This window comes from Salmo trutta, chromosome 4 (assembly GCF_901001165.1).
Source record: "Salmo trutta chromosome 4, fSalTru1.1, whole genome shotgun sequence".
In the NCBI taxonomy this organism is placed as follows: domain Eukaryota; kingdom Metazoa; phylum Chordata; class Actinopteri; order Salmoniformes; family Salmonidae; genus Salmo; species Salmo trutta.
This window is the reverse complement of record NC_042960.1, coordinates 24,251,767-24,376,022: the sequence shown is the minus strand read 5'-3', so window position 1 is coordinate 24,376,022 and position 124,256 is coordinate 24,251,767. Positions and strand designations below refer to the sequence as shown.

The window sequence follows — 124,256 nt, the reverse complement described above, 5'->3', positions numbered from 1 at the left end:
AACAGACAAATTCACATTTCAGCAGGACAATAACCAAAAACACAAGGCCAAATACACACTGGAGTTGCTTATCAGGAAAACATTGAATGTTGCTGAGTGGCCTAGTTACAGTTCACTGAAATCAGATTGAAAATCTATGGCAAGACTTGAAAAACAGCTGTCTAGCAATGAACAACAACCAACTTGACAGAGCTGCAAGAATTATTTTAAGAATGTGCAAATACTGTCAATCCAGGTGTGCAAAGCCCTTAGAGACTTAGCCAGAAAGACTCACAGCTGTAAACACTGCCAAATCAAACTTTGTCACATGCGGCGAATACAAGTGTAGTAGACCTTACCATGAAATGCTTACTTACAAGCCCTTAACCAACAGTGCAGTTCAAGAAGAGTTAAGAAAATATTTACCAAATAAACAAAAAAGATAAACACAATAATATAACATTGCTATATACAGGGGGTACCGGTATAGAGTCAATGTGCGGGGGTACAGGTTAGTCGAGGTAATTTGTACATGTAGGTAGGGGTGAAGTGACAAAGGTGATGCTAACATGTATTGACTCAGGAACAAAAATACTTAAAATATACATTTGTATTTTATTTTTCATTAAAATGGCACTCCAAATTCGCTCCATCCATTAAAATCACAATTGAACCAAAACCCATATAATTTGTGACTACCTGGTTTTGAAGTATTGAAACTAAACCACACATTTAAATGACAAGTATTCAAAAAAACATAAAGGTGACTAAGAAGCGCTCATCATTTCAAAATAGGCTACATATTGTATTAAAACAGCATTTAACACTAAATAGGTCAGGAGCCAGACAAGTAGCCTAAGAAAATGATTTATTTTGGATGTATTAGTCTTATTTCAAGGCAATAGCCAACAAATAATTAAATTGTGTAGAATTTGGGAGTGCAACACCAGTCTAGCAGGAACATTGAGCACTCAGCTATTAAACATTTTGTTGTATTAAATCATTAGTCTATAAATTGTGCATATACAGTCGTGGCCAAAAGTTGAGAATGACACAAATATTAATTTTCACAAAGTTTGCTGCTTCGGTGTCTTTAGATATTTTTTATCAGATCTTACTATGGAATACTTAAGTATAATTACAAGCATTCCATAAGTGTCAAAGGCTTTTATTGACAATGACATGAAGTTGATGCAAAGAGTCAATATTTGCAGTGTTGACCCTTCTTTTTCAAGACCTCTGCAATCCGCCCTGGCATTCTGTCAATTAACTTCTGGGCCACATCCTGACTGATGGCAGTCCATTCTTGCATAATCAATGCTTGGAGTTTGTCAGAATGTGGGTTTTTGTTTGTCCACCCGCCTCTTGAGGATTGACCACAAGTTCTCAATGGGATTCAGGTCTGGGGAGTTTCCTGGCCATGGACCCAAAATATCGATGTTTTGTTCCCCGAGCCACTTAGTTATCACTTTTGCCTTATGGCAATGTGCTCCATCATGCTGGAAACGGCATTGTTCGTCACCAAACTGTTCCTGGATGGTTGGGAGAAGTTGCCCTCGGAGGATGTGTTGGTACCCTTCTTTATTCATGGCTGTGTTCTTAGGTAAAATTGTGAGTGAGCCCACTCCCTTGGCTGAGAAGCAACCCCACACATGAATGGTCTCAGGATGCTTTACTGTTGGCATGACACAGGACTGAAGGTAGCGCTCACCTCGTCTTCTCCGGACAAGCTTTTCTCCGGATGCCCCAAACAATCAGAAAGGGGATTCATCAGAGAAAATGACTTTACCCCAGTCCTCAGCAGTCCAATCCCTGTACCTTTTGCAGAATATCAGTCTGTCCCTGATGTTTTTCCTGGAGAGAAGTGGCTTCTTTGCTGCCCTTCTTGACACCAGGCCATCCTCCAAAAGTCTTCGCCTCACTGTGCGTGCAGATGCACTCACACCTGCCTGCTGCCACTCCTGAGCAAGCTCTGTACTGGTGTTTTCCCGATCCCGCAGCAGAATCAACTTTTGGAGACGGTCCTGGCGCTTGCTGGACTTTCTTGGGCGCCCTGAAGCCTTCTTCACAACAATTGAACCGCTCTACTTGAAGTTCTTTATGATCCGATAAACGGTTGATTTAGGTGCAATCTTACTGGCAGCAATATCCTTGCCTGTGAAGCCCTTTTTGTGCAAAGCAATGATGACGGCACGTGTTTCCTTGCAGGTAACCATGATTGACAGAGGAAGAACAATGATTACAAGCACCACCCTCCTTTTGAAGCTTCCAGTCTGTTATTCGAACTCAATCAGCATGACAGAGTGATCTCCAGCCTTGTCCTCGTCAACACTCACACCTGTGTTAATGAGAGTAGAGGTTGACCGATTATGATTTTTCAACGCCAATACCGATTATTGGAGGACCAAAAAAGCAGATACCGATTAATCGGCCGATTATTTTCTGTAATGACAATTACAACAATACTGAATGAACACTTATTTTAACTTAATATAATACATCAATAAAATCAATTTAGCATCAAATAAATAATGAAACATGTTCAATTTGGTTTAAATAATGCAAAACAAAGTGTTGGAGAAGAAAGTAAAAGTGCAATGTAAGAAAGCTAATGTTTAAGTGCCTTGCTCAGAACATGGGAACATATGAAAGCTAGTGTTTCCTCTTAACATGAGTCTTCAATATTCCCAGGTAAGAAGTTTTAGGTTGTAGTTATTATAGGACTATTTCTCTCTATACGATTTGTATTTCATATACCTTTGACTATTGGATGTTCTTATAGGCACTTTAGTATTGCCAGTGTAACAGTATAGCTTCCGTCTCTCTCCTCGCTCCTACCTGGGCTTGAACCAGGAACACATCGACAACAGCCACCCTCGAAGCAGCGTTACCCATGCAGAGGAAGGGGAACAACTACTCCAAGTCTATATATAAATAAATAAATAAATAAATACAAATATTAAAAAAATTATAAATTCTGCAAATCGGTGGCCAAAACTACCGATTGTTATGAAAACTTGAAATCGACACTAATTAAAAATCGGCCATTCCGATTAATCGGTCGACCTCTAAATGAGAGTCACTGACATGATGTCAGCTGGTCCTTTTGTGGCAGGGCTGAAATGTTGTGGAAATGTTTTTTGGGGATTCAGTTCATTTGCATGGCAAAGAGGGACTTTGCAATGAATTGCAATTCATCTGATCACTCTTCATAACATTCTGGAGTATATGCAAATTGCCATCATACAAACTGAGGCAGCAGACTTTGTGAAAATTAATATTTGTGTCATTCTCAAACATTTTGGCCACGACTGTAGGCTGTGACATTAAATGTAATGTAAAATGCCTTATGCTCAGTGCCTTTGAATTCACTTTTAGAAACACGAGTTCGGCAAGAGTCTGTAGCCTCTGCACTTGCAGAGCCACTGGGAATGCTAAACACCCTTCGGGCCACTGGGCAGGGATGTGGAGTTATTTTGTTTATTTTTCTATAAGTAGACATAAAAAAGTTTTTTAGGCAAAATAACCCTATCAAAACAAAAAGCTTCTTGAAAAGAGGTATATGTCAAGCCTTGGGGGCCAAAAAAAATGATAGCCCATTGTGCAGATAATAGAAGATGTTTATAAATACTTTTCTTCAATGACACAGTTAGCTACCCACCTCGCTCAAGTCAAATTGGGCACGCTCCGCTCCTCGTGCCACTCACATTGTCGGATGTCAGTAAACAGCTCTCATGTCTCATCCTTGAGCAGCCCAAACGGGGCCCATTTCTACTTATACTCACACAGGCAGAGTAATGAATATGAAGAATTGTGAACACCAAGAAAGCAGCCAAGGCAACAGCACACCGTCCTCAGGATCATGGCCCGTGCTCTAACTCAACTGGCTAGTTTGCCAGTCTGAAAAGATCCTGCTGCTCTGATTTGATAGAGTGAAGTGTTCTGTTCCCTCGCTTTATATTTTGCCCGATCACATCTCATGTTTTCGGTCTGATCATTTAGATTGATTTATTATATTAGCAGGAGGAAGCAGCAATCAATAGGTTGAGGACATTTGCTAGCAAGCTATCAATGTGCATAAAATAAGTGAATCGAAGCAAGAGGTAAAAAAATAAATAAAAAGACACGCATTCTGACTGTGACAGCAAGCTTGTCTGCCCGCTGCAAGTTGAGGAAAGGACACAGACAATAACACACCTCCAGGCACTGCTCCTAATCTGCAACATTTTTTTTTTTTTTTACTATAACCCTGCAAGGATAGAGGCATTTTGCCAACATCTACTTAGGCATAATAAAACCCTTCAGTTTTTCCCGATCACGAGTATTAACAGTCAATTTCCATATAGGATTTATGAGTACAGGCAGGTTGTCACACCCCTAATAACACAGTAGATGAATCTGATACGTACTGTAATTTCCGGACTATTAAGTGCACCTGAATATAAGCCGCACCCACTGAATTAAAAAAAATATATATTTTGAACATAAATAAGCCGCACATGTCTACAAGCCGCAGGTGCCTACCGGTACATTGAAACAAATGAACTTTACACAGGCTTTAACGAAACACGGCTTGTAACAAAAAATTAGCAGTAAGCTTTAGTTGTCTTTTTGCACTGTCAATTCCTCACGCTGCTGTTTCCAACGTCTTATCATCGACTCATTAAGACCAAGCTCCCGTGCAGCAGCTCATTTCCTTTTCCAACAGCCAGATCAATCGCCTTCAACTTGAAAGCTGCATCATATGCATTTCTCTGTGTCTTTGCCATGATGAGGGTGACAAAATGACTACCGTAATCAGAATGATGGGAAGTTTGAGAGCGCTCGATTGAATCTAAACAGTAAACAAAAAAGTTGTTTGACCTTAACCCGTTCGGCAATTTCATTGGTCTAATGAAAGCTTCATGCCGCCAAAAAAAACTGTGCACGTCACAGAACGTGTTTTTTTGAGAAAAAATAAAAATAAAAAATTGAAAGCGGGAAAAAAACCATATTAACCGCGTCATTGTTTAAGCCGCGAGGTTCAAAGCCTGGGAAAAAAGTTGCGGCTTATAGTCCGGAATTTACGGTAGGCTAAAAGGGAAAAACATTTTTGTTGCGTGTGAAAACTTCAGTTCTCACACGAAACAACTTTAGTTTAGACATTTTAATTCGAATGAGAGTTGTGTAGCCTATTCAGTACAGTCAGCATCAGTGATAGGCATTTTCCTGAAACTTTCTAAAACAGCACAGGAATACACGTCTGTGTGCACTTATGTCTACACTTTGTGTAGCTGTTAACAATGATAACCTTCTTCTGGTAGAGATGGAAAGACTTTCCCCAAAATGTTTCACAATGAAGAAATCCCTCTTCCATTTCCTGGTTGCTAAAAATCAACATAGTTCGCCTAATTTCAGTTTGTGACACAAAACAAGCACGCATAGTGTAGATAATCATTTGGCTCCTGAGGGGCGCAGCGGTGTAAGGCACTGCATCTCAGTGCAAGAGGCATCACTACAGTCCCTTGGTACGAATCCAGGCTGTATCACATCCGGCCGTGATTGGGAGTCCCATAGGACAGCACACAATTGGCCTAGCGTCGTCCGGGTTTGGCAAGGGTAGGTTGTCATTGTAAATAAGAATGTTCTTAAATGACTTGCCTAGTTAAATAAAAAGAGTACCATCAAAAACTGCTATGAAATATATTTTCCATTCCCAGAAATATTGCATTTTCAGCTGGTGTACACAACCGAAAGTAAAATCCGCAAAAACTAAACTTAAGAACGGGAAGCATAGAAATAGCACACAGAACAGATATCCTACTTAGACTTGCTTTCAATGAGAATTACAGCTCTATAACTCACATTTCTGTGAATTTTGTGAGGTCGCCCAAAAATGTACATATATTGCACTATTAACTACAAAGTAGCCCATGCCTACCCAGAGGACGTCATGAACATCCCACTGTTGTCCAAATACGTTGTGAAAAAATGTTGTTCTTTATTTAAAACCTCAACAATGCCTGTCTTCTGTACTCTATTATTAGTGTTTGTATTCAACTGGGAGAGTGCATAAAAGTGAATAAGTCCAAGTGTAGTTATTTCTGATGAAACGTGTTCTAACATTTCAAAGCCCCACATTCCAAAGTAAGGTTGATATAAACTAAAAAAAAAAAAAATTGTTTAAGTCCTCACTGTCAACTGCGTTTATTTTCAGCAACTGTAACATGTGTAAATATTTGTATGAACATAAGATTCAACAACAGACATAAACTGACATTTCTGGGGGGGAATGGCCCTAGCCCTCACCCTCTGATCCAACAGGTCCCAGACGTGCTCAATGGGATTGAGATCCGGGCTCTTCGCTGGCCATGGCAGAACACTGACATTCCTGTCTTGCAGGAAATCACACACACTGCTCGTTCTGTGGGTGGTGGCATTGTCATGCTGGAGGGTCATGTCAGGATGAGCCTGCAGGAAGGGTACCACATGAGGGAGGAGGATGTCTTCCCTGTAACGCACAGCGTTGAGATTGCCTGCAATGACAACAAGCTCAGTCCGATGATGCTGTGACACACCGCCCCAGACCATGACGGACCCTCCACCTCCAAATCAATCCCACGCCAGAGTACAGGCCTCGGTGTAACGTGCATTTCTTCGACGATTAACGCGAATCCGACCATCAACCCTGGTGAGACAAAACTGTGACTCGTCAGTGAGGAGCACTTTTTGCCAGTCCTGTCTGGTCCAGCAACGGTGGGTTTCTGCCCATAGGCGACGTTGTTGCTGGTGATGTCTGGTGAGGACCTGCCTTACAACAGGCCTACAAGCCCTCAGTCCAGCCTCTCTCAGCCTATTGCAGACAGTCTGAGCACTAATGGAGGGATTGTGCGTTCCTGGTTTAACTCGGGCAGTTGTTGTTGCCATCCTATACCTGTCCCGCAGGTGTGATGTTCAGATGTACCGAGCCTGTGTTGTTACACGTGGTCTGCCACTGCGAGGACGATCAGCTGTCCGTCCTGCCTCCCTGTAGTGCTGTCTTAGGCATCTCACAGTACAGACATTGCAATTTATTGCCCTGGCCACATCTGCAGTCCTCTTGCCTCCTTGAAGCATGCCTAAGGCACATTCACGTAGATGAGCAGGGACCCAGGGCATCTTTCTTTTGGTGTTTTTCAGAGTCAGTAGAAAGGCCTATTTAGTGTCCTAAGTTCTCATAACTGTGACCTTAACTGCCTACTGCCTGTAAGCTGTTTGTGTGTTGACGACCATTCCACAGGTGCATGTTCATTAACTGTTTATGGTTCATTGAACAAGCATGGGAAACAGTGCTTAAACCCTTTACAATGAAGATATGTGAAGTTATTTGGATTTTTACGAATTATCTGTGAAAGACAGGGTCCTGAAAAAGGGACGTAACTTTTTTGCTGAGTTCACTTGTGGTTCGATAACAAAATACCATGTTGAGTAATGTTACCTGGCTATGCACATATTTGGATGGCGCAGAAAAAACAGAAAAGGGAAAGATAGCATCTCTGAGTAGGCTTCAAAGGTAGGATGCATATGCCTAATCAATGTAATTCTGAATCAGTTTAGTAGTATATCAAAGTAATCAGACCAAATATTTTACTAAATGTAACTTAAGACTATGTAGATGCTTTACTTCAAAAAGTAAAGTAAAACTGTTTTAACTTCTTACACAAAAATACTAAAGCAAGCCCCACAACATGACTTAATGTAAAGTTACTATCTAGCTATTATTTTACACTATCTTCGACTGAGTCCATGAAAGGCGCTATATAAAAAAATAAGTGTATTATTTTTATTATGAAGTAGCTCATAATAAAAAAATGCTAATTGGAAAGAAAACATTACATACATTGTCTTCAGATGCACAGGCGCTTCCACTGCACCTATATTTATATTTATATTTCGTACTACTCAACAAGTTGACTTACCTCGTAGAGCCCTTCGAAGAAGCTGTTCTTGTCCTCTGCACTCCAGGACTCCCACTGTCTCCTGGGTCTCTTCTGGCTGCCCACTGGCTCCTCCTTGTCCCCGGGTCCTTGGCCTCTAGGGGCAGCCTTGCCTGAGGGCCCCGTAGAGCCTGATGTGGAGCCAGACTGACCAGCCGACACCTGGTGAGAGGGACCATTCTCTGAACCTGTGTGAGAGAGGAAAAGTACACTGAACAAAAATATAAACCGCAACAAATCAAATTTGATTTGTCACAAGCACAAAATAAACTCAGCAAAAAAGACGCATCCCTTTTTCACAACCCTGTCTCCAAAAGATAATTCGTAAAAATCCAAATAACTTCACAGATCTTCATTGTAAAGGGTTTAAACACGGTTTCCCATGCTTGTTCAATGAACCATAAACAATTAATGAACATGCACCTGTGGAACGGTCGTTAAGACACTAACAGCTTACAAATGGTAGGGAATTAAAACCTCTTACATCTAGACGTTCCGCTAGCGGAACACCTGCTCCAATATCCAATGATTGGCGTGGCGGGAAATACAAACTCCTCTAAAATCCAAAAACTTCAATTTTTCAAACATATGACTATTTTACAGCATTTTAAAGACAAGACTCTCGTTAATCTAACCACACTGACCGATTTCAAAAAGGCTTTACAGCGAAAGCAAAACATTAGATTATGTCAGCAGACTACCCAGCCAGAAATAATCAGACACCCATTTTTCAAGCTAGCATATAATGTCACAAAAAACAAAACCACAGCTAAATGCAGCACTAACCTTTGATGATCATCAGATGACAACCCTAGGACATTATGTTATACAATACATGCATGTTTTGTTCAATCAAGTTCATATTTATATCAAAAAACAGCTTTTTACATTAGCATGTGACGTTCAGAACTAGCATTCCCACCGAACACTTCCGGTGAATTTACTAAATTACTCACGATAAACGTTCACAAAAAACATAAATTATTTTAAGAATTATAGATACAGAACTCCTCTATGCACTCGCCATGTCCGATTTTAAAATAGCTTTTCGGTGAAAGCACATTTTGCAATATTCTGACTAGATAGGCTAGCCCGTGATGGCTGGGCTATTTAGACACCCACCAAGTTTAGCACTCACCAAAGTCAGATTTACTATAAGAAAAATGTTATTACCTTTGCTGTCTTCGTCAGAATGCACTCCCAGGACTTCTACTTCAATAACAAATGTTGGTTTGGTTCAAAATAATCCATAGTTATATCCAAATAGCGGCGTTTTGTTCGTGCGTTCAAAACACTATCCGAATGGTAAAGAAGGGTTACGCGCGCGACGCATTTCGTGACAAAAAAAATTCTAAATATTCCATTACCGTACTTCAAAGCATGTCAACCGCTGTTTAAAATCATTTTTTTATGCTATTTTTCTCGTAAAAAAGCGATAACATTCCGACCGGGAGTCGTTGTATCCGTTCAAAGACGAAAGAATAAAAACATGGGGTCGTCTCATGCACGAGCCTCAGTCCCATTGTCCGCTGATAGACCACTTAGCAAATGCGCTAATGCTTTTCAGCCAGGGCCTGGAATTACGTCATTCAGCTTTTTCCCGGGTTCTGAGAGCCTATGGGAGCCGTAGGAAGTGTCACATCATGCCAGAGATCCCCTGTTTTGGTTAGAGATGATCACGAAGGACAAGATATGGTCAGAGAAGGCACTTCCTGTTTGGAATCTTCTCAGGTTTTGGCCTGCCAAATGAGTTCTGTTATACTCACAGACACCATTCAAACAGTTTTAGATACTTTGGAGTGTTTTCTATCCAAAGCTAATAATTATATGCATATTCTAATTTCTGGGCAGGAGTAATAATCAGATTAAATCGGGTACGTTTTTTATCCGGCCGTGAAAATACTGCCCCCTAGCCATAAGAGGTTAAGGTCACAGTTATGAGAACTTAGGACACTAAATAGGCCTTTCTACTGACTCTGAAAAACACCAAAAGAAAGATGCCTAGGGTCCCTGCTCATCTGCATGAACGTGCCTTAGGCATGCTGCAAGGAGGCATGAGGACGGCAGATGTGGCCAGAGCAATAAATTGCAATGTCCGTACTGTGAGACGCCTAAGACAGCACTACAGGGAGACAGGACGGACAGCTGATCGTCCTCGCAGTGGCAGACCACGTGTAACACCACCTCCGTTCACATCAGCAAACCGCTCGCCCACATGATGCCTTACATGCCGTCTGCCCAGTACAGTTGAAACCGGGATTAATCCGTGAAGGGCACACTTCTCCAGCATGCCAGTGGCCATCGAAGGGAGCATTTGCACACTGAAGTCGGTTACGACACCGAACTGCAGTCAGGTCAAGACCCTGGTGAGGACAACATGCACACAAGATAAGCTTCCCTGAGATGGTTTGTGCAGAAAATATTCAGTTGGGCAAACCCACAGTTTCATCAGCTGTCCTGGTGGCCTTTTATTATCCCCAGCACAAGGTGCACCTGTATAATCAGCTTCTTGATATGCCACACCTGTAAAGTGGATGGATTATCTTGGCAAAGGAGAAATGCTCAGCAACAGGGATGTAAACAACTTTGTGCACAACATTTGAGAAATAAGATTTTTGTGCATATGGAACATTTGTGGGCTTTTATTTCAACTCATGTAACCAACACATGTTGCTTTTATATTTTAGTTCAGTGTATGAGTGTTTTAGAGACAGTGAGTGATTGAATGTACATGCGAGAGTGAGTTGTGTGAGTGAGAGAAAGTAGGAGAATGAACAAGAGAGAAAAGCAAGTGTCACAACCTAAATATCATACCAAAAGCTCACGTTGAGTAGAGGGGCAGAAGAAGCAGATGGGGGGGGGGGGGGGGATTGTTTACTTTTCTTAAGTAACTTGTCCCTACTAGAGTTCGACCGATTATGATTTTTCAACACCAATACCGATTTATTGGAGGACCAAAAAAAAATAAAAAATGATAGCGATTAAATCGACCAATTTTTATGTATATGTAATAATGACAATTACAACAATACTGAATAAACACTTATTTTAACTTAATATAACATAAATAACAATCAACTTAGTCTCAAATAAATAATGAATCATCTTCAATTTGGTTAAAATAACGCAAAAACAAAGTGTTGGAGAAGAAAGTAAAAGTGCAATATTTGCCATGTAAAAAAAGCTAAGGTTTAAGTTCCTCGTTCAGAACATGAGAACATATGAAAGCTGGTGGTTCCTTTAAGCATGAGTCTTCAATATTCCCAGTTAAGAAGTTTTAGGTTGTAGTTATAGGAATTATAGGATTATTATTTCATATACCTTTGACTATTGGATGTTCTTATAGGCACTATAGTATTGCCAGCCTAATCTCGGGAGTTGATAGGCTTGAAGTCATAAACAGCGCTGTGCTTCAAGCATTGCAAAGAGCTGCTGGCAAACGCAGGAAAGTGCTGTTTGAATGAATGCTTACGAGCCTGCTGCTGCCTACCACCACTCAATCAAACTGCTCTATCAAATCATAAACTTAATTATAATATAAACACACAGAAATACAAGCCACAGGGACATTAATATGGTCAAATCCAGAAACTGTCATTTCAAAAACAAAACGTTCATTCTTTCAGTGAAATACAGAACCGTTCCATATTTTATCTAACGGGTAGCATTCCTAAGTCTAAATATTAAATGTTACATAGCACAACCTTCCATGTTGTCCTTATTTTGTACAATTCATTACGGTCTTTGTTAGGAAGAAATGGTCTTCACACAGTTCGCTTTGAGCCAAGCAGCCCAAACTGCTGCATATACCCTGACTCTGCTTGCACAGAACGCAAGAGAAGTGACAATTCCCTCCTAACATGAATTTCTTTTAACTAAATATGCAGGTTTAAAAATATATACTTCTGTGTATTGATTTTAAGACAGACATCGATCTTTATGGTTAGGTATATTTCTGCAACGACAGTGCTTTTTTCACCAATGCGCTTTTGTTAAATCATCACCCATTTTGGCAAAGTTGAAGTAGGCTGTGATTCGATGATAAATTAACAGGTACCCCACTGATTATTTGCGACGCAGGACAAGCTAGTTAAACTAGTAATATCATCAACCATGTGTAGTTAACTAGTGATTATGTTAAGATTGATCGTTTTTTTTTTTTTAATAAGCTAAATGCTAGCTAGCAACTTGCTGCACTCATGTAACAGGTGGTCAGCCTGCCACGCAGTCTCCTCGTGGAGTGCAATGTAATCGGCTTCCAAAAATGCAGATTACCGATTGTTATGAAAACAGCCATGCCAATTAAAATCGGCCAACCTCTAGTCCCTACGCCTATAGTAACTGAGGAGATAGAGACCAATAGCTTTAAAAAAAGAACTGGTTAGAATGACCATCTTAGCACAGTCAGTCAGACTGAGGCCAGCGTGTCACATACAACATCATCGTCCTCCAAAACACAACACAGACTACAGAGACCCTCCCCTCCTGTGACTGAAGTGCTGGCAAAGTGAGGCAGCAGGAAAGGAAGTCTGTTCCATTTGCCAGGCCTGCAATGAGGAGTGGAGCGAAGTTCCAAAAACAACACGTGAGGCTGGCTTGGAGCAACACTGGCCTCCACCTCACAATGTGCAAGTCAGGAGAGACTGACACACAACCCAATCCTCAACAACAGCGTGAGCACTGCTTCTAAAAAATATTATGTTGAGTATTATTCTAATACCGCAAAATGGGCGGTAAAATACGAATTAAAATGCTGACAACTCATAAAGAGTTGTTCCACATCGGTCTCCCTCTCATAAGCAATAATATGGGACATCCTCGCAACTTGAATGCAATTAATAGTGGTTTCCAGTCTCCTGCCTCTAAACAATTAAAGTGTCTGTTTCGTATATATAGGGTCAGCATAAATGCAATATCCTGCATTCAAAACACTGACCATATTCAACCATCATCAATACATTGGTTGTGGACCTAGCTACTTTTGCCAACGAGGAGTAGACGGATGGGTTACTCATATAACACAGATAAAACAGGTGACCCCAGGCACAAACACTTTCACAGCATACCTTTCGATTTTGCCCCGTTGGGACCATTGATATTTGGGGCGATGGAATCCTTCCGGATTCGTTTGCTCGGGGGTCGAACGCTGGATCTCAGAAAATGATGCTGGTCGTGACTCGGTGCTGTCGAGGAACGGGGCTGTTGGCTCGAGCAAGGTCCAGACGGGTTCGATACGGAGGTGGTAATAACCGGTGCTGAACTGGAGCAGCCCGTAGTTGATAGAGTATGAATTTCCACTCCGTCTCTCTTTGTACTACGTTCTTCGCTCCCCTGATCTCCGCTCTCCTCCTCGTCACAACCTTCAAGCTTTCTGGCCCAATTATTCGGGCCATCGACACCAATGCCGTCTCTCAGCCCAACTGTCATCCTGGCAAAACACAATCAATACAAATGTTTGACATTTAAAAGACATCACAACGCAAATCAACTTAAAAAAGACGACGTTATTTCTCTCAACATGGCCGCCGCTGCTTGTTTCAAATCCCCTCTCACAGTCCCATCGAAACACGAAAATTCTGTCTATATATTTTCATTTACATTTTGAAAGCCAAAATATTACTATACCTTGTTCGTGCGTTTTTGTTAGTCATCTTAAACTTCTAACAGTTTACATGGTTTTATTTTTTTCCGAAATTCAAATACGAGCGCCTCTGAGTTTAGCGCCCGCTGAAACGACAACGTAAAATCTTTCGATACATTCGACCTCTATTTAAAGTGCTTCTTTATCAGACAAGGTTACCCATTTTCATGCTCTTCGACAGCAGATGTATTCTTTCTTTTCACCATCGACCCGACGGGTTTGGTAAGCAACAGTATATACAATTGGGCATATTCAAAGCATGAACAGGGTCTAGCCGCGACTATCTTCACCTCGCTCAAGCTTCGACTGAATTGAACTCTCTGCGCAGCTCAACTGTTCACTATCCGAGTACCACACTCTTACTCTCAATTTATTGCCTTAGACAAGGTGAATAATATCGGTAGAGGCTGAAATATTTGACCAAACATTTAACATGCTTCAAACGCTCAAAATAAATAATCTGAACAAACTAGCTGGTTTTAGTTTTTACAAAAGAGCACAGAACGCTAGCAGTCTCAATTTTGCTTATCACCACGTCATCTCCAGAATTGTTGTTTTGAACATTAAGATGTTTGACGACATTATGTTAACAAACTGCATTAAAAAAGTTGCTTGTGATATTAACTCTCAGCTTCAGAAAGCAACAGCGGATACCTTATATTAAAGTACACTTAATGGAGAAACTAACCACAGTCACTCGAACCAATAGAATATTATGAGTGTTCAACTACAACAATATCTAATCCATATATACATAGAGCAGACACTGCATTTAACTTAATTTGCAAGTTACATATTACTTCTAACATGCACTGATACAGGTGTTTCATCCTTTTTATGCTTCACCCATCTCTTTAGACGTCTCCAAATATTTTGAGGGCAGAAACATTACTACTGTAGCTACAACTTTAAAATAACTGTCACGTCTCAAACACACACCCTTAATTCTTTGAAATGCATTCCCATGCAGGGAAAGAAGACGCAAACAATGTATTACTGTGTCAGATATGTGTTATCTAAATCATGATTGTCCAACCTAATGAGAGCAAACTCTTTTCAAACTCAAAATTTACAAAATTATATTTTTTCCTGCAGAAATATAAGAGTAGCTAATTGAATGCTCTATCGTTTGTTTGACTGGTTGCTTTATTCTGTGGTTGCTATCCTCACCTCCTCGGCTGATATAACAGCTGATTCTGTCTACTGATCTCTTTCCTCTCGTAACCCGTGTCATTTCTATAGGTACATTTTAGGAGGAGCGGGATACACACACTCCAAAAAACAACTAGCTTTACACGGGTGCTAACTACTAGCTAACGTTACTAGCTAAGTTAACTTTGGTAATGTTTGCTAGCGATGTGCCGCCAAAACCCAGTCAACTAATGATACTTGATAGCAAACGAATAGTCTCAAGCACAAATTCACACGAAATTATACACAGTATTGCATTCAGTTGCAGTGAGACAAAGATTAAGCAATTCATAAAATTACCTTGTCTTGACTTGTGTTTACGACTTCATGAGAAAACGTGCAAACTAAACTAACTCCGATTGACAACCTCCTCGTGCACAAGCACGCCCACTCAAACTCAAAAACAAATCTCCCGATTAGTCAGTTGAGGGAGAAAGACATATGATTGACATCTAAGAGCTCCAATTGTTGATGATAAAGAGGATGCAAATGAACCAATTGGATATCTCAATCAACATGCGTTATTGAGTGCGCGGGGAGTCATTTTACATTGGCCGGGCCAAAACCTGTCACGTCATCGAGCGAAAGCGGGGCCCTCACAAATCGAACATTTTGACAACAATGCAGCATGGAGCTTCGTCGAAATACTAAAAAATTCTAAAATAAACGTTTGAATTGTCTAGCTAGTTTTCATTGGGAAGGCAGATTAAATGTTTTTATAAAAATCAATCACTTTCGCATAATCCGTGGTTGCCATAGATGTCGCCCAGGCAGAAAGCTCTAAATATGATACATATTTGAATAGTTTTAGGTGTTTTTTGACAGACTCTTTTTAAATCAACTTTTATTTTGTTAGCTAATGAAGTTTTGATTTTATATATATTGATCCACAGCAGTGCAAGACTGTCAAGTCAGTTATTTTACTAACTGAACTGAGAAGCTAGCTGTTTAGCTAGTTAGCTACTGTAGCTGTTTGTGTTTAATTTGAAACAACGAGATGGCAGAGGCCTGTAGACTGTTGAATAGGGCAGGGGGTCACTACATTTTTTCCCCAAAATTGTTTATTTCAAGGACTATTCCAGCTGACTAGTGAACTTCAAGCGCCCTAAACTAGTGGCTGTATGGCTTCACCCAGGTGGGGTTTTCGGAGGATTTACCAAGGAGTCTACGACTGGGGATGGCAAGAGGTGTCCTGGCTTCTGACTTGTTTCCCCCCTGATTAACCCTTTATCTGGGCCTCAGTCAGAAGAGACGTGGGTGAGGATGGTGCACATGGAGAGTGGATTGGACACAGGATGTGACCTGTTGGACTTCCACCTGCCTCTGCTCTGTGGATGACCATGGAAGATCTTCCAGACAGAAATGACAATGGGCTCACTGAAATGTTTTGTTTTGTTGTTTTAAAGAGCTACTTTGTGATGTGTGCCTAATTATGTCATTTTTCTTTTGAGCCGACTCGCCGTTCAGAGTCCGGAACTTGCTGGCTCCAAGCCCTGGAGGCAGCCCGGTTCCAAATCGAATGCAATCAACTTTTAGCCAGTGCCTATGACACGGGCGACAGGATGAGATTAATCGAACCCCTTCATTTGAAAAGTTGGGTATAGCAATGGGACATATAATTCTAATTTAGTTTAGATAGATTTCTATGGTATGTTCCCCGCCTAGAACCAACATCACACGCGCCACCAATGTACTATCAATTCAAAACAAGGGGCGTTATTTGGCATGGGAAACACATGTTTACATTGCCTTAGCAAATGGAAGAGATAAAACAAAAGTAAAATGAACAGTAAACATTACACTCAGAAAAGTTACCACTATTTTAACTTTACTACCATGAAATACTGCTACATTACCTGGAACTGTTTCAAGTTAAAATGTTAGTTCCTTTTCCAGTTATGGAAATGTCGCTCAAAGTCCGGGCGAGTAAACCGCGTGCACCCAATATGACAGACAGGCGGAAAGCCAAATCACAATGGAAAAAGGGCGTTATCTTTAGTAATTTAACCAATGAAATTAGTCACACCTTTCGACTGAAAACGCTTTTGACCATTGAGGCTCTTCCCATTGCTGGCTCGTCCTATCGAGTTGGGTGGGGCTTTGCCCGGTTTCGGAAGGGCAACACGCAACCAACAAAACTTTTTAAAAAATTGAGCTAGCTACGACATTAATTTCCCCCCACACGAAGACAGTCATCACAATGACTTCGACGAACATGTTTTCAGGACTCGATAATGGCGCAAAGCCAAGTTCAAGGTAACACGAAATTGCATCCACAGGTTTTATTTGCAGCAGGCAAAATTCAAGCAACTAGCTGGCTATGTTTCTGAAAGCTACGCCTTATGCTCATTGGCCGCGAGCCTGTAAGAAGTATAACGTTAGCTAGCTAGATGGCACTTTGATGATACTAACGTTAACTAGTTATAAGACAATTTAGTGATACAATGTTTATTCCGTTTTGTCAGTAAACTTTTCGTTTGATAACAGCTAGGTAGCTCCTTATGGGCTTTGGGGTTTTTTTGGGGGGGGGCTGCGGAAATGGAAGCTCGTGGAATTCTTTTTTTTAATTCTTTTTTTTTTTTACATCGTAGCCAGCGATATGACGCTCATTGTTCTCTTGTTGCTTGCATTTTCAAAACAGGCACAGTCACCCACACCCCGTTTACAAACAACCTATTTCGAAAAAGTAATGGTAATTGGGCATATTTCACTGTTTTTTTGGCGCGGTCAACTATGGTTGTCTAACCCCCCTGCGAACATTCCAAGAACAGCCAGCTAACGTTAACTGGCTAAATATGTGTTCTGTGCTGAGTTGTGATCAGCTAACGTTACACAAATAAATGTGACTTTTAAACAGTTTATTTAGGTCAGCAGGCCTATGTAGCCTGCAGTCATACTGTAGTACAATTAGCCGATAACTAGATTATTTGGTCTTTAGCCACAGCTAATGTGGCCACAGCCACCATTTGTGGCCTGTCTTATAAGAAGCTGTGCATGCCGCATATTCTATTCCTAGATTTTGCTATATGCACGTTTTCATTATGGAACATTCTCTAATCATATTATCCCAGGCACTGCCTGCCTTTGTATATGATGAATGCTGACAGTAGAGTTTGGCCTACAGGCTATATACTCTACATCAGTGGTTCCCAACCAGGGGTACAAGGAAGCCACAGTGTGTTTTGCCTATCCACAGGGGGTACTTCAGAAGACTCATGAGACCATAGGCCTGCTGGTAAAGCGCATAAGGGGGTACTCCAGGGATACTCCAGGCAGAACAAAATTCATTTGGTGGTACAGTAACCAAAAAAGGTTAGGAACCAGTAAGTGAACCAACATGATTCTGATGTTTCCTTTTCAGAGTCCTGCGTCCCCCCGGAGGTGTCTCCAGTGACCTGTTCGGTGGCTACGAGGGAGAAGCAGTTGCGTCGAGACGGCCCCACAAGATGGCCTCCAACCTTTTCGCCCCACCAGAGCCCCAGGGTGTCATCAGGCGAACCAACCCACCAGGTGAGAGAGAGAAGGCCCCTTACTGGGCATACAAATTCCCTTTTCACACTACTGGGCTGAATTGATCCAAGCTGTTTTGCTCTGGCCTGGTTATGCATCCAAACATTGGGTGGCAGTCTGTGTTATTTTAGTCCTTAATACAGAATAAAGGTTATGCATCCACCATAGATGCTGGAACCATGAAAGGATGTTGGAACTATGATAGTTTCCTTTCACATAGTCCTTTCTATCAGAGCCAGGAAAGTACAGTTCGGGTCAGTGTGGAAAGGGAAGATGCTTCCTATGTCTTCCTACAAGGTGAGAGGGCCCCTGACTGGCCAATCAGACAGGCAACGACTGCCCTCCCTGGTTCTGGAGCTGTCAGAGCCTTTTCAGGTCTGTGTGGTGTGAAAACTGCCACTAAGGTGCTACATTAGCTTTTTTAAGGTTAAAAAAGGAGCCATTGATGAGTGTGAACTGACTCACCATCTCTTCCCCAAATCATGTTTGGATTGTATTGACATGCTGCAGTGCGTGTGTGTGTGTGTATTGAAATTGTGATTTGACACACATTTGATAAGGGCAACAGGTCACTTATTTTATCTGGTGACTTCAGTGTCACAAGACTCAACCAGCCAAATCAAATTTATTTTGTCACATACCCAGTTTAGCAGATGTTATTGCTGGTGTAGCGAAATGCTTGTGTTTCTAGCTCCAACAGTGCAGTAATATCTAACAATTCACAACAAAACACAATACACACAACCTAAAAGTAAAATAATGGAATTAAGGAATATATAAATATTAGGACGCGCAACGTCAGTGGCAGACTAAAATACATTAGAATAGAATAGAGTATATACATACGAGATGAGTAAAGCAAAAATATGTAAACATTATTAAAGTGACTAGTATTACATTATTATAGTGGCCAGTGATTTCAAGTCTTTGTAGATAGGGCAGTAACCTCTAACGTGCTAGTGATTGCTTTTTAACAGTCTGGTGGCCTTGAGATGGAAGCTGTTTATCAGTCTCTCGGTCCCAGCGTTGCACCTGGACTGACCTCGCCTTCTGGATGATAGGGGGGTGAACAGGCAGTGGCTCGGCTGGATGTTGTCCTTGATGTTATTTTTGGCTTTCCTGTGACAATCGGGTCCTGTAGGTCTCCTGGAGGGCGGGTAGTTTTCCCTCGGTAATGTGTCGGGCAGACCGCACCACCCTCTGGAGAGCCTTGCAGTTGTGGGCGTTGCAGTTGCTGTACCAGGCGGTGATACAGCCCGACAGGATGTTCTCAATTGTGCATCTGTAAAAGTTTGTCAGGGTTTTGGGTGACAAGCCAAATTTCTTCAGCCTCCTGAGGTTGAAGAGGTGCTCTTGTGCCCTTTTCACCACACTCTGTCTAGGTGGACCATTTCAAATCGTCGGTGATGTGTATGCAAAGGAACTTGAAGCTTCTATTCTAGCTAGTAACAATCAGTAGTAGGCCATTGTCGTTCCATGCGGTGAAATAACTGGGTGCTTAAGAGCCACAGCCCAGCCTCTTCATTGTTGAGTCCAGTGTAGGATTACATGCTGGCCAGGGTTTTCGTTAGCTGGTAAATGCCGCCTTTTGGCAAAAAAATAAGTGAAAAGCCGATAAATAAAATGGTGGCCGGCCAAATTGTCCGGAAAACATTTAAATCCATTGGAAACCATATTGATAATCCCTGTTTCCAGTGTTACCACTGAGAGGGGATTCTTTCTCCAAAACAGAGTACAGACGAATTCAAGATCACACTTTCTTGAGGACAAAGTATCGAGGCTGATGCACATTGCAAGCTCCTCCAAGGAGTTGAACAATTTTGATTTCCCACAGCAACGGCTAACTTTGAGCAGGCCAAGGTCTGGTGAAACGCTAGTAAATTAGCTAGGAAATTTGTGTTTTTCAGGCCCGGCCCTATCAGTTCTGCTGCCGCCCTAGGCAAGATATACTGCCCCTGTGTCGTATAGTGTAAAGATTTGAAATGTATTGACTAGAGTAATGATGTGCATCATGTGCAATTCAATTTAGCAGCACTTGGAAATCAAACATCGTTTCCAACTATTCACGTCAGTTGCAATCACTAGGCAATCAATTGCCTATAGTGGAAACAGACCTAGCCACGTACAGTGCTTTCGGAAAGTATTCAGACCCCTTGACTTTTTCCACATTTTGTTACATTACATGCTTATTCTAAAATTAGTCAATTGTGTTTTTCCCCCTCATCAATCTACACACAATACCCCATAATGACAAAGCCAAAAAAAAGAGTTTCAGAAATGTTTGAAAAAATAAAAAGCGGAAATACCACATTTAAGTATTCAGAACCTTTACTCAGTACTTTGTTAAAGCGCCTTTGGCAGCGATTACAGCAACGAGTCTTCTTCGGGTATGACGCACACCTGTATTTGGGGGGTTTCTCCCATTCTCTGCCAATCCTCTCAAGCTCTGTTAGGTTGGATGGGGAGCGTTGCTCCACAGCTATTTTCAGCTTTCTCCAGAGATGTTCGATCAGGTTCAAGTCCAGGCTCAAGGATATTCAGAAACTTGTCCCGAAGCCACTCCTGCATTGTCTTGGCTGTGTGCTTAGGGTTGTTGTCCTGTTGGAACGTGAACCTTGACACCAGTCTGAGGTCCTGAGTGATCTGGAGCAGGTTTTCATCAAGGATCTCTGTACTTTGTTCCGTTCATCTTTGCCTCGATCCTGACTAGTCTCCCAGTCACTGCCGCTGAAAAACATACCCACAGCATGATGCTGCCACAACCATGCTTCACAGTAGGGATCATTCCAGGTTTCCTCCAGACGTGACGCTTGGCATTCAGGCCAAAGAGTTCAATCTTGGTTTCAACAGACCAGAGAATCTTGTTTCTCATGGTCTGAGAGATCTTTAAGTGCCTTTTGTCAAATTCCAAGCGGGTTGTTGTGCTTTTATTTTATTTTATTTTTTTTACTGAGGAGTGCCTTCTGTTTGGCCACTCAACCATAAAGGCCTGATCAGGTCTTGGTCACCTCCATGACCAAGGCCCTTCTTCCCTGATTGCTCAGTTTGGCTGGGCTGCCAGCTCTAGGAAGAGTCTTGGGTGTTCAAAACTTATTCCATTTAACAATGATGGAGGACACTGGGTTCTTGGGGACCTTCAATGCTGCAGACAATTTTTGGTACCCTCCCCAGATCTGTGCCTCGACACAATCCCGTCTCAGAGCTCTATGGACAATTCCTTCGACCTCATGGCATGGTTTTTGCTCTGACATGCACGGTCAACTGTGGGGCCTTATATAGACAGGTGTGTCCCTTTCCAAACCATGTTCAATCAATTGAATTTACAGAAGGTAGAAACATCTCAAGGATGATCAATGGATACAGCATGCACCTGAGCTCAATTTCGAGTCTCATAGCAAAGGGTCTGAATTAGGGCTGGGCGACATGGCCAAAATATGATTCAAATTTTTGACGTGATTTCATGTTTTTGATTAAGAGTTCCAACTTTGCTTTATGCGTAGTGCGTGACCCTAGGGTGGCGTATGTATGTACACCACACACAATTTCAATCGGACTTTCTCCGTTCGGATTGTTTTATACTGTTCAACTTAAACCCAAAATAATTTCCTGCATTTCCTGCACTCATTTAAGATCATTTCCATGCGGCCACGATATGGGCAGAAATACTAGGCCTTAATTTTAACCTAATGTTTTTTAGAAAACATTTATTTAGATTTAAACACTTGGGTGAACTTTAGGAATCGTGGAAATGGAATGTTTATTATAATTCTATAGTTAGAATATAAATAATAGTGAGCACTTTAAATACATTGTTTGATATGACAATGAATGACAATGCCATGGACGAGTTCTTGTGACAGGGTAGGAACGAAAGTGATGTTCAGTGTTTCATAGGGGATCTTATAATCTTTGGCTACATTCAGTCTTTATTCATATAGCCAACATATTCATGCTTCGCATATTCCTCTTTGTGCAACAGTATCTTCTAAATCAATCAACATGCTGAATTAAGCCTCCACCAGTACTAGTATCAGGTTGTTTTAGCTAGCTACGTTTGCTCTGACTCAGTACTTTTACTTAGCTAGCCAGCTAACTAGCGATTAGCATTAGTGGCTAACACGATTTAGCTTAACTTGCTAAGAAAATACAAACTAGTTGTTTGCAGATGTAAGAAACACAAACTAATTTTGTGATTATAGAAATCTTATGGATTTATATTAAGATCAAAGTGGAAACATCGTTGTCATCAACATTTTTGCATGTGCTGCATTGACCATAAGTGTCTCGTGGTCATGCAACAACAAATGTGCTCCTTGTAAATAAGGTATTTCTGTTTTTTATTTTATAAATACATTTGCAAAAACTTCTAAAAAAAAACTGTTTTTGCTTTGTCCTTATGGGGTATTGGGGGGGATTGATTACATTTTCTAATAAGACTAACAACAAAATGTGGGAAAAGGCAGCTGGTCGGAATACCTTCTGAATGCACTGTATATCACACAAGTCACGACCCCCCCCCCCCCCCCCCCCCCCAGTTCAAATTACAATAAACACAACATTTATTAACATCTTCCAGGAGAACTGTAAAGAGTGCGATATCATTTGAGCTTTGGAAACAAGTGCTTCGTTAATACTTGGCGCAGGCCTCATTTCACAGGAGAATTGTAAATATACAGCCATGTTTGTGTACAGCCATGTTTTATTTATTAGGCATGAACATTTTAAATTAGGTGTAAAGGAAATTCAATTAAGAGGCCCAAATTGAATTTGAAAACGGCGATTTTGTTATTTATTAAAGTGTTCATACAAGTAGCCTATAGGACGGAGTTTGCAAAATTACACTGATCAAAAATATAAACGCAACATGTAAAGTGTTGGTCCTGTTTCATGAGCTGAAATAAGATTCCAGAAATGTTCCATATGCACAAAAAGCTTTTTTCTCTAAAATGTGGCGCACAAATTTGTTTACATCCCTTTGCTAAGATAATCCATCCACCTGACAGGTGTGGCATATCAACAAGCTGACTAAACAGTGTGATCATTACATAGCCGTGTCTGAATCCTGGCTTAGGAAGGCCACCAAAAATGTCCATCCCCAACTACAACAAATTGGATGCAGTCTATCACAGTGCTGTCTGTTTTGTCACCAAAGCCCCGTATACTACCCACCACTGCGACCTGTATGCTCTCGTTGGCTGGCCCTCGCTACATATTCGTTGCCAAACCCACTGGCTCCAGGTCATCTACAAGTCTTTGCTAGGTAAAGCCCCGCCTTATCTCAGCTCACTGGTCACCATAGCATCACCTACCCGTAGCACGCGCTCCAGCAGGTATATTTCACTGGTCATCCCCAAAGCCAACACCTCCTTTGTCCACCTTTCCTTCCAGTTCTCTGCTGCCAATGACTGGAATGAATTGCAAAAATCACTGAAGCTGGAGACATATCTCCCTCACTAACTTTAAGCATCAGCTGTCAGAGCAGCTTACTGTACCTGTACACAGAGCATCTGTAAATAGCCCACCCAATTACCTCATCCCATATTGTTACCTCCCTAATCTTACTACATTTGCACACACTGTACATTTTATATTTTTCTATTGTGTTTTTATCCCATGTGCAACTCTGTTGTCGCACTGCTTTGCTTTATCTTGGGCAGGTCGTCGTTGTAAATGTGAACTTGTTCTCAACTGGCCTACCTGGTTAAATAAAACATAGGTGTACTCTGTTCTGGGGACAATGTAAGGCTGCTCTAAAATGTGCAGTTTTGTTACACAACACTGCCACAGATGTCTCAAGTTTTGAGGTAGCGTGCAATTGGCATGCTGACCTCAGGAATGTCCACCAGAGCTGTTGCCAGAGAATTTAATATACATTTTTCTACCATAAGCTGCCTCCAACCTAATTTTAGAGAATTTGGCAGTACGTCCAACCGGCCTCTCAACCGCAGACCACGTGTAACCATGCCAGCCCAAGACCTTCCTCACCTGCGGGATTGTCTGACACCAGCCACTGAACAGCTGATGAAACTGGGTTTGCACAAATGCAGTATTTCTGCACAAACGGAAACCATCTCAGGGAAGCTCATCTGTGTGCTCATGGTCCTCACCAGGGTCTTGACCTGTTATGCAGTTTGGTGTCGTAACTTATTTCAGTGGGCAAATGCTAACCTTCGGCATGCTGGAAAAGTGTGCTCTTCACTGAATAATCCCGGTTTCAACTGTATCGGGCAGACCGCATTTATGGCGTCGTGTGTGCGAGTGGTTTGCTGATGTCAACTTTGGGGGGGGAGTGCCCCATGGTGGCGGTGGGGTTATGGTATGGTTAGGTGTAAGCTACTGACAACGAACACAATTGCATTTTATCGATGGCAATTTGAATGCACAGAGATTCTGTAACGAGATCTTGAGGCCCATTGTTGTGACATTTATCCACTTACATCACCTCATGTTTCAGCATGATAATGCAAGGCCCCATGACGCAAGGATCTGTTCACAATTTCTGGAAGCTGAAAATGTCCCAGTTCTTCCTTGGCCTACATACTCACCCGACATGGGACAACATTCCACAGGCCACAATCAACAGCCTGATCAATTCTATGTGAAGATGTCATGCTGCATGAGGCAAATAGTGGTCACACCAGATACTGACTAGTTTTGTCCTGTGGAATAAATATTGTGGATCTTAATGTTTTTCCTCATAATCCTGGACTATCGGACCCCAATTTTATTACGTTTGCAATCGCAACAAATAATCTGCTCAGACCCCAAGCAAGGATCATCAAAAGCCGTGCTAGAAATTCTCGGACTACCCAAAGATTCCCAGATGCCCTTCCAGACTCCCTCCACCTACCCAAGAACGTCAGAGTACAACAATCAGTTAACCACCAAACTGAGGAACTTAATGTAACCTTGCGTAATACCCTAGATGCAGTCGCACCCCTAAAAACAAGAAATATTTGTCATAAGAAACTAGCTCCCTGGTATACAGAAAATACCCGAGCCCTGAAGCAAGCTTCCAGAAAATTGGAACGGAAATGGCGCTACGCCAAACTGGAAGTCTTCCGACTAGCTTAGAAATACAGTACCGTGCAATATCGAAGAGCCCTCACTGCTACTCGATCATCCTATTTTTCCTACTTAATTGAGGAGAAGAAGAACAATCCTACATTTTCTTTTTGATACTGTCGCAAAGCTAACTAAAAAGCAGCATTCCCCAAGAGAGGATGGCTTTCACTTCAGCAGTGATACATTCATAAACTTCTTCGACGAAAAGATCATGACCATTAGAAAGCAAATTACGGACTCCTCTTTCAAGGGAGACACATTTTTTAATACTATATCTCTTGACACATTGATGAAAATAGTCATGGCCTCAACCTTCAAGCTGCATACTGGACCCTATTCCAACTAAACTACAGAAAGAGCTGCTTCCTGTGCTTGGCCCTCCCATGTTGAACATAATAAACAGCTCCCTATCCACCGGATGTGTACCAAACTCACTAAAAGTGGCAGTAATAAAGCCTCTCTTGAAAAAGCCAAACCTTGACCCAGAAAATATGAAAAACTGTCGGCCTATATCAAATCTCCCAATCCTCTTAAAATATTTAGGGACAGCTGTTGCACAGCAGCTCACTGCCTTCCTGAAGACTAACAATGTATATGAAACGCTTCAGTCTGGTTTTATACCCCATCATAGCACTGAGACTGCACTCGTGAAGGTGGTAAATTACCTTTTAATGGCGTCAAAGGCTCTGCATCTGTCCTCGTGCTCCTAGACCTTAGTGCTGCTTTTGATACCATCAATCGCCACATTATTTTGGAGAGATTGGAAACCCAAATTGGTCTACATGGACAAGTTCTGGCCTGGTTTAGATCTTATCTGTCAGAAAGATAGCAGTTTGTCTCTGTGGATGGTTTGTCCTCTGACAAATCAATTGTAAATGTCGGTGTTCCTCAAGGTTCCGTTTTAGGACCACTATTTTCACTATATATTTTACCTCTTGGTGATGTCATTCAGAAATATGTTAACTTTCACAGCTATGTGGACGATACACAGCTGTACATTTAGATGAAACATGGTGAAGCCACAAAATTGCCTTCCCTGAAGCCTGTGTTTCAGACATAAGGAAGTGGATGGTGGCAAATGTTTTACTTTTAAGCTCAGACAAAACAGAGATGCTAGTTCTTGGTCCCAAAAAACAAATATCTTCTGTTGGATCTGACAATTAATCTTGATGGTTGTACAGTTGTCTCAAATAAAACTAAAGGACCTCGGCGTTACTCTGGACCCTGAACTCTCTTTTGACGAACATATCAAGACTGCATGAAGGACAGCTTTATTTCCATCTTCGTAACATTGCAAAAATCAGAAACTTTCTGTCCAAAAATGATTCATAAAAATTCATCCATGCTTTTGTCACTTCTAGATTAGACTACTGCAATGCTCTACTTTCAGGCTATTTGGATAAAGCACTAAATGAGCTTCAGTTAGTGCTAAACACGGCTGCTAGAATCTTCACTAGAACCAAAAAAGTTGATCATATTTCTCCAATGCTAGCCTCTCTACACACTGGCTTCCTGTTAAGGCTAGGGCTGATTTCAAGGTTTTACTGCTAACCTACAAAGCATTACATGGGCTTGCGCCTATCTTTCCGATTTGGTCCTGCCGCACATACCCACACGTACACTACGGTCACAAGATGCAGCCTTCTTTACTGCCCCTAGAATTTCTAAGCAAACAGCTGGAGGCAGGGCTTTCTCCTAAAGAGCTAAATTTTTATGGAATGGTCTGCCTATCCACGTGAGACACGCAGATTCGGTCTCGACCTTTTAAGTCCTTATTGAAGACTCATCTCTTCAGTAGGTCCCATGATTGAGTGTAGTCTGGCCCAGGGGTGTGAAGGTGAACGGAAAGGCACTGGAGTGACGAACCACCCTTGCTGTCTCTGCCTGGCCGGTTCCCCTCTTTCCACTGGCATTCTCTGCCTCTAACCCTATTATGAGGGTTGAGTCACTGGCTTACTGCTGCTCTTCCATTCCGTCCCTAGGAGGGGTGCGTCACTTGAGTGGGTTGAGTCTCTGACGTGATCTTCCTGTCCGGGTTGGTGCCCCCCACGTGGGGGAGATCTTCGTGGGCTATACTCGGCCTTGTCTCAGGGTAGTACGTTGGTGGTTAAAGATATCCCTCTAGTGGTGTGGGGGCTGTGCTTTGGCGAAGTGGGTGGGGTTATATCCTGCCTGGTTGGCCCTGTCCAGGGGTATAGTCATATGGAGCCACAGTGTCTCCCGACCCCCTCCTGTCTCAGCCTCCAGTAATTGTGCTGCAATAGATTGTGTTGGGGGGCTAGGGTCAGTCTGTTATATCTCAAGTATTTATCCTGTCTTATCCGGTGTCCTGTGGGAATTTTAAGTATGCTCCCTCTAATTCTCTCTCTCGTTCTCTTCTTTTGGAGGACCTGAGCCCTAGGACCATGCCTCAGGACTACCTGGCCTGAACTCCTCCCCAGTCCACCTGGTCGTGCTGCTGCTCCAGTTTCAACTGTTCTGCCTGTGGCTATGAAACCCTGACCTGTTCACCGGACGTGCTAACCTGCTGTTGTCGACTCTCTCTACCGCACCTGCTGTCTCTAACTCTGAATGATCGGCTTTGAAAGCCAACTGACATTTACTCCTGAGGTGCTGACCTGTTGCACCCTCTACAACCACTGTGGTTATTATTTGACCCTGCTGGTCATCTGTGAACGTTTGAACATTTTGGCCATGTACTGTTATAATCTCCACCCGGCACAGCCAGAAGAGGACTGACCACCCCTCAGAGCCTGATTCCTCTAGGTTTCTTCTTAGGTTCCTGCCTTTCTTGGGAGTTTTTCCTAGCCAACGTGCTTTTACATCTGCATTGTTTGGGGTTTTAGGTTGGGTTTCTGTATAGCACTTTGTGACAGCTGATGTAAAAAGGGCTTTTATAAATAAATGTGATTTATTTTGTTATCCATTCCCCTACTCTTTTTTTTATTTTTTTATTTTTTTTTCCCTGAATCTGTGACCAACCGATATCTGTATTCCCAGTCACGTGAAATCCATACATTGGGCCTCCACCTCCAAATCGATCCCTCTCCAGAGTACAGGCCTCAGTGTAACCCTCATTCCTTCGACGATTAAAGCGAATCTGACCATCACCCCTGGTGAGACTTAATCGCGACTCGTCAGTGAAGAACACTTTTTGCCAGCCCTGTCTGGTCCAGCAACGGTGGGTTTCTGCCCATAGGCGACGTTGTTGCCGGTGATGTCTGGTGAGGACCTGCCTTACAACAGGCCTACAAGCCCTCAGTCCAGCCTCTCTCAGCCTATTGTGGACAGTCTGAGCACTGATGGAGGGATTGTGTGTTCCTGGTGTAACTTGGGCAGTTGTTGTTGCCATCCTGTACTTGTCCCGCAGGTGTGATGTTTAGGTGTTACACGTGGTCTGCCACTGCGAGGACGATCAGCTGTCCGTCCTGTCTCCCTGTAGCGCTGTCTTAGGCGTCTCACAGTACGGACATGGCAATTTATTGCCCTGGCCACATCTGCAGTCCTCATGCCTCCTTGCAGCATGCCTAAGGCACGTTCAAGCAGATGAGCAGGGACCCTAGGCATCTTTCTTTTGGTGTTTTTCAGAGTCAGTAGAAAGGCCTATTTAGTGTCCTAAATTCTCATAACTGTGACCTTAATTGCCTACCGCCTGTAAGCTGTTTGTGTTAACGACCGTTCCACAGGTGCATGTTCATTAATTGTTTATGGTTCATTGAACAAGCATGGGAAACCGTGTTTAAACCCTTTACAATGAATATCTGTGAAGTTATTTGGATTTTTACAAGTTATCTTTGAAAGACAGGGTCCTGAAAAAGGGCGTTTCTTTTTTTGCTGAGTTAATGAACTATAACTCAGTCAAAACTTTAAACTTGTTGGGTTTTTATATTTTTGTTCAGTGTATATTATACTAATATTATATTTTGAAGTTTTATTACTATGGAGGTGACTTGTTCTTCTAGACTAAATGTTTTCTTTATTCAACTGTTCCATTTATGATTTATAGCAGGGATGAAGACGCAACGGGCAATGTTTTGCTTTTCAGTAAAACCTGTCATGTTGGTATAAGAATGTCATAATTTTTTTTATTAGAAATGTACAGGCTAATTTCTATTCTGTTAAGATTAATTACAATAATCTAAATGTGATTTTGAGTACTGTGGGTGGACGCCCTAATGCGGTACACACATGATGCATATGGATGTCCGGTAAATTTAAAATTTCTGCCGCCAAATTTTCCTAATGGTGACTGAGATTTTCATTAGTTAAACGAAGTTTGGGCCACATGTAATCTAGTGACATCACATGACTGGATCAATATGTCTATATTGAGGCCAGGGGTCAGAGATGGTTAAATTAAAATATGTTATCATGAGTTTCTATTGTCTCTCTGCACATCGAGCTGGTTTGTCTTCCAGTTTTCAGCCCTTCTGCCTCTGGTAGAATGTTCTAGAAAGAATTATGACGGCACACGCCCAGATATTGAAATGTTATCTTACTGCGAAATGTAATGCCTCATATCAGTCCAGGCTGTGCAACAAGCTCTTCACCATACCTATAGCATAATGAGGGTAGGACTGGGCTTTGTGTGGAGGTTTGAGGCCTGGTTCAATTTGGTTGGAGGGAGTACAGTCGTCATGTTGCCAGTAATTGGTCAGATAAGAAGTTTGAGTAGTGAAAATTCTATAGAAATGTTAATCACAAAAAAGTGGTTGGGGTGTGGAGATTTGACTTGTCTGTCTTTTCCTCAATGCCTTCAATAATGTTCAACTTTAATGCCTTGTAAATTATTTGATTCTTTCTGTATTCTATTCTAAGGCGTTGACAGCGCCATTTCACCAGGTCAAATTCCTGGTGCATGTAAAAAATATTTGACTCGCTGTCCTTCCTCGATGCAGGGGGTAAAAGCAGTGGGATATTTGGTTCTCCAGATGCCCCAGCCGAGCAACGGAGACCCGTACCCCCAGGCGACAACACCAGCAACATCTTCTGGGGGCTAGAGAGTGCCCCTCCCTCTGACAAAGCCCATTCCAACAAGCCAAAGGTAATCCAGACCATCCTTGTCCCCCAGTCTCTCCCATTCCAAATCACTAATGGTTATGGATTTCTAATTTGCATGATGTGTAGGCTACATTGACATGTTCTCCCTATTATTCCTAGGACAACATTTCTGTGGGTGAAAGTCCCATACCCGAGCCCCCAGGTGAGTTTGACATGGATAATGGATTCGGGCTACCACTTTACAGCCCGCTGTCTGCCAGGCAGTTACTAGAAATGACTTGTTGACCAAGCTAATAATAATAATGACTTAATAATTGCATAATTATTAATTACACAATAGTTTCTTTAAGATGTTTTGGTACCAGGTAAATCTAACTCGGTTTCTAATCTTTTCTCTTATCCCTCTCTCCCTTTCGCTCTCAGCTCCTCTGCCGAAGGAGATTCCGGCCAAGGAGGAGAAGGAAGAGAATGTCGCCTCCCCTCCCCCCACTCCCACCAAAGCAGCGGTGGAGACTGCGCCTGCTCCCTCGGCCAAGAAGCCAGAGGCCTCCCTTAGTGAGCTCTCACTGAAGGACCATGAGCCCCACCTCGGCCCCCGCCCCCGCTCCCACAACAAGGTCCTTAACCCCCCAGGAGGGAAGTCTAGTGTGGTCTTCTACTGATCCAGCTCCTTCATCCCATCTCTATTCATGTATGCATCCCAAATGGCACCTTATTCCCTATATAAGTAAGTAACCCTTGTCCAAGACAGAATGGCACATCTCTTGTTTCTGTAGCGTGAGGCTGCTTGATGTACAAGTACACCCCCTGGACAGGACAAGTTTATGGTCCCTGGTCAAAATTAGTGGACTGTATAGGAAACAGGGAGCCATTTGGGACACAACCCATGCACACCACTATTCTCTGTTCTGTTCATTTTCCCTTTTCACTCTGTCCTTCCATGTGTTGCACTTTCTAATCTAACCCATTCTTGACCTAACCTCCCCCTGTTCATTTTAGATTCTTTAGATTATGTTGCTATCAAGCAGGAAGAAAATCATCTCAATCATTTTTACAGGCTAAATTCCTGTCCAATCATTCAAAATGGTTAAATTCCCGATTCATTGCAAGGGTTCTATTTCTTGCTGTAAATGTTATTTTTTGTATTACATGGTTTTAAATGTTATTGTGTTGATTACAAAGGTTCATTTTAGTCAATCACTGGCATCTATTTGGAATTCCGAGTATGACTCAGCTGTGTATCTGTGTCGGCATTGAGATCTATTTGTTGCCCATGCAAATGGTTGTCATAGTAAGCCCTTAAGTGATCAAAATCCCTCTTTACTGTCAGTTTAACAGGTATCGCTATATCATGCTCATTCTGTCCTCCATTTCATCACACTCCTTTTCTCTCTCTCCACTAATAATCAAACATATCCTGTTCAGGGAAAAAAAGCAAAAAATCGACTAACTAATGAATGCAAAGCAAAGAGCTATGGGCAGTACCCATGATGCATTGCACACCCCCAAAGTTCTTGTTCTTCGGAAGAAATTCCACTATGATTTTATATATCGCCCATGCAAATGGCTGAATGTGTTGTGGTTGTTCCCTGCTCTGTTGCCATTGCTTGCTGTTAGAGGATTGTATCCACTCGGGGAGGCCTCTGTTTTAAATTAAAACGTCTGCTGTACACAAGTGAACTCTGGAATAGTAAATGACTGGTCAAAATACAGATGGGGACTTGGGAGACCCTAAGGAACCCTTAGCCACCCATACACCGCACCACGTTCCAGGCTGCCTACGTAGCAGTTGCGCACCATTTCTTACAAAGCCTGGATAAGCGTTTTAACATGTCAGTAACCAGTATGGCTAGTTTCGCGTCAACGTATAAACCTTTTAAGACTTTGGTGGAAGTCTGAGTTCAGCATGTATTAAAGGCTGTGCGTAATGACTTAGTGCAAATAAACATTTATTTTGCCATTAAATCCCCATGTACTGAATGAAAAATACAAGTTAAATGGGACCTACTTTACACTCAAAAAAAGGTTGGATGGAAACCTGGTTAATAACTGCATCAACTGACTGTAGATGGCGTGGTATTAAATCATTCGTTGATTTGTGCAGTGTGGCCGGTTTGTATGTAGTCTGGAACGCGCCCCTGTTCAAGGTCTCCTGGTGCCATAACCCCTGAGTGTTGGAGTGCCTGGCAGGCAAAGTTCACAGCAGAGGAAAAGCAAAAATAACCTGTGTATTGCAATAAAACTTATTTTCAGACTCATCTTTTGTCTATTTTGCTGTTTTCATGGCTTACGTATTGGCGGTGTTAATATATTGATTAAATAATGGAATCATCACAATTTGCAATTTCAGCCTAAGGGTTGTATTTATTAGTGTACACTGTAGCAAAGGTTTTGCAGTGAAAAACTAGTTATTTTTAGTTCAGGTAGTCAGTTCCTCCATTTTGGCCCACTTTAGTGTTTAGTGAATACAAACCAGATTAATACATTGGGAGGGTTCATCCTCTGTTAGCTTTTTGAAATAGGATATTTGGCACACCCCTTATTGTAGGTGTTGTCAATACTCTGAATGCAAGAAATGTCATGATGGAAATTCCATTCCCTGATTCTTTAGTTTATGTTCATTCAACCTTGAACAACTATAAAATTAAAGTACTTTGAGTTTACATGTGATTGTTTTTATTGCTGTGTTTATGGCTGCTGTATGCTAATTTCCCCCTTTGGCGGTTGCTAAAGTCTAATTTACCCTTGTGTGTAATGTCAAGGCATGCTTGAATATTCTAAACACAAACTAGGCCTTTATCACTATAATATAATCACATGTATTTTTGCCCCACACTTAGTGATGCCTTTGTGTGCTCTGCTCATGGCCTTTGACTTCTGTTGGAGTAAGGTGGTTCATCTCACATGACAGATGTCTCATGGAGTTACGCCGGCCACCCTCAGGTGCATAGAGGCAGTCTAATACATCTGCTTGGCCTTGGGAATTTGGGCTGCTTTTGAGATCAATTGAGAGAGTTTACAACTTATTTCCATTCACTGTCAGTACCATTGTACATGTTTGGCATTATGGCATGACAAGGAGTTGCATGATGGCACAAACATACTGATATTCAGACTAGCCACAAGGAGAATATAGTTCCAACTTGGACCACCAGAGGGTGCTGCTTTACAATACCAGGACTTGACGAATGAGGCTGAACCAGTGGAGAAGAACCATCCCCAGTGAATTTAATAAAAAATGGTGTGATATGACTGATTAATGTGATGACGTGTTTATCGAATCAACTATTTTTAATGGTTATCACATTTACCATGTAACAACTCATGGAATAAGTTGTTTAACGAGTTACCATCTCCCGAATTAACTCAAGATTACATATAAATTATATCGATAAGTCACATCAATCATTACCTCATATCAGTCTCATTCTGAACGTCGCAGACTTCTTGCAGGAATGCAAACTTGTACCTTTCGGCGAAATTCGCCGTTTTGAATCCAAAATAGGTGACCTACGTGATTCATGTAGAGCCGTTGAGAAAAGTTGTTTGGGGGGGGCTTTGGTTGACTACGAGCTGTATGCGAACGAGTGATGCACGTTTTGGACCAATACTGGCTGTATCCAAGGCTCTGCCAATCGTTCACATAACAGAATGCAGCACGCCACTGACGAGACAACAAATTTGCTAGTTACAGCATCAGCGTGCACTCTGGAAAGAGCGGAGAGTGGAAAGGCAGTTTGACAGTTAACAGCAGCGTGTCCCTTGAACGATAACGAAGAGGTAGGTGAGAAGCCTGACCACGGAGACTGGGGTGATGAAGCATACTTCATGAGCTGTAACTGGAAAAACAACTGGCATTTGGAAAGTTTGAGGTGAGGGAGAAACTGGTAGAACAAGTCGTGTTAGCATTGTCAAGTATCTTGCTAGCTGGATCGAATTCTCCGTTAGCTAGCCAGAGAAATGTTGAGGAACATTAGCCAACTTAACTGATCAAATAATTGAGTTTGGTGTGTGAAAATTAGCTGGCTAATGAAGTCAGACAGCTAACGTTAGCGAGTTAAAGTTATAACATCAGATGAGCTAACATTAGTAACCTAACCAATTCGCTATACTATTAACTGGTATACGACTCCTTGCCATTCTTCAAGTTATAACGCGTTAGTTGCTTACTGGACCCTGGCAATCTGAAATGTTAACTAGCTAACGAACTGTTTTCCATCTACAGTATGTGGTTAATTTTCAGAATGAGAGAATTGGGTGAAAATGAGGCGTTGCTTGTTAAACAAGTGGATTCGGGGATCAAGTGTAGTTAGAGCTGGGCCTGGCTTTAGCCTAAGCTGGAAGCCACTATAGAGTTGAAAGGAACACTACACACTTTTCCTTTATTACTTTTTCAATACAGTGGCTAAAAATGACAGTCCTTATTCAACTAACACCATAAGTCTCTCGGTCTCAACTACAGAGTTAGTCTTTCAGGAGGCTTGAGACTACACTGTGATCTGCGCAGTACTCGTGGTGTGCCACAAGACACAGATAAGGCATCTCCCAGTGGAGCTGGGTGTGAGGGCACCGGAGCGGGTTGGGTGTTTGTGATAGAAAGTCCATCACCCTCAGCAGGAACCACTGAATGCCCCTGTTCCTCAGATATTGTTTCCAGTGGGGTTTCAACTTGTATTCTACCCCCTGCCGCGGTTCTGTCTGCAAACATGGTATTTTCTTTGTCATAGCGCAGGCGGATGTGGTCCTGGTGTCTGCGCATGACTCGACCATCAGTCAGTTTGACCACTCTGACTCAGAATGATACCTGGCAACCAACGTTGGCTGCTTGTGAAGTTGCGAATGTAGACATTGTCATTGGGTTTTAACTGTCTCTCCCTCGCGTGGGGGTCATGTTTCTCCTGCTTCCGTTCCACTCATGCTTTGATATCCGGACACAGTAGATCCAGGTGAGCTTTTGGCTTTCTGCTCATCAACATCTCAGCTGGAGCCTGTCCTGTTGTGGTGTGATGCGGTACTGGAACAAGAACCGAGAGAGCTTAGTTGTGATGGTTCCCCCAGTCATCTTTTTGAGCCTCTCTTTCAGTGTCTGCACAGCCCGCTCCGCCAAATCATAGCTAAATGTTGTTGCTTTGTCAGACATGAGAGTCAGGCAAACCATGTGTTGCAAACACCTGCCAAAGCATTTTGATGGTTGTGGTTGCTGTGATGTTGCTTATGATGTAAGACTCCAGCCACTTGGCGTGAGCGTCCACCATGACAAGGGACATTTGGCCCTTTGCAGGGCCTGCAAAGTCTATGTGCAGCCTGGACCATGGGTGGTTCCACAGATGTAGTGGCGTGGGCGGTGCCATCTTCTGGTTGATCTGGCACTCAGAACATGATTTCACTTTGTTTTCTACGTCCTGATCCATGTTTGGCCACCAGATGTAAGATCTGGCTAAACTTTTCATTCGGGAGGCACCCAGGTGAGCCTCATGAACCTCATCCATGACTTGTGCACGGCCAGGGGTGGAACAACCACTCTTGGACCACCAGAGTATGCAGCCATCCTGCACACTCAGCTCAGTTTTGCGCTTTGCATAAGGTCTGTCCCTTATCCTCCATGACAGGAGGCCAACCCTGCATAAGGAATCATTTCACTTGGGCCAGGATAGGATCCCGGTCTGTCCACTGTTTGATCTGTTTGGCATTCACAGGTGAGTTTGACAATCTCTCCATTAGTAAAATTGTCTCGGGGGGGGCACCACAGTTTGTGGTGGGCATCTCTGGTAGCGCGAGACGGCTGAGCGCGTTTGCATTGTCCTTCCTCGCTCTGTACACTATAGTGTACTGGTAAGCTGACATTGTGAGGGCCCAGAAAATCATATTTAAATGTATATCAAACCATTTTGAAATGTTGACCCTGATGTCACACACAGGCCCATTTTTATTTATAGAAACACCCATATGTTTACTTTTACTCAAGTATGACAATTGAGTACTTTTTCCACCACTCACCCAGCCTGAATTTAAAATGGATTCAATTTAGATATTCTGTCACTGGCCTAAACACTATCCCATAATGTCAAAGTGTATATTGGTTTTAGTAATTCAACCCCTTCGTTATGGCAAGCCTAAATAAGTTCAGGAGTAAAATGTGCTTAACAAGTCACATAAGTTGCATGGACACTGTGCAATAATAGTGTTTAACATGATTTTCTTTTATGACTACCTCATCTCTGTACCCCACACACAATTATCTGTAAGGTCCCTCAGTTGAACAGTGAATTTCAAACACAGAAATTCACAAAAAGCAGACATATCCGTTTGAGCATGGCAAAGTTATTAATTACACTTTGGATGGTATATCAATACAACCAGTCACTACAAAGTATTTCCTAACTCAGTTGCCAGAGAGGAAGGAAACCGCTCAGGGATTTCACCATGAGGCCAATGGTGACTTTAAATCAGTTGGTTTAATGGCTGTGATAGGAGAAAACTGAGGATGGATCAACAAAATTGTAGTTACTCCATAATACTAACCTAAATGACAGAGTGAAAAGTAAGCCTTTACAGAATAAAAATATGCATCCTGTTTGCAATAGAGTACCACAGTATGAGTCATAATACTCATAAAACCTAGCGGTCAAACAGGGAAATAGTTCCAATCGTTATTCCACCATTCACTTTTCCCATAGGGTATTTTAGAAACACAAATACGGCCTGTTTCGTGTAGGCTTGCCCTGGCGTGACGTTTTGATAACCCTGTAAATCTCTAGGACAAGGTGACTTTTATATTCGCCTGTATTTACCCCCCCCCCCCCATTCGAATCCAAGATGGCGTAGCAGTCAGACGTCTTTGTCCTGTCGTGTCCCTTGTATATATCTTTTTACATATTTTTCTTTGCATATCTTTTAAAAATATTTTCCTAAACCTCAACTTCTAAATACTCTCCTGCAACCCGCCTCACCCAATGTGGCGTGGATCTTTTTTTTCCTAAAGTATTTCTATTTACTTCGGATCTGGAATCCCTCAACTGAAGCTAGCCAGCTAACTGCCTACCAGTTATCAGTCAGCAAACCATTGCTAGTGGTCATCAGCTAACCTTTAGTTCGGAAAGCTCTCGCCAGTTCAAACAATGTGACTCAAACCAGAGCATAACGGACCTATTATTATTATTATTATTATTTTTTTTTTTAATTCCACATATCCCCGGATTCCTACTGCAAACTCTGAACATTTTCATCTGGATCTTCGCAACTAGCTAACCGCAATCCCGGGTGACTACTGGCAAGCGTTTCCATCCCGGAGCAAGCACCAATTAGCCTGAAGCTAGCCCAGCCAGGGCTCCTGTGCTACCACCGAAGCCCACTCCTGGGCTACAAAATCCGGACCCCTTCTACTGCCGGTACGGGGCACAGAACCCCACCGATCCTCTACGACTGGAATACCGACATAATCTCCCCGAGGATTCCAACAGGCCCCTCAGGCGCGACGTCCGCTGAAGGCCCATTCTGCTAACCGCGGCCTACTAGCTACCTAGAGCTACTTGGAACCCTACTAATTCCACGACTGGTCTATCGACGTCACCGCACGAAGAGGCAAAAACAGACTTAACCCCATCGTGACGTCCCCCAAAGGCTAACTTGCTAGCCCCGGTCTGTTAACTGCTAGCTTGCCTGCCCCGGTCTGTTAACTGCTAGCTTGCCTGCCCCGGTCTGCTAACTGCTAGCTTGCCTGCCCCGGTCTGCTAACTGCTAGCTTGCCTGCCCCGGTCTGCTAACTGCTAGCTTGCCTGCCCCGGTCTGCTAACTGTCTGAATCGCTGTGTCCCCAGTCAGCCCAACCACTCACTTCTTTACTATCTATTGCATCTTAGCCGCTCTCACTGCTCATCTGTATATTTTATGCTTATATATTCTTATCCCATTCTTTTACTAGATTGTGTGTATTAGGTTGTTGTGGAATTTGTTAGATATTAGGTTTTTTTGTGGAATTGTTAGATATTACCTGTTAGATACTGCTGCACTGTCGGATCTAGAAGCGCAAGCATTTCGCTACACTCGCAATAACATCTGCTAACCATGTGTATGTGACCACAAAATTTGATTTGATAAATGGGCAATTCTGTGAACTGTCTTGTGCAAGTTTAAAATTGTCACAATACATGTAAGTAAAGGTGTCAGCTAGAGATGACCTGCAAGAGCTTTCAGGGATATGTAGTTTTGCATGATGTCTACTTTGATACTATTTAGCATTTTCAAAACTAAGAGTAAGTAGAGCCGAGTATATTGATAAACGTCTCCTTGTCCGAGAGATTTACATGGTTATCAAAATGTCACGGCAGGGTAAGCCGACACGAAACACAGCCCTTATTTGAAGTGTTTCTAAAATCCCGTATGGGAAAACGATTGGAACCATTTCCGCTAGATTTGACCGCTAGATTTTATGGGTATTATGACACCTCCACTGTGGGGCTCTATAAAAGGCACTAAAGTAAAACTGCAAAAAATGTGGCAAAGAAATTAACTTTCTAGAAGAAAAAGAAACACACACCTATTAAGGCGAGGTGCTGGCTAGCGGAGTAGAAAACTTGAAAATAAGGGAGAGCCGCACACTCTAGGAGCTCAGATGCAAAAAATTTTATATCCAACGTTTCGACAGCCAAGCTGTCTTCATCAGGGTATCATCACAAACACTGCGAGATGACTCGTTTATATAGTGTCAGAAGACACACAGGTGTCTGTAATCATGGCCAAATGTGGCCTAATATCATTGGTTAACTATGAAATATAAAAATGGCATACAAAAGAACAAATGGATAGCATACGATCATAGATACATTTTAGACTACACAAGCTTACAAACAATTACAATGGCAAAGTCACAAAAATCACAAGAATGGCTTCAAATCAAAGTCTACATTGAGACCGAAGGGAGCAAGGGTCTTTAAATTAAAGATCCAGGCAGCCTCTCGTTTTAACAATACATTATCAAGGTCACCCCCTCTCCTAGGGAGGGTGACATGTTCGATGCCAATATAACGCAGAGACGAAATCGAGTGGTTTGCTTCCATAAAGTGGGCCGCAACTGGGTAAGTCAAGTTTTTGCACCTAATGGTGCTACGATGCTCTGAGATACGTACTTTTAATTCACGCTTTGTTTTACCCACATCATTTTTACCACAAGGACAAGTTATAAGATAAATAACTGCCTTAGTGGAGCACGTGATAACACCTTTGATTGGGATAGATTTCCCTGTTTGTGGGTGTTTGAAGGATTTACATTTATAAGTGCCATTGCATTGAGCACAGCCATTACACTTGTAATTTCCATCCAGTAGGGGCGCAAATAGACGTTGTTCAGGAATATCTTGGGGTGGTAAATCAGTGTACCAATTGGTCTCTGAGATTTCTGCCCCGTGAGAATACGACCAAGGGAAGGTCCGAAGTCTCAGTAATGTGTTATCATCGGATTTTAGAATGTGCCAATGTTTGAGAACGATTCCCTTAATTTGTTCAGAGCACTTTGAATAGCGGGTAGTTAGAACGCAAGAATGCGTCTTTTTGCGAGACTGACCTTGGAAAAAGGTCATGTCTCGTTTCGTTTTGAATTTTCTCAATGGCAGTATTAATCTGATCATTTTTGTACTCCCTCTCCTTGAACTTTCTGTGCGTCTCAGCCATATTTCTGTCGAAATCTGATTGTTTTTTACAAATTCTTTTGATTCGACAGAATTGGCTGTAGGGCAAACTATTTTTCAAGGGAAGTGGGTGACAACTATCAGCCCTCAACAAACTGTTACGATCAGTAGGTTTCCTGTAAAGATCAGTATATAGAACATTATTTTCACACAAGATCAGAAGATCAAGAAAACTGATTTGAAGTGTATCAGATTGCATAGTAAATCTCAAATGTTCAGTACAGGAGTTAAGAAAAGCATGGAATGCCTGGAGCTGTTCTGCATCACCCCTCCATAGAACAAAAATATCATCAATATACCGTTTCCAAATAATGATGATAGGCAAGAAAACATTTTTGAGAGGGTTGAAAATTGACTGTTTCTCCATGTAACCCACATACAAATTAGCATAGTTAGGAGCCATGGGGGATCCTATAGCAGTACCCTTCGTCTGAATAAAGAAATAATTTAGAAACATGAAATAGTTGTGTGAGTACTATTTCAGCCAATGTTATAATGCAGGCACTGGAAGGTAGTTCATTAGGGTCACGTTGCAGAAGAAAATGTTCCATGGCTTCAATACCGCCCTCGTATGGAATATTTGTGTATAACGACTCAACATCAAAAGTAACTAACAAGGTATTCTCAGGGAGAGGATCAAGAGATTCAATGATAGAGATCATACTGCTGGTGTAACCAATGTGAAATGGCTAGTTAGTTACCGGTGGTGTGCGCTAATAGCATTTCAATCAGTGACGTCACTCGCTCTGAGACTTGAAGTAGGGTTTCCACTTGCGTTGCAAGGGCCGCGGCTTGTGGCGCGATGGGTAACGATGATTCGTGGGTGTCAGTTGTTGATGTGTGCAAGGGTCCCTGGTTCGAGCCCGGGTTGGGGCGAAGAGAGGGACGGAACCTACACTGTTACACTGGTGTCCTTTACGAAGGAGGGGAGCTGTTCTGCGAATGGTCTAATAAAAAAGTCAACAAAAGTCGATAAAGGGGCCGTTACTGCATCAATGCCCGCTACAATAGGGCGCCCTGGAGGTTTTGTAACATTCTTGTGTAATTTCGGCAAAGTATAGAAAGTGGCAATTTTAGGGTGTTGAATAGCCAGAAAGTCATGTTCATTTTTGGTTATCTGACCAGAATTTAAATACCCATCTAGGACAGTAAAGATAGTATTCTGAAATTGGGAAGTGGGGTCACTTCTAAGTTTCTTGTAAAATGTGTTGTCTAGCAGCTGTCTATGACACTCATTTACATAAACTGTCCTATCCATGAGTACAACCGACCCGCCTTTATCAGCAGAACGGATAAGGACTGACGTATCGGATTGTAAATCAAGCAAAGCTTGTTTTTCATCCTTAGGTAAATTATGGAAAGATTTGGACTCCTGTTTGTTCTGAAGGAGATGTGCAACATCTTTTTCAACAAGTCTGCAATATGTCTCGATAAAGTGATTGCGATTGGCTGGAGGTATAAAATAACTCTTGCTTCTAAAAGGAGTCGCTGTATGTAGAGGTGAGTAACCTACTGGTTCAATAGAAATGTCAGGATTAGGGGAACTAAAGTATTCCCTTAAACGGATATTTCAAAAAAAAACTTGAACATCAAAATCGTTACACTGGGTTGTAGGCACAAAAGATAACCCTTTAAGCAAAGAGACATGGGCAGGGCTCAATATCTTGCTTGATAAATTAAAGACACTCAGTCCCGTGAGTTCTGGGACCGTGTGAACGGTCTCCTCTGCCTCTGATAGTCGTTTCTTCTTACCCCGTCGGGTGCGGCGTCTCGTCGATGCGCGTGCCTGCGGCCACCTGCGCCCTTCCGTTGGCCCAGTCTCTCGTTGAATAAAAAACTGCCACTGGAAGCCGATGAGGCGCTAGTTGTAGAGTGTTGGTCAGACGGGGGTGGATGGAAGTAAGCGTCATCCCTCCTGCGTCTGCCATGGAGAGGAGGAGCAGGACCTCCTCTGTCGGGTTTCTCCAGAAGTAGACTTTGTCCTCGGCCTTGTCTTTATCACGTGCTCCACTAAGGCAGTTATTTATCTTATAACTTGTCCTTGTGGTAAAAATAAAGCGTGAATTGATTGTGTCTGTGGACAGGTGATTTTATACAGGTAAGAAGCTGAAATTAGGAGCACTCCCTTTAAGAGTGTGCTCCTAATCTCAGCTTGTTACCTGTATAAAAGACACCTGGGAGCCAGAAATCCTTCTGATTGAGAGGGGGTCAAATACTTATTTCCCTCATTAAAATGCAAATCATTTTATAACATTTTTTGACATGCGTTTTTCTGGATTTTTTTGTTGTTATTCTGTCTCTCACTGTTCAAATAAACCTACCATTAAAATTATAGACTGATCATTTCTTTTTCAGTGGGCAAACGTACAAAATCAGCAGGGGATCAAATACTTTTTTCCCTCACTGTATAGTATTACTTTCTTAGCCACAGTATACATATCTCCCTGGCATGTTACATATTTTATGCAGCAGCATACAAGCCATTTTTGGACTCACCTTGTGGTGCTGTGCTCACTTGAGCAGGAAGGTGGAGTGGCTTTCCTTCATGGGCAAATGTTGTCATCAAAGTGGTCATCATGCCCCTCCCAAGTGGCGCAGCGGTCTATGGCACTGCATCTCAGTGCTAGAGGTGTCACTACAGACCCCGTTTCAATTCCAGGCTGTATCGCAACCAGTTGTGATTGGGAGTCCCATAGGGCGGCGCACAATTGGCCCAGCGTCGTCCGGGTTAGGGATTAGCCGGTGTAGGCCGTCATTGTAAATAATAATTCGTTCTTAACTGATTTGCCTAGTTAAATAAATAAGTCTGGCATTCTCTGGATTTATGGTGCTTTCAAGACAACTGGGAACAAGGTTGAAACATTATGACGTCAGTGATCTTCAGGTTGGAGCTCTAGAAAGAGGCCAGAGTTCCCGACTTGCAATTCCGAGTTGGATGGCAGTTCAAAATGTATTTTTTTCAGTCAGAGTTCCCAGTTTGCTTGAACTCACTGAAATCAGATTTCCCAGTTCTGAGATTCGATTCCAGTTGTTTTGAGAGCTGCAGAAGTCATGCTGGATTGACACCATGGTCAATGTTGAATGTTTATCCTTTTAAACTTGGAAAATAGCCCCTTAAATCCAGACTTTGGACCACACAGCCAATCCACTGAATAGCAGGCTAGTGATTGCTTTGCAATGCTTGTAGTTAGACACTGTTTCTTACAAACCACTCATTGTTGAATTTGCGATTTCCAACTTGTTGTGTAATGTTTATGTCCAATGGCCGATGAGCACCGATACGTTTTATCAACATTATATTTTTTCATTTTTTGGTCAAAATGTGTATGCTTTTACCATATTTTTTGTTTTTATAAATACTTTTAGCATTTTCTTGTTGGCACAATACAAGTGTCCATTGATTTAAAATTGAATATCATTTGAATGAGTTATCCACATTGAAATGTTTTGACATGCGGGCTTTTATTTAGAAGGTCCTAACGTTACCATACGAAAGTGACGTCATCGTTTGTGCTGCTTTCAGAATACTAGCCCAGAGCCGACAGCGCCACCGACACCGAACAGCATCGTCCAGAGCCGAGAACAACAACAGTAGCAAAAAACTGATCAAATATGATTTAAGGGGAGGCTTGGGTGTTGGCGGCAAAAGGGAACGCCGTTATCCACTTTATTTTTACCGATTTCGAATCCTCCCAGTAATGGCTGGGGTCCATGGCTCCGGCTGCTGAGCGGCAGGTGTATTGTTGAGGACATATTTCTCAATCGTTATGTATTCAACTACGGCCGATACACTGGTAGGTAAGGACGGAACCGACTTCTACCGGAATTGGATGTTGCTGTCGCGAGGAAGGCTGTAGTTGGGTGCGTCGTTCCGTCCTCAAGGCTGCGGTGCAGCAGTGGTTGTCGGCTCGAGGAGGGCGGTGTCTAACTCCCTGTAAATAGCCTATATATTTTTTGGGTGAATTAAAATGTCTCAATATAATTTAGTTGTTCAAGGTTAGAAATCCTAACTGACAAACATGGATACCACCCAAATGATAACAATATTTGAAATCGTTCGGGATATGGAATGACACAGGAGATGTTTTATTGATGATTAATCCGAACGGATTATAATTTCAATGATTAGTATTTTCTCTTTCGTCATGGTAAGCGTGTTTTTATAACTGTAGGCCTATCTAAGCAACATCATCTCACATCTGGTATCGGACCCAGGCCTCATTTTGCCAAGATGATGGAAATTGATGAGGTTGTCTATCAGGACGACTATGGCTCCGTGTCCGTTATGTCGGAGCGGGTGTCAGGCCTGGCCAACAGCATCTACCGGGAGTTTGAGCGCCTCATCAGCAGCTACGACGAGGAAGTGGTCAAGGAGCTCATGCCGCTGGTGGTGAACGTTCTGGAGAATCTGGATTCGGTTTTAACGGAGAACCAGGAGCACGAGGTGGAGCTCGAGCTGCTGAAGGAGGACAACGAGCAGCTTATCACCCAGTACGAGCGTGAGAAGGCGCTGCGCAAGCAGGCAGAGGAGGTGAGGGTGCATTTACTCCATCCATGGCTGTTTTTGGTTATAAATACTCGACCAGTGTCTTTATCACGAACCATATCAATTACTAATAATCACAGCGCATACATTCACCTTCAATAGCAGTTCAGTTTTCATTGCCACTATGCCAATTTTACAAAAAATAACCCCAAAACTAACCATTTATAAGCTATACCCACATCCCTTTCACATTCCTTCTGTAGGCCATTTATTTTTAGGCCTAATTGAACAGGCCTATATAACAAGGGATACGTCTCAAATGGCACCCTATACCCTATATAGTACACTACTTTTGACCAGAGCTAATAGGGCCTAATGTAATATACACTGAGTATACCAAACATCAGGAACACCTTCCTAATATTGAGTTGCGCAGCCCCCCTCCCCTTTTACCCTCAGAACAGCCTCAATTTGTCAGGGCTTCGACTCTACGAGGTGTCGGAAACGTTCCACAGGGATGCTGGCCCATGTTGACTCTAAATGCTTTCCACAGTTGTGTCAAGTTGACTGGATGTCCTTTGGGTGGTGGACCATTCTTGATACACACGGGAAACTGTTGAGTGTGAAAAACCCAGCAGCATTGCAGTCCATGACAAAAACCGGTGTGCCTGGCACCTACTACCATATACACCGTTCAAAGGAACTTAAGTATTATGTCTTGCCCATGCTCTGAATGGCACATATACACATACACAATCCATGTCCACACAATCCATGCTTCTACACCTGCATAGCTTGCTGTTTGGGGTTTTAGGCTGGGTTTCTGTACAGCACTTTGAGATATCAGCTGATGTAAGAAGGGCTTTGATGTCTCAATTGTCTTAGGTTAAATCAGGATGTTTTCGCCTTGTCTCCTCCCCTTCATCTATACTGATTGAAGTGGATTTAACAAGTAACATCAGTTAGGGATTATAGCTTTCACCTGTATTCACCTGGTCAGTCTATGTCACCTTCGATTGCATGCAGTGAGTACTCATATCTGGCCTAATGGCCCATCCATATCAACACAGCAGATCAGAGACAGTGGAAAGGCCTATCTATGTAGCATCATCAGTGGTGGTTCAATGAGGATAGGGGCTTGCGTATAGCCTAGTGCCTGACTGGATTGTGCCTGACTGGATTGTGCCTGGGCCAGGTTGGTGATCAGTTCAGTGTGCTTGTGTGTTTGCAGAAGGATTCTGCCAAAGTTGAGATTCTGATGTGAATGTACTGTATTTCATTACATTTTATTCAATACAATAATTGTATTTGACAGACTTTTACGGACAAAAATATGCCTACAATGAAACCAGCCTTTTCACAATTACAAGTTGTCTTGTTAACAAACTATAGTTTTGGGAAGTCCGTTAGGACATCTACTTTGTGCATGACACAAGTAATTTTTCCAACAATTATTTACAGACAGATTATTTCACTTATAATTCACTGTATCACAATTCCAGTGGGACAGAAGTTTACATGCACGTTGACTGTGCCTTTAAACAGCTTGGAAAATTCCAGAAAATGATGTCATGGCTTTAGAAGCTTCTTATAGGCTAATTGATATCATTTGAGTCAATTGGAGGTGTACCTGTGGATGTATTTCAAGGCCTACCTTCAAACTCAGTGCCTCTTTGCTTGACATCATGGGAAAATCAAAAGAAATCAGCCAAGACCTCAGAACAACAATTGTAGACCTCCACAAGTCTGGTTCATCCTTGGAAGCAATTTCCTGAAGGTACAAAAACGCCTGAAGGTACAACGTTCATCTGTACAAACAATAGTACGCAAGTATAAACACCATGGGACCCCGCAGCCGTCGTACCACTCAGGAAGGAGACGCGTTCTGTCTCCTGGAGATGAACGTACTTTGGTGCGAAGAGTGCAAATCAATCCCAGAACAACAGCAAAGGACCTTGTGAAGATGCTGGAGGAAACGGGTACAAAAGGTATGTATATCCACAGTAAAACGAGTCCTATATCGACAAAACCTGAAAGGCCGCTCAGCAAGGAAGAAGCAACTGCTCCAAAACCGCCATAAAAAAGCCAGACTACGGTTTGCAACTGCACATGGTGACAAAGATCGCACTTTTTGGAGAAATGTCCTCTGGTCTGATGAAACAAAAGTAGAACTGTTTGGTAATAATGACCATCCTTATGTTTGGAGGAAAAAGGGGGAGGCTTGCAAGCCGAAGAACACCATCCCAACCGTGAAGCACGGGGGTGCCAGTATCATGTTGTGGGGGTGCTTTGCTGCAGGATGGACTGGTGCACTTCACAAAATAGATGGCATCATGTGGAAGATAAGTATGTGGATATATTGAAGCAACATCTCAAGACATCAGTCAGGAAGTTAAAGCTTGGTCATAAATGGGTCTTCCAAATGGACAATGACCCCAAGCATACTTCCAAAGTTGTGGCAAAATGGCTTAAGGACAACAAAGTCAAGGTATTGGAATGGCCATCACAAAGCTCTGACCTCAACCCTATAGAACATTTGTGGGCAGAACTGAAAAAGCATGTGCGAGCAAGGAGGCCTACAAACCTGACTCAGTTACACCAGCTCTGTCAGGAGGAATGGGCCAAAATTCACCCAAGTTATTGTGGGAAGCTTGTGTAAGGCTACCCAAAACGTTTGACCCAAGTTAAACAATTTAAAGGCAATGCTACCAAATACTAATTGAGTGGATGTAAACTTCTGACCCACTGGGAATGTGATGAAATAAATAAAATCTGAAATAAATCATTCTCTACTATTATTCTGACATTTCACATTCTTAAAATAAAGTGGTGATCCTAACTGACCTAAGACAGGGATTTTTTTACTTGGATTAAATGTCAGGAATTGTGAAAAACTGAGTTTAAATGTATTTGGCTAAGGTGTATGTAAACTTCCGACTTCAACTGCACATGTACAAATTACCTCGACTAACCTGTACCCCCGCACATTGACTCGTTACTGCTACCCCCTTTTTATTGCCTTGTTATCTTTATTTTATTGTGTTATTCTTTTTTTATTTAGTTTTATTCAGTAAATATTTTCTTAACTCTATTTTCTTAACTGCATTGTTGGCTTGTAAGTAAGCATTTCACTGTAAGGGCTACACCCGTTGTATTCGGGCCATGTGACAATTTGTATTTTATTTCATTTGATTCCTGGGGAAATTAAATTGTTTAGAGGGGTGTCCATCCTCTGAGTAGTGAATGGCGACTGTATCTTGCGCCTTTTAATAATAAGCGGCCTTCGACAAAGACTAAAAACCGGGATGGCTACTGTCCTCGACTGCCTTCGTTGCTATTCTACTCCTCCTCTCCTCCCCCTCCCATCAGTAGTTATAGAAACAGAGAAGCTGAGGAACCCAGCAGCAGCATCAAAAACCAACCGTCTGTAATCCTTTGCCAGCTAGAAGCTGATACCATCTAAAAACAAATGAAAGCAGAAAGCATCCTACTGTGGTGTCAGTTGGCTTAGACCTGCAGTGGCATGCTGCTTTCCCATGTAGCTTCAGCATTCAGTTCACTATGACACTGCAATCTGTTCCAAAGGATAGAACTTCTCCGTGTTAGCTTTATTTTCTCTCTATAGACACCACCTGAAACCTGTTCTCGGTAATTCCCAGGTATTTACTGAAAAGGTACATAGTAAAATGGGGGGCCTAATTACAGTAAATGGGATACCTAATTACACTAATAATCCACGAATGTCCTTTTAATTAAGATAGAAACAAACCACTATGGGGTTCGTTTAAACAAGCACCCCTAGATAGCTTTGACATTCTCCATCCTAGCTTTACTGTCACTAGCCTATAGACACTAGCATAAACCGTGCTCATTTTCCTTTACAGCACATACATTCCCAGGTTCAGTTAGTATTTACAGAAAAATGTATAAAATTGTAATGACACTAGAATAACCGATGAGTTAGGCTACTATGTTTCAATGAGATTCACTAAAACAAGGACCACTAGGCACTATTTGGTACCAGATAGCAGTTACCAATTGTGCTGAAATCTAAAAGATGACATTGTCATCAGCTGTCATGCTTGTTAATCACAACTACCTTCACACAGTTACGACACATGCATTATACTTGGTGTCATGGCAGTGCCCTGTCAGTTGTCATAAACAGATGTCAGCTGTTATGACTTCTTACGACATCTGTTATAATGCATGTGACAGTGTTACTACGAGTGTTATTTGTTATTAGCAACACGCATGCCCCGCTCACCTGAGGATCTGTCTTTTTCAGCCATCTATTTCCTGTGTTTGAGGGATGCAAAATCCACTTGTCACTTAAATCTTGCTGGGTTGATTGCTTTCATATTACTCCTGCGACTCTGTTACAACCGCGGGAATGTAGTGATATTATGTCTGATCTCGCAAACAATGTATATGTATTAATAGATAGGTGTAATCTAGAGCCAAGCATGTTGATTTATATCTAAGGGTATCCTGCTATTAACACACTTGTTGAATTATGCAACAGAATGTGACAACAACAGAAATGAATTAGTCAGTCTAAACAGCGCAGGTGAATGCAGGTAGGCCTAGATAGAGCAAGGTTTTGGTGGTTCCAGCCCTTTTCACCTGCATATGTATTCATATACAGTGCCTTCGGGAAGTATTCAGACCCCTTGACTTTTTCCACATTTTGTTAGGTTACAGCCTTATTCTAAAATTGATTCAATTGTTTTTTTCCCCCTCATCAATCTACACACAATAGCCCATAATGACAAAGGAAAAAACAGGTTTTTAGACCGTTTTCAAATTCTTTATAAATAAAAAAACTGAAATCACATTTACTTAAGTATTCAGACCGTTTACTCAGCACTTTGTTGAAACACCTTTGATAGCGATTACAGCTTAGAGTCTTATTGGGTATAACGCTACAAGCTTGGCACATCTGTATTTGGGGAGTTTCTCCCATTCTTCTCTGCCGATCCTCTCAAGTTCTGTCAGGTAGGATGGGGAGCGTTGCTGCACAGCTTTTTTCAGGTCTCTTCAGAGATGCTCGTTCGGGTTCAAGTCCGGGCTCTGGCTGGGCCACTCCAGGACATTCAGAGTCTTGTCCTGAAGCCGCTCCTGCATTGTCTTGGCTGTATGCTCAAATCAAATATCAAAGAGAATTTTATTGGTCACATACACATAGCAGATGTTATTGCAAGTGTAGCGCAATGCTTATGCTTCTAGATCCGACAGTGCAGTAGTATCTAACAGGTAATATCTAACAATTCCATAACAAAACCTAATACACACAATTTAGTAAAGGAATGTGATAAGAATATATAAGTATAAAATATATGGATGAGCAGTGACAGAGCGGCTAAGATGCAATATGTAGTAAAGAATAGATAGTGAAGGATACAGTATACATTATATACATATGAGATCAAATCAAATTTATTTATATAGCCCTTCGTACATCAGCTGATATCTCAAAGTGCTGTACAGAAACCCAGCCTAAAACCCCAAACAGCAAGCAATGCATGTGAAAGAAGCACGGTGGCTAGGAAAAACTCCCTAGGAAAAACTCCCTAGAAAGGCCAAAAACCTAGGAAGAAACCTAGAGAGGAACCAGGCTATGAGGGGTGGCCAGTCCTCTTCTGGCTGTGCCGGGTGGATATTATAACAGAACATGGTCAAGATGTTAAAATGTTCATAAATGACCAGCATGGTCAAATAATAATAATCATAGTAGTTGCCGAGGGTGCAACAAGCACGTCCGGTGAACAGGTCAGGGTTCCATAGCCGCAGGCAGAACAGTTGAAACTGGAGCAGCAGCACGGCCAGGTGGACTGGGGACAGCAAGGAGTCATCATGCCAGGTAGTCCTGAGGCATGGTCCTAGGGCTCAGGTCCTCCGAGAGAAAGAAAGAAAGAAAGAAAGAGAGAATTAGAGAGAGCATTTTTAAATTCACACAGGACACCGGATAAGACAAGAGAAATACTCCAGATGTAACAGACTGACCCTAGCCCCCGACACATAAACTACTGCAGCATAAATACTGGAGGCTGAGACAGGAGGGATCAGAAGACACTGTGGCCCCATCCGATGATACCCCCGGACAGGGGGTATGAGTAATGCGAGATATGTAAACATTCTTAAAGTGACATTATTAAAGTGACTCGTGTTCCATTTATTAAAGTGGCCAATGATATTTACATTTACATTTAAGACATTTAGCAGACGCTCTTATCCAGAGCGACTTACAAATTGGTGCATTCACCTTATGATATCCAGTGGAACAACCACATTACAATAGTGCATCTAAATCTTTTAAGGGGGGGGGTTAGAAGGATTACTTTATCCTATCCCAGGTATTCCTTAAAGAGGTGGGGTTTCAGGTGTCTCCGGAAGGTGGTGATTGACTCTGATGTCCTGGCGTCGTGAGGGAGCTTGTTCCACCATTGGGGTGCCAGAGCAGCGAACAGTTTGGACTGGGCTGAGCGGGAACCGTGCTTCCTCAGAGGTAGGGGGCCAGCAGGCCAGAGGTGGATGAACGCAGTGCCCTTGTTTGGGTGTAGGGCCTGATCAGAGCCTGAAGGTATGGAGGTGCCGGTCCCCTCACAGCTCCGTAGGCAAGCACCATGGTCTTGTAGCGGATGCGAGCTTCAACTGGAAGCCAGTGGAGAGAGCGGAGGAGCGGGGTGACGTGAGAGAACTTGGGAAGGTTGAACACCAGACGGGCTGCGGCGTTCTGGATGAGTTGTAGGGGTTTAATGGCACAGGCAGGGAGCCCAGCCAACAGCGAGTTGCAGTAATCCAGACGGGAGATGACAAGTGCCTGGATTAGGACCTGCGTCGCTTCCTGTGTGAGGCAGGGTCGTACTCTGCGAATGTTGTAGAGCATGAACCTACAGGATCGGGTCACCGCCTTGATGTTAGTGGAGAACGACAGGGTGTTGTCCAGGATCATGCCAAGGTTCTTATCACTCTGGGAGGAGGACACAAGGGAGTTGTCAACCGTGATGGCGAGATCATGGAACGGGCAGTCCTTCCCCGGGAGGAAGAGCAGCTCCGTCTTGCCGAGGTTCAGCTTGAGGTGGTGATCCGTCATCCACACTGATATGTCTGCCAGACATGCAGAGATGCGATTCGCCGCCTGGTTATCAGAAGGGGGAAAGGAGAAGATTAATTGTGTGTCGTCTGCATAGCAATGATAGAGACCATGTGAGGATATGACAGAGCCAAGTGACTTGGTGTATAGCGAGAATAGGAGAGGGCCTAGAACAGAGCCCTGGGGGACACCAGTGGTGAGAGCGCGTGGTGCGGAGACAGATTCTCGCCACGCCACCTGATAGGAGCGAACTGTCAGGTAGGACGCAATCCAAGCGTGGGCCGCGCCGGAGATGCCCAACTCGGAGAGGGTGGAGAGGAGGATCTGATGGTTCACAGTATATATTGATATCAAGTCTGTAGGTAGGCAGCCGCCTCTCTGTGCTATTGGTAGCCGTTTAACAATAGGACGGCCTTAAGATTGAAAACAGCGTCTATCTCTCTGTCCCAGCTTTGATGCACCTGTACTCGCCTTCTGGATGGAAGCGGGGTGAACAGGCAGTGGCTCGGGTGGTTATTGTCCTTGATGATATTTTTTGCCATCCTGTGACATCGGGTGTTGTTGGTGTCCTGGAGGGCAGGTAGTTTGCCCCCTGTGATGCGTTGTGTAGACCGCACACCCTCTGGAGAGCCTTGCGGTTGTGGGTGGTGCAGTTGATGTACCAGGCGGTGATACAGCCCGACAGGATGCTCTCAATTGTGCACCTGTAAAAGTTAGTGAGGGTTTTTGGTGACGAGCCACATTTTTTCAGCCTCCTGAGGTTAAAGAGGCGTTGTCGCGCCTTCTTCACCACACTGTCTGTGTGCGTGAACCGTTTCAGTTTGTCAGTGATATGTACACTGAGGAACTTAACTTTCCACCTTCTCCACTGCTGTCCCGTTGCTGTTTCCTAAAGTCCACAATAGTTTATTTTGTTTTGCTGATACTACACGCCGAGGGCCCTCACCTCCTCCCTATAGGCATGTTGTTGTTGGTAATCAAGCCTACCACTTGTGTTGTCTGCAAATTGATGATTGGGTTGGAAGCGTGCATCTCCACGCAGTTGTGGGTGAACAAGGAGTACAGGAGGGGGCTTGAGTACATACCCTTGTGGGGCCCCAGTGTTGAGGATCAGCGGAGTGGAGATGTTTCCTACATTCACCACCTGGGTGCGGCCCGTCAGGAAGTCCTGGACCCAGTTGCACAGGGCAGGGTCGAGACCCGGGGTCTCAAGCTTAATGATGAGTTTGGAGGGTACTATGGTGTTGACTACAGCTCAACATTCAATGAACAGCATTCTTACATAGGTATTCCTCTTGTCCAGATGGGATAGGGCAGTGTGATGGCAATTGCATCGTCTGTGGACCTATTAGGACGGTAAGCAAATTGAAGTGGGACTAGGGTGACAGGTAGGGTGGAGGTGATATGATCCTTGACTAGTCTCTCAAAGTGAGTGCTACGGGGCGATAGTCCTTTAGTTCAGTTACCTTAGCTTTCTTGGGAACAGGAACAATGGTGGCCATCTTGAAGCATGTGGGGACAGCAGACTGGGATAGGGATTGATTGAATATGGCTGTAAACCCACCAGCCAGCTGGTCTGCGCATGCTCTGAGGATGCGGCTAGGGATGCCGTCTGGGCCGGCAGCCTTGCGAGGGTTAACACGTTTAAATGTTTTATTCACGTTGGCCACGGAGGAGAGCCCACAGTCTTTGGTAGCCCAAAGAAGTTGTTTAATTTGTCTGCAAGCAAGATATCGATGTCCACAACGGGGCTGGTTTTCTTTTTGTAATCCGTGTTTGTCTGTAGACCCTGCCACATACGTCTGTTTGAGCCGTTGAATTGTGACTCCACTTTGTCTCTATACTGACACTTTGCTTGTTTGATTGCCTTACGGAGGGAATAACTACACTGTTTGTATTCAGACATATTTCCAGTCGCCTTGCCATGATTAAATGCGTTGGTACGTGCTTTCAGTTTTGCGCGAATGCTGCCATCAATCCACATTTTCTGGTTAGGGAAGGTTTTACTAGTCACAGTGGGTACAACATTTCATATACACTTCCTTATAAACTCGCTCACTGAGTCAGCATATAGGTTAATGTTATTATCTGAGGCTACCCAGAACATATCCCAGTCCACGTGATCGAAACAATCTTGAAGCGTGGAATCAGATTGGTCAGACCAGCGTTGGATAGACCTAAGCACGTGCGCTTGTTGTTTTAGTTTCTGCCTATAGGAGGCCAGCAACAAGATGGAGTCATGGTCAGATTTGCCAAAAAGAGGGCAGGGGAGGGCCTTGTATACATCGCGGAAGTTAGAGTAGCAATGGTCGAGCGTGTTACTCACTTGTGTACAGCAATTGATATGCTGATAGAATTTAGGTAGCCTTGTACTCAAATTAGCTTTGTTAAAATCCCCATCTACAATAAATGCAGCCTCAGGATATATGGTTTCCAGTTTGCATATAGTCCCAGTGAAGTTCCTTGATTGCCGTCTTGGTATCCACTTGCGGGGGGATATACACGGCTGTGACGATAACCGAGGGGAGTTCTCTTGGGAGATAATACGGTTGGCATTTGATTGTGAGGTATTCTAGGTCAGGTGAACAAAAGGACTTGAGTTCCTGTATGTTGTTACAATTACACCACGAGTTGTTAATTATGAAACATGTACCCCCGCGCTTCTTCTTAGCGGAGAGAGGTTTATTCCTGTCGGCGCAATGCACTGAAAATCTTGTTGGCTGTATGGACTCCGACAGCATATGCCCAGCTAGCCATGTTTCTGTGAAAGAGAGAACGTTACAATCCCGGATATCTCTTTGGAAAGCAACTATTGCTCTGACTTTGTTGACTTTGTTAACTAGGGACTGGACATTAGCGAGTAATATACTCGGAAGCGGTGGGTGGTGTGCGCGCATCCGAAGCCTCACTAGAAGACCGCTCTGGCACCCTCTCCTCCGGCGTCGTTGTTTTGGGTCAGCCTCTGGAATCAATTCAAACACCATGGGAGGTGCAGACAAAGGATCTGCTTTGGGAATGTCGTATTCCTGGTCGTAGTGCTGGTAAGTTGACGTCTCTCTGATATCCAATAGTTCTTCCCGGTTGTATGTAATAACACTTAAGGTTTTATGGGTAACAATGTAAGAAATAATACATAAAAAAACAAAATACTGCACAGTTTCCTAAGGACTAGAAGCGAAGCTGCCATCTCTATCAGCGACATCTTGCTTAAGGTCATTGTCCTGTTGGAAGGTGAACCTTCGCCCCAGTCTGAGGTCATGAGCGCTCTGGAGCAGGTTTTCATCAAGATCTCTCTGTACTTTTCTCCGTTCATCTTTGCCTCGATCCTGACTAGTCTCCCAGTCCCTGAAAAACCTCCCCACAGCATGATGCTGCCACCACCATGCTTCACCATAGGGATGGTATTGGCCAGGTGATGAGCGGTGCCTGGTTTCCTCCAGATGTGACGCTTGGTATTCTGGACAAAGAGTTCAATCTTGGCTTCATCAAACCAGAGAATCTTGTTTCTCATGGTCTGAGAGTCTTTAGGTGCCTTTTGACAAACTCCAAATGGGCTATTATGTGCCTTTTACTGATGAGTGGCTTATGTCTGGTCATTCTACCATAAAGGCCTGATTGGTGGAGTGCTGCAGAGATGGTTGTCCTTCTGGAAAGTTCTCCCATCTCCACAGAGGAACTCTGGAGCTCTGTCAGTGACCATCGGGTTCTCCAATCAAATTGTAGAAACATCTCAAGGATTATCAATGGAAACAGGATGCACATGATCTCAATTTCGAGTCTCATAGCAAAAGGTGTGAATACTTATGTAAATAAGGTATTTCTGTTTTTTATATTTAATACATTTGCAAACATTTATAAAAACCTATTTACGATTTGTCATTATGGAGTATTGGGTCTAGATTGCTGAGGATTTTGTTTTACAGTTTAGAATAAGGCTGTAACGTAACAATGTGGAAAAAGTCAAGGGCTCTGAATACTTTCCAAAGGCACTGTATGGAAATTTATGGAAATGAGGCACATCATTTTCTTTATTTTAACACAAAATACAATAAATATCTGATACCATTAGAACATTTATATATGAGTGGATTCTAAGAAACAAAGTGACATTTGACAATAAATTGAGTATCTCAATTCCCACCAAAATCCCTGAACTCCATTATGTTTCCATTCCAGTAAAATGTTTTATGTGCTATAAATTCAAAACGTTTGGGGTGTCTTCATCCATTGTCAACTGTTTGAATTTATTAGAATTGTTTTTAAAACCTTTTAACAATTTTAATGACCGTTGCTAGCGTTATCCTAGACACATTCTAGTATAGTATAAGCAGACAGCTGTGCAGGGTTTTACCCAAAATAAAGGTCCAATGCCACATGATGCTTAGTCACGTGTGTGTGTGTGTGTGTGTGTGTGTACAGTTATATACCATGTTACATTGTGTGCGTCCCAAATAGCACCCTATTCCTGGCCTAGTGCACTACAATATAGGGAATATGGTGCCATTTGGGACACAATGGTTTTCTCTGTCTCATTGTTTGCTACATTTGAGGGAAGAGAACATGATTAAATGCATACATTTGAAATAGATTATCATGAAAGTGTAAAGAGGATATGTTTATATGCTTTTTGAAGCAAGTGACACAAAAATAGCATGTGCAAGAATTAGTTGTAACGTCAGCTTCCAACTCACTCTCTCAAACACGAAGATCCCCTGAACGCAGCTCACTTTCCAGCCCACTTTCTAGCTCACACTTTCAAACACAGATCACTCTCCAGATCCCAATAAACTGAATTCTGATCACCTGTTCACACACCTGTATGTCATTTACACACACTATTTAGTTCAGTTCTTGGCACCCCATCATTGTGAGGTATTGTTTGTTTTGATACACTTCTATTCGGCGCTCTGTTTTTCCCCGTATAAGTCCTCCTGTGTACCGTAGTTTTGGCCATCCTCACTAACGACACCTTTTTGCCTATTCCCTGCCTGTACTTTTGCCTATCGAATTTCCTGTCATCAACCTCTTGCCTGATCTCCTGGACTGTGTCATTAGCCTTCTCTCTGCCTGTACTGTTGCCTTTTTGGACCCCTGTGTATGACCTGCCTGCCCCTGGACCCAGCTACCTGCCTCCTCCTGTGGTCCTTCACAAATAAACACCTGCTGGGCCCTGCGCTTGAAACCAGTCTCCCATCGTATTCATTACATTAGTAAGTGTGCTGGTCTGAAAATGTGATAAGTATTTGGATGAAATAGTGCTTGCTCCAACAAACATAAATAATGATAATGACAACCTGTAAAGATATAGTGAAAGTCCTTTGGAGTAACTCGGGTACTGTTTTATAACTGTATTATATGAATTAGACTTCATGATGAACTGCAGAATAGTGCACTATACATTAAAGTAACAGTAATTATCACATTACATTACCTGCACAATGTTATAAAGGTAAGAGTTGGTGTCACAGTTAAAACCCTTACAACAGAGCTCCATTTTCAATGAGACCATAATACATTTACATTACATTTTAGTCATTTAGCAGACGCTCTTATCCAGAGCGACTTACATTTCATACATTTTTTTTTTTCCTGTGCTGGCCCCCAGTGGGAATCGAACCCACAACCCTGGCGTTGCAAACACCATGCTCTACCAACTGAGCTACAAAACATACATGCACACTACCGTTCAAAAGTTGTCACACTTAGAAATGTCCTTATTTTTGAAAGAAAATTACATTTTTTGTCTATTAAAATATCAACTTGATCAGAAATACAGTGTAGACATTGTTAACCTCTCTTGGGTAGGGGGCAGTATTTTGACGTCCAGATGAAGAAGGTGCCCAGAGTAAACTGCCTGCTACTCAGGCCCAGAAGCTAAGATTTACATTTACATTTTAGTCATTTAGCAGACGCTCTTATCCAGAGCGACTTACAGTAGTGAATGCATACATTTCATGCATTTTTTTTCTTGTTCTTTTTTTTGTACTGGCACCCCGTGGGAATCGAACCCACAACCCTGGCGTTGCACACACCATGCTGGCATTGCAAACACCATGCTCTACCAACTGAGCCTATTATATTAGGTATATTATTAGTAGATTTGGATAGAAAACACTGAAGTTTCTAAAACTGTTTGAATGATGTATGTGAGTATAACAGAACTCATATGGCAGGCAAAAACCTGAGAAAAGATCCAACCAGGAAGTGTGGAAATAGAATATTATGCACTATATTTGCTGTGGTGGTTTCGAACTTTGAATGCAGCAGCGAACATACGAGTGCACAGATGCTATTTCAAACATAAATGTTTTAGATGCGACCCAGGGATTGGTTTAAGGCACTGCCTGAGACAGTTGTGGGGGGATGGGGCAGGGTGCATTATGGGAAATCAATTGTACTCCGAGGGAGGCTGGCGCTGTAACCTGATTTTGTACTTATGACAGAAAGAGAGAGGGGGTAATACAGAGGAGGGGAGAGAGAGGGAGAGAGGATGAGAGAGGGGATGAGAGAGAGTTTAGAAAGGATAGAGCGAGAGGGAATGGAGAGAGAGCAATACAGAGGAAAAGAGAGACAGGTGGAATATGAGCAGGAATACATGCCATAAAATGGGGATATAGAGGAACATTTATTTTATTTATTTAACCTTTATTTAACTAGACAAGTCAGTTAATAACAAATTCTCATTTACAATGACGGCCTACCTAAAGGCCTCCTGCAGGGACGGGGGCTGGGATTAAAAATACAAATATAGGACAAAACACACATCACGACAAGAGAGACAACACTACATAAAGAGAGACCTAAGACGACAACATGTCGTGTTGCTGCCCTGCAAACACAGCATGGTAGCAACATGACAACAACATGGCAGCAGCAGAAAATGGTAGCAGCACAAAACAGGGTACGAACATTATTCGGCACAGACAACAGCACAAAGGGTAAAAAGGTAGAGACGACAATGCATCATGCAAAGCAGCCACAACTGTCAGTAAAAGTGTCCATGATTGAGTCTTTGAATGAAGAGATGGAGATAAAACAGTCCAGTTTGAGTGTTTGTTGCAGCTCGTTCCAGTTGTTAGCTGCAGTGAACTGAAAAGGTGAGCGACCCAGGGATGTGTGTGCTTTGGGGACCTTTAACAGAATGTGACTGGCAGAACGGGTGATCTATGTGGAGGATGAGGGCTGTAGTAGATATCTCAGGTAGGGGGGAGTGAGGCCTAAGGGTTTTATAAATAAGCATCAAACAGTGGGTCTTGCGACAGGTATACAGAGATGACCAGTTCACAAAAGCGTATTGAGTGCAGTGATGTGTCCTATAAGGAGTATTGGCAAATCTGATGGCCGAATGGTAAAGAACATCTAGCCGCTCGAGAGCACCCTTACCTGCCGATCTATAAATTATGTCTCCGTAATCTAGCATGGGTAGGATGGTCATCTGAATCAGGGTTAATTTGGCAGCTGGGGTGAAAGAGGAGCGATTGCGATAGAGTAAACCAAGTCTAGATGTAACTTTAGCATGCAGCTTTAATATGTGAGAGGAGGACAGTGTACCATCTAGCTATACTCCCAAGTACTTGCATGAGGTTAAATACCTCAAGCTCTAAACCCTCAGAGGTAATAGTCACACCTGTGGGGAAGTCTTCTTACCAAACCACATGACCTTTGTTTTGGAGGTGTTCAGAACAAGGTTAAGGGCAGAGCAAGCTTGTTGGACACTAAGGCAGCTTTGTTTTAGAGCGTTTAACACAAAATCCAGGGAGGGGCCAGCTGAGTATAGGATTGTATCATCATGCATATACATGCATATACATGGATGAGAGAGCTTCCTTCTGCCTGAGCTATGTTGTTGATGTAAATTGAGAAGAGCGTGGGGCCTAGGATTGAGCCTTGGGATACACCCTTGGTGACAGGCAGTGGCTGAGACAGCAGCTGTTCTGATTTTATACACTACACTCTTTGAGAGAGATAGTTATCAAACCAGGCCAAAGACCCCTCGGAGACACCAATACTCCTTAGCCAGCCCACAAGAATGGAATGGTCTACGGTATCAAAAGCTTTGGCCAAGTCAATAAAAATAGCAGCACAACATTGCTTGGAATCAAGGGCAATGGTGACATCATTGAGGAACTTTAAGGTTGCAGTGACACATCCATAACCTGAGTGGAAACCAGTTTGTATACCTGAGAGAATACTATAGACATCAAGAAAGCCAGTCAGTTGATTGTTGACAAGTTTTTCCAATACTTTTGATAAACATGGCAAATAGAAATAGGCCTATCACAGTTAGGATCAGCTTGATCTCCCCCTTTAAATAAAGGACGAACCGTGGCTGCCTTTCAAGCAATGGGAACCTCCCCAGAGAGGAGAGACAGGTTAAAAAGGTCAGATAGGCTTGGCGATTATAAGGGCAGCAACCTTAAAGAAGAAAGGGTCTAAACCATCTGACCCAGATGGTTTTTGGGGGTCAAGTTTAAGGAGCTCCTTTAGCACCTCGGACTCTGACCGCCTGCAGGGAGAAACTTTGTAGCGGGGCAGGGGAAAAAAGAGGGAGGAGCATTCTGGCTAGTCGCATTAGAAGTGGTGGGAGATGAGGAAATGTTGGACGGGCAAGGAGGCATGGCTGAGTCAAATAGGAATCCTGACTTAATGAAGTTGTGATTAAAAGCTCAGCCATGTGCTTCTTGTCAGTAACAACCACATCATCTTTAAGGGACATGGGCAGCTGTGAGGAGGAGGAGGGTTTATTCTCCAGGTCTTTAACTGTTTTCCAGAATTTCTTGGGTTTCGACCCACAGAGAGAGAGCTGCTCCTTAAAGTAACTAACTTTGGTCTTCCGGATATTCTGAGTGCACTTATTTCTCATTTGCCTGAATGAGAGCCAGTCAGCCTAAGTATGAAACACAGAGGGAGTTAGAGAAAGGTAGACAAAGAATGAAAGAACAAGACCGAGAGAGATACAAAGGGAGGGGGAGAGAGAAACTCATCCCAGTGAGAGAAAGAGGCAGACAGAGTGAAAGAATGAGAGACAGAGACAGAGATGGAGAGAGAGACAGAGGGAACATCTTCCCAAGTCCAGAGAGAAGACAGCCCACACCCTGGCTGGAATCTCCTCCCTGTGCCATGTGCTTCCTTTGGGAGTAATTGTCAAGGCTCAGAATACAAGGCTTTTAGACAGACCCAAATGGCGCCTTATTCCCTTTATAGTGCACTAGTTTTGACCAGGGTAGTGAAAGGTAGTGGACTATATAGAGGATAGGGTACCATTTTGGATTTAGATAGACCCACTGGAAAATAAATGCAACATGTTCTATGATTTCTCCCTGAGTCTCTATTGTATCCACGAAGGAGTGTAATTGGCAACCACAGTCACTAAGGCTGAAATGTAGATACATTTGTTCAAAGGACCATTAATGATTTATTGTTTGATTCCTGATAGTTTGAGACCTCAACATGTTGATCCCTATATGCTATAAAGCACTTTGTGACAAATGTTGTTTTGAAAGAGCAATATGCAATCTGATTTATTGATTGAAACACAGTATGTACTATCAGAATAGAAATGCAACATCCCACTGTGTGGCATTTCAATTCATTTCCTTTGATTAAAAAGAGGGCCTGTTATTGTTTTGGGTGCATCTAGCGCTAGGCTATCTGCTCACCAGACCACCCCCTACTGTGGATGCTTCTGGGAGCTGGCTGGGTTGCTGGGGAGGAGGAGGGCACAGGGGCAAGCAGTGTCCTGGGGAGGGGATTTGAAGGGCAGGGGGGTCAGAAGGACAGTTGCCCGGGGTGTAATAGTATATTGTGGCAAGGCTGTGTGTGTGTGTGTGTGGGGGGGGGGGGGGGGGGGGGTGTAAGAGAGAGAAGTTAGTTTCTGTTCGTTTTCTGCTTCCTGTACAGAGAGAGAGGTAGCAGGGTCTGGTTCAGTTAGCACGACATGGGACAAAACGCTTTGAAATGGAGGAGATATGCTGATACATGAATGTGTCAGAAAAATAATGTTCATTTTCATGTAGAAGCACAGTGGCTAGGAAAAACTCTATAGAAAGGCATGAACCTAGGAAGAAACCTAGAGAGGAACTAGGCTCTGAGGGATGGCCAGTCCTCTTCTGGCTGTGCCGGGTGGAGATTTTAAGAGTACATGGCCATTAAGGCCAGATCGTTCTTCAAGATGTTCAAATGTTCATAGATGACCAGCAGGGTCAAATAATAATCACAGTGGGTGAAACAGGTCAGCACCTCAGGAGTAAATGTCAGTTGGCTTTTAGAGAGAGAGAGAGAGAGAGAGAGGCACATCCGGTGAACAGGTCAGGGTGCCATAGCCACAGGCAAAACAGCAGCACAAATGTTTTTATGTTTTGCGCCCTACTGAACATGACCCAGGTTTTTGTGATTGGAGATGACAGGGTAGATGTTCTTGACGCATCTTTCTCTGTGACTCACCCCGTCCCAAACAATACTAGCAGTTAATTTTACCCATTATCCTCTAGCTATCCATGAATGAAGCAGAAAGCGTCATTGAAAAGGAATATCTCTGAGTCCTTGTTGCTGGCATTGTTATTTTATGAGAGACATTTCATACTGTGCAATATGCTATATTATACACTCTTAAAAAGAAAGGTTTTTATCTAGATTATAATCTAAAAGGGTTATTCTACTGCTGTCCCCATGGGAAAACCCTTTTGGGTTCCATGTAGAACCCTTTTCATAAAGGGTTCTATCTGGAACCCAAAACGGTTCTTCAAATGATTCTCAAATGGGGACAGCAGTAGAAGAACCTTTTAGATTCTAATCTAGATAAAACCCCTTTTTCTAAGAGTGTATCAATATAATATATTTTACAATGTGAGCAGTTTACCACACACCATGCATTCATGTAATTAATAAATTGTTATGCTGCATACAATAGGGTTGAAAATAATTTACTTTTTGCTATGTACAGTGCATTCGGAAAGTATTCAGACCCCTTGACTTTTTCCACATTTTGTTACGTTACAGCCTTATTCTAATTGTTTTTTTTTTATGTCATCACTATACACATAATACCCCATAATGACAAAGCAAAAACAGGTGTTTGGATATTTTTGCAAATGTATTGCAAATTAAAAACTGATATCCCATTTACATGTAGTGGCAAGAAAAAGTATGTGAACCCTTTGGAATTACCTGGATTTCTGCATAAATTGGTCATACAATTTGATCAAATCTTCATCTAAGTAAAAACAATAGACAAACACAGTCTGCTTAAACTAATAACACACAAACAATTAGACTTTTCATGTCTTTATTGAAATCACCGTGTAAACATTCACAGTGCAGGGTGGGAAAAGTATGTAAACCCTTGGATTTATAACTGGTTGACCCTCCTTTGGCAGCAATAACCTCAACCAAATGTTTTGTGTAGTTGCGGATCAGACCTGCACAACAGTCAGGAGGAATTTTGGACAATTCCTCTTTACAAAACGGTTTCTGTTCATCAATATTCTCGGGATGTCTGGTGTGAACCGCTCTCAAGGTCATGCCACAGCATCTCAAATCGGGTTTAGGTCAGGACTCTGACTGGGCCACTATATTTTCTTCTGTTGAAGCCATTCTTTGGTTGATTTGCTTTTTTGTTTTGAGTCATTGTCCTGTTGTATCACCCAACTTCTCTTGAGCTTCAATTGGCGGACAGAGAGCCTTACATTCTCCTGCAAAATGTCTTGATAAACTTGGGAATTCATTTTTCCGTCGATGATAGCAAGCTGTCCAGACCCTGAGGCAGCAAATCAGCCCCAAACCATGATGCTCCCTCCACCATACTTTACAGTTGGGATGAGGTTTTGATGTCGGTGTTCTGTGCCATTTTTTTCTCCACACATAGTGTTGTGTGTACCTTCCAAACAACTCAGAATATTTTGCCAGTACCGCTGTGGAACATCCAGGTGCTCTTTCGCGAACTTCAGACGTGCAGCAATGGTTTTTTTGGACAGCAGTGGCTTCTTCAGTGGTGCCCTCCCATGAACACCATTCTTGTTTAGTGTTTTACGTATCGTAGACTCGTCAACAGAGATGTTAGCGTGTTCCAGAGATTTCTGTAAGTCTTTAGCTGACACGCTTGGATTCTTCTTAACCTCATTGAGCCTTCTGCGCTGTGCTCTTGCAGTCATCTTTGCAGGATGGCCACTCCTTTTATTTATTTATTTATTTATTTCACCTTTATTTAACCAGGTAGGCAAGTTGAGAAGAAGTTCTCATTTACAATTGCGACCTGGCTTTATCTTAGCCTAAATTTTTGGGCTAAATTATAGATGGGCTATGTGCAGTGATCTGTGAGCTGCTCTGACAGCTGGTGCTTAAAGCTAGTGAGGGAGATAAGTAGATAACTCCTAGGGAGAGTAGGAACAGTGCTGAACTTTCTCCATTTATAGGCAATTTGTCTTACCGTGGACTGATCAATGCTTTTAGAGATACTTTTGTAACCCTTTCCAGCTTTATGCAAGGGTTCACATACTTTTTCTTGCCACTGTAGGTATTCAGACCCTTTACTCAGTACTTTGTTGAAGCACCTTTGACAGCGATTACAGCCTCGAGTCTTCTTGGGAATGACGCTACAAGCTTGGCACACCTGTATTTGAAGAGTTTCTCCCATTCTTCTCTGCAGATCCTCTCAAGTTCTGTCAGGTTGGATCGGGAGCTTCGCTGCACAGCTATTTTCAGGTCTCTCCAGAGATGTTCGATCAGGTTCAAGTCCGGGCTCTGGCTGGGCCATTCAATGACATTTAGAGACTTGTCTTGAAGTTGTCTTGGCTGTGTGCTTAGGGTCGTTGTCCTGTTGGAAGGTGAACCTTTGCCCCAATCTAAGGTCCTGAGTGCTCTGGAGCAGGTTTTCATTTGTCCGTTCATCTTTCCCTCGATCCTGACTAGTCTCCCAGTCCCTGGCACTGAAAAACATCTCCACAGCATGATGCTGCCACCACCATGCTTCACCGTAGGGATGATGCCAGGTTTCTTCCAGATGTGACACTTGGCATTCAGGCCAAAGAGTTCAATCTTGGTTTCATCAAACCAGAGAATCTGGTTTCTCATGGTCTGAGGGTCCTTTAGGTGCCTTTTGGCAAAGTCTAAGCGGGCTGTCATATGCCTTTTACTGAGGAGTGGCTTCCGTCTGGCCACTCTACCATCTACCATAAAGGCCTGATTGGTGGAGTGCTGCAGAGATGGTTGTCCTTTTGGAAGGTTCTCAGATCTCCACAGAGGAACTCCGGAGATATGTCAGAGTGACCATCGGGTTCTTGGTCACCTCCCTGACCAAGGCCCTTTCCCCCCAATTGCTCAGTTTGGCCGGGCGGCCAGCTCTAGGAAGAGTCTTGGTGGTTCCAAACTTCTTCCATTTAAGAATGATGGAGGCCACTGTGTTCTTGGGGACCTTCAATGCTGCATAGATGTTTTGGTACCCTTCCCCAGATCTGTGCCTCGACACAATCCTGTCTCAGAGCTCTAAGGACAATTCCTTCAACCTCATGGCTTGGTTTTTGCTCTGACATGCACTGTCAACTGTGGGACCTTATATAGACAGGTGTGTGCCTTTCCAAATCATGTCTAATCAATTGAATTTACCACAGGTGGACTCCAATCAAGTTGTAGAAACGACTCAAGGATTATCAATGGAAACAGGATGCACTTGAGCTCAATTTCGAGTCTCATAGCAAAGGGTCTGAATACTTATGTAAATAAGATATTTCAGTTTTTTTATTTTGAATACATTTGCTAACATTTCTAAAAACCTGTTTTCGCTTTGTCATTATTGTGTGTACATTGATGCTGTAACGTAACAAATTGTGGAAAAAGTCAAGGGGTCTGAATACTTCCGAGTGCACTGTATTTCCTATTTTTATTTTTGATGAAGATTTTTCCATTCTTGATTTGCAATTTCAATTCACTTCCTGAATTAATTATTGGTTGTTTTATCCCACAGAAATTCATAGAGTTTGAGGAGACATTAAACTGTGTGGATGTTCTCTCCCATAAAAATGTTTAGGGCCGGTTTCCCGGACACAGAGTAAATCTAGTCTTGGGCTACAAAACACTTTAAAATGGATTTAGTCCAGGACTAGGCTTAATCTGTGTCCGGGAAACCAGCCCATAGCGTTTTGACTGACTGTATGGTTGTTCTCTCCCACAGAAATTCATAGAGTTTGAGGATGCATTGGAGGGGGAGAAGAAGGACCTGCAGACTCATGTGGAGTGCTTGGAACTGCAGGGAAAACAGCTGGAGCTCAAGACCAAGAACTACTCTGACCAGAGTGAGTATAGACTACTGTTTCGCTCAGACCTAGAACTACTCTGACCAGAGTGAGTATTAGTGTGTTTTCACACTAGGTCCCTTTCTGACAATTTCTGTGAACTCAGTGTGGTTTGCTTAATTTTTTGTCCAGTGTGAACACTCCAAAGGAACTCAGACCCCTCAAAAGGGACCCCGAAACGAACCGAACTCGGGAGGTGGTCAGTTCGGTTCGCTTGAATTCCTCGGTCCGGTTCACTTTTTTAGGGCAATGTAAACACAAAGCTACCCAGGTTCGCTTGTTATTATTCCCGGACCACATACTAGAATACTGCAACACTGTTTCCCCTGCCATAACCCCTCACATTGGTGCCACAAAAGAGAGAAGGGGATTTTCTGCCGGTTCGCAGAAAAATATTATTTGTTTGCAATATGTGATCTATAAAGAGATATTCTAACCTGTTTATTCGCATGTGGGGTTTGAATATTGTGTGATGACAACAATATCCTTGGTGAGAATCACGACATAGGGTACAAAATCTATTTTAGCTCTTAAAGGGGCAGTAGACTACATTGGGTGTAGAATTTTCAATTACGGCATTATTTATCTGCAGTTATTCTTCTGCTATTTATTCTGTTACCAATAATATTTACATGTTCATAGAAATTATAATTTATGTCTCATCTTTTAAGTAAATGCAATCTATTATCTTCCAAAATATAAGTATTTATAAATATCTGTATGCTAACAAGTTCTGATGGAATGGCTTGTCCTGCACTTTGTAAAAACCCAGAGTGCATTGAGTAAATGTTGGAAAAAGACCTTGGTTCCTTTTAAAACATAGCAATGTGAAAGCAAAGAAGACTCGGACCACAAAATAGGTGAAGTGAACTGGCAAACGAGTTGAGTCCTCATTCGAAGTCAAGGGCAGTGTAAGGACTGACACTGGGAGACGAGAAGCAAGTACAGGGAGTGTACATTTAATGGATAATATACAAGAAAGAAACAAGGACAGCGTCTGGACAGGGGAAAACATAACGACATCAATGATGGCACGGGGAGCAAACTGAGGAGCAGACAGATATAGAGGGGCAGTCAACAAAGTAAAGGAGTCCAGGTGAGTCCAATGAGCGCTGATGCGTGTAATGATGGTGACAGGTGTGCGCAATGAAGTACAGCCTGGCACCCTCGAGCGCCAGAGAGGGGAAGCGGGAGCAGGCGTGACAGGCAGTGTGAATACAAAGGGAACTGAGTTCTTTAGCTTTTTTTTCCCCCCAGAGTTCAATAAAGAGGACTGAGATCGGTTATTTTAAAGAGGACTATGTGTGAAAACACCCTTAGACTTAATAACTAGAACTACTCCGAATAGAGTGAGTATAAAATTATAATAACCGGAACTACTTCGATCAGAGTGAGCATAGAACTATAATAACTAGAACTTCTCCGACCAGAGTGAGTATAGACTATTAATAACTAGAATTACTTCATCAAGAGTGAGTATAGACTTAATAACTAGAAGTACTCTGACAATTTGATTTCGACAATGCCATTTGCCCACTACATGGGATTAACAGCTGCAGGTGATTGCACTGTATCTCATGGCATTTACAGTGAGACAGATATGCCCAGCAGTGCGATGGATCAGACTTTGTTTACGTAAGACAACACATCGATTCTGTATGTGTTTTTCTGTTGCTCATCAATGTTTAAAAACTATAACTACTCTGACCGGAGTGAGTATAGAACTATAATAACTTCAACTACTCCAACCAGAGTGAGTAGTACCTCAGTACTAAAACACTGTGTAATATTACTGAGCTAGAAATGCTTCGACCAGAGTGTGTACTAGCACACTGCAAGTGTGCACTAATCAGAACTAGCACAACTCAGAACTAGCACACTGTGAGTCTTCACTACTCAGAACTACCACACACACCGTGAGTCTGCATTACTCATAACTAGCACAATGTGACGGTGCACTATTGACAGCCAAGCACAAAGTGTATAGCCTAGCACATATTGATTGTCTACCTACGATGTGGAGGACTACACATAGCCTACTAGCACACATTGGTTTTGCACCATGAAGAGTTTTGCATGTAGTATTCAAGGACACAATATAGCCTGTTTATGGCTTAATAGGGTTTTAGTGCCTCTGACAGCAAACAGACTCACATATTCAATCAATGAGAAAACGGGCCTGCTACCATTTAGTGTTTCAAAGCAGACCAGCTTTAAATGGGGAGCACCATCACACTATCCACTGTTCAATATGGAGCCATGTCCAGAAAGTCCTGGACTAATAGGCACTTTCAATGGAGAATCTCGCCAGCCCGAAGTGTATAACCCACAGTGCTGTTACAATGGGAGGCTGGTTGACTCTGATTCTGTTTATCTGGGTTTCAGTCACTCGTCTGGAGGAGCGTGAGTCAGACATGAAGAAGGAGTACAACGCTTTGCACCAGCGACACACAGAGGTAGGAACAGCCGTGTGTGTGTGTGTGTGTGTGTGTGTGTGTGTGTGTGCGTGCATGAGAGAGTTTAGTATCTGACTCCATACAAGCTGCTAGGTTTGTATCATGATGTTGTTTGCCTGGTGCAATAGAACCAAGTCAGTGGAATTACGTCCATCTTCCTCACTCATCCTCTCTCTTCCTGTCAGATGATTCAAACATACGTGGAGCATATTGAGAGGTCCAAGATGCAACAGGCAGGGAACAACAGCCAGTCAGAAGGGCCAGGCAGTGGACGAACGTGAGTGGCCAACTTTTTTTACATTTTCATCATAAAATTTTATTATCCCCAAGTGAGGAAATCCGTTGAGCAGCATACAGATAAAATAATATAGTTAGTTGTGACCTTTCTGGAAAGTGTGGGTAGGTGTGTGTGTGCAGGGGGAAGAGTATAGAAATGGATCCTGGCATAGCTTAGTAGTAGCAACTATGCTGAGGTAATGGTCTGTGCTTTGTTGTGCTTGGAATAAGTGTGCTAGGGTTTAGTGTTCTGTGTTTAGTGTGCTGTAGTTGTGTTGTGTGTAATGCCTTCTGTTGTGCTGCTGTGTATTAGCCTGTGTTAGCTTGTCTTGTGCCCAGTGATGTAGTGGTTAAAAAACAGGTGGGTAAAAGCTGATTGCTGTTTGTGGTGAGTAAAGTAATGCTCCCTATACTTTCAATGCTTTTTTTCCACAAAAGGTGGGTAAACGCTTGTGCAAAATAAAATATGTCAGTAAACAACATTTACGTGTGTTTACCCTCCACTACACCACTTGTGACCTGTTGTACCATGGTTTGGCTTCACTCTAATCACTATATGTCTGTCTCATTGTCTCACTCTGTGCTCGTGCTGCTGTGTTGCACAGTCAACGCCACATGTGGAGGAAAAGGTAAATCACTACCCCCAAAGACCTCTTTGCCTCTTCCCCTCCATCCCTGTCCCCTCAATCCACAATCTGATTCAGTGTTTGTCAGTCTTGGTCCTGAGTATAGGACCCGGGTTCAAATACTTGGAAAATAATTTTTGCTTGAGTCTTTTTGGGACTTTTCTATTGGTTTATTAAGCCAGGCAAGCTGAACCAGGCACAGATACAGTATTTATTTCAGTAGTGCTGAGCGATTAGTGATTTTTGAGGTCGTTTCAGTTCGATTATTTATTTTTTACATTAAATGCATTATGAAATAATGACATTAAAATGGTTAGAGCTTTTTCAAAATAATGAACATTGAATTGCCAAAACATTGGAAATATTCCATTGTCTCTGTCAGGTCCACATAGAAAAATAGAGAATTGCTATTAAATATTAAAATATTTCAGTTGTGTATATTACTTAGTTTTATTTGACGACTTCATAAGTTTTAATTCCTTAAAGTCAGCATCTCAACTCTGCTCAGGCAGTAGCAGCCAGCCAGACAACCATCTAACGTTATCTCTTTAGTCATCCTATTTAGCTAGGCTAGCCTGCATAAGTATGCTACAGAGCTGTTTGACAAAATCTTTTTACTAGTTCTTTAAAGTAGCTAAGGCATACTTTCACGAACTCTATCCCTCTCTCTCGTCATTGTGTTGTCTACTATCTTCTCTCTCATGCTGTCGCGTATGTGGTCTGTGTGTATCTAACCTAGCATAGCAGGCGTAAAAATGTATCCAAACCAGAAAAGAACAGGCGCAATGGATTATGGCCATTGTAGTTAATTACACGAGCTGAACTTGAATATTTGCCTAATGAAAACTACAACTTCCTTCAGCTCAGCATCCCATATACCTCTGGACTTAATTTCTCTCGTGCATGATTTGATTTCTCTATAGAGAAACCGTGCGTTGGGCTAACAAAAAACAAAAAAAACTAAGTGGAATTCAAGTAATTGAAGCAGGTCAATTAGTTGTTTATAATAATAACAACAACAAAAAACTAAACTTTGGTCAATCACTCAGCACAATTTTTCAGGTATTTAGAAACCCAGGTCTGCTGGGTATACAGGCTTTTGCTCCAGCCCAGCACTAATACACATGATTTAACTAATGGGGGGCTTGTTGATTAGTTGAATCAGGCCTGCAGACCCTGTGGTTCCTAGGACAAGGACGGACTAGAAGTTCCCCTGCCCCCAGTATGTCCCAATATGGAATGGGCCCAGAGTTTGTGTCTTTGTCCTTTACCTTCTCCTATATCACCCACTGTTTATGGTCTGTCTTTGTTTCTGTCGCACAGCTGAGTCGAGTGGAGACGAATGGATTCGGTTCAGTTAGTTCATGCAGTCGTCCCGATGAGCCCTTCCGAGCTAGCTAGTTTATGCTTGTGGCTAGAAACTCCAGCGAGGATTTGAAACTTGTCTGCCGAAGTCAGGACTTGGTAGAGTATTCAGAATAATTACGTTTTTATCTGAGTATTTTCTGTGAAATTCACTACAATAAATGTGCTTTCACTGTCACCCAGGCTTGATATTGGCTACACTAGCTAGCTACTTCCCACTTCTTACTGCGGGACAGCAGTGCTTGGCAAGCGGAAGCAAAGGACACTGTGCCCCATGTTCAAGTCATTTATATTTAGTAGGTTTTCTTATCTGTTTTAACAAACCTTTTTTATTTTTGTACTTGGTGTGGTTTTCATATAAGCCCTTAGGCTTCCAACCACACCTGCACACCGTTTTTTTGTTTTTATCTCTATTGTTGTCTATCACATTTTTATTTATTTCACCTTTATTTAACCAGGTAGGCTAGTTGAGAACAAGTTTTCATTTACAACTGCGACCTGGCCAAGATAAAGCAAAGCAGTTTGAAACATACTTCAACACAGAGTTAGACATGGAGTAAACAAACATACAGAAGGAAAAAAATTCTATATACAATGTGTGCAAATGAGGTAAGATAAGGGAGGTAAGGCAATAAATAGGCCATAGTGGCGAGGTAATTACAACATAGCAATTAAACACTGGAGTGATAGTTGTGCAGAAGATGAATGTGCAAGTAGAGATACTGGGGTGCGAAAGAGCAAAATAAATAAATAAGTACAGTATGGGGATGAGGTAGTTGGATGGGCTATTTACAGATGGGTTATGTACAGGTGCAATGATCTGTGAGCTGCTCTGACAGCTGCTCTGACAGCTGGTGCTTGAAGTTAGTGAGGGAGATATGAGTCTCCAGCTTCAGTGATTTTTGCAGTTCGTTCCAGTCATTGGCAGCAGAGAACTGGAAGGAAAGGCGGCCAAAGGAGGAATTGGCTTTGGGGGTGACCAGTGAAATATACCTGCTGGAGCGGGTGGGTGCTTCTATGGGGACCAGTAAACTGAGATAAGGCGTGGCTTTACCTAGCAAAGACTTGTAGATGACCTGGAACCAGTGGGTTTGGCGACAAGTATGAAGCGAGGGCCAGCCAACGAGAGCGTACAGGTCGCAGTGGTGGGTAGTATATGAGGCTTTGATGACAAAACGGATGGCACTGTGATAGACTGCATCCAATTTGTTGAGTAGCGTGTTGGAGGTTATTTTGTAAATGACATCGCCAAAGTCGAGGATCGGTAGGATAGTCAGTTTTACGAGGGTATGTTTGGCAGCATGAGTGAAGGATGCTTTGTTGCCAAATAGGAAGCCGATTCTAGATTTAATTTTGGATTGGAGATGCTTAATGTGGGTCTGGAAGGAGAGTTTACAGTCTAACCAGACACCTAGGTATTTGTAGTTGTCCACATATTCTAAGTCAGAATCGTCCAGAGTAGGGATGCTGGACGTGTGGGCAGTGATCGGTTGAAGAGCATGCATTTAGTTTTACTTGCATTTAAGAGCAGTTGGAGGCCACGGAAGGAGAGTTGTATGGCATTGAAGCTCGTCTGAGGTTAGTTAGCACAGTGTCCAAAGAAGGGCCAGAAGTATACAGAATGGTGTCGTCTGCGTAGAGGTGGATCAGAGAATCACCAGCAGCAAGAGTGACATCATTCATGTATACAGAGTTTTCTTTGGTGCAATTTTTAAAAACCTGTTAATGAACGTTGTTGCTGGCAAACTCAACCCATTGAGCAGTAGACTGTATCATGGTGACATCCATATGGTTACTACCAATTTTACACATTCTTTTTTGTGTAGGCTATTATCCTACTCAAAATAAAATAAATTGGGATGGAAGAAATTGACCATGTAATACAGCTGCGCGGTGGGAAGCAACTCCAGTCGGCAAGCCTCGATACAACACAGTTGCCCTAGTCATTCGCACCAGCTTGACTGAACCCAACCAATCCGCTCGTCACCACTTTACTCTCAGCTGCGCGGCATACAGTACGTCATCAATTTGGGCAACAGGCATGTCCTTATAGCCTCTCCTGTTTCTCCATAATATGGATATATCGTGTCATATTATGTCAGTCTGTCCAGTAGCTGGCTTTGTGTGTTTTACTTATTCCAGGTATTTTCAGTTTTATGTTATACAACCCCAAAGTTAGCTTTCACCTCTCCAGATACCTAATGTACAGTACATTATCTCCTGCTCTCCCCCTCTCTCTGCCCCTCCTTCTCTCTCTGTCCCCTTTCTCCCCCTCTCTCTGCCCCTCTCCTCTCTTTTCCCCCTCACCTCTCTCTCTCTGCCCCACCCTCTATCTCCCCGTCTCTCTTTCCTTCTCTCTTTCCTCTCACCTCTCTCTTTCATTCTCATTTCCTTTTTCTTCTCTCAAACCTTTACTCTTCCCTCCTTTGTTTTGTGCTCTCCCCTCCTGTCCTCCTCTTTCCTCCCGCCCCCTCTCTTTTCCCCCAGCAGCAAAGTGGAGCGTCCCCCGTCGTTGAGCCTGTACCCCAGTGGAGAGGGCATGGGGATGGTACGTGCGGGTCTCGGGGGGGGTTGATAATGCCTGGGTCTGGAACCGACTTCAGGCAGGTCAACGAGCTCAGCCAATCCCGCTACACCTCTGGCTACCAGGTGTGATAGCGGTTCCATCCCAAATGGCACCCTATTCTTTTTATAGTGCACTACTTTTGACCAGAGCACTATGGGCCCTGGTTAAAAGTAGTGCACTATAAAGGGGAATAGAATGTCATTTGGGATGCACCCAGACACTCCCCCTGGACCTCACGTCTGCAGAACACGTCATGCCACACCCACCACTACCACCGTCATTCAGAATCATCCAGACACATCCCTCACGCCTGCTTGTGTCCCTTGTCTTCCAAGGGCTTTTCTTTGTGGTGTTTGTCGCTAGTTTTTTATGGCGGTGAGTGTAATGAAGACATGACAGTGTATGAACAGATATGATGAATACATTAATATTAGGACAAAAATATTACATTAAATTGGTGTAATTTCTTTTCACTTAAGTACTTTTTTCTACAATAACATAACTTAGATTCTATCGTCCCGTTTGCACCTGTCTTTACATCCCGTTTCACATGTAAGTGTGATGCTTTGTTACTATGTGTACGCGCAAGATTGTAAGTATAAGCAAGCTTGTGAAGATTACAACGAGCCTTGCAAGAGAAAAACCCTGGCTTCCCTATTCGCCACCCTTCAGCCTAAATGTGCATTGCACACTCTCCGTCATTAATTTAAAAGCATTGGCTTGGTGCAAACATTGTCTGGAGGAAGTTTCCACCATTGTTAAATCCATGAAGGGAAGTGTGCACGTGTACACTTTGGGAGAAGGGTGGAGAATTGGGATGCAGCCCATCTTTAACAATGCAACCCCTTAACCTTTTTAACCACTGACCTCTGATGCCCCAGGAGGATGGTTCTGAGTCGGACTCGGTGGCGGCCACGCCCAGTAGCACAGGAAGTAAGTCCAACACGCCCACTTCCTCCGTCCCTTCCGCCACCGTCACGCCCCTCAACGAGGGCTACCTCCCACCCGGCGAGTTCGACCCAATGCATGCTGTAAGCCGCGGCATGAAGAGTGCTAAACACCTCAGCAAAAACATGGAGGTGCAGGTCTCCCAGGAAACCAGGAATGTCAGCATCGGTGAGTGTAACGTGCTGTTACACACACATCCATGCACACACACACACGTTAACATGAGTGGATCATTGTGTGATCAGGGCATGTATTCATAAAGTCCCACAGAGAAGGAGTACTGATCTAGGAACAGGTCCCCCCCTGTCCAAGTTATCTTATTCATTATGATCTAAAAGGCAAAACTGATTCTAGATCATCACTCCTAATCTGAGATGCTTTGTGAATACGGTGTGGAGTGTGTATGATATTGTATCTGTACTCAGGTATGGGTAGCAGTGACGAGTGGTCAGAATTCCAAGAGATCATCGATTCCACACCAGAGCTGGATATGTGTGTGGACCCCCGTCTCTATGGTGGAGGAAACAGGTAACACACACACACACACACACACACACACACACACACACACACACACACACACACACACACACACACACACACACACACACACAGCAATGATTAAATATCAGTGTGTGTGTGTCAGTCCTTCCCAGGGCATTGTGAATGAGGCGTTCGGTATCAACACTGACTCTCTCTACCATGAGATCAAGGATGCAAAGTCTGACATCATCGGGGATGTTGACGCCGGGGCTGAGCTTTTAGGTAAGCCAATCAGAGGAGCTTTGGGTGGGGTATATGCAAATTAGCTATTGGAAGGCAGCCTAGGCCAGTCTCTGGTTGTGTTCCAGGTTGTCTACATTGCAAACGTTGCATTGCATTAACCAATGGTTGTGTGTCATGTCATCGACTGCACAGTCGGGTGTCAGATTGCTATTTCAAATAATGTGGTTAGCTGATATGTTAAACACCAATTGAGCATTGTGAGTTCTGGCATGCGTCTGAAATGTAGTCACCCTGGAACCCGACCTCTGTCTGCACTAAGCAAAGAGTCATTGGGAATGTAAGCTGCGGTGCTTAGTGCACCAGCTGTGTCATCGTTGCCATAGCACTGGCTAGCTCTGAACTTTGACCCTGCACACAGCGGAATGTTCATAACCACCACCTCACATTCCCGGCAGCTCCCCCATCCTCCACTGCACTGCAAAGCACCCTCGGATATCACTTGTGCCATGGCTGCAGTCCCCATTTATTTGATATATTTGAGTGGTTGATTTTACAGGGCAAGCTAAATTATCCTTGATTTAGTCTTGGTTTACTTTCTTTTACCAGGTTTAGTTGACAGAGCTTTATGAGTGGTTTATTTATTTGCGATCATATTTGTTTATTGACCCATGACCCTTCTCTGTGCTTCCTCTCTCTCTTCCTGTGTATGCTGGATACACCTCTAGGGGAGTTCTCAGGTGTGTATCTGAACCCTCTCTTTCTCTCACACACACACACACACACACACACACACACACACACACACACACACACACACACACACATCTGCCTCCCACCTGCCTCCCACCTTCCAAGACATAAATTACCACTGTGTGCCTGTAGGCTTTACCCAATGACATGATGCTGGCATTACATGCTACAACAGTTGTTTTAAATGTTGATCTAGTCCAGATATCGTCCAGATAATGCTCTTTGTGATCGGTTGGTCATAACGTTACAAAGCTCAACTGAACCATGTGGTCAATGAAGGTGAATCTCTCTGAGTCTAAACTGACAGTGTTCTCTGGTCTTGGACAAATCCAAGCTCTCTTTTTACTCTCTCAAGCTTTTGTATATAACAAGTGCTTATCAGTATTCTCTCTCTTTTTTGTCTCACCCATCCCTCCTCTCTCTCTCTCTCTCTCTCTCTCTTTCTCTCTGGTCTGTGCCCCTCTCCCTCTTTCTCATTCTCTCTCCCCGTTTCTCTTCCTCTCTCCCAGTCCGTGATGATTTTTTCGGTAAGGCTTCCTCTAGCCTTATTCAGCATCTCTGGCTGTTGCTCATCCTCCCATGTTGTTGTGTCTGTCTGTGATGTCTTGTCTTTTCTGCGTTCCATGTTGTGATGCCATTTCCTACCTCTTCCTCTGCTGTGATGTCACTTCCACCCGTTTCCTGTTGGCTGTTATTTGAGTCTGGCAAACCTTTTCTTTTTGTATTTGTTTTTCACCTTTTATTTAGATTTTTAATCCATTGCTTCGTCCTCATGTTTGACACTGAGAAAGCTCTAATGATTTTGACACGAGGTTATTGATTGTAGGGTTGCCAGGTAGGTTGTGCCTACCAGAGAAAATATTGATTTCTCCTTTTTGGTTGAGAGGGAATGAGTCCCGTCCTGTCCGTCAAGTCTACAAAGGACTCATGTAAAAGTCAGTGTGGACATACACTTTTCATAAACCCTTAAAACATTGGAAATAACTTCAAATCAATGGTGTTCTTTTGTGTTGGTTGTATTACCAAAATAAATGATTACACACATAATAAATATAACAAACAATGAGCTCTGGTTCCTCAAGAAAAGTCCTGTACCTCAGGCCTAAAAGAGTCCAGCCCGGTAAAGGAGTTCAGTGAACCCAAGTGGTCTCAGTCACGCAATTGTCCTTTCATAAAGTGATGCGTAAACCCGGTCTCATTAACACAATCAGATTACAAGAAACAGTTTTACCACACAACTATAAAGTGTCACATCTCTGTAGTCTTCACTACAACTGAACCAGGGCCGGTCCTGGACGTTCTGCTGCCCAAGGCAAGACAAAAATCAGAGGAACAGAACATAATAGCAGCCCAATTAATAGGCCTATGCTGCAAATTAAACACAATGTTTAACACATCTGGTTAGTAGGCTATATAATGAGTTCAATGTCAATAGCATAGCCTAATATTTTCAATCTGATTACATTGATAAAATCACCAATGCCCTGGACATTCTGCATTGTTATAGAACTCTTGATATAATCTGGATACGTTTTATGTATTTATTTCAAAATATAAAGCAAACAATAGATGTCATTTTTGCCCTCTTCTTTAACAAATGGTATGTGATACAATCACTCAATTCGAGCCCTTGTTTTAGTCAAACACACCAAGCCCTTCTCGGACATGGAGGTATTGTATCAGTCAGTGCATGCGACTGTGTTGGAGTATTTGGCTATACCGTCATCAATGGATAGGATAATTGTGTCTGTCAAACAGGTAGGCTTACCGCTTATTTTTTGGAAGATGAAGAAATAAGCTCCAATTATATTTAACCCATGCATTGGAGAGTTACAATGTTGCTATCACTATGCAACCTACCTATAGTAGGAAAACAAGTTACTTATTAATAATATCCCACCTGTTATCACACATGGCAAGACCCCATAATTGTTACAATTACAATAAAAATAACACTGATAACATATTTAACACATATTTAAATATTCCTGTAGAACTGTAAAACAGTAATATCATTTGAGCTTTGGAAACAACTGCTGTCATAAATGCATGGTGGGCCTCGTTTCGCTGGAGCAGTGCAAAATAAGATTTATGTCAATGACCCACCCTTAACGAATTTTGTTTATTTACATACCGAATTTGATTGTCTGACATCAGTTTAAACATTTTATTTTGTCTCCACCTAGAGTGGCCTCTTTCCTCTGCTGTGGTGCTGCATTGCAGTCAGCGATGTCTTCTCTCGAAGCTGTCCATGGTCCTGAAATCAAATCATCTGAGTTTGCTTGGACACCAGTCTGATCTCCAGCTCCTTGCACCTTTGGGAACTATCTAGGTGGTCATGCAACTTCTCATGCGAGCTAAGGAGGTGGCACAGATTCTTCCAGTCCCTGGTTCCATCCCTGACCAGCGCAGATTTGCACTCGTGTGAAAAAAGTTTGCAGCAAAAACCTTGGTCTCTTCACTCTCTCCCCGTGGGCCACCGAAAAGTTTCGTTGCCCCTCATCTCTTGGGAAATTCCCCTCCTTATCCTGATGTGGCCCAGGCTGCACTAACATATCCCGCTTCCTGAAAGTTTTTGTCTCTTAGACATGGTAGCAAATGGTTTCAAATCTCTATAGATTACTTTTAGCTCAAATTATATCCACTAGTAGTAGGTAGCTAACGTTAACAGGTTAGGTTAGGCTACTGCCTTAACCACTAATCGTCTTCGTCACACACAAACATAAAAAAAAAAATACAATCATTTAATTGCCAGATACATTTTTATTAATGTTTCACAATTGGAAAATCGCATATAAACACACACATCACCATAGCTACCAATGATAGTGGGAGTGAACTTCGGGAGAAGCGGGAATGGATTGCAGCAACGCTATGAGCTGGTGGCTGGGGTGCCGCGGGCGGTGTAGTAGCCGATCAGGGGTGCTGGAGGGCGGCAGCCAATTGTCAAAATGCCGCCAGAGGCGGCGGCCTAATCTTGCCTAATGGGAGGGCCGGCCCTGAACTGAACACATAAATCATCACGTTATACATCACACTAAAACAAATTAAATACCGTATGCAAAAAGTTGTAGTCAATCGGTCAGTCAGACAATCCAATCCGCCAACTGATCTCCAGCGGGGAAAGGCCACGAAGAAACAGCGGAGACCAACGTAGATCGGTAGTCCAACAATAGACCTAAGTAGAGCCAATACTGGTTGATCCTGCCACACAGTTACAGTACACACTTTGTACTACAAACAAAACAAACTGGGCCTCAACAAGCTTCCAAGCTGAGGGTAGAACACTTCCTCTCTCGCGCAACTGTCACAACCTACTTTTGCGCAGATAATGCTGGCTATACAATAGGGAATTAAAGGGGAATCACGGATACGGTTCAGACAAATTCAGGGCGTCACAAAGCGGATGAAAAAACCTTCAGTTGAATGACTTAATTTCAGAGATCCATTCCCCTTTTATTTGAGCATGTCACAGCAAACACATCCTTATTGTATCTGTATTGTTTTGGGAAATCTTTTGGTCTTTTCTTGGTTTCATTTCAGCTTGCAGGAGTTGGTTTAAACACCATGATGCTCCCCAAAACCTCCAAACGTTCATACATTACTGAAGTAGAATTAACCCATGAATAGCCCCAGAATTCACATTCAAAGACGATTAATCTGTTTATGAAAAAAGGTTAACTAAATGTATAGTTAATGAACAGTTGGAGAGTTCATGAAGTGTTTATAGAGCTATAGAATGAGTGTAGCCTGGTCCTAGGTCTGTTTGTGCTCTCAGACACATCTGGGACCAGGCTAGAAAGAGTGTTGTTAGTGCTAATCAATGCTAACACTAATGTCACAGGGATGGGCAAGGAGGTGGAGAATCTGCTGACAGAGAACAAACATCTTCTGGAGACCAAGTAAGTGTTGTAAACCTACACTTGTTTGTTGTGCTGCTGCACATTAAAGATGGTTTGGTGCAAGATAGATTTACTAGGGGGCTGTTCTTTTGCAAGGGTTGAGTAAAAACGATTTTTTTTTATGAATAGAGAGCACACACGTGTGTGTGTGTGTGTGTGTGTGTGTGTGTGTGTGTGTGTGTGTGTGTGTGTGTGTGTGTGTGTGTGTGTGTGTGGAGAGATAGTAAGACACGGAGAGAAAGTGTTTTTTTTTATTGTGTTTTTATTTAGTTTTGTCAGTTTTCTTTTGAGGCCAGGTAACAGGTAAAAAAAAACAATCAAAGAAATGAATCCAAGATAACCCCAACCCATTACCCCCCCATCAGTCCCCATCCCCCTGCCCGTGTCCTCCCTCCCTCACCCGGAAACCATGCCCCCCCGACCTCCCCCACAACAGGTTTTCCTTTTCCAGTTGAAATGCCTTTCAGTTGGCACCTGAAGACTTTTGTTTAAGGATTATTGAGTAAAGCAGTACAATTATTGATTCCCATTTCTCCCCATGCAGAAATGCTCTGAACATTGTGAAGAACGACCTGATAGCCAAAGTGGACGAGCTCTCTGGGGAGCATGAGGTGTTGAGAGAGGAACTGGAGGCCCTTAGGGGCGCCAAGAACAAAGTAGACACAAAGGTTAAAGAACTGGAAGAAGAGCTGAAGAGGTGAGGGGTTGTGGGAGGGTGTGCGTGCGGGCGGGCATAGTGTGTGTGACTTGTGACTCTTATGACTCTTTGCCTCCTCAGGTTGAGAGCAGAGGCTCTGACTCTGGGAGCATCTCAGGACTCCAAGGATGAAGGAGGAGAAGATGTGAGTCAAACAAACCAAAATATTTACATTTTACATTTACATTTAGTCATCTAGCAGATACTCTTATCCAGAGCGACTTACAGTTAGTGCGTTAGTAACTAGATACAACAACCACATATCACATTAATAGAGTCATAAGCTAGGTTTCCATCTAATTGACAACAGATTTTCATGCAAATATTCTAAAATGTATTTCCGTCGGAGATTTGTTTTCATCAAATTGACTTGTTGCTGATAAAAGGCTGTGCTTGGTGATTTAGTGCACATAAAAAAAACTTTTGCTGTTAAATTTCTATGTACCGAATAAAAATACAATATAAATGGGTTTCCATCGCATTTTCAACTCTACTGATGGTTTTGTCACAAAACATGTTTTGTTATATAGCGAATGTGCCCACTCTGGTCTTGGCATATGCGCTCTAGCCAATACCTCACAGATACAGTTCGGGAATAGCCTACTACATGATGAGATTATTATGGACAAAAGAGTGAGATTATTTTTACTTGTCAAACAGTAGCCAAGCATCGATCATCATGTCACCAGAATAAGACTCTAGATATTTATTGGAAAGGAGCATTAAGCTCATCACTGTGGACTTTCACCACTCTGAAGTTCTTAACTTATTTCATTTGTATCCTAATAAACTGCATGCTTTCCCAAGTCGTGGTGGGAGGACCACACAACACATCACCGCTTGACTCCAAGTTTACTTTGATATGATGGTTAATATACTGAACAAATATAAACGCAACATGCAACAATTTCAAAGATTTTACTGAGTTACAGTTCATATAAGGATATCAGTCAATTGAAATAAATTCATTAGGCCCTAATCTATGGATTTCACATGACTGGGAATACAGATATGCAAATGTTGGTCACAGATACCTTAAAAAAAAAAGTAGGGTGTGGATCAGATAACCAGTCAGAATCTGGTGTGACCACCATTTGCCTCATGCAGCGTGGCACATCTTCTTCACATAGAGTTGATCAGACTGTTGATTGTGGCTTGTGGAATGTTCTTCCACTCCTCTTCAATGGCTTTGTGAAGTGGCTGGATATTGACGGGAACTGGAACACGTTGTCCCAAACATGCTAAATTAGTGACACGTCTGGTGAGTATGCAGGCCATGGAAGAACTGGGACATTTTCAGCTTCCAGAAATTGTGTACAGATCCTTGCGACATGCATTCTCATGCTGAAACATGAGGTGATGTCGGCGGATGAATGGCATGACAATGGGACTCTGTTCACAACATTGACATCAGCAAACAACTTTGGAGGCAGTTTATGATAGAGAAATGAACATTCAATCCTCTGGCAACAGCTCTAGTGGACATTCCTGCAGTCAGCATGCCAATTGCACGCTCCCTCAAAACTTGAGACATCTGTGGCATTGTGTTGTGTGACATAACTGCACATTTTAGATTGGCCTTTTATTGTCCTCAGTACAAGGTGCACCTGTGAAATGATCATGCTGTTTAATCAGCTTCATGATATGCCACACCTGTCAGTTGGATGGATTCTTTTGGCAAAGGAGAAATGCTCACTAACATATAACCACATTTTTGCATAGAACTTGAGAGAAATAAGCTTTACATGTTGCGTTTCAATTTTTGTTCACTATATATCAATATTTGAGCTTAAAGGCGCCTTTTATTGCATAATTAATTTTACAGACAGAAAAAGTGCAAGAAAGGCAAGTACAAAAGTGTTTTTTATTTTTTTTCAAATATTGAATTACTGTAGTTGGTAGATTTATTGTATATGGGTTAATCCTGGGAGAATGCCACCTGCCAAGTACTATTGAGATTCTTGTGCCAGCTTTCTCCGTAGAGCTGACCTTGCTAGTTTGACAGAAATGCCTTTGCAGGAGCCCTCAATCCTAATTGAGCTCATATGCATTTCACAACCGTATTTCACATACCTACTCAACTAAAATTGGCTAGGGCAGGGGTTCCCAAACTTTTTTGGCCCACGACCCCATTTTGATATAAAAAAAAATGTGCGACCCCACCATGTAAACAAAGTGATGTAATTAACAGTCAGTTAACTTTTTTTAATTGGGGTTATGACAGTCTATTACAAATCAGTCTGATTATACTTTTGACAGTATTTCAATCTGAAGGAAGTATGGTTTGAAGTGACTGAAATGCATCAGAAAGGTATTGAGAAGTTCAGAAGATCATCAGGCTGTAATTTTGTATGATCTTGATTGTTCTTTTTCCCCCCAGTCTGATTTAGTGCCTGGTCTTATCCACTCTGTTCTGATAGGTCCTATGTGGCTTCTGAGCATTGTAGAGGGAAACAGAAGACGCATACAGTGCATTCGGGAAGTATTCAGACCCCTTCACTTTTTCCACATTTTGTTACGTTTAGGGGTGTGGCGGTCATGACATTTTGTCAGCCAGTGATTGTCAGGCAAATAACTGCCGGTCTCACGTTAATTGACTGTTAATTAACATAAACACATTTAGCATCTCCTTTTTCCACGCATAGCCTACAAGTCACTGATGCAGACCTTTGGAACATGTAATATACACCATCACAATAAATCCATTATTTATTTTAGACGGGTCTAAAGAAACATGATGTTAAGAAAATGTTGTCTGTTTCAGAAGAACAGAGTAGCATACTCTGCATTTTCCTAATGATAGGCCCTGATCTGGCTATGCCATATGGCTGTGGGCTACACTAGTTAATTTTTAACAGACAAGATTTGCTTAGAATTCCATAGCATTATTTATATTATTTTATAGTATGAAGAATACAATTGAACATAGCTGAATAAAATAGACAGAATATTTTCTCCAAGCGGTTTGAGGGAGTGCGCACTCCCGATTCTGTGTTGAGCGGTTAACAAAGAAAAAGGTACTCCTATATGCTTAATTTAGAGTTATTTATGCAACTTTAGTTGTGGTAGAAATATTGGGCTATAGGTTTTGATTTTTAATACATCCTAAGGCTGCATCATGCAACTCTGATCATTTGAAAAAAGTCGCAGGAAAGTCCTGAGCTCTGCTTAGTTTTTTGTGCAGGCTGTACACACTTCATCAGTCACTCATTCACAATTTCACAAACACTTGATAATGCCCCGGAACTACCCGGCTGCATCCCCTTTGTCTGGCCATAATCCCCTTTAAAGAATCCATGCCTTTTGTGGCTGTTATGCCCTTGGGCTGAAAATTATAATTCCCTTCTCCACCCTGCATGCCGAAGCACCTCTCACTCACATGGCTCTGTCACGTGATCGTGTCTTTCTCACAGGCTACAAGTGAGAACAGACACATCGGGGACGCAACTGCGCACGTCCTTATCCAATTCCGAGGCGCGTATTGAAGATATTGGGAGAACTGTCCACATTTACTTTTCATCAGCCAACAATTTGAGTAGGCATAATGATTAGCAAAAGCACTAGCTTATGTCAATTGACCTATTCTGTGTGAGAAATAAATATTCCAAACGTAGTCCGGGACAGTTGTGGGAAGCAATAGATCCCAAATGAATACAACCACAGATGAGAACATTTAGCTTAAAATTGTTGATGAACTATTAGGCTATTTCTTCACATTATAAGCGCAGCAATGTGCACACGGAAGTAGGCTATAAGCGCGAATGTTCCATTAGCAGGAAAACGCCATTCTCAAAAGTGACCACAAATGCGATTATGCATGTAATGCATTTATTATAAAGGTGCATTTTTATGGTGAAAATTATCCTCCGCAAACTTGAAACTCACGTGCTGCGTATGTATGCCAGTTAGGCTCCACACCCATTGTAAAGCAGATTAGTATGCTTCATTTTAAGAAGTTATTTGGCCACTTTAGTTGTGATACAAACCTTATCAAAACAGATAGGCCTATGGGCTAGGCTACATGAGGTGTGCCAATATGATTTGAAAAAGTCGCCCCAAAAAAAGCATGTGCTGTTTGCTTTCAGCTGGGCATCATTCAAAAGTGATAATATATCATTCACAAATGATAAGGTAATATTGTCACCCATCACACTATTCTTGATTTAATCTTGTCTTTATATATACTAAATAATATATGTGCGAAATTTGTTTTGATTTAGAATTAACCATTATCATGCACCTGTCTCGAAACGGGGGCAGCGGGGGAAAAAATACATGTCATCTATGCACTTAAATAGCGAATGGAGGATGCTTTTTGCGTGGTTCATTTTCATGCCAGCCAGGTAGACTATATTCCTGTTTTAAAGTGAAGCAATGTGCGTAATATTAGGAAGGTTGAGAAATAAATATAGCAGGCCTAGCCTATAGAAAGCTGTTAGGATCCGCCTCTTTTTAATAGAAGCCATCACTCTGTTTTCTCACGCAATTGCATAGCCTATAGAAATGTTGTGAGCTCATGGGCTCTCATGAAGTGTTTGATTCGATTTTCGAACACATTTTCATTGATGTCAGCGAAATTAGAAAGACAATGAAGTGCAGAGTACCAGGCAGTTAGCAAATTTGGTAGTCTACCAATGACCATCAGCAGCATCAGAGCTTGGAGAAGCCTAATTACCGTGACAATACTGTCACATGGAATTTGACTGCCATCATAACTCGTGACTGCCAGTGTGGCGGTAATACGGTCACCGTAACAGCCCTACTTATGTTTCAGCCTTATTCTAAAATGGATTCAACAGTTTTTTTTTCCCTCATCAATCTATACACAATAAATACCCCATAATGACAAAGTAAAAACAGGTTTTTAGAATATTTTGCAAATACATAAAAATACAATGAAAATTATAGCACATTTACATAAGTATTCAGATCCTTTACTTTGTTGAAGCATCTTTGGCAGCAATTAAAGCCTTCTTGGGTAAAATTGCTATAAGCTTAGCAGACGTGTATTTGGGGAGTTTCTCCCATTCTCTGCAAAACTTCTCAAGCTCTGTCAGGTTGGATGGGGAGAGTCACTGCACAGCTATTTTTAGGTCTCCAGAAATGTTCAATCAAGTTCAAGTCCGGGCTCTGGCTGGGCCACTCAAGGACATTCAGAGACTTGTCCCGAAGCCACTCCTGCGTTGTCTTGGCTGTGTGTTTAGGGTCGTTGTCCTGTTGGAAGGTGAGTCTGAGGTCCTTTTTATTTTTTATATTTTTATTAGTCAGTTAAGAACAAATTCTTATTTACAATGACGGCCTAGGAACAGTGGGTTAGCTGCCTTGTTCAGGGGCAGAATTAAAGATTTTTACCTTGTCAGCTTGAGGATTCAATCTAGCAACCTTTCGGTTACTGGCCCAACGCTCAAACCACTAGGCTACCTGCCTGAGCGCTCTGGAGCAGGTTTTCATCAAGGATCTCTCTGTACTTTTCTCTGTTCATCTTTCCCTCGATCCTGACTAATCTCCCAGTCCCTGCCGTTGAAAAATATCCCCACAGCATGATGCTGCCAACAACCATGCTTCACCGTAGGGAGGGTATTGGCCAGGGAATAAGCGGTGCATGGTTTCCTCCAGATGTGACTCTTGGCATTCAGGACAAAGAGTTAATCTTGGTTTCATCAGACCAGAGAATCTTGTTTGTCATGATCTGAGAGTCCTTTAGGTACATTTTGGCAAACTGTAAGCTGGCTGTCATATGCCTTTTACTGAGGATTGGCTTCTGTCTGGCCACTTTACCATAAAGGCCTGATTGGCGGAGTACTGCAGTGATAGTTGTCCTTCTGGAAGGTTCTCTCATCACCACAGAGGAACTCTGGAGCTCTGTCAGAGTGACCACCGGGTTCTTGGTCACCTCCCTGACCAAGGCCTTTCTTCTGCGATTGCTCAGTTTTGGCCGGGTGGCGAGCTCTAGGAAGAGTCTTGGTGGTTCCAAACTTCTTCCATTTATGAATGATGTAGGCCACTGTTTTCTTGGGGACCTTCAATACTGCAGAAATGTTTTGGTACCCTTCCCCAGATCTGTGCCTCAACACAATCCTGGAGCTCTATGGACAATTCCTTCAACCTCATTGCTTAGTTTTTGCTCTGACATGCACTGTCAACTGTGGGACCTTATATAGACTGGTGTGTGCCTTTCCAAATCATGTCCAATCAATTGAATGTACCACAGGTGGACTCCAATCGAGTTGAAGAAACATGTCAAGGATTATCAATGGAAATAGGATGCACCTAAGCTCAATTTAGAGTTTCATATCAAAGGGTCTGAATACTTATGTTAGTAAGTTATTTCTGTTTTTTATTTGTAATACATTTGCAAAAAAAAAGTAAAATCCTGCTTTCACTTTGTCATTATGGGGTATTGTGTGTTGGTTGATGAAGGAAAAAAATTACTTAATCAAATTTAGAATAAGGCTATACATAACAGCATTTGGGAAAAGGTAAGGGGTCTGAATACTTTCTGAATGCACTGTATGTGTTCCTTAGAGTCTTTTCTTTAAGTGATGGGGTCAAAATATGTTTTTGTTTAAGTCGTTCAAAAGACATCAGGTGACCCTATTTTGGGAAACGCTGATCTAGAGGCATGTTGAGCTAACTATGCCTCTCGTTTTGGCAGTGAATAGTTTGCTTTTAGCCTTCTGAAAATGTTGTGAAAAATAAAATATCTGAATGCCAGCAAACAACAGTTTGGGGTCGGCAGGCACGACAGTGTAAAAGGGTATGAATGCAACTTGTGCCCTCTCTCTTCTTCCCTTCTCATCCTTCCCTTTCTCTTCCTCTCTTCTCTCCTCCTCCCCTCTCTCCCCTGCCCTCTCTCCTCCCTTCTCGCCTCCTCCTTTTCTTTCTCAGTACTCGTCTCCGATGGTGGATGGGGATGTGACCATGACGCAGCGTCGGCGTTTCACACGGGTGGAGATGGCCAGGGTCCTGATGGAGAGGAACCAGTACAAGGAGAGACTAATGGAACTACAGGAGGCCGTCCGGTGGACAGAGATGATCAGGTGGAGAAGAGGGGGGAGGAGTGAAGGTGGAGGGGTGAGGAGTGAGGGGTGAGGAGAGAGAAAGCAGTACAAGGAGAGAGCCGTTCGGTGGACAGAGATGATCAGGTGATGAGAGGAGTGAGGGGAGGGAGGGGTGAAGGGGAGAGGAACCAGTACAAGGAGAGGCTGATGGAGATGCTGTAGGCCGTCTGGTGGACAGAGATGATCAGGAGAGGCAGGCCTTATCTCCTATGTTTAGCATGACAATGACCATAGAAGTTGGCAAGACAAACAGATCTGCGACCAGGCTAGGTATATGCTGCTCCCATGCTTTATTCCTGCAGAAACATGCCTCTCTCTATTTAAGTACTTTTGGAAGATTAGTCCAAATGAGGACTAAAAGAGATCCAAATAAGTTAAAATCAAATTAAAATCAAAATCTCTGTCTCCTCAGGGCATCCAGGGAGAGTCCTCAGATGCAGGAGAAGAAGAAATCCACCATCTGGCAGTTGTGAGTTGTTATCAGTGCCATGTAGCATAAAGGTGTCATCATGCTTCAGTTCTGCTAGCACCTAGTTTGGCTGGAACCGAATGAGTGTGTTCGCTTACTCCCTTAAAAGATGTTCGCTTGAAAAACGAGAAAAAAGCAGCAATAGTACTGTTTGTCAATTTTGAGATGACTCAAAATAGTCAGAATTAATCTAAGATAAATCAAGAAATGCGGCATTTATTTTGACGTTTTTGCAGAGGAGATCTTAGAAAAACCCTTACCCGAAGTCCAAAACAAACAAAAACGTCACAATGTTGTCAAAATATATGCACAAACTCTTCCGAACTGTTTCGGCTGGGAAGCATGCGGACACCTTAAGGCTGTGTACTGTATGCTTTGTAATGTACAGTTAATAAAATTGTTACTAAACTTTCTGACTGTACATCTCTCTCTCTCTCTCTCTCTCTCCCTCTCTCTTCTCTCCTTCCAGTTTCGCCCGTCTGTTCAGTTCCTCGGCCAGTCCTCCGCCAGTCAAGCGTCCGTACTACAGCGTCAACATCCACTACAAGTCCCCGTCCCCTGCAGGCTTCCCCCAGAGACGCAACCACACCATGTGTCAGATCTCCACCTCAAACCGAACCCTGGAGTTTTTCCCAGAAGAGTGAGCGAAAAACACACACCAACCTTTTTATTTACATTCTTCCCTCACTCTGTCTCCGTCCATACCTTCATCCCTCTATCTCTCTGATCGTCCTCCATCTCTGTCCCTCCCTCCCATCCCTCTCCCTTCGTCCATCCTTCTCCCTCCGTCCATCCCTCTTATCTCTCCGTCCCTCTATCCCTTCCTCTCTCCATCCCTCCCTCGTCCACCCTCTAAACATTGTAGAGTTAGTTGTTTATGCATGTGTAGGGGAGAGGTTGGGGTTGCACTGTCGTAAGTGTAATCCTACAGTATGTGTATGTGTGATGTAATTTTTTCCCTCATATTTGTGAGTGAAATGATGATAATAAGCAGGAAAACTAACATATTTTGAATCAGTTAGTAGTGTTCTTGCATGTGCCTTCATGTTAAAGTGCAAAAGGATGTAAGTATGGTTGCTAGTTCATATTACTGCTTTGTGCATTGTTAATGATTAGTGTTAAGTGCAGATCACATATTGTGATTGCTTCTTATTTTGCACTCTACTCCTGTTCTTTTGTTTTCCATTCATTTTCTCATGGCTGTTGAGCTGGTTGTAGCTTAACTGCTTAAAAACACACAATGCCGCTGTAGCTTCTCTCTTTCTTTGCAGCAGCCTGGCTGCGCTTGCTAACGCTTCGCTTCTCTCTCTGCCTCTCTCTCTCTACGCCTTTCTTTCTCTCCACCCTCTGTTCTAGACTGGCCAGTAATGGTGTTGCGTCTCTCCTTAGCGACTCTGCGCTGTCAGCTCGTCGCGAGCAGCGCCGGGAACAGTACCGGCAGGTCCGAGAGCACATGCGCCGCGATGACGGCATTATGCAGGCCTGCGGCTGGAGCGTACCACCACGCTTCAAACAGGTACCGTCTCTCATCCACCTGTCCGTCTGTCCGGGCGCTTGCCCACCAATCTGAGTGTTTAGCAAGCATTCAGCATCCAAGTAAAATGCCATCCATGCCATCCCAGCTCTGCAGATCTGTAGAAACTATGAGAATAGAAAGGTTCAGAACTTTTGTGAAACATCACAGCACAGTTAAAAAATATATGGCAAATACAATAAAATATATTGTGTCCGTAAAAAGTGTAATACTGTAGGTTCAGAAATTTTGTGAAACAGCACAGTTAAAAATATATGGTGAATAGAAATCAAACTGGATGGTCTTCAGAGATAGATGGGAGGGGTTGAGGGTAGCTGAAGGATGGGATTAAAAACAAATAAATAACTATTGGTAAAATAAATTTTGTCCGTAAAATGTATATAGAATGTATACACTGCATTCGAAAAGTATTCAGACCCCTTCACTTTTTCCACATTTTATGTTACAGCCTTATTCTAAAATGGATAAAATTATTTTTTCCCCTCAATCTACAGTTGAAGACGGAAGTTTACATACACCTTAGCCGAATAAATTTAAACTCAGTTTCACAATTCCTGACATTTAATTCTAGTAAAAAAATCCCTGTCTTAGGTCAGTTAGGATCACCACTTTATTTTAAGAATTTGAAATGTCAGAATAATAGTAGAGTGATTTATTTCAGCTTTTATTTCTTTCATCACATTCCCAGTGGGTCAGAAGTTTACATCCACTCAATTAGTATTTGGTAGCATTGCCTTTAAATTGTTTAACTTGGGTCAAATGTTTTGGGTAGCCTTCCACAAGCTTCCCACAATAACTTCGATTAATTTTGGACCATTCCTCCTGACAGAGCTGGAGTCAGGTTTGTAGGCCTCCTTGCTCGCACATGCTTTTTCAGTTCTGCCCACAAATGTTCTATACGGTTGAGGTTAGCGCTTTGTGATGGCCACTCCAATACCTTGACTTTGTTGTCCTTAAGTCATTTTGCCACAACTTTGGAAGTATGCTTGGGGTCATTGTCCATTTGGAAGACCCATTTGCGACCAAGCTTTAACTTCCTGACTGATGTCTTGAGATGTTGCTTCAATATATCCACATAATTTTCCATCCTCATGTAGCCATGTATTTTGTGACGTGCACCAGTCCCTCCTGCAGCCAAGCACCCCCACAACATGATGCTGCCACCCCCGTGCTTCACGGTTGGGATGGTGTTCTTCGGCTTGCAAGCCTCCCCCTTTTTCCTCCAAACATAACGATGGTCATTATGGCCAAACAGTTCTATTTTTGTTTCATCAGACCAGAGGACATTTCTCCAAAAAGTACGATCTTTGTCCCCATGTGCAGTTGCAAACCGTAGTCTGGCTTTTTTATGGCGGTGTTTGAGCAGTGGCTTCTTCCTTGCTGAGCGGCCTTTCAGGTTGTGTCGATATAGGACTCGTTTTACTGTGGATATAGATAATTTTGTACCTGTTTCCTCCAGCATCTTCACAAGGTCCTTTGCTGCTGTTCTGACTCCAACCTAAGTGTATTTGCACTTTTCGCTACCAAGTACATTCATCTCTAGGAGACAGAACGCGTCTCCTTCCTGAGCAGTATGACAGCTCAGTATGACGGCTGCGTGGTCCCACGGTGTTTATACTTGTGTACTATTGTTACAGATGCACGTGGTACCTTCAGGCATTTGGAAGTTGCTCCCAAGGATGAACCAGACTTGTGGAGGTCTACAATTTTTTTTCCGAGGTCTTGGCTGATTTTTTTTTATTTTACCATGATGTCAAACAAAGATGCACGGAGTTTGAAGGTAGGTCTTGAAATACATCCACAGGTACACGTCCAATTTACAACTCCAATTGACTCAAATGATGTCAATTAGCCTATCAGAAGCTTCTAAAGCCATGACATCATTTTCTGGAATTTTCCAAACTGTTTAAAGGCACAGTCAACTTAGTGTATGTAAACTTCTGACCCACTGGAATTGTGATACAGTGAATGATAAGTGAAATAATATGTCTGTAAACAATTGTTGGAAAAATGTGTTGTGTCATGCACAAAGTAGATGTCCTTAACCGACTTGCCAAAACTATAGTTTGTTAACAAGAAATTTGTGGAGTGGTTGAAAAACGAGTTTTAATGACTCCAACCTAAGTGTATGTAAACTTCTGACTTCAACTGTACATAAGTATGCAGGCCCTTTGCTATGAGCCTCTAAATTGAGCTCGGATGCATCCTGTTTCCATTGATCAGGATTGTGTTGAGGCACAGATCTATGGAAGGGTACCAAAACGTTTCTGTAGCATTGCAGGGCTCCAGAGCGCTCATTCATAAATGGAAGAAGTTTGGAACCACCAAGAATCTTCCTAGAGCTGGCCGCCTGGCCAAACTGAGCAATCGGGGGAGGAAGGGCCTTGGTCAGGGAGGTGACCAAGAACCCGATGGTCACTCTGACAGAGCTCCAGAGTTCCTCTGTGGAGATGGGAGAACCTTTCAGAAGGACAACCATCTCTGCAGCTCTCCACCAATCAGGCCTTAATGGTAAAGTGGCCAGACGGAAGCCACTCCTCAGTAAAAGGCACATGACAGCCAGCTTGGAGTTTTCCAAAAGGCACCTAAAGGACTCTGACTATGAGAAACAATATTCTCTGGTCTGATGAACTGATTGAACTGGAGGAAACCATGCACCGCTCATCACCTGGCCAATACCATCCCTACGGTGAAGCATGGTGGTTGCAGCATCATGCTGTGGGTATGTTTTTCAGCAGCAGGGACCGGGAGACTAGTCAGGATCGAGGCAAAGATGAACGGAGCAAAGTACAGAGAGTTGCTTGATGAAAACCTGCTCCAGAGCGCTCAGGACCTCAGACTGGGGGGGAAGGTTCACCTTCCAAAAGGACAACAACCCTAAGCATACAGCCAAGACAAGCAGGAGTGGCTTTGGAAGAAGTCTCTGAATGTCCTTGAGTGGCCCAGCCAGAGCCCGGACTTGAACCCGATCGAACATCTCTGGAGAGACCTGAAAATAGCTGTGCATCCAACCTGATCCGCATAGAAGAATGGGAAAAACTTTCCAAATACAAGTGTGCCTATCTTGTTTCGTCATAACCAAGAAGACTTTAGGCTGTAATCGCTGCCAAAGGTGCTTCAGCAAAGTACTGAGTAAAGTGTCTGAATACTTATGTATATACTTCTGGTTTTTTTTTATACATTTTCCAAAAATTAAAAAAAAAACTGTTTTTGCTTTGTCATTATGGGGTATTGTGTGTAGATGATGAATGAAGAAAAAAAAACAATTGGATCCATTTTAGAATAAGGCTGTAACATAACAATGTGGAAAAAGTCAAGGAGTCTGAATACAAATGCAACTTATTTCAATGTGAAAACTGAAATGGTCTATTCATTCCGTTTCCATATTAGTAAACGCTCTTATCCAGTGCAACTTACAGTAGTGAGTGCATACACGTCTTGTTGTCTATTAGTTTTCTCCAATTAGGGGAGGGGTGGTAGGTTTAGGGAAAATAATAAAGGATAATTTATTTTTGAAATATCATATTTACAAAAATATATGTGGGATTGTAACGTGTACGCTAATAGTCGGGAAGCATGTACAGGGAGTGAATTCAATAAATAAACGTACACGGAACAAAACAAGAAACACGAGTAGCGCACAGACATGAAATGTATAAACAGAAACAATAACGCCTGGGTCGAAGAATCAAATGTAGTGACAGATATAGGGGAGGTAATCAGGAAGGTGATGGAGTCTGGTTGAGTCATGAGGTGCAGGTGCACGTAACGATGGTGGCAGGTGTGCTTATTAATGTATAAACTGGCGTCAACGAGCCCCAGAGAGGAGGAGCGGGAGTAGAGGTGAAACTACCCCCTCCCTGATGTGTGGCTCCAGCAGCAGGACGCCGACCAGAGGGACGGTCCCGAGGACCAGGAGTGGGCCGGTCGTTTCTGCTGAGGCGCATGTACCATGGAAACCTGTCGAGCCGGCTGAGGCATGGAAGCCCGTCGAGCCGGCTGAGGCATGGAAGCCCGTCGAGCCGGCTGAGGCATGGAAGCCCGACGAGCCGGCTGAGGCATCCCCGGTAGCTTCGGCAATGGAAGCCTAACGAGCCAAGCGAGGCTTGAGAACCTTTCGAGTCAGCTGAGGCATGGAAGCCTGATGAGCTAGCTGAGGCATCCCCAGTAGATTCGGCAGCCCCCCTTGGATCCGACGTCACCAGTAAAAAAATATTTTAAAAAATCCCTCTTGCTTCCCTTTGGTAAGGCGTTATTCTGTAAAGTGTACACTAATAATCGGGAAGCAAGTACAGGGAGTGAATTTAATAAATAAACGAACATGGAACAAAACAAGAAACATGAGTAGCGTACAGACATGAAACATATAAACATAAACAATAACGCCTGGGGAAAGAACCTAATAGAGTGACTGATATAGGGGAGGTAATGAGGAAGGTGATGTAGTCCAGGTGAGTCTCATGAGGCGCAGGTGCACGTAACTATGGTGGCACGTGTGCGTAATAATGAATAAACTGTCGACAATGAGCGCCAGAGAGGAGGAGCGGGAGTAGACGTGACAGGAATTGGAAATGATGCAGACAATTACATTGATGGAAGGTACAATTTATCTGCAATATTAAAGCTGATCTACCCCCTAAATAAATAAAAATAGATATAAATAAAAATGCCATCCATGTAGCAGTGAAAATACAGCATATAGGGCGGTGTCTCTAACTGTTTCTTCCATAGACTGGTGCTCAGCTGGACAGTGCACTGGAAGGCCCGCTGAAGAAACAACAGGTAAGTGACACCCACAGAGTCCCTCCCTAACCTAGCATGAGCCGCTCTTAGTTACCCCAAAGACCTGTCACAAGACACATTAACAGACAGACACCACAGTTTGACACAACACCTACAGTGCATTCAGACCCCTTCACTTTTTCTACATTTTGTTACGTTACAGCCTTATTCTAAAATGGATTAAACAAATATTTGTCCTCATCAATCTACACACAATACCCCATATTGACACATTTAAGCAAATTTATAAAAATAAAAAAAACTAAGCAAGAGGTCGAAGGAATTGTCCATAGAGCTCCCAAGATAGGATTGTGTCAAGGCACAAGGGGCTTTCCTCTTTTGTTCTCTTATTTTTATTTCACCTTTATTTTCTAGCAGGAGTCCCATTGAGATTTCGATCTCTCTTACAAGGGAGCCTTGTGTCGTAGAATTACAACATTATGTTAATCACATTACTCTTAAATTGGAATGTAATCCTATATTAGTACTCACATTGTATGTTTTTCTTAGAGACAACAGAATAGGATTGTTAGTACTTTCATGTGTCTGTGTGAAGAGAGAGTCGATGCCTCTCCTTGTTCGGGTGGTGCTCGGCGGTCGACGTCACCGGTCTTCTAGCCATCATTGATCCATTTTTCATTTTCCATTGGTTTTGTCTTGTCTTCCTACACACCTGGTTCTAATCCCATTCATTACATGTTGTGTATTTAACCCTCTGTTTCCCCTCATGTCCTCGTCAGAGATTGTTTTTTTTTTTATGCTTGTGATTTATGTATTGGTGCGCGACGGGTTCTTGTACCCACTTTTATTTATTATGTACTTTGATTTTGGAGTTTTGTTTTACGTTATTAAACTACATTTATACCAAGTTCGATTCTCCTGCGCCTGACTTCCCTGCCGCCTACACACACGACATGACAAAAATAGCTGGAGTGTGTCTTTCAGCCCCTAAACCTTGTCCCCAAGACACACATCAAAAGACACCACATGGTCTGACACAGCTAACTGACTCAATGACCCTGTCCCTCATGCATGTGAACAGACGCCACTCAACCTACTGATACAACATCTACCTAAAACCCAAACGCTCTGTCCCCACAATACACACAACACTTACCTCTAACCCAACACACATCAACAGATGCCACACAATCTGACGAGCTATTGACACAATGCCCCTGTCCCTCAGTCATGTTAACAGACACCCCACAACCTGCTGACACTGTCATTCTGCTATATCAACTTTCCTCCAATCTCAAAGCTCTTACCCTTGACACATTAGATATGTCGAAAGTGTGGTTATACGGCAATATGAAAACAGCAATGACGGTTTGATTGAATGTAGTTGTAGTAGTATCTTCTATTGGAGGTCTTGGAGCCGTTTTGTGATTGGAGGCTTTGTCTGTCCGTCTTCTCCCAGGCCAATGAGAAGGAGGACAACCGCATGAAGAATGTCCCTGTTCCTGTCTACTGTCGCCCCCTAGTGGAGAAGGACCCCAACAGGAAGGTAAACAAACAAATATGTACTTGGTTAAAGCCACAATCTGCAATATTTACCACTGTTCAATCAATCGTCATGTTAATTAATTATATATACCCATTGATTATTGAAGAATATTACTTATAACTGCTTCAAGAACTTAGCCCATCATAACCAAAAAGTTGTTTTACGCCAATGTTTTTTTTTTTTTTTTTAACTTTATTTAACTAGGCAAGTCAGTTAAGAACACATTTGTATTTACATTGACGGCCTACCAAAAGGGAAAAGGCCTCCTGTGGGGACGGGGGCTGGGATTAAAAAATTCAATAAAAATATCGGACATAACACACATCACGACAAGAGAGACACCACAACACTACATAAAGAGAGACCCAAGACAGCAACACAGCATGGTAGCAACACAACATGGCAGCAGCACAACATGGTAACAGCACAAAACATGGTACAAACATTATTGGGCACAGACAACAGCACAAAGGGCAAGAAGGTAGTGTCACGCTCGTTGTTGGAATGAGACCAAGGTGCACTAAAAGGTATTAAAAAGGTATTAAAAATGACACCGGAAAAAACAACAAAATACAAAAACGAACGTAAAGCTATATGGAGTGCAGAAAGCAACTACACACAAACAAGATCCCACAATCACAGGTGGGAAAAAGGGCTGCCTAAGTATGATCCCCAATCAGAGACAACGATAAACAGCTGCCTCTGATTGGGAACCATACTAGGCCAACAAAGAAATAGAAACATAGATATGCCCACCCAAGTCACACCCTGACCTAACAAAATAGAGAATAAAAATGGCTGTCTAAGGTCAGGGCGTGACAGGTAGAGACAACAATACATCACACGAAGCAGCCACAACTGTCAGTAAGAGTGTCCGTGATTGAGTCTTTGAATGAAGAGATAGAGATAAAACAGTCCAGTTTAAGTGTTTGTTGCAGCTCGTTCCAGTCGCTAGCTGCAGCAAACTGAAAAGACGAGCAACCCAGGGATGTGTGTGCTTTGGGGACCTTTAACAGAATGTGACTGGCAGACCGGGTGTTGTATGTGGAGGATGAGGGCTGCAGAAGGTATCTCAGATAGGGGGGAGTGAGGCCTAAGAGGGTTTTATAAATAAGTATCAACCAGTGGGTTTTGCAGCGGGTATACAGAGATGACCAGTTTACAGAGTAGTAGAGTGCAGTGATGTGTCCTATAAGGAACATTGGTTTCAAATCTGATGGCCGAATGGGAAAGAACATCTAGCCGCTCGAGAGCGGCGTTAACGATGTGTGTAAACAAACTCTGTGTAGTTGTGGTGTGCGGCGGGCGTGGACCTGACGGGATGGAAGACGTGCACTCAGGAAGTGATGACAGTTAAGGCTGGCCCCGGCAACAGCGTTACGAATCCTCTAGCCATAGAGGAGGGAGAGGGAGGAGATGACAAGAGCAACCACAGCTCACCAGAGAAGAGAAAGGTACTGTCTCTTGATCTAGTTGGTTTGTTAGTTAATTAAGCTATTTGTTTTAGTTTGAAAACATACTTTTTTTCCCTTCTTCCTTTTCTCACCCCCACCTCTCTCTCCTTTTCCGTCCCTCCCCCTTTCCTTCCCCTAGTCTAAGGAGCTCCATGAAACAGACACTATGAGTAGCAGAGTCTGGATCCTGACCAGTACACACTCGGCCAGCAAGGTGTTAAATAGTACTTTTTTGTATCTAATCATTTCATTGTAAGTTGTACTTGTAATTCAGTTTGTTGCTGCCATTCGTACAATTTGTCAAATAATGAAAAAACATCATCATCAAGGTGGTCATCATTGATGCCAACCAGCCCGGCTCGTTGGTCGACCAGTTCAACGTCTGCAATGCCCACGTGCTCTGCATCTCCAGCGTGCCAGGTGAGCGGTCAAACCATAACACAAACCCATAGTACTCACCTATTAGACCAACTCTACCGCAACTTGACAACTTACCACCCTACTACTAAATTAACACAACCAGATCTACTACCACAATATGACTACATACAGTAGCACTCACCATCTGGACCAAATCTACTACAACTTGACCACTAAGGAATCTACTGCCATAATAACATGACTACCGACCACCTATCCTACACCCTATCTATTAATGCAACATGACCATAGAAGCACTCTCCACCTGAACCAAATCTACTACCATAACATGACCATAGTATTCAGATCAAAAGCAACATTCGGAAAGTATGTTACAGCCTTATTCTAAAATTGATTCAATTGTTTTTTTCCCTCATCAATCTACACACAATACACCATAATGACAAAGCAGAAACAGGTTTTTAGAAAATTTTGCAAATGTATAAAAACCCCCCCGGAAATATTACATTTACATAAGTATTCAGACCCTTTACTTGGTACTTTGTTGAAGCACCTTTGGCAGCAATTACAGCTTCGAGTCTTCTTCGGTATGACGCTACAAGCTTGGCACACCTGTATTTGGGGAGTTTCTCCCATTCTTCTCTGCAGATGCTTTCAAGTTTTGTCAGGTTAGATGGGGAGTGTCGCTGCACAGCTATTTTCAAGTCTCTCCAGAGATGTTCGATCGGGTTCAAGTCCGGGCACTGGCTGGGCCACTCAAGGACATTCAGAGACTTGTTCCTAAGCCACTCCTGCGTTGTCTTGGCTGTGTGCTTAGGGTCGTTGTCCTGTTGGAAGGTGAACCTTCTCTCCACTCTGAAGTCCTGAGCGCTCTGGAGCAGGTTTTCATCAAGAATCTCTTTGTACTTTGCTCCGTTCATCTTTCCTTCGAGCCTGACTAGTCTCCCAGTCCCGACCGCTGAAAAACATCCCCAAAGCATGATGCTGCCACCACCATGTTTTACCTTAGGGATGGTATTGGCCAGGTGATGAGCGGTGCCTGGTTTCCTCCAGACGTGACTCTTGGCAGTCAGGCCAAAGAGCTAAATCTTGGTTTCATCAGACCAGAGAATCTTGTTTCTCATGGTCTGAGAGTTCTTCAAGTGCCTTTTGGCAAACTCCAAGGGGGCTGTCATGTGCCTTTTACTGAGGAGTATTTGTTACTGAGGAGTAAGGTAGAAGCTACTCTTCCTGGGGTTCAGCAAAATGAAGGCAGTTACACAATTTAAATGTTTTTACAATACATTTATTACAGAATTCAAAACACAGTAAGTGTGTGCCCTCAGGCCCATTCTCCACTACCACATATCTACAACACAAAATCCATGTGTGTGTGTGTATAGTGCGTATGTTATCATGTGTGTGTGTGTGTATGCATGTGTCTCGGTACCTTCAGCTTGTCAACACCTCTCTTCCAATTTTGAGCCATGAGAGATTGACATGCATGTCATTAATGTTAGCTCTCCGTGTATTTTTAAGGGCCAGCGGTGCTGATCTGTTCTGAGCCGACTGCATTTTCCCAAGTCCCTCTTTTTGGCACCTGACCACACTACTGAACAGTAGTCCAGGTGCGACAAAACCAGGGCCTGTAGGACCTGCCTTGTTGACAGTGTTGTTAAGAATGCAGAGCAGTGCTTTATTATGGACAGACTTCTCCCCATCTTAGCTACTGTTGTATCAATATGTTTTGATCATGGCAGTTTACAATCCAGGATTACTCCAAGCAATTTAGTGCCTTAACTTGCTCAATTTCCACATTAATAATTACGAGATGTACTTGAGGTTTAGGGTTTAGTGAATGATTTGTCCCAAATACAATGCTTTTAGTTTTGGAAATATTTAGGACAAACATATTCCTTGCTACCCATTCCAAAACTAACTGCAGCTATTTGTTAAGTGTTGCAGTCATTTCAGTCGCTGTAGTAGCTGATGTGTTTAGTGTTGAGTCATCTGCATGCATAGACACACTGGCCTTACTCAAAGCCAGTAGCATGTCATTAGTAAAGATTGAAAAAAGCAAGGGAACAAAACAGCTACCCTGGGGAATTCCTGCTTCTACCTGGATTATGTTTGAGAGGTTTCCATTAAAGGACACCCTCTGTGTTCTGTTAGACAAGTAACTCTTTATCCACATTATAGCAGGGGGTGTAAAGCCGTAACACATCAGTTTTTCCAGCAGCAGACTATGATCGATAATGTCAAAAGCTGCACTGAAGTCTAACAAGACAGCCCCCGCAATCATTTTATCATACATTTCTCTCAGCCAGTCATTTGTGTAAGTGCTGTGCTTATTGAGTGTCCTTCTCTATGTGTGTGCTGAAAGTCTGTTGTCAATTTGTTTACTGTGAAATAGCATTGTATCTGGTCGAACACAACTTTTTCCAGAAGTTTACTAAGGGTTGGTAACAGGCTGATTGGTCGGCTAATTGAGCCAGTAAAGGGGGCTTTACTATTCTTGGGACTTTAACTTCCCTCCAGGCTTGAGGGCACACACTATCTATTAGGCTTAAGTTGAAGATGTGGCAATATCGTCCGCTATTATCCTCAGTAATTTTCCATCCAGATTATCAGACCCCAGTAGCTTGTCATTGTTGATCGACAACAATATTTTTTTCACCTCTTCCACACGGACTTTACAGAATTCAAAAGTACAATTCTTGTCTTTCATAATTTTGTCCGATATACTTGGATGTGTATTGTCAGCGTTTGTTGCTGGCATGTCATCCCTAAATTTGCTAATCTTGCCGATGAAAAAGTAATTAAAGTAGTTGGCAATAGGAGTGTCTTCCGTCTGGCTACTCTACCATAAAGTCCTTCCTTCTGGAAGGTTCTCCCATCTCCACAGAGGAACTCTGGAGCTCTGTCAGAGTGACCATCCGGTTCTTGGGCACCTTCCTGACCAAGGCCCTTCTTCGATTGCTCAGTTTGGCCAGGTGGCCAGCTCTAGGAAGAGTCTTTTTTGGTGCTTCCAAACTTCTTCCAGTTAAGACTGATGGAGTTCACTGTGCTCTTGGGGACCTTCAATGCTGCAGAAATGTTTCCGTACCCTTCCCCAGATCTGTGCCTCTACACAATCCTGTCTCGGAGCTCTACGGACAATTCCTTCGACCTCATGGCTTGGTTTTTGCTCTGACATGCACTGTCAACTGTGGGACCTTATATAGACAGGTGTGTGCCTTTCCAAATCATGTCCAATCAATTTAATTTTCCACAGGTGGACTCCAATCAAGTTGTAAAAACCTCTCAAGGATGATCAATGGAAAGAGGATGCACCTGAGCTCAATTTCGTATCTCATAGCAAAGGGGCTGAATACTTAGCAAAAAAAGGTTTTTAGAAATACCTTATTTATGTATGTCATTATGGCGTATTGTGTATAGATTAGGGGGGGGGATAATTCCATAAATCTTAGAATAAGGCTGTAACGTAACAAAATGTGGGAAAGGGTAAGGGTCTGGATACTTTCTGAATGCACTGTAATTCCACATCTACTGAACTGGAATCACCTCTGTTATTTTCTGTGTGTGCGTGTCTCTGTGTGTATGGGTGTGTATTTCTGTGTGTGCTTGCTTGTTTCTGTGTTTACAACATATGTGCGTGTCTGTGTGTGCGTTTCTGTGTGTCTGTCTACAGCGGCCAGTGAGAGTGACTACCCGGCGGGTGAGATCGTGCTGGACCCTGGGGAGGGTGGTGGTGAGGAGACAGGCGGGGTGGAGGGCATGCTAGCAGGCATCACCCTGGTGGGCTGTGCCACCAACTGTAGCGTGGTCCGCAGCAACTGCTCCTCGCGCACCGACACACCCGTACTGGATCGGGGACAAGGTGAGAACCCCAGAGACTTATCTACAGTGCCTTCAGAAAGTATTCATACCCCGTGACTTTGTTGTTACATCCTAATTTCAAAATGGATTAAATAGATTTGTTTTCTCTCACCCATCTACACACAATAACCCATAATGAGAAAGTGAAAACATGTTTTTAGAAATGTTAGCAATTTTACAGAAATATCTCCTTTACATAAGTATTCACACCCCTGGGTCAATACTTTGTAGAAGATCCTTTGGCAGCTATAACAGCTGTGAGTCTTTCTGGGTAAACCTCTAAGAGCTTTCCACATCTGGATTGTGCAACGTTTGCCCATTATTCTTTTCAAAATTCTTAAAGCTCTGTCAAATTAGTTGTTGATCGTTGCTAGACAACTATTTTCAGGTCTTGCCATATATTTTCATTAGGATTAGTCAGAACTGTAACTCGGCCACTCAGAAACATTCACTGTTTTCTTGGTAAGGAACTCCAGTGTAGATTGTCCTTGTGTTTTAGGTTATTTTCCTGCTGAAAGATGAATTCATCTCCCAGTATCTGGTGGAAAACTAGGATTTTGCCTGTGCTTAGCTCCATTCTGTTTCTTTTTAACCTGAAAAACTTCCCAGTCCTTAACTATTACAAGCATATCCATAACATGATGCAGCCACCAAAACCCGATGCATGCGCATCTTTGGGGCAAAACAGATGGGGTTGGCTTAGATTGTTGATAACATGTAAACTATATTTCTTCTCCAATGTTTATTGAAAACATAAATACATTTGTAGAATGAGCACTTGTTGTCTCTCAAATACGTCGTTACAGTTGTTGGTTAGCTAGCTAGCAATATTTTTGCCATATAAGCATTGACATGAAATCAGTTAAAACACCTCAAAACAAGACATGGTATCAAGAACAAGATGAAACGAGCCACTTATGATTTCCCGCATGGCAGTTTCTTGTCATTCTTGCTAGCAATCTGGCCATCCAGAATCACAACAACACGCTGACTTCTGCTCCATGGAAGCGTTCACATTGTTTTCGTGACGTCAAATCAATCAAATCAGCTAACCCATCTAAGTGATCATATACAGTGGCAAGAAAAAGTATGTGAACCCTTTGGAAATACCTTGATTTCTGCATAAATTGGTCATCAAATTGGGTCTGATCTTCATCTAGGTCACAACAATAGACAAGCACAGTCTGCTTAAACTAATAACACACAAACAATTATACATTTTCATGTCTTTATTGAAATCCCCGTGTAAACATTCACAGTGCAGGGTTGAAAAAGTATGTGAACCCTTGGATTTATAACTGGTTGACCCTCCTTTTGGCAGCAATAACCTCAACCAAATGTTTTCTGTAGTTGCGGATCAGAGCTGCACAATGGTTAGGAGGAATTTTGGACAATTCCTCTTTACAAAACGGTTTCTGTTCATCAATATTCTAGGGCTGTCCGGTGTGAACCGCTCTCAATGTCATGCCACAGCATCTCAAGTTGGGTTTAGGTCAGGACTCAAGTTGGGTTTGGGCCACTCCAGAAGGCGTATTTTCTTCTGTTGAAGCCATTATGCTGTTGATTTACTTCTGTGTTTTGGATCGTTGTCCTCTTGCATCACCCAACTTCTGTTGAGCTTCAATTGGCGGACAGAGAGCCTAACATTCTCCTGCAAAAGGTTTTGATAAACTTGGGAATTCATTTTTCCGTCGATGATAGCAAGCTGTCCAGGCCCTGAGGTAGCAAATCAGCCCCAAACCATGATGCTCCCTCCACCATACTTTACAGTTGGGATGAGGTTTTGATGTCGGTGTGCTGTGCCTTTTTTTCTCTCCACACATAGTGTTGTGTGTTCCTTCCAAACAACTCAACTGTAGTTTCATCTGTCCACAGAATATTTTGCCAGTAGCGCTGTGGAACATCCAGGTGCGCTTTTGCAAACTTCAGACATGCAGCAATGTTTTTTTTGGACAGCAGTGGCTTCTTCCATGGTGTCCTCCCATGAAACTATTCTTGTTTAGTGTTTTACGTACTGTAGACTCGTCAACAGAGATGTTAGCATGTTCCAGAGATTTCTGTAAGTCTTTAGCTGACACTCTAGGATTCTTCTTAACCTCATTGAGCATTCTGCGCTGTGCTCTGCAGTCATCTTTGCAGGACGGCCACTCCTAGGGAGAGTAGCAACAGTGCTGAACTTTCTCCATTTATAGACAACTTGTCTTACCGTGGACTGATGAATATCAAGGCTTTTAGAGATACTTTTGTAACCCTTTCCAGCTTTATGCAAGTCAACCGTTCTTAATCTTTTGTTCAAGGCATGGTTCACATCAGGCAATGCTTCTTGTGAATAGCAAACTCAAATTTTGTCAGTGTTTTTTATAGGGCAAGGCAGCTCTAACCAACATCTCCAATCTTGTCTCATTGATTGGACTCCAGGTTAGCTGACTCCTGACTCCAATTAGTGTTTGAAGAAGTCACTAGCCTGGGGGTTCACGTGCTTTTTCCATGTTTAAATGATGTATTCAGTATAGACAAGAAAAATACAATAATTTGTATGTTGTTAGATGAAGCACGTTATGTTTGTCTATTGTTGTGACTTAGATGAAGATCAGATGAAATTTGATGACCAATTTATGCAGAAATTCAGGTAATTCCAAAAGGTTCACATACATTTGTACAGTGGCAAGAAAAAGTAAGCAAGAATCAAATATTATATCTGTTTGGTCTTTTTGCGGTCAATTTGCGGTATACAAATTATTCATAATTATGTTCTGGCCCCTTAACCGTCCACTCAAGAAAAAAATTGGCCCGCGGCTCAATCTAGTTGATGGTCCCTGCTATACAGGCTTACATCTTTTTCCTCAATTAGGTTAGTATTGTGGAGTAACGACAATGTTGTTATAGTAGTGTATAATGTCTCTCCTTGTGTCCCTGTCGCCTCAGCCCCCATGGCTCCACCACTCAGTGGGAAGCTGCACCTGGCCCAGTCAGCAGAGGAGGCCACAGAGGCTACAGAGGTGGCTGAGCCGGCTGCCAGCGAGACAGACGGCACCTTGGGACCTCCAGGGCCCTTCATGGAGCACGTCTTCACAGACCCCAAATACGACCGGTAAGACACACGATTTGACCAGATTTGAATTGCTAGTAGTTGTAAAGAGAGGAAGTATTGCCAGGACATTTTTGAAAAGTTGTCATTGAAACTTTTTCAAAAATTCAGTTTTCCAAATTTTACTGAAAGTGTATTTACATTCACATTAGTTTGATTTGATTTAATTTTTGTCCAAAAAATTCTGCAGAGACAATACTGCTAACATGCTACAGTATTTGGATTTGCCACCATGTGGACTGTGGTAGTCTATAGTGGACTTCAAGACAACTCTCTGTTTGTGTCCCCTGTCAGGTGTGCAGGTCAGTTAAAAGAGGAGCCTAACTCCCCACCCCAGGAGACGGAGGATGGAAACGACGACCCCAAAGCTGGCACCAGCGTCGTCCCCACCATGTGGCTGGGAGCACAAAATGGCTGGTGGGTAACTAATCACTAAATGCCTAGCTAGTGGCGGGAATGTATCATAGTGATGTTGTTTTCTGGTTGTTTTCTGGTTTTCTAAAAATGTGCAAAAAATGTGATTTTACAGCTCTTGACCACGATGTCACAAAAAACGTCAATTTTTTTGCTAACCAGTTTTGCCTGCATATGTCTCCCAACCCATAACCCTAACCCATAAAACCCTATATATATGTCTATGTCCTAACTAAGCTTTACATCCTTTCTTCAGGCTTTACGTCCATTCGGCAGTGGCCAACTGGAAGAAGTGTCTCCACTCCATCAAACTGAAGGACTCTGTGCTCAGTCTAGTGTAAGTTCCCCCCTACTGACCACTGTCTGCTTTTAGAATGGCCATTTTTACCAGTCCTTGATTTATGTTGTAGTAAATGGGTGCATGTTTCTTTGTGTAACGTTGGCTTGACTGTTTCAGGCATGTGAAGGGTCGTGTGCTGGTGGCTCTGGCAGACGGGACACTGGCTATCTTCCACAGATCTGAGGGTAACGTAAACTTAACCCTAACCTACCTAATTATTCTAAGCGCTTACCTATGAGCCTTAACCATTAACTGTCTGTTGTGCTCAAAAAATGACATTCCATGAGAGCAACATAACTTTTTCTAATCATGATTTAAAGCTTTACATCATTTATTCATGTGTGTGCGCGTGTGTGTGTGTGTCTCTTTATCTCCAGATGGGCAGTGGGACCTGTCAAACTACCACCTGATGGACCTGGGTAGACCGCACCACTCTATCCGCTGCATGGTCATGGTCCATGATAAGGTGTGGTGTGGCTACAAGAACAAGATCCACGTCATCCAGCCCAAGAGCATGCAGATAGAGGTTGGTCACAGGAGGGAAGGGACTGTTTGTATAGTAGAGGAAGTTGCAAAGTAACCTTTTCTGAGACCTGGAGACTCACGTTAGCTCCCAGACATAATGTCAAGACATTAGCTCAGTGGACTAGCAGTCTTGAGTCTATCCCCAGTTATGTCGCAGATTGAGATGGGTTGGGGAGAGGTCATGTAATGTCGCTCCACATTGATTTACTTTGATTTATTTCAGAATATTATCAATCAACCAATCCTCCCTTCTCCACCCTTCTCCACCCTTTACCCCCCCCTACCCCCTCTCCCACATCAGAAGTCCTTTGACGCCCACCCTCGGAGGGAGAGCCAGGTGAGGCAGCTGGCGTGGATCGGGGATGGGGTGTGGGTGTCAATCCGTCTGGACTCCACGCTGCGTCTCTACCATGCCCTCACACACCAGCACCTACAGGATGTCGACATCGAACCATATGTCAGCAAGATGCTGGGTAGGAAAAACCTAAGCTAAACAGCAGGAATGGAGTCTATTTCCATTTCAATTCAGTCAATTTAGAAATTAAACTGTCTTAGCGTTATCCTCTAAGAGAAAGATGTGGAAATGGAATTGCAGTTTACTTCCTGAATTGACTGAATTGAAATGGAATTGACCCCAACCATGCTATTTTTATGTTTCTTGTCATATCAAGACCATGACTGTAGGAGTCGGCAAGACAGATCTGGGACCAGCAAGCTAAGCTTCGGCCGACTCATTGATAGGACACCATATTATTTGACCCCACTTTAGTCTATTGAGATGCATCCAATGTATGGATTGACCTGTGTTCTCTCTCTCTCGCTCTCGCTCTGATTGACAGGTACTGGCAAGCTGGGCTTCTCCTTTGTGCGAATAACAGCCCTTCTTATTGGTGGAAACCGCCTGTGGGTGGGGACTGGGAATGGTGTGGTCATCTCCATACCACTGACAGAGAGTGAGTTTGAGTGGCGCGCACACACGCTTTAACCCTACCTCTTTGATTTCACTATTCTGTGCTTCTGTCTTTTACTTTCCCTTTCTATACTGAACAAAAATATTTCGGAACATGCAACAATTTCAACTATTTACTGAGTTACAGTTCATATTAGGAAATCAGTCAATTTAAAAAAATTCATTAGGCCGTAATCTATGGATTTCACATTTTTTATTTCACCTTTATTTAACCAGGTAGGCTAGTTGAGAACAAGTTCTCATTTGCAACTGCAACCTGGCCGAGATAAAGCGTAGCAATTCGACACATACAACAACACATGGAATAAACAAAACATAGTCAATAATACAGTAGAACAAAAGAAAACAAAAAGTCTATATACAGTGAGTGCAAATGAGGTAAGTTAAGGCAATAAATAGGCCATGGTGGCGAAGTAATTACAATATAGCAATTAGACACTGGAATGGTAGATGTGCAGAAGATGAATGTGCAAGTAGAGATACTAGGGTGCAAATTAGCAAGATAAATAAATAAATACAGAATGGGGATGAGGTAGGTAGATAGATGGGCTGTTTACAGATGGGCTATGTACAGGTGCAGTGATCTGTGAGCTGCTCTGACAGCTGGTGCTTAAAGCTAGTGAGGGAGATATGAGTCTCCAGCTTCAGAGATTTTTGCAGTCCGTTCCAGTCATTGGCAGCAGAGAACTGGAAGGAAAGGCTGCCAAAGGAGGAATTGGCTTTGGGGGTGACCAGTGAGATATACCTGCTGGAGCGCATGGTACGAGTGGGTGCTGCTATGGTGACCAGTGAGCTGAGATAAGGCGGGGCTTTACCTAGCAGAGACTTGTAGATAAACTGTAGCCAGTGGGTTTGGCGACGAGTATGAAGCGAGGGCCAACCAACGAGCGCGTACAGGTCGCAATGGTGGGTAGTGTATGGGGCTTTGGTGTCAAAACGGATGGCACTGTGATAGACTGCATCCAGTTTGTTGAGTAGAGTGTTGGAGGCTATTTTATAGATGACATCACCGAAGTCGAGGATCGGTAGGATGGTCAGTTTTACGAGGGTGTGTTTGGCAGCATGAGTGAAGGATGCTTTGTTGCGATATAGGAAGCCGATTCTAGATTTAATTTTGGATTGGAGATACTTGATGTGAGTCTGGAAGGAGAGTTTACAGTCTAACCAGACACCCAGGTATTTGTAGTTGTCCACGTATTCTAAGTCAGAGCCATCCAGGGTAGTGATGCTGGATGGGCGAGCAGGTGCGGGCAGTGATTGATTGAATAGCATGCATTTAGTTTTACCTGCGTTTAAGAGCAATTGGAGGCCACGGAAGAGGAGTTGTATGGCATTGAAGCTCGTCTGGAGGTTAGTTAACACAGTGTCCAAAGAGGGGCCAGAAGTATACAGAATGGTGTCGTCTGCATAGAGGTGGATCAGAGAATCACCAGCAGCAAGAGCAACATCATTGATGTATACAGAGAAGAGAGTCGGCCCGAGAATTGAACCCTGTGGCACACCCATAGAGACTGCCAGAGGTCCGGACAACAGGCCCTCTGATTTGACACACTGAACTCTATCAGAGAAGTAGTTGGTAAACCAGGCGAGGCAATCATTTGAGGAACCAAGGCTGTCGAGTCTGCCAATAAGAATGTGGTGATTGACAGAGTCGAAAGCCTTGGCCAGGTCGATGAATACGGCTGTACAGTAATGTCTCTTATCGATGGCGGTTATGATGTCGTTTAGGACCTTGAGCGTGGCTGAGGTGCACCCATGACCAGCTCTGAAACCAGATTGCATAGCAGAAAAGGTACGGTGGGATTCGAAATGGTCGGTAATCTGTTTGTTAACTTGGCTTTCGAAGACCTTAGAAGGACAGGGTAGGATAGATATATAGGTCTGTAGCAGTTTGGGTCTAGAGTGTCACCCCCTTTGAAGAGGGGGATGACCGCGGCAGCTTTCCAATCTTTGGGAATCTCAGACGATACGAAAGAGGTTGAACAGGCTAGTAATAGGGGTTGCAACCATTTCGGCAGATAATTTTAGAAAGAGAGGGTCCAGATTGTCTAGCCCGGCTGATTTGTATGGGTCCAAATTTTGCAGCTCGACTGGGAATACAGAAATGCATCTGTTGGTCACAGATACCTTTAAAAGAAAAAGTTGGGGCGTGGGTCAGAAAACCAGTCAGTATCTGGTGTGACCAACATTTGCCTCATGCAGCGCGACACATCTCCTTCTCATAGAGTTGATCAGGCTGTTGATTGTGGCATGCCAGTTGCACGCTCCCTCAAAACTTGTGGCATTATGTTGTGTGACAAAACTGCTCATTTTAGAGTGGGCTTTTATTGTCCCCAGCACAAGATGCACCTGTGTAATGATCATGCTGTTTAATTAGCTTCTTGATATGACACACCTGTCAGGTGGATGGATTATCTTGGCAAAGGAGAAATGCTCACTAACAGGGATATAAACACATTTGTGCCAAAATTTGAGAGAGAGAAACTTTTTGTGCATATGGACATTTCTGGAATCTTTTTTTCAGCTCATGAAACAAGGGACCAAACTTTACATGTTGCGTTTATATTTTTGTTCTGTGTATATCAGTCTGTCTATTTTTCTGTCTTCTCTTATTCCTTAATGGTTTCTCTTTGTTTTTATTTTTCTCTCTTTCCTTCTCTCTATTTTATGGCTGGTATCCCTGTACTTGTCCTCCCTGTCCTGATATCACTCTTGTCCACTCTCTCCTCTCCTCCCTCCCTCTCTCCTCACTCTCTCCACTCCTCCTTCTCCTCTCCTCCCTCCTTCCCTTCCTTAGCGGTAGTCCTTCATCGGGGACAGCTCCTAGGTCTGAGGGGTAAGTTAGGACTCCCTCTGTCCCACAGGGATGATGTCACATACCTCTCTCTGCCTGTCTTACCTCCATCTCCCCTTTATCGGTCTCCAACATAAGCCTGGTTCAGTTTCAGTCCTAAGCACCCTTATTCCCCTAATGTTCACATATCTGATAGCCTGGACAGCTGTGAGCAATATAGTGATTGGACCGGAGTAAGTTACAGTATATAGCACTTGTGGAGATCTGAGAGGATTAGATAGCCCACCAACAGGACAACCAACAGGACAAGTTCATAAAGCTGCCTGCCACCTATCCAGTCATTTCAGATGTGTCAACCACAAAGGGGATGAGGGGCTAGGGATCGAAATGGAACAGAGACAGAAACAGTGGTCCGGTGGTCTGGATCTGATTCAGGGAAATCACTTTTGTTCATGTGTAACTCTGCATGCTATCTTCAGGTGTTGTAAAGTACTGTGTATATAATGCATTGGCACACATATATGTAGAGTATGGTGTTAATGTATGTATATGTATGAGTCATATTTGTATGCTATTTGTGTGATAAATATTGATCATTTCAGTGATATCAATATATTAGGTATGGGGTTTTGGGGATGCCTTGTCTCTTCATTATTGCATGTTGATGGCATGTTTTAGTATCGCTCCTATTTCAGTATTCAGATTTGTTTAATTTTTCACCATCTGCAAATTCATAAGTGAATGACCACAGGCTTATTCAATGGGTTGCCACGTACAGAGAATTGCAGGTAGAAATGTTATGTATAGAGCCAGCCGACACAGTTTCCTATTCTGCATGACTGAGAGGGATGTCTGTTCTATTTTGCACATTTCTATTTTAAATGCTCTGTAACGATGTAGCCTGCCCAATTGATGGGTCTTATTGGCAAGCCTGCTCTGTGTGTGCTATTGTGATTGGATGGTTTCATGCATCAATGTCCTTGTCCTATTCGCTGGTCTGTAAAATGTCAACTGTTCTGATTGGCTATTGACTCCACTCCCATCCCGATAGCCAATAAGGTGTCTCCGACGTCGTCCGGCGGCGTGGCCGGGGGTGTGATTCATGTGTATGCGGACGACAACCCAGAGAAAAGCAGCGGCAGCTTCATTCCATACTGCTCCATGGCCCAGGCTCAGCTCTGTTTCCATGGACACCGAGATGCCGTCAAGTTCTTTGTCTCTGTGCCAGGTCAGTTAGTAATCATAATTTGATTTGATAAAGTTAATTATCCCCTTAAATGCATTAAATCAAATGTGTAGTTCTTGACTAACTAAAAAAGTATTATACCTACTGTCAATACTCTCAACTTGATGTATTTGAGGACTGGGAGGATGGACCAGGTTGTCAACTGGGCAATAAAATGCAAAAGTGGTTCACAGTGTTTAATTTGTGGGTATCTATTGGTAAGGTCCTTTAGTACTATGTGACAACAGCTGATGTAAAAAGAGCATTATAAATACAGTTGATTGACTGATCTGTTTCTCGTTACCTGTTTAACAAAAAAAAATATATATACAGTACCAGTCAAAAGTTTGGACACACCTACTCATTCAAGGGTTTTTATTTATTTTTTACTATTCTACATTGTAGAATAATAGTTCTACATTGTAGAATAATAGTGAAGACAGTAAAACTATGAAATAACACATATGGATTAATGTATTAACCAAAAAAGTGTAAGAGGAATGCTTTTCCAACAGTCTTGAAGGAGTTCCCACATATGTTCAGCTGCTTTTCCTTCACTCTGCAGTCCAACTCATCCCAAACCATCTCAATTGGTTTGAGGTCAGGCGATTGTGGAGGCCAGGTCATCTGATGCAGTACTCCATCACTCTCCTTGATCAAATAGCCCTTACACAGCCTGGAGGTATATTTTGGGTCGTTGTCCTATTGAAAAACAAATGATAGTCCCACTAAGCGCAAACCAGATGGGATGGCTTATCGCTGCAGAATGCTGTGGTAGCCATGCTGGTTAAATGTGCCTTGAATTCTAAATAAATCACTGACAGTGTCACCAGCAAAGCACCATCACACCTCCTGCTCCATGCTTCACGGTGGGAACCACACATGCGGAGATCATCCATTCACCTACTCTGCGTCTCAGAAAGACACGGCGGTTGGAACCAAAAATGTCAAATTTGGACTCATCAAACCAAAGGACAGATTTCCACCGATCTAATATCCATTGCTCGTGTTTCTTGGCCCAAGCAAGTCTCTTATTCCTACTGGTGTCCTTTAGTAGTGGTTTCTTTGCAGCAATTCGACCATGAAGGCTTGATTCCCGCAGTCTCCTTTGAACAGTTGCTGTTGAGATATGTCTGTTACTTTAAATCTGTGAAGCATTTATTTAGGCTGCAATCTGAGGTGCAGTTAACTCTAATGAACTTATCCTCTGGGTCTTCCTTTCCTGTGGTGGTCCTCATGAGAGCCAGTTTCATCATAGCGCTTGATGTTTTTTTGCGACTGCACTTGAAGAAACTTTCAAAGTTCTTGAAATATTCCGGATTGACTGACCTTCATGTCTTAATGTATTGATGGACTGTCATTTCTCTTTGCTTATTTGAGCTGTTCTTGCCATAATATGGACTTAGCCCTATTGAATAAAATACTATCTTTTATATACCCACCCCTACCTTGTCATAACACAACTGATTGTCTCAAACGCATTAAGAAGGAAAGGAAAGAAATTCCACAAATTAACTTTTAATAAGGCACACCTGTTAATTGAAATGCATTCCAAGTGACTAGCTCATGAAGCTGATTGAGAGAATGCCAAGAGTGTGCAAAGCTGTCATCAAGGCAAGGGGTGGCTACTTTGAAGAATCTCAAATATAAAAAATATTTAGATTTTGTTAGCAGTTGATGTTATTCTTCAATAACACAAACCCCAAAGCAAATCTGGGGGAGAAAATTGTATTTTGTTTGAGAAGGACAAATCATTGATTTTATGCTGGGAGGTAGATGTTCAGTCTCCTCTGTCCTCAGCTTTTCTCCACAGAATAAAGAAGCAGGATGTAATTTATAACCCCCCCCACCCTAGCCTGGGGTTGACCAATCAGAAGTCCTTGCAGTACAACTAGGCCAATGGCCAAATAACAAGTATCCTGCTCCAGACTCAATGTACAGAACGTAGCACACATAGCACATGTAGCTCTGAGTTCAGGACTGACATTCCACAGATTCTAAACAGCTGTTGAACTGAAAACCAACTCCTATTTACATTGACAATTCCCTATTGACCATTAGTACTCTATTTAGTTTTTAGTACTCTTGTCCTCTCATCCTCTGCATTGTGTATTTATCTTCAAAATATTCTTATAATTTCTTTAACACTTTTTTGCTTACTGCATGATTACATATGTGCTATTTCATATATTTGATATCTTCACTATTATTGTACATGTAGAAAATAGTTTAAAAAAATCCTTGAATGAGTAGGTGTGTCCAAATGTTTGACTGGTACTGTGTACAGTCGTGGCCAAAAGTTTTGAGAATGACACAAATATTAATTTTCACGAAGTTTGCTGCTTCAATGTCTTTAGATATTTTTGTCAGATGTTACTAGGGAATACTGAAGTATAATTACAAGCATTTCATAAGGGTCAAAGGCTTTTATTGACAATGACATGAAGTTGATGCAAAGAGTCAATATTTGCAGTGTTGACCCTTCTTTTTCAAGACCTCTGCAATCTGCCCTGGCATGCTGTCAATTAACTTCTGGGCCACATCCTGACTGATGGCAGCCCATTCTTGCGTAATCAATGCTTGGAGTTTGTCAGAATTTGTGGGGTTTTGTTTGTCCACCCGCCTCTTGAGGATTGACCACAAGTTCTCAATGGGATTCAGGTCTGGGGAGTTTCCTGGCCATGGACCCAAAATATTGATGTTTTGTTCCCCGAGCCACTTAGTTATCACTTTTGCCTTATGGCAAGGTGCTCCATCATGCTGGAAACGGCATTGTTCGTCACCAACTGTTCCTGTATGGTTGGGAGAAGTTGCTCTCGGAGGATGTGTTGGTACCATTCTTTATTCATGGCTGTGTTCTTAGGCAAAATTGTGAGTGAGCCCACTCCCTTGGCTGAGAAGCAACCCCACACATGAATGGTCTCAGGATGCTTTACTGTTGGTATGACACAGGACTGATGGTAGCGCTCACCTTGTCTTCTTCGGACAAGCTTTTTCCCGGATGCCCCAAACAATCAGAAAGGGGATTCATCAGAGAAAATGACTTTACCCCAGTCCTCAGCAGTCCAATCCCTGTACCTTTTGCAGAATATCAGACTGTCCCTGATGTTTTTCCTGGAGAGAAGCGGCTTCTTTGCTGCCCTTGTTGACACCAGGCCATCCTCCAAAAGTCTTCGCCTCACTGTGCGTGCAGATGCACTCACACCTGCCTGCTGCCATTCCTGAGCAAGCTCTGTACTGGTGGTGCCCCGATCCCGCAGCTGAATCAACTTTAGGAGACGGTCCTGGCGTTTGCTGGACTTCCTTGTGCGCCCTGAAACCTTCTTCACAACAATTGAACCGTTCTCCTTGAAGTTCTTGATGATCCGATAAATGGTTGATTTAGGTGCAATCTTACTGGCAGCAATATCCTTGCCTGTGAAGCACTTTCTGTGCAAAGCAATGATGACGGCACGTGTTTCCTTGCAGATAACCATGATTGGCAGAGGAAGAACAATGATTCTAAGCACCACCCTCCTTTTGAAGCTTCCAGTCTGTTATTCGAACTCAATCAGCATGACAGAGTGATCTCCAGCCTTGTCCTCTTCAACACTCACACCTGTGTTAACAAGAGAATCACTGACATGATGTCAGCTGGTCCTTTTGTTGCAGGGCTGAAATGCAGTGGAAATGTTTTTGGGGGATTCAGTTCATTTACATGGCAAAGAGGGGCTTTGCAATTAATTGCAATTCATCTGATCACTCTTCAAAACATTCTGGAGTATATGCAAATTACCATCATACAAACTGAGGCAGCAGACTTTGTGAAAATTAATATTTGTGTCATTCTCCAAACTTTTGTGTGTGTGTGTGTGTGTGTGTGTGTGTGTGTGTGTGTGTGTGTGTGTGTGTGTGTATATATATATATATATATATATATATTGCTCAAAAAAATAAAGGGAACACTTAAACAACACAATGTAACTCCAAGTCAATCACACTTCTGTGAAATCAAACTGTCCACTTAGGAAGCAACACTGATTGACAATACATTTCACATGCTGTTGTGCAAATGGAATAGACAACAGGTGGAAATTATAGGCAATTAGCAAGACACACCCAATAAAGGAGTTGTTCTGCAGGTGGGGACCACAGACCACTTCTCAGTTCCTATGCTTCCTGGCTGATGTTTTGGTCACTTTTGAATGCTGGCGGTGCTTTCACTCTAGTGGTAGCATGAGACGGAGTCTACAACCCACACAAGTGGCTCAGGTAGTGCAGCTCATCCAGGATGGCAAGCTGTGACAAGAAGGTTTGCTGTGTCTGTCAGCGTAGTGTCCAGAGCATGGAGGCGCTACCAGGAGACAGGCCAGTACATCAGGAGACGTGGAGGAGGCCGTAGGAGGGCAACAACCCAGCAGCAGGACCGCTACCTCCGCCTTTGTGCAAGGAGGAGCAGGAGAAGCACTGCCAGAGCCCTGCAAAATGACCTCCAGCAGGTCACAAATGTGCATGTGTCTGCTCAAACGGTCAGAAACAGACTCCATGAGGGTGGTAAGAGGGCCCGACGTCCACAGGTGGGGGTTGTGCTTACAGCCCAACACCGTGCAGGACGTTTGGCATTTGCCAGAGAACACCAAGATTGGCAAATTCGCCACTGGCGCCCTGTGCTTTTCACAGATGAAAGCAGGTTCACACTGAGCACGTGACAGACGTGACAGAGTCTGGAGACGCCGTGGAGAACGTTCTGCTGCCTGCAACATCCTCCAGCATGACCGGTTTGGCGGTGGGTCAGTCATGGTGTGGGGTGACATTTCTTTGGGGGGCCGCACAGCCCTCCATGTGCTCGCCAGAGGTAGCCTGACTGCCATTAGGTACCGAGATGAGATCCTCAGAGCCCTTGTGAGACCATATGCTGGTGTGGTTGGCCCTGGGTTCCTCCTAATGCAAGACAATGCTAGACCTCATGTGGCTGGAGTGTGTCAGCAGTTCCTGCAAGAGGAAGGCATTGATGCTATGGACTGGCCAGCCCGTTCCCCAGACCTGAATCCAATTGAGCACATCTGGGACATCATGTCTCGCTCCATCCACCAACGCCACGTTGCACCACAGACTGTCCAGGAGTTGGCGGATGCTTTAGTCCAGGTCTGGGAGGAGATCCCTCGGGAGACCATCCGCCACCTCATCAGGAGCATGCCCAGGCGTTGTAGGGAGGTCATACAGGCACGTGGAGGCCACACACACTACTGAGCCTCATTTTGACTTGTTTTAAGGACATTACATCAAAGTTGGATCAGCCTGTAGTGTGGTTTTCCACTTTAATTTTGAGTGTGACTCCAAATCCAGACCTCCATGGGTTGATAAATTGGATTTCCATTGATTATTTTTGTGTGATTTTGTTGTCAGCACATTCAACTATGTAAAAAAAGTATTTAATAAGATTATTTATTTCATTCAGATCTAGGATGTGTTGTTTAAGTGTTCCCTTTATTTTTTTGAGCAGTATACAAAAAATACAAAAAACTGCATGTCAAAAATGTTATAAATTGATTTGCATTTTAATGGGGGAAATAAGTATTTGACCCCCTCTCAATCAGAAAGATTTCTGTCTCCCAGGTGTCTTTTATACAGGTAACGAGCTGAGATTAGGAGCACACTCTTAAAGGGAGTGCTCCTAACCGCAGCTTGTTACCTGTAAAAAAGACACCTGTCCACTGAAGCAATCAATCAATCAGATTCCAAACTCTCCACCATGGCCAAGACCAAAGAGCTCTCCACCATGGCCAAGACCAAAGAGCTCTCCACCATGACCAAGACCAAAGAGCTCTCCACCATGACCAAGACCAAAGAGCTCTCCACCATGGCCAAGACCAAAGAGCTCTCCACCATGGCCAAGACCAAAGAGCTCTCCACCATGGCCAAGACCAAAGAGCTCTCCAAGGATGCCAGGGACAAGATTGTAGACCTACACAAGGCTGGAATGGGCTACAAGACCATCGCCAAGCAGCTTGGTGAGAAGGTGACAACATTTGGTGCGATTATTCGCAAATGGAAGAAACACAAAAGAACTGTCAATATCATTCGGCCTGGGGCTCCATGCAAGATCTCACCTCGTGGAGTTGCAATGATCATGAGAACGGTGAGGAATCAGCCCAGAACTACACGGGAGGATCTTGTCAATGATCTCAAGGCAGCTGGGACCATAGTCACCAAGAAAACAATTGGTAACACACTACGCCGTGAAGGACTGAAATCCTGCAGCGCCCGCAAGGTCCCCCTGCTCAAGAATACATATACATGCCGTCGGAAGTTTGCCAATGAACATCTGAATGACTCAGAGGACAACTGGGTGAAAGTGTTGTGATCAGATGAGACCAAAATGGAGCTCTTTGACATTAACTCAACTCGCCGTGTTTGGAGGAGGAGGAATGCTTCCTATGACCCCAAGAACACCATCTCCACCGTCAAACATGGAGGTGGAAACATTATGCTTTGGGGGTGTTTTTCTGCTAAGGGGACAGGACAACTTCACCGCATCGAAGGGACGATGGACGGGGCCATGTACCGTCAAATCTTGGGTGAGAACCTTCCCTCAGCCAGGGCATTGAAAATGGGACGTGGATGGGTATTCCAGCATGACAATGACCCAAAACACACGGCCAAGCAAAAAAGGAGTGGCTCAAGAAGAAGCACATTAAGGTCCTTGAGTGGCCTAGCCAGTCTCCAGACCTTAATCCCATGGGAAATCTGTGGAGGGAGCTGAAGGTTCGAGTTGCCAAACATCAGCCTCGAAACCTTAATGACTTGGAGAAGATCTGCAAAGAGGAGTGGGACAAAATCCCTCCTGAGATGTGTGCAAACCTGGTGGGCAACTACAAGAAACGTCTGACCTCTGTGATTGCCAACAAGGGTTTTGCCACCAAGTACTAAGTCATGTTTTGCAGAGGGGTCAAATATTTATTTCCCTCATTAAAATGCAAATCTTTTTAGAACATTTTTGACATGCGTTTTTCAGGATTTTTTTGTTATTCTGTATTTCACTGTTCAAATAAACCTACTGTTAGAAATTATAGACTGATCATTTCTTTGTAAGTGGGCATATATATAATATTACTTTTTTATGTTTTTCTGTCAGGCAACGTGTTGGCCACCCTAAATGGTAGTGTGCTGGACAGCCCGTCAGAGGGTCAGGGGTCCTCGGCACAGCCGGAGGCTGAGGCTCAGAGCATACAGAACGTTCTGGTGCTGAGTGGAGGGGAGGGCTACATCGACTTCCGCATCGGTGAGAAAAATCACGCACGCACGCATGCACTCACACACTGCCATACACCCAAGTCCATGTGGTGCTCTTTTGAATTCCTAATCGAAATCGTCTCCAGATTCTCTACCCTTCTGCCCTACAGTTCATTTCACTTTATGGATTCAAAATACCAATCCAATGCTTTTATATGTGTGGATGTGCAGAAACACTTCAGTACAAAGGTGACAGACACTGGGCATGTCTGTTCATGCTGACTGGCTCTCTCACTTCATCTGTGTGTCAGGTGATGGCGAGGACGACGAGACAGAGGAAGGGGAGGTGCCAGGGGGCGCCCCACAGATGAAGCCTGCCGTGTGCAAAGCTGAGCGGAGCCATATCATCGTGTGGCAGGTGTCCTACGTCCCCGTGTGACACTCCCACCCTCAAGGGTTACCTTGCATCCCCCTAATCCCCCCTTCTTGCGCCCAGATTATCACCCCCTTCCCCCATCCTAAAACTAACCCACCCTACCCACCCCACCCCTCCCTGCCCCTGTATCTACCCCTGGTCATGATGTAACTATCCCTAGGCTTGGGAATGACCCCTCAGCCCCTGTATGTACTATTTACACCCCTTTTTAACTATCGATATCCCCCCAGAAACCTTGTAACTACCTATTGCCTTGTATCACTCCCCCAGTCCAGTAACTTTCCAAATACCTTGACTATGACTACCCCCTTCCCCTCACTCGCCCTGTTTCTTGCCGCTTCTACCAATGTAATTATCTCCCCCCACCATGAGCCTTGTAACTACCCCTGCCTCCTAACTACCTCCGCTACCCTGTATTTACTCCCTAAAGCCTGGAGTGTGTCTTAAATTGCACCCTAGTCCCTATATGGTGCATTACTTTTGATCAGGGCCCATATGGTGCTGGACAAAACTAATGCACTGTATAGGGAATAGGGTGCTGTTTCAGACATACCTGTATTTATTTCCCCTGGAAGTACATCTGTATCTCTCCTGTATTGACCTTTGACTTGTAATGGCCTGCATCTGCCCCCAAGCAACTCCCTGATACCTACAATCACCTCTAACTCCTCCCTTTCTCGCCTTTCCCACCTGCATCTTACCAACAACACAAGTACAGGAACATTAGACTACTGCGTAATATAACACCTCTCCAGAAATTACCCAAGATTTGCAGCAACAGCCAACCAGTAATCCCAAAACTATTTATGGTATGACTTACTAAAACCCCCCACCTCCAATCAGCTTTCAGCTCACTGAACCACGCTGGAAACAGAGACAGCTGATTGATCAAGAGGGATTCAGAGACGGGCAGCTATTGGTCGGAGTGAGTGACACAGTCACTAGCCGCTCATTGGAGAGACACTGACAGTTGATTGGTTGGTTCAGGGTGATTTTACCAGCTGTTAGAAGGTGAGGAGACGTTGTTGAATGTACGTGGAAAAAACAAGATCAGTCTTGAATGCATTGGCCTGTAAATACAGTGAAGTTTGATCAGGAGGTGTGCAGACTCAGGATTCCTCCCAAATGGCGCCCTACGCCCTTTATAATGCACTACTTTTGACTAGAGCCCTATGGTTCTTTGTCAAAAGTAGGGTACTATATAGGGAATAGGGTGCCATTTGGGATACAGATGTAGTAAAATTCATGGGGGATGACGGAGCCAGTAAATGAGGTGTAGTGGAGTGAAGAGAAACTCTTGATTTGGCATCAGAGGATGAACAGGGATTTTAATTGTTCTACGTTAGAAGCAAGTTTCCAGACAGCCTTATGGACATAGATTGGCTGTGTTTGAGCGCATCAAATATGTGATGCATTGTGGGTAAGTTGGGACTGACTGATTGATCTACAAATAATAATGAGTAGTTATTTATGATGCAAGGTGATTTGTAGATCAGTCAGTCGGCTGCACTGTCGATCAAACCCAAACTCTCCTGTAGAGAAAATGGACAGGTAAAGAGTCTGTTCTATTTCGGCCTTTGTAAAAACCTATCTCCTCTCAGGTCTGTGAACACCAAATGGGTAAGGGCGTAGGGGAACGTAACCGTGCTGAAATGTAACTGTGCCAAATAGTGGAAGGAGAGAGAGAGCCAGGCATATCCTCGAGCTGTGAGCTGATTGGTTCATAACTGATTCACCAACCACCCACTGCTCTAATTCGCTGTTCCCAGACTGCCAGTTGGACAGTGAGGTTTGTGCTTGGTCGCCTGTTTTGAGTGACAGCTGTCATTGAGGATTCTCTAACTCTCCAGACATGCCCAAGGCCCCTCCCCCTCTTGTTCAGTATGTAACTCATATCTCTTTATCTGTGTGGATTAAATATTAAACCTAGTATGCGCTGAAAACCAGAGGCCATGTCTGTCGTTCTCTTCACTGTTGGTTGACTTATTTTCAACCTTTTTTAGTGTTTTTATTTTTTATACTTTTTTTTTTTCTGACTTTTTGAATTAGGACCAGGATTCAATTTGATTGCAAGGCCAACCTATGCCGCATTTAAAGGTAATTTCCGATTGGCGTTTGCCATGAATCCAGTCTCCGCGAACATTACCTTTAAAAGATGCATAGCCGACAAAACGCGATCGGATTAAGGACTCGATTTAATCTGTATCACAGATTGTGTGATTGAAATTGAAAGGTAATTTCTGATTGAGCCAACATACAGTATGCAGCGTTTACTGTAAATGCAGTCTCCACTAATGCGGGAACATTGCCTTTAAATTTCAATTATGCTGTAGCGTGGAACTTCCGCGATACGGATTGAATTGAAGGTGTACAATGAATGTATGAAATGGCATCCTGTCAGACCGAACCCACTTTAAGTAACAAGGACAGTGGTTCAGATTCGGAAGAGTCAGCTTAAGTCGATTTGGATCATACCCTGTCAACTTTAGGCACCTCTAAAACTTTAGGTACTATAGACGTTCATGTTGCACAGCGGACATTACGTTACATTTTAGATCCTGGTTAAAGGTGCATTGAGTACAGTACGAAGTCTATCACACATACAACCACCCGTAATGCCTATGATATACCTGTAACTATAAAGGAATGAAATTCATTGAGAAAAAAATAAAATAAATGCAAATTCATCCAAATTTATTTGAAGCTATACAGTTGGCTGTCTGACCACATTCAGTGTTTACAAACTGCAGCGCCTTCCTTCTTTACTGTTGGTTCTCCTCGGAAGTTGAAGAGTGTCTTTGGATTATGATGAGGTAAGAAAGCAGTACACAGCTTCAAGCATTTTTAAGACATTCTTCAAAAACCAAGAGGTGTTATGTTACAGACGACATCTTTAAAACTGCTAAAATGAATTAAATAAATACACTGACCGAACTGTGAATGTGTGCCTTCAGATTAAAACAAAATAAATCACAATTAATTCATGAGATTAGAGAAATGTGCCCTATGTTCACCTTTCTCTCTTTGTCAGTGGTTATTGCTAAGTTTTAGAGAGGGCACAATTGCATTCTACATCCATGACCGTCCAGTACATGGAGAGAGCAGCAGCAGATATAATACTAAAGAACCTACAGTACAAGGATTCTCCTTGCCGTATGAGTTCGATCTTAAAGATAACTCGCTGTGAATCTTGCACCTTGCAATTTAATCTCAATGTTATCTTGTGTAAGTAACCGTAGCAGAGAAGATGTGCGTTGTCATTAATAAATATTTTATCAAAGCAGCAACATCACTCCTATCACCTACAGTACCACTGCCTGCTATAGAAAGCCGCAAAGAGATTTTGTATCAGTGTGTGTTTTAAGTGTCTGTGAAGAGGGTGAGTGGGTATGATCAGTGGCCATAAAAGTAGACCAACATTGATAAGTATAGTGCCTTCAGAAAGTATTCACACCCCTTGACTTTTTCTACATTTTGTGTTACAGCCTGAATTTAAAATGGATTCTATTTAGATTTTGTGTCACTGGTCTACGTACAATACCCCATAATTTCAAAGTGGGATTAGGTTTTTAGACATTTTTACAAATATATATATTTTTTTTAAAAGCTATCGTGTCTTGAGTCAATAAGTTGAATAACCCCTTTATTGTTGCAAGCCTAAATAAGTTCAGGAGTAAACATGTGCTTAACAAGTCACATAAGTTGCATGGACTCCCTCTGTGTGATATAATAGTGTTTAACATGATTTTTGAATGACTCTGTACCCCACACACACAATTATGTGTAAGGTCCCTGAGTTGAGCAGTGAATTTCAAACACAGATTCAACCACAATGACCAGGGAGGTTTTCCTCCAAAGCCTCGCAAAGAAGGGCACCTAAACGGACATTGAATATCCCTTTGAGCATGGTGAAGTATTTAATTACATTTTGGATGGTGTATCAATACACCCAGTCACTACAAAGATACAGGCGTTCTTCCTAACCCCGTTGCCGAAGAGGAAGAAAACCGAACAGGGATTTCACCATGAGGCCAATGGTGACTATAAAACAGTTAGAGTTTAATGGCTATGATGGGAGAAAACTGAGGATGGATCAATAATATTGTAGTTATCCCACAATAATAACCTTAATTGACAGTCAAAAGAAGGAAGCCTATACAAAATAAAAATATTCCAAAACATGCATAATTTTTGCAATAAGGCACCAAAGTAAAACATACCTCTTCACTTATTACACATTTTGTTTTGTTACACTCAATACCCAATAATGACAAAGTAAAAAAAAAATATAGAAAAGTTAAATTTATTGAAAATGTATTACAGAGAATTTACATAAGTATTTACATGTTGCAGGAGTGGTAATTCAACCGCTGCAAACCCTCCCACTTGCTGGCCAACAGATTTTCTCATGGAGTTTTCATTCAATAGGGTTTTCAGTACACGTATCTTAAGCCATCCCTTTAAATACGGTGTACCTTTTAGTTAGAATTATGTCGACAGACTCAATAGAATATATCTAATTATATATATTGGTTTCAGAATATTAAGGATCAATGAAAGAAAGCCATCTAAAGATATGCATATTCATCTGTTTCAGCACCAATTGGTAGATTTAAAAATATAAACGCAACATGCAACAGTTTCAGTTCATATAAGGAAATTAGTCAATTGAAATAAATAAATTATGCCCTACTCTATGGATTTCACATGACTGGGAATACAGATATGCATCTGTTCGTCACAGATACCTAGGGGCGTGGATCAAAAAACAGTCAGTATCTGGTGTGACCACCATTTGCCTCATGCAATGCGACACATCTCCTTCGTATAGAGTTGATCAGGCTGTTGAATGTGGCCTGTGGAATGTTGTCCCACTCCTCTTCAATGGCTGTGTGAAGTTGCAGGATATTGGTGGGAACTGGAATACACTGTTGTACACATTGATCCAGAGCTTCCCAAACATGCTCAATGGGTGACATGTCTGGTGAGTATGCAGGACATGGAAAAACTGGGACATTTTCACTTTCCAGGAATTACGTACAGATCGTTGCAATATTGGTTCGTGCATTATCATGGTGAAACTTGAGGTGATGGTGGCCAATGAATGGCACGACAATGGTCTTCAGGATCTCGTCACGGTATTTCTGTGCATTCATATTGCCATCAATAAAATGACATTGTGTTCGTTATCCGTAGCTTATGCCTGCCCATACCATAACCCCATAGCCACCATGGGGCACTCTGTTCACAATGCTGACATCAGCAAACCACTCGCACACGCAACACCATACACGTGTGGCATCTTCCCAGCACAGTTGAAACCGGGATTAATCAGTGAAAAGCACACTTCTCCAGCGCGCCAGTGGCCAACAGTTACAACACAGAACTGGTCAAGTCAAGACCCTGGTGAGGACAACGAGCACGCAGATGAGCTTCCTTGAGACGGTTTTTGACCGTTTGTGCAAACCCACAGTTTTATCAGCTGCCCGGGTGGCTGGTCTCAAATCCTCCCACAGGCATAGCCGCGGGAAGTAGGGGTGCTGAGGGTGCTGCAGCAAAAAAGTAGTCCACTGGGCTTTACTAGTATTAGCGGACTGATATAGACTGTCTCTGCTTTGGCAAAAAAGGTAGTTGTATAATTAAGAACAGTATCTTACAGGATTCAATAGTTGGAATTTTAAGAGTTGTTGCCCTGTTCCATTCTCTTGCGATTGTCATTCTAATGGAATCCAGAAACAACGAAAACCTGTCCTCAAACATTTACATCAAAAGGTGCAAAGTTATGGGCAAAGACACAACATCCACATCAAATTAAACATTTTTCTTGATCAAATAACATGAAACAACCACTTTTTGTGTAGTATTAATTTACCATCCTTACAAACCACTTAATGTAAATGTACATTACTGTATTGTACATTGGCTGGTCATCTAGGTTTGTACCTGTAGACTTTTCATCACCATGAAGAAAAACAATGCACAATACAGTAATTGAGCATATAG

The 124,256-nt window shown here is 42.8% G+C and overlaps 3 protein-coding genes across 16 annotated transcripts in view; 2 read left to right on the top strand and 1 right to left on the bottom strand.

Annotated features, from left to right (window-relative positions):
* LOC115192108 (protein cramped-like) overlaps window positions 1–16,717 on the bottom strand; it is a 58,867-nt gene extending 42,150 nt beyond the window's left edge. The window contains exons 1-3 of one of the 4 annotated variants that reach the window (XM_029750257.1): window positions 16,623–16,717; window positions 13,001–13,362; window positions 7,917–8,122 (exon numbers count right to left, since the gene is read on the bottom strand). In XM_029750257.1, the coding sequence (XP_029606117.1) occupies window positions 7,917–8,122; window positions 13,001–13,361 (567 nt within the window). In that variant the 5' untranslated portion in view covers window position 13,362; window positions 16,623–16,717. Of the gene's footprint in view, window positions 1–7,916; window positions 8,123–13,000; window positions 13,363–13,559; window positions 13,961–15,066; window positions 15,141–16,622 lie in introns of those variants that run through there. The other 3 variants (XM_029750256.1, XM_029750255.1, XM_029750254.1) reach the window with 3 other exon arrangements.
* A 122-nt stretch (window positions 16,718–16,839) lies between these two features.
* Window positions 16,840–32,600, top strand: LOC115192110 (jupiter microtubule associated homolog 2-like). Its single transcript, XM_029750258.1, has 5 exons — window positions 16,840–17,022; window positions 18,128–18,276; window positions 30,240–30,385; window positions 30,502–30,544; window positions 30,766–32,600. Exons 1-5 carry the CDS (start codon window positions 16,967–16,969, stop codon window positions 31,002–31,004), a joined length of 633 nt encoding a protein of 210 aa, XP_029606118.1. The 5' UTR covers window positions 16,840–16,966; the 3' UTR covers window positions 31,005–32,600.
* Window positions 32,601–43,512: 10,912 nt separating this feature from the next.
* Window positions 43,513–120,201, top strand: LOC115192107 (C-Jun-amino-terminal kinase-interacting protein 3). 11 transcript variants are annotated; one of them, XM_029750243.1, is made up of 36 exons: window positions 43,514–43,958; window positions 44,197–44,555; window positions 65,771–65,891; window positions 68,277–68,347; window positions 68,533–68,624; window positions 69,229–69,252; window positions 73,102–73,162; window positions 74,062–74,296; window positions 74,554–74,656; window positions 74,775–74,893; window positions 75,580–75,591; window positions 76,114–76,131; window positions 79,449–79,506; window positions 80,051–80,203; window positions 80,285–80,348; window positions 87,092–87,243; window positions 87,677–87,733; window positions 88,203–88,373; window positions 89,090–89,249; window positions 93,999–94,049; window positions 95,470–95,556; window positions 96,846–97,010; window positions 97,150–97,224; window positions 97,340–97,430; window positions 101,062–101,250; window positions 104,175–104,340; window positions 104,632–104,754; window positions 105,008–105,088; window positions 105,209–105,276; window positions 105,469–105,617; window positions 105,918–106,089; window positions 106,456–106,569; window positions 109,384–109,422; window positions 110,432–110,608; window positions 117,720–117,866; window positions 118,129–120,201. In XM_029750243.1, the coding sequence occupies exons 2-36, from the start codon at window positions 44,256–44,258 to the stop codon at window positions 118,254–118,256; spliced, it is 3,993 nt and encodes a 1,330-aa protein (XP_029606103.1). In that variant the 5' UTR covers window positions 43,514–43,958; window positions 44,197–44,255; the 3' UTR covers window positions 118,257–120,201. The 11 variants fall into 11 exon arrangements, with proteins under 11 accessions (XP_029606111.1, XP_029606103.1, XP_029606109.1 ...); XM_029750249.1 differs by having other exon boundaries at window positions 43,514–44,555; window positions 73,105–73,162; window positions 89,123–89,249; XM_029750245.1 differs by having other exon boundaries at window positions 43,514–44,555; window positions 73,105–73,162.
* The last annotated feature ends 4,055 nt before the right edge of the window (window positions 120,202–124,256 follow it).

Bases quoted from the DNA above. Each gene is read 5' to 3' on its own strand.
- LOC115192110 (XM_029750258.1), top strand. From the start codon at position 16,967: ATGACTTCGACGAACATGTTTTCAGGACTCGATAATGGCGCAAAGCCA. The intron at 17,023-18,127 runs GTAACACGAAAT...TTTCCTTTTCAG, and splicing joins GGCGCAAAGCCAAGTTCAAG to AGTCCTGCGTCCCCCCGGAG. The intron at 30,386-30,501 runs GTAATCCAGACC...TATTATTCCTAG, and splicing joins CCCATTCCAACAAGCCAAAG to GACAACATTTCTGTGGGTGA.
- LOC115192107 (XM_029750243.1), top strand. From the start codon at position 44,256: ATGATGGAAATTGATGAGGTTGTCTATCAGGACGACTATGGCTCCGTG. The intron at 65,892-68,276 runs GTGAGTATAGAC...TCTGGGTTTCAG, and splicing joins CAAGAACTACTCTGACCAGA to TCACTCGTCTGGAGGAGCGT. The intron at 69,253-73,101 runs GTAAATCACTAC...CTTTTCCCCCAG, and splicing joins CGCCACATGTGGAGGAAAAG to CAGCAAAGTGGAGCGTCCCC.